Source organism: Mobula hypostoma, chromosome 9 (genome assembly GCF_963921235.1).
Source record: "Mobula hypostoma chromosome 9, sMobHyp1.1, whole genome shotgun sequence".
Classification (NCBI taxonomy): domain Eukaryota; kingdom Metazoa; phylum Chordata; class Chondrichthyes; order Myliobatiformes; family Myliobatidae; genus Mobula; species Mobula hypostoma.
This window is the reverse complement of record NC_086105.1, coordinates 132563400-132685295: the sequence shown is the minus strand read 5'-3', so window position 1 is coordinate 132685295 and position 121896 is coordinate 132563400. Positions and strand designations below refer to the sequence as shown.

Here is a 121896-nt window from a genome sequence, read left to right as displayed (position 1 = left end):
GGCGGTGCAGGCTCGAAGGGCCGAATGGTCTACTTCTACACCTATTGTCTATAATTGGTTTTAGAAGTCACATAATTAGCTGAATGGAGATCTGTTTTTGGAGACCTGAGTGCAGTCAAGGTATTTCAATTGATTGTAGTAAAAAGACACCTGTATCTGGTAGGTCCATCTACTGGTGAGTCAGTATCCTGGCAAAAACTACACCATGAAGACAAAAGAACACTCCGAGCAACTCTGCAAAATGGTTATTGAAAAGCACAAGTCAGGAGATGGATACAAGATAACGTCCAGGTCACTGACTATCCCTCACGGTACAGTTAAGTCAGTCATCAAGAAATGGAAAGAATATGGCTGAGGCTACGTCCACACTAGACCGGATAATTTTGAAAACGCCGGTTTCACGTAAAAACGATAGGCGTCCCCACCAGGCGTTTTTGAAAATACCTCCATCCACATTAAAACGTGTATTTGGGCGAATCTCCTCCTACTGGGCATGCGCAGGACACACAGAAAACAAGCAAAGAGGAAACAGTATAGTTAGTGCGCATTTGTCCAATTAAAGGAGATTGCCAAATGAAAGACTTGGTGTGCGTTTGTCCAGAAACATTTCCTACAGCCATAGTCTCTTCACCGACGAAAGGGACGACAGCTACAACTAAATGCAGTAAGGCTTGTTACTGGGCAAAAGTGTAATTTGCTGTTACCTCATTTGTTTGCCTTTACTTTTGCCATGTCTTTGTGTATTATTTTGCTGTATTTAACATGTGCACTAAAATGAGTTACTGGGCAAAAGTGACAATTGCATCTATTAAATGTTTGCACAAGCAATACATTAATAAAGCACCTTGTTAAATGTATAAAACATTTCTGCATCAGTGTTACCTTGTATTTCCATACAATGTTTACATTAGGCTGTTACACATCTATTGTCAGATATTGTTGTGGTGTTGGAGGTTGCGTCAAGAAAACAATGAAATGCCACGCTGCCGTCACCATCTGTTCCAGCACGTCATGACAGCGTTATTAAAATTAGCCGGTTACCCCGTACACACTACAATGGCCAACCGTTGTTTTCAGATTTAAACACTCTGGACAGTGTTTTAGAAAAGCTCTGTTTTCAGGGGAGGAAAACGCCATTTCAGTGTGGACGGGGGGTCAAAACGAAGAGAAAAAGCTTCAGTTACAGATTCATCCGGTCTAGTGTGGATATAGCCTCAGACATAAATCTGCCTAGAACAGGCCATCCTCAAAAACTGAGTGGCTGTGCAAGAAGGGGACTAGTAGCGAGGCCACCAAGAGACCCATGATGTTTCAGTGGCTGAGATGGAAGAGACCACACATACAATTGTTGCCCGGGTGCTTCACTTGTTGCAGCTTTATGGGAAAGTGACAAAGAGAAAGCTACTGTTGAAAAAAAACTCTCATAAAATCTCAGCCAACGTTTGCACAAGGCATGTGGGAGACTCTGAAGTCAGCTGGAAGGAGATTCTATGGTCTGATGAAACCAAAATTTGGGTTTTTGGCCATCAGACTAAATGCTATAGTGTAAGGCAAACACCACAATTCATCAAACACACATCATCCCTACCGTGAGGCTTGGTTGTGGCTGCATCATGCTGTGGGGATGCCTCACTGCAGCAGGTCCTGGAATGCTTGTGAAGGTAGAGGGTAAAATGAATGTAGCAAACTACAGGGAAATCCTGGAGAAAAACCTGATCTAGTCTGCACGAGAACTGCAACTTGGGAGAAACTTTGATTTCCAGCAAGACAATGATCCCCAGACATTGTCCTAGAGTGGCCAAGTCAGAGTCCAGACCTCAATCCAACTGAGAATTTGTGGCTGGACTTGAAGAGAGCTGTTCACTCACAATCCCCATGCAATCTGACAGAGCTTGAGCAGTTTTGCAAAGAAAAATGGGGAAAAATTGCAGTGTCTAGATGTGCCAAGCTGAAAGAGACCTATCCACACAGACTCAAGACTGTAATTCCTGCATCTACTAAATACTGACTTGAAGGTGGTGAATACTTATGCAATCAATTATTTTGTGTTTTATATTTGTAGTTAATTTAGATCACTTTGTAGAGATCTGTTTTCACTTTGACTCGAAAACAGAAAAGGGTCTTCTTCTATTAATCGGTGTCAAGAAGGCCAAATTAAATCCCCTGTGATTCACTGTTGTAAAACAATAAAACACCAAAATTTCTCGGGGGGGGGTGGTTGAATACTTTTTATAGGCTCTGTAACTGGACAGCTGGCATAACAGCGGTGTGACACAATGGAAAGCTCTATTCCTGTGCTTTCTACGGTGTTACACCTTACCCATCTCTTCATAAGGTAGTAGTGGGAAGAGCCCAGCTGCAAATACTAACTTACTCTCCATTATGCCGCTGATGTTTAGGGCAGCGATGATTGTATTCCTTCTCTATCTGTCCATACAGTCGCACACAGATACAGAAGGATTCTTCAATGCTGTTTCCATAACAACTTCGTTTTACCAATCAGGGTTGTTAGCCCTGAGCTGAGCCCCCGAACCTGGAGGACTGGTGGACCACTCCCAGTCTGGCCTCTACCCTTTGACCTGTTTGGCGTGGGTGACCCTACCAAGAACCAAAGCACAAGGCCCTGACTCCAGCCAACGCAGCTCTCCGGGTCACTGAGGCACGCAAGCCTCCAAACGCCGCATCAAAGTTGTGGTCCTCTTGGAGGACAGGTGCAATGGTGGATCAAATATCAGATCATCATTCAGGTGGGGGAATTTCAAGGAGCTGGTGAGGTAGGTTAAGCCAGCTGGTGGCGTAGTGGCATCAGCGCTGGACTTCGGAGCTCCCAAGTTCGAATCCAGCCGGCTCCCTTGCATGCTTTCCATCCGTGCTGGGTTGAGGATCGAGCTAGCAACTCGGCCTCATAAAAATAAGAAAGCCTGCTAACAAAACGCCATAAAAATGACGGCGTCCTGATGACTCCTCTCGTTCAGGGCTTTCTTCTTCTTCTTCTTCTTCTTCTTCTGGTGAGGTGGGTGGTGAAGGGGATATTGCTGGCCCACTCAGTTGTTTACCTGAGATAGAGTGGATGAGGAGAGGATGTTTCCAACAGTGGGTGAGTCTGGGACCAGAGTAGAAGGACATCCCTTTAGAACAAAGATGGGAAGGAATTTCTTTCACCAAATTGTGCTGAATCTGTGGAATTCATTGCCACAGATGGCTATGAAGTTGTTGCGTATATTTAGAGTGGAGAAGGTTGACAGGTTCCTGATTGGTAAGGGCATCAAAGGTTACGGGGAGAAGGTGGGTGGGTGGGGTTGAGAAGGATAATAAATCAGCCATGATTGAAAGGGAATGCGTACTCAATGGCTGAATGGCATAATTGTGTGTTTGATGGTCCTATCACCATGTCTGCAGGTTATTAATGGAGAATGAGAATGCTTGTTTCTACAGTCCACCCTAAGCCAGACCACATGGGTGAGTACCATCACTCTAGGAGTTACCGTCGTGGTGGCACATTTGGCCTGACGTTGAAGTAATTGCTTGTTTAACTGTACAAGATATCACTAATTAGTCACAGACACAAAAAGCTTTACAAGAGATGAGTCTGCAAATGTCATTCCACGAGGGTACTGGTGAAAACTAACACGCAGCCTGGTTGTAATGCTATTTTTAATCACGCTTCCATATGCAGGTAATACACTGCCCCATAATCCATTAATTATTTCTTATTTACATTGCTACAACCAGTTATTACTACTAACCCGCCAACCAGAAAGGCACCAGAAATAGACCTCCAATTTCATAAAGGATCCCTTCCACCCAGCTGATGGACTGTTTGTCCCACTCCCATCAGGGATGAGGCTACGCAGCATCCACTCCGGGACCACCAGACTCAAAAACAGTTACTTTCCCCAAGCCGACAGGCTGATTAACGCCTCCTCCCATTGATCGACCCCATCACCGCTACATACACATCAGCTAGTGTCGCTTGATGTACATATAATCAGTCTCTGTATGTAACAGATTCTTGTACATTGTGTTTTATAGGATTGCTTTCATATTTATAGTTATTGTGTTTTTGTTTTTTTACTGTGTTCTTTATGCTTATTGTGTTTTTTTAAGATCTGGAGTAGCAGTCATTTTGGTCTCCTTTGTGCTCATATACTGAAGAATGACAATAAACAATCTTGAATTTTAATTACCTGCATAAAATGTTCAATTATGAAGAGTAGTAATTATTATGGTGGTCAATGAACAATTGTTAGTTCATGGTGAACTCAACTAGTTCATTAGACAAGGCATTTAGTGCTAGTATTGGGATGTCATGTTAAAAGACGTTGGCAAAGCTGCACCTGAAATATTGAAAACAAGAGAAAATCTACAGATGCTGGAAATCCGAGCAACACACACAAAATGCTGGAGGAACTCAGCAGGCCAGGCGGCACCTATGGAAAAAAGTATAGTCCATGTTTCGGGTTGAAACCCTTCAGCAGGACTAGGAAGGAAAGATTTAAACATCTTCAGGGTAGGCATCCATGGAAGGGATTTCACAGAGTAGTAGTGAAATCACAAACAAGAGAAAATCTGCAGACACTGGAAATCCGAGCAACACACACAAAATGCTGGAGGAACTCAGCAGGCCAGGCAGCATCTATGGGAAAACGTACAGTTGACGCTTCCGGCTGAAACCTATTTGCCTGAAATATTAGTACAGTTCTGTTCACAATACTATAGGAAGGATGTAATCAAGCTGGAAAAGGTGCAGAAGAGAGACACATAAGTGATTCTGCCGATGCTGGAAATCCAGAGCAACACACACAAAATGCTGCAGGAACTCAGTAGGTCAGGTAGTGTCAATGGAGAGGAATAAACAGTCGATGTTTCAGGTCAAAATCTTTCATCAGGACTCAGATGAAGAGTCTCATCCTGAAGTGTCAACTGTTTATTCCTCTCCAAGATGCCATCCTGAAGAGGGGTCTCAGCTTAAGATGAGGGCAGTTTTTTTCTCTCCATAGATGCTCTCACCGGCTGAGTTCCTCCAGCATTTTGTGTGTGTTGCTCAGAAAACATATTTAATGATTTTGCTGGGACTGATTGTGTTATAAGGGCAGATGAGATAGGCTAAAACTGTTTTCCCTGGATGCTGAAGGGAGACATATAGAGATTTATACAATGATGAGGGACATAGATAAGATGAATGCTGGCAGTCTTTTTCATAGGGTAAGGGAGATGAATAGTAGAGGGCATAGATTTAAGGTAATAGGGGGAAGATTTTAAAGGGAATCTAAAGGCAGGTGCTTCATACAGAGGGTGGTGGGTATGTGGGATGAGTTGCCAGAGAAAGTGGTAGAAATGGGAACAATTACACTTAAAATATTTGGAAAAGTTTATGGGAATAAAAAGTTCTGAGCAGGGATTCCTAACCTTTTTTATGCCATGGACCGCTACAATTAGCCAGGTTGGGAACCCCTGGTTTAAAGGGATTTGCGTCAAATGCAAATAAATGGTATTAGCTTGGGAAGACATCTTTGTTGGCACAAATGCTGCATGTGAAGGGCCTGATTCTGTAATATATAACTCTATAACTTTATTACTCCATGATTTGCTGATTAAATTTGATTTGACAAGAAAGAGCTAATTTATTCCATAGCCTGTGGAAATCCTAATTAAAGCTTGTGAAAGTGAACGGCTATTTAGTCAGAATGAAATGACATAACAGTTTGGCAACTCAAATATGAGCATCGTTTACTCATGTACAATGCTGAGTAATCAGTTCATAAGGTTTCTTATTGAGGAGTTTAAAACTATTCTGGTTTATCTGACTAAATGCTGGTTTGGTTAGTTATGCTAATTTTCTTCAAGCTTCAGGATTGTTTTATGATACTTCCTGTATATAACTGTAAAGGAGAACGAAATAATTGCTGCTCTGGGTTTGATGCAGCACAAAAAAAAATAGGATAAAGAACACAGTAATTTAAAAAACACACAATTAACATAAATACATAAATAAGATAGCTTATATAGATAGATTGATTGTATGTCAATCAATCTATCTATATAAGCTATCTTAGTGACCCCAGGCTATACATAAGGTGACTGACAGGAAATAATAAAGTAGTGGTGGAGTTAGTGGGTGGAGGTGTTGATCAGCCTCACTGCTTTGGGGAAGAACCCTGTTTTTGGTCTGGGAGTCCTGGTGTGGATGCTATGTAGAGTGCTCTCTGAAGGGTGGAGGGGTGGTGGTGGAACAAACAGCCCTTGAGCAGTGCGGGTTGGATCCTTTATGATGCTACTGGCACTCTCCAGCACCTTTCTGTATGTATGTACTTGGTAATGGATAAGCTGGTGCCAGTGATGCATCAGGGAGTTTCAACTACCTGTTCTAGAGCTTTACAGTCCAGTTTCTGTTCCATGCAGTGATGCAGCTGGTTAAGATGCTCTCTACTGCGCATTCTTTAGAATGATGTGAGTATGGATGTGCGAAGTCCTGCTCTCTTCAGCCTCCCCAGAAAGCAGAGGCATTGGTGAGCTTTCTTGACCTTGTAGGATGTTGTGGAACCATGAGAAGTTGCGTGACATGTGCTCACCCAGGACTTTGAAACTTTTTGCAGTTTCTACTGCGGTGCTGCCGATGTAAAGGGGAGTGTCACTGGTGCGAGTTCTCCTGAAGCTGATAACCTTCTCCTTTGTCTTGTTGACATTAAGGAAGAGGTTATTTGCCTGGCACCGGGCCTCGTGCTCTTCCTGTCTGTAGGCTGTCTCATCGTCATTGGTGATGAGCCCCACCGCTGTGTGTCATCAGCGAACTTGACAGGTGTTTGGCCGTGCAGTGATGTGTGAGCTGAATGTACAGTAATGGGCCCTGGGGGCACCGTGTTGAGGATGATGGGGAGGGTGGAGCAATTGTGTATCCTCTCTATCTGACCTATGCTTTTTACCATTACTGTCCTGCTTGACTACTAGTTCCTTTCTCACATCTTTTCACCCACTTTCCTTTGCCCCATAACTAATACAATTTATGTCTCTCATAAAAAATTGCTCATTGCATGTGTGGATTCATTTATTTTTGCAAATTTCGAATGTAATTTCTTTATTTAAGATACGCTTCTGTGAACTTTCTTCCTGTCTGGAATTAATAGCTCCAAAGATTTACTGCAGAAACTTGCCAGGAAAAATTACATTTGAGCACCAGTTTCTGACACTTTGCCAGTTCACTAAACTCCCATTCATTCTGAATTACTGGCATTGAACCATATGCTGAACCTCTGAACTGGCTGTAACAAGTTGGTACATTCCACATGCCACATTCATTCCATTATCTCAAACCTTTTTTTTTCCCTTTTTGGAAAAGCATCATTCTGGGACTATTTAGGTTCCTGGTCACTATTTTCATTCCCTGAAGGAAATGGAAAAAATATGTTTTTAGTTTGTGCTCAAAGGACTGGAGTCACACGTGTTCCTGTTGTGCGTGTTGGTCTTTTACATGGCACTGAAGAGAAAAGTGTCATGGTCCAGTCCGTGACGTCCGCATTCCGACTCACGGTCCGGTTCATCAATCTGTATTCCAGGTTTTCCGGTTTTCCCTTGTCCTGTTGTGTGCCTTAATTGAGGCACATGATTCTGATTTTGGGCTGGCTACATAAATAGCTCCTTGGTTCAATTTCAGTTGCTGGATTGTTCCTGTCAAAACCCCTGTCTGAATCCAATCCGATCCAATCCAATCCAATCCAATTCAATCCAATCCAATCCAATCCAATCTCTTCCCTTCCCTTCCCCTCCCCTTCCTCTTCCCCTTCCCCTTCCTCTTCCTCTTCGTCTTCCTCTTGGAGCCCTGCCTGAAGCCTCGTCTTGCCTCGCCTCGCCTCGCCTTGTCTTGCCTCGCCTCGTCCTGTCCAGGCCACATCCAAGAACCTCGTCCTGTCCAAGCCAAGGCTTTGTGTTCTCATCCTGTCCATGTGCCTCGTCCTGTGCTGGGGTTCCCTCGTCTTGCCCAGCAGTCTCTCGTTCTGTCCTGTAGCCTCGCCTAGTCCTGACTCCCAAGACCACTTCATGTCTTCGCCTAGTTCTGGAGTCCAAGCCCAAGTGAAGACCCAGCTTCTGGGTCCTTGTCCAGTCCCTGGCTCGGAGTCCAAGCCCAGGCTCCTAGTTCCCAGTTTCTAGTCCTGGTCCCGCTTGCCTAGCCAATGTCCTAACCCAAGTCTGTGTTCTTGTCCCTGCTCCTAGTCTGCATCCAGTCATGTCCCTAACCCAGCTCTCCAGTCAAGTCCTGTTCCTAGTCCTTCGGTGTCTGTGTCTTGCATTTGGGTCCGCTCCCAGCGCCCTCGTGACAAAAAGATAGGTAAGGATAATAAACGAACGCCCCCGTCCCCTCATGTGAATGACTGGACCCTCGGGTTGTCATTCGCTCTCCCCTTGATAGCTCACACCCAGTTCACCTTTCAGATTTTCTTTCCCGTTGCTGAAATGAAAGGGCATTAATAGTTGCTGGGCTGAGAGCAATGCTATGGAGGGTGCATACATTTACATTCCTAGCGCAGGGGAGGTGGCAGAGATTCTCAAAGCCAGCTTAGACCATTGATTGAATACCTATTGGAACAGCACCTGGTATAATCGACTCTCTCTCAGCAGTGTCTTGCACTGTTTGTGGGCGTTGCTCAGGATTCCAGCGTCTGCAGAAAGAATAAGTTGAGGGAACACACACCGGTCCTCATAGAGGGATTAGAAGTGAAGAGAGTGAGCATTTTCAAGTTCCAAAGTGTCAATATCTCTGACCTGGACCCAACAGATCAATGCAGCTATAACGAAGGTACGACAGCAACTATATTTCATTGGGAGTTTGCGGAGATTTGGTTTGTCGCCTAAAGCACTGGTAAATTCCTACAGGTGTACCATGGAGAGAATTCAAACTGGCTGCTTCACCGTCTAGTATGGGGGGTTCTACTGTACTGGATCGAAGTGAACTGCAGAGAGTGGTAATATTAGTCAGCTCCATCCTGGGCGCTAGCCTCCATAATATCCAGGACATCTTCAGGGAGCGGTGCCTCAAAACGGTGGCATTCTTCATTGAGGAGCCCCATCACCCAGGACATGCCCTCTTCTCATTGCTACCATCAGGGAGGAGGTACAGAAGCTTCAAGGCACACACTTAGTGATTCAGGAACAGCTTCTTCCCCATTGCCACCTAATTTCTGAATGGGCATTGAACCCATCAACACTACCTCATTCATTTTTTTACTTCTTCTTTTTCTTATTCTGATTCAGAACCTATTGTGTCTCTGTAAATGTTTCTGCCTCTCTAATTTCCTCTTTCTTAAGACACTCCTTCAAATCCATACCAACTGTCCTGATTTCTTAATCTTGGTCAGTGACAAACTTGGTTTAAGAATCAAAAAACTAAAGAGATTCCGCAGATGCTGGACATCCAGAGGAACGCACACAAGATGCTGGAGGAACTCAGCAGGTCAGGCAGCATCTATGGAGTAGAATGAACAGTCGATGTTTAAGGCTGAGATCTGAGATCAAGTCTGGAAAGGAAGGGGGAAGAAGCCAGAATAAGAAGGTGAGAAGAGGGGGAGGAGAACAAGCTGGCGAGTGATAGGTGGAACCAGGTGCGTGAGAAGATAAGTGGGTGGGAGAGGGGGGAATGAAGTAAGAAACTAGGAGGTGATAGGTTGAAGAGGTAAAGGGCTGAAGAACGAACAATCTGATAGGCCAGGCGTGCAGACAATGTGAGAAAGGAAATGAGGAGGGGCACTAGAGCGAGATGATGGGCAGGTGAGCAAAAGAGATGGGGTAAAAGGGGGAGCCAGAACGGAGAATGGAAAAAGAGAGAGGGGGAGGGCGGGAAGAAACTACTGGAAGTTAGAGAAGTTAAGGAAAAACTTTTTCACCCAGAGAGTGGTGGATATATGGAATGCTCTGCCCCAGAAGGCAGTGGAGGCCAAGTCTCTGGATGCTTTCAAGAAAGAGATGGATAGAGCTCTTAAAGATAGCGGAATCAAAAGTTATGGGGTTAAGGCAGGAACTAGATACTGATTGTGGATGATCAGCCATGATCACAGTGAATGGCGGTGCTGGCTCAAAGGTCCGAATGGCCTACTCCTGCACCTATTGTCTATCGTCTAAACCAATGTTCACGCCATCAGCTTGGAGGCTACCCAAGCAGAATATGTGGTATTGCTCCTCCAAATGAGTGGCCTCATTTAAGAGGACTTAAGAATTTTCCCATAAGTGCTTTGTGATGCTTAAATGCAGGAAGATATCTTTATTAAGTGTGACTGAGCTAAAGAAACAGACTAATCCAGAAAAACTAGTAACCTTTCTCATATTCTGTGTGAGCACAGGCACTGGTGTGCTGCCCTTTATGTGCCTCTATAGTACTTGAACTCTTCAAAGGAATTTTAATTTGAAAATCCTGAGGTGTCTGGAACAGAACGTGCTGACTTTTGAAACAGACCAATGACGATCGCTGAAAATATTGTTTGTTTCTGTGTAGCAAAGCTTCAGCGTAAACTCATCTTCTGTCATTTGCACTAAATCAACACCTTTCACATGGTAATTACACAAATTAAACAAACACAGATGCTCCATAGTTTGTCTTCTTCTGGGTTCTGTAGCAACATCTGGACCAAGACTGCACAGCTGCAGGCACTGCCAAGTCTAGGAGATTACCATGCCAGGAAATGAGTCATCTTTTCCACACACTGGAAGGCATTTTGTATTTAGAGTAAGAAATTCATACCACTTCTCTGTGGGTGTGCAAAAGCATAGGCGATCTCATGGCCTTTTTTACAGTAGCCGTAATCTCCGCAGCCACAGAGTAGCTGCACTTGATTTTGTCTTTTGTAGTTTAAACTGAGAGACAGACAAAATAATCAAGATCAAAGGCCCATTCACATTGAAAACCGATGTTTATGGGAGAGTGAAAGATGTGTTTCTGGTGAGTTTGGTGATGGACCAAGTGTAACATTTATACTGACGGCCCCCAAAATGATCACATCTTTACCGCAGGGTTTGGAGGCTTGTGTGCCTCTGTGACCTGGAGAGTTATGTTCACTGGAGTCAGGGCTTTCAGCTTTGGCTCTTGGTAGCGTCACCCATGCCAAACAGGTCAAAGGGTGGAGGCCAGACTAAGAGTGGTCCACCGGTCCTCCAGGTTTGGAGGATCAGCTCAGGGTTGACCCTGACTGGTCAAAGAAATTGTAACGGAAGCAACAATGAGCAACGGTATTCCTGAGTCTCCACCTGGGATGTTGATGACTGACAGTAGTGAAAACCGAGAGGAAGTTACTGGCATGATGAAGAAAGCCTGGAACATTGCCAAGATCAAGACACTGGCAAGCTAGCACAAATGAAGGACCTTCACTGATGCCCTAAACGCCAGTGGAGTAACAGGCACTTGATGATGATGATGATGATTCGGGAATATTAATGCTGAGCTGCAACACTCTTGGTGCAAGATGACACGTGATCGTAAGGAGTCATATGTTTGCAGTGACTAACAAGTTTATGATGAAGGAATTGCGCTCTTTATCAAGAGGATCTTCTGGTGAGATTCCATCCCTACCAATCGCAGTGACAGTCAATTACACCTTGTGTACATAATTATGGTGTTATTGACGGTCTTGTATTAGACAGGAGGTCCCATATTTAAACAGTAACTGCATTACCCTACTCAATACCAGTTCAGCACATCCTTTGACCCATCTGGGTACCCGAAATGTTTCAGGCCAAGATCTGCAATCAAGTCTGGAAAGGAAGGGGGAGGAAGGCAGAGTATGAGAAGTACCGAAAATGGGAAGGTTGAGCCCTCGGCTGGCCCGTAGGCTAACAAACTAACCCATGAGTCATAACCGTCATCAATGAACTCCAGATAGTTTAATCTTTGAGTGATTCTCCCTGCAAGAACTTCAGGGAGGTATAGAATACCATAATATGGCAATCAACTGTGTAACACCGTGGAAGGGCCAAGAGGCCTTGCAGGGTTATTAACTGAGAGCAATCAATTAAATATTAGAGCAGAAAATGTTCACACTTCCAAGATGCATGATTTCAAAGCTTCAAAGTAAATGTGTTATCAAAGTACGTATCCATCACCATATACTATCTTGAGATTCGTTTTCTTGCAGGCAATAACGACAGGACAAAGAAGTACAATAGAATCAATGAAAAACTACAGGTGAACCAAGACTGACAAGGAGCCAATGTAGAAAAGAAGGCAAACTGTGAAAATGTGAAATTAATAATAATAAATAAATAATACTGAGCACAGGAGTTGTGGAGTCATTGAGTGTGTGTACATAAGTTGTGGAACCATTTCAGAGTTGAGGTGAATGAAGTTATCCACACTGGTTCAGGAGCCTGATGGTTCACTATTCCCGAACCTTCTGGTGTGGGACCTAAGGCTCCTGTACCTCTTTCCTGATGGCAGCAGCGAGAATAGACCAGGGGCTGGATGGTGGGGGGTCTTTCCTGCTTTTGTTGTGGCTGCACTCCTTGATGATGCGCTCAGCGGTGATATTCATCAGTCATTTTAACAAGCTGCCTTCAGCACCTACTGTAAAAAACACTCTGGAAATAGTCAGAGAACTCTTTACATTGAAGAATGGATGTCCGGTTTTGCAACAAAATAAGACGTATCCTTTCTTTGTTCATGTGCTACGCTTCATTTTATTACATTACTGCTAGTTCATCCAGCTATGCACAAATACCATGAAGAAAAATCACAGAGGCCTTGAGTATTTCCTTCAAAATGTTAGAAACATTATATAAAAATAGGTTATGTAAGAGGGAAGGGTTAGGTCTTAGAGCAATTTAAAAGGTCGGCACAAAGTAGTGGACTTAAGGGCCTGTATTGTGTTGTGATGTTCTATGTTGCTGAGACTGGAACGGAGTGAGAGAGGTGATTCTACTGTAACTGATGACTTTTCTCTGGTCGTAACTGTTATGTTTTGTAACTTCAAACGTTAAACTAATTCAAAGAAAGACACAGCAGTCTGAAGTGCAGGTGTAACTTCGTCTTTACTTTAAGTGAGGCGTGCATGTATCACGTGGTAGCGTGATGATGGATGCAATTAACATATTTATACATATAACCTATAATGAATTATTTAAGCAAACAAGAATGCTTAATCAAACAATGTATATACAAGGTTTATATTACATCTGGGTAGCCTCCAACCTGATGGCATGGACATCGAGTTCCTGAACTTCTGGTACTGCCTCTTCCCCTTCGCCATTCCCCATCCCCTTTTCCCTCTCTCACCTGATCTCCTTGCCCACCCATCGTCTCTCTCTGGTGCTCCTCCCCCCTTTTCTTTCTCCCATGTCTTTCTGCCCTCTCCTATCAGATTCCCCCTTCTCCAGCCCTGTATCTCTTTCACCGATCAACTTCCCAGCTTTTTGCTTCACCCCTCCCCTTCCTGTTTTCACCTATCACCTTGTGTTTCTCTCTTCCCCTCCTCCGCCCCTTTTTAGCTCTACTCTTAATCTTTTACTCTCCAATTCTGCTGAAGGGTCTCGGCCCAAAACGTCGACTCTGCTCTTGTCCGTAGATGCTGCCTGGCCTGCTGAGTTCCTCCAGCATTCTGTGTGTGTTGCTTATACATATTACTGAACTATTAAATATGCAACATAACGTCCTCCTCCACTCTTGCACCCTTGCTTTCCTTTGAAGTAAGAGGCCAATGCTGTGGCCTCCAGTGAGACAAAAAAACCTACTAAAATTTCTCGGGGAATAAGACCATAAGACATAGTTGCAGAATTAGGCCATTCAGCCCATCAAGTCTGCTCTGCCATTCCATCATGGCTGATCCCAGATCCCACTCAACCCCATACACCTGCCTTCTCGCCATATTTTTTGATGCCCTGACCAATCAGGAAACGATCAACTTCCACCTTAAATATACGCACGGACTAGGCCTCCACCGCAGTCTGTGGCAGAGCATTCCACAGATTTGCTGCTCTCCTGCTAAAAAATCCCTCCTTACCTCTGTTCTAAAGGATCGTCCCTCAATTTTGAGGCAGTGTCCTCTAATTCTGATGCCCCCACCATAGGAAACATCGTCTCCACAACGTTCTTTCAACGTTCAGTAGGTTTCAATGAGATCCTCCCTCCCCCCGCATTCTTCTAAATTCCAATGTGTATGGGCCCAAAGCTGCCAAACACTCCTCATATGTTAACCCCTTCATTCCCAGAATCATCATTGTGAACCTCCTCTGGGATGCTGGGGATGGGTTAAAAAAAGGCTGAGATCTGCAGCAAGGGGAACTTCCCTATAACTTTATGATGCACTCTAAATAGAAGGATTAACTTCATTCTTTGTAAAGGCCCTGGCAAAAAAACAAATTTGAATTTAAATGATTTCCACAAATATTCGGTTGAAAGCACAGAACATAATGAATAGAACCTGTTCTGTTGAAGCAATGTTTACTTTAGCTGCCTGTAGAGACAGCAAATGAAGCTTCACTAATGTTATAACAGAAGGTTCCATTAGGCGAGGCATTGGCCCCCTTATTCACAAATATTTTTGCAGAAAGAGTGCTGGCAAGGTGGTAATTATTGTCTCTCCCTATTTAGCATTCGAACCATCTTCCTGAACGTGTCCTCACAAATGAATCTGCTATGATTCTGACTCTGAAGAAATGACAATTTATCAAGGAGAAGGTGGTGTTACCATTTACCCATGCCTTCTGGGTAGCTCGGGCGAGAAGGAGGTGCTGCTGAAGGAGACTTGCTGATTTGTTACAAACACAGGAGATTCTGCAGATGTTGAAAATCCAGAGTTGCACACACAAAATGCTGGAGGAGCTCAGCAGGTCAGGTAGCACCTATGGAAAGGAATAAACAGTCAATATTTCAGGCCAACACCCTTCTTCAAGACCCTTCATGTTGGTGAGCTGCTGCTGGATGCCCTGTAGTGCATAGTGTCGCAGAGACAGAGCAAGTATAGTGGAGATTCAGAAGAACAGCAGCAATCTAACTTCTCCAACTTCCAATAATTTCTCACCCCCTCCTCTTTCTCTCTTTCTCCATTCCTCATTCTATGTCCCCTCTTGCCCCTTTTCTTCTCCTCACCTGCCCATCACCTCCTTCTGGTGTCCTCCTCCTTCCTTTCTCCCATGGTCCACTTTCCTCTCCTATCAGATTCCTTCTTCTTCAGGCATTTACCTTTTCCACCTATCACCTCTTGGCTTCTCACTTCATCCCTCCTCACCTGACTTCATCTACTAGCTTGTACTCCCCCACCTCACCCCCCCCCCCACCTTCTTATTCTGACTTCTTCCCCTTTTCTTTCCAGTCCTGATGAAGGGTCCCATCTTCAGACGTCAACTCTTTATTCCTTTCCATAAATGCTGCCTGATCTGCTGAGTTCCTCCAGCATTTTGTGCATATTGCTCTGGATTTCCAGCATCTGCAAAACCTCTTGCTTTTAATCAAATAAATTTTAATCGATGAAGCTCTTACCCAGGTTAATGGAGAGTACTCCTCCACTCTCCTGATTCATGCCTTATGGCTGGGGAGAGGCTTTAGAGAACCAGGAGACGAGCCACTTGCCGCAGAATACCTGGCCTCTGAGCTACTCCCATGGACACAGTAAGACCACAAGATATAGGAGCAGAAATATGCCATTCGGCCCATCGAGTCGGCTCCTCCATTCCTTCATGGCTGGTTTATTATCCCTCTCAACCCCATTCTCCTGACAAATGTTTATGGTGGAAAAAGAATAGAAATCCACTTATGTAGTCAAGACACCAAGAAAAGGATCACATGAGTGCATTTACCTCCTCTGAGAATAGAAGAATTGACTATTTCTGAAGTCTAGCAGTATGACAACCAATACTGCAGACTGGAAAGAAATTACAGGGAGATTATGTCAATTTAATGTTATTGAATGGCCAGTTAAAGGAGTAAATTACAGAGCCATGGCACAATAGTGATTCTAAACCCAGAGATTTAGTTTCAGCAAGGATTTTTTTTTGCTAAATGTATGGTCTTATATTGTTGAAGGAAGAAAAATGCGTTTTTATTATTCACACCCTATTCACAATCTGCACAACCAAGCTAGCTTCCCCTTGAGTTATAATACCCCTCCTTTTACAGGGATGAAAAGTGAGATGAGCTGACCTTGATTTCCTGATCAGCTTTTCCTCAAAAAAACACGAGCCTCAAAGTCAAAGTAAATTTATTATTGAAGTATGTTTATGTCACCACATACTACCCTGAGATACATTTTCTTGCAGGCATTTACAGAAAAGTAAAGAAATACAATAGAATTTTTGAAATAGTATACATACACAAATTGACAAACAACCAATGTGGAAATAAAATATATAAGTAATACTGAAAACATGAGCTGTAGTCTCATAGAAAGTGAGTCTATTGGTTGTGGAATCAGTTCAAAGTTCTGGTAAGTGAAGTTACCCACACCAGTTCAGGAGCCTGATAGTATGTTCAGTTCCTGAACTTGGTGGTGTGGGGCCTAAGACTCTCTCCTGCCCAATGGCAGCAGCAAGAAGAGAGCGTGGCCCAGATGGTGGCAGTCCTCGACAATGAATGCTGTTTTCCTATGGCAGCGCTACATTCAAATGCGCTCAACGGTGGGGAGGATTTTGTCTGTAAGGGGCTGGACTGTACCCATCGCTTTCTGTAGGCTTTCCATTCCTCAGCATTGGTGTTTCCATACCAGGCCATCATGCAACCAGTTAGGATACTCTCCACTGTGCAGCTATAGAAGTATGTCAACATTTTTGGTGACATGCCAAATCTACACAAACTTCTAAGAAAGTAGAGGTGCTGTCATATCTCCTTCATGATGGCACTGAAGTGCTTGTTCCAGGATGGATCCTCTGATATCATAATAGTAAAGAATTTAAAGTTACTGACCCTCGTCACCCCTAACGATGACTGGCTCGTGGACCTCTGGCTTCTTCCTCCTGCAGTCGAAAACCAACACTTTGTTTTGCTGATGTTCAGTGAAAGGATGTTGTTATGGCAACATTCTCAATCTCTCTCCTATATGCCAATTCATCACTACCACCTCTAATTCGGTCAACAACAGTGGTGTCGTCAGCAAACTTAAATATTGCATTTTCGATCTGTACTTCACCACACCATCATAGGTATGAAGTGAGTAGAGATGGGGACTAAGCACGCAGCCTTGTGGTGCACCTGTGTTGAAGGTGATTGTGTGGCAGATGTTGACTGGGATCTGCAAGTGAAGAAATTGAGGATCCAGCTGCACAGAAAGGCATCGAGGCCCGGGTTTTGGGAGCTTAGCAATGAACTTTGTGGGGATGATAGTGCTGAATGCTGAGCTGAGCTGTAGCCGATGAAGAATGTCCTGATGTCTGCGAGTTCGTTATCCAAGTGCTCTGGGGTTGAGTGAAGGGCCGATGAAATGGCATCTGCTGTTGACCTGTTGAGATGGTAGGTAAACTAGATCCAGATCACTCCTCAGGTAGGAGTTGATATGCTTCATGACCAACTGCTAAAGTCACTTCATCACAGTGGACGTAAGCCCTGGCCAACTCTGACCATATATCAGGGTAGAAAACACAGGCTCAGTTTCCACCTGTCCTTATTTGCTTTGAGGTGGGGCTTGCATTCATGCTGTAAGTCTGTGTGCTGAAGGCTTTCTTTCCACAATATTACTGTGACCTTGACCAGGTGACAATGAATGCTTAGGGTCCAATCATCTCTTGAAACTGGCAAAGGCACGGGTTTATAGAAAGCATCAAAGCACTGAGAGCAATTGTAAAAGGTCAAAATTACTTGTGTTTAAAATTAGCTAAGGGTGTGTCTTTATGCACTATAACATGCTGATGAACAGTGAATGAGGTTTATGCAGTTAAATGACATCTGAAAATATCAAATGTCATGTCCCAAATGAGGCAAACACTCTGACTGTGAACGTTCTTGTTAAACCATTAATTTTCTTTATTTTATTTTGCCACAATAGTCAAGCCTTGTTTTTTGAAACAGCATGCAGTTATCCGAAGCCCATTGGCTTCATTGTTTTAATTAATTTATGTTGCTTTCTTTTTATTTTTGCAACCACAGTTGCAAGGTTTCTTTTCCAGGGGTGGGCGGGCGCAGTAATGGCCTACGTTTAGTTGAGTGCAGCCAATCAGGCGTGGTGTGTTGGGAAGGGTTCTGCGCATCCCCATGCATTTTTCCTGATCTATAAAGAGAGAGTTGGCCTTCACGGCGATGTCATACTCCAGCACAGACTTGGTTTGCACCAACAGCTGCAGGGCATTCTGAGACTCCTGTAGACGTTGCTTCAGCGTCTGTATGGTTGCATCGATAGTGTACACTTCACAGACCAACCTGAACAGAAAAAAAAACAATTGTTAAAACTGTGGGTAAAGCAAAGGTTGTCACCACATTGTTTTATGGAGATGTTGAAGGACCATAAGACACAGGAGTAGAATTAGGCCATTTGGCCCATTGAGTCTGCTCTGTCATTCCATCATGGTTGATTTATTGCCCCGTTCATGTGCCTCTCCCCATAACCTTTGATGCATTTACTAATCAAGAACCTATAAACCTCCCCTTTAAATACACCCAATGACTTGGCCTCCACAACCACCTGTGAAAAAGAATTCCACAGATTCACCACCCTCTGGCTAAAGAAATTCCTCCTCATTTCCATTCTGAGGTTGTGCCCTCTGGTTCAAGACTCTCACACTATAGGAAACTTCCTCTCCACTTTCACTCAACCTAGACCTTCCAATATTCGATAGGTTTCATTGAGATTCTCCTTATTCTTCTAAACTCCTATGAGTACAGGCCCAGGACCATCAAGTACTACTCATATGTTAACCCTTTCATTCTCAGGATCATTGCCCTGAACCTTCTCTGGGTTCTCTCCAATGCCAGTACATCCTTTCTTAGATACAGGGCCCGAAACTGTTCACAATACTCCAAGTGCAGTCTGACCAATGCCTTACAAAGCCTCAGCATTCCATCCTTGCTTCTATATTCAATCCTCTCAAAATGAATGCTAACATTGCATTTGCCTTTCTTACCACCTGAAAGATATGGCTACTTCTCTGGATAAATTCAATGTTTGTGCCCCATTACAAGGGAACTACATCAGGGAGAAAATTATTTGTGTTTAGATAGCGCCTCACAAGACCTGAGGATATCCTGTGCACTTGATGAGCAAAGAATTCATTGTTGTAACATGGGAAATATTATAACCTCAAAGATGTGTGCTCACATCTGTTATGTCATGACTTGAAGACATTTTCAAAAGACAATGCCTCAAGAAGGCAGCATCTATCATTAAGACTCCTCACCTATCCAGGACATGTCTTCGTCTCATTACTACCATTAGGGAGGAGGTACAGGAGCTTGAGGACACACTCAATGTTTTAGGAGCAGCTTCTTCCCTTCCACCATCAAATTTCTGATTGGTTTATGAACACGTGAACACTACCTCACTATTTTACTGCTGCAAAACAACAAATTTCATGAAATATTTCAATGACATAAACCTGATTCCGTTAACCATCACACAAACAGTAACAAAACAATAAACAGACAGTTGCTTCCAGCAACGATTGGTGACCAATTGACCAGGACAGCTGGAAGAACAGTGACACTCCTACTCGAAGTTAATCTGTAGGAACCTGTACATCCATTTGAGAGAGCAGATGTGGTGTCATTTCAGTATTGTATACAACCACGTGCATTAGGAATAGGCCACTCAGCTCCCTTAACTTGTTCTTCCCCTTAATAGGACTCTGGCTGATCTTAATTCTCCATTTTCATATATCCATGGGAAACGTTCACCCTTTGGGTCATCTGGAAGGTATTGCTGCTATCTGTGCACCACTCCCTTAACACTGCACTGGTGTGGTTGGTCTGTTCTCCTCATATTTCTGAAGAATGAACCTAGAAATCTAGTGAGAGTTCAAGAGCACTCAAAAGAAGTATTGATCCCAAATAGGACTTCAACTCCCTGCTGCCTCAGGTAAGTAGACAACATATTCAAAGCCTCCTCCGTCCACAGTTATTCTCTCTTCTCCCACATTCCATCCAGAAGAAGATACCAAAATTTTAAAAAGTGCACCACCAGTCTAAATGACAACTTCTATCTTGCTGTTCTAAGACTATTGAATGGACCTCTTGGACGACAAAGATGAAGGCTTGATCTCTCAGTCTACCTCACTGTGGCCCTTGCATTGTATTTGTCTATATGTACAGCATTTTCTCTTCCATGGTAACTTGAACCCAATATTATGTTTTCTGTCAATTCCTTTCTCTTTGTTCTATCTTAGTGTACCTGTGTCTTGATCTGTGTGGCTGGCCTGAAAAACAAAAGTTTTCCAATGCATCTCACGACACGTGGCAATAATGGGCCAATTACCAACTGGGAATAATTCAAACATTCAAAGTGTGACATGATGGTCTTGATTCTCTAATCCATGAGATCTGAATGTAACTCCAAACTAGATGAACAATAACACTGGAACAATAAGTTCCAATGCTCAATTGCTTGTGCAAAAACCCGAGCACCTACAGTATATGTCAGTGCATATACTATGAAAATGCAAAATTCCCTTTCATAATTTAATAAATCATTAAGGGACAAAGTCACTAAAATTATGAAATTTTTTAGAGCATAGGCTGAATCTAAATTCTGCACTTTAAAGGATAACAGTATTAGAGTTTTAAAAAGTCTCCAATATTATAGAATACCTTTGTTGTTTACTCCCATCAGTGTACTTTATATGTTACCGACAGTGTATGCTGTACCTCCAAGACTGAATTTTTACAAGGGCTTTTTCTCTGTTCTAAATGTAACTGAAATGTGAGAAGACGGGATTTTACATTTTGGACAAATAGGTGTTACTTGCTGCAGAGTTAACTGGTGACAGGAGAGACAAATGGAGGGAATATCTGTAAAGCTGGGAAGACTCTGAGGAAAAGGATATTTGTCCTTAATGGAACTGAAATGATGTTTTGTTGATGAGCAAGTCTATAAACTCTGGAAATTTAACAGGCACTGCCCCCAATCTCCAGCTACAGCCTTGCTAGGAGATTGGAGAAAATTTCACAAGTGATTGTTTGCATGGTTTCCTGGAGATTTCTGTCCATCTGCAGCAGGGGTTATAGGGGGCATTTGACAGCAAGCCATTGTGGATAATCTCAAGTGATGTTCTTTGAATATCATTTCAGTTACTTTAATGTGGAAGACATACTCTGGAAATATTCATCAATGGCAGTATTTTTATGTCTTAGTCTATCAGTTAATCTGTTCATACTTCAGAAGAAAACCTATTTATTATTTCACTGGGTTTCTCTGTGCCATACAGAACAATTAACTTACTCAGACATTTCTTCTCATGCCTGACAGCACTCAAGTTCCAAGCTCATTTATTATTTAAGTATCGATACTGTATACAACCCTGCAATTCATCATCTTGCAGCCAGCCACAAAACAAAGAAACTCAATAGAACCCATTAAAAAGACACGACAAAGACTGTCAAACACTCAATGTGCAAAACAAAAAGAACAAATGGTACAAACAATAAAAAAAGTAAACAAATAACACACAGAACGTTAACCGCAGAGTCCCTGAAAGTGAGGCCAGAGCCATGGAACCAGTTCAGCACTGAGACGAGAGCCGGTGGCTGCAGGCCACAGCAACAGAGTCAGTTCAGCGCAAACTGAAGCAACTGTCTTTTAAAGATAAATTAATAATTAAAATTAATGGGTTAAGGCAGTGTTAAAATATAGGATTCTAGGATAACATGTTGAGAATCTGTTCAACATACACAAAATGCAAGTCAGGGAACATCAACGGAGGGAAATAAAGAGTCGACGTTTCAGTCCGAGATCCTTCATCAGGATTGAAAAGCAAGGGAGCCTGTTATGTTTTGTAACTCCAAAGCATTAAACTAATCAAAAGGAAAAGACGGGAGTTTGAGATACGAGTCTAACTTAGCTTTTTTAACTTTAGGCAAGAAGCACGCATATCACGAGGTTGCATCATCCTGTATGCATTTCATTTATTTTTACATCTAACCCATAATTAATTATTTAAATGAACAAGAATACTTAATCAAGCAATATAAATACACAAGATTGCTCAAATATTACTGAAATATTAAATAGACGACACTTCTCCCTGCTTAGCTATAAACTCCATCTCAACATAGAATGCATCACAATACATATGCATAGTATAATATATCATACAATTACTATAGAGACATCCACAGCATAGTAAATTTTAATTTGTCCTATTCAGGCCTATAGATTTAATCACAGTGAAGGATTTCTTACTCTTGTGGGATAACGTTTCTCCTGACAAGGGGGAGCACCCTGCTTGGCTGGTGAGACTTGTGACTGTGAAACAACCTCAGGTTCTGCGGCCTCCTCTGTGCTGGCCGTAGGAGTGGACTCTGATTCTGCAGGCAGTGTTTCTGACAACTCTGGGCACCCTTCTTCTAGAAGTGTTAGCATCTTGAAAAGTGCATGGCAAGCTTCACTAGACAATGTGGATCGTAACGTGAGAGTACAGTGCCTGCAATCACTTTGCCTTTTCGAAAGCCACCTCACACTGCTTTGTCCATTGGCATTTCCTCCTGCTCCGTAGTAATGAGTTCAAGGGGTGGAGCACAGTAGCCAGGTTTGGCAGGAGCCTGTTATAGTGATTGACAACCCTAAAAAGAACTGCGACTGTGACACGCCCTTTGGCCCTGGGGTATCTGCCACTGTTTGAGTTTCCCCAGCACACTTGTGTAATCTTTGGGCGTCAATAGTGTGACCACAGTAAATGATACTTGGTTTAAAGAATTCACACTCGTTGCATAGTGCTCTGAGCCCATAATCTTCTGAACTTTTTAACACTTATCTTGAGATTTTGGAGATGTTCTTTGTCATCCTTACCGGTAACAATGATGTCATCCAGCTAACACTCGAGTGCCTGGACAGCCTTGCAGGACCTGGTCCACAGCTATCTGCCAGAGTGTAGGTGCAGATGCAAATACTAATTCAAGAATAAGCCTATTATAGTGATAAGGCCCTTTGAGGGTGTTTATGGTGAGAAACACTTTGGACTCTTCTTCCATCTCCATCTGCAGGTAGGTGTCAGCTCAGTCCACTTTGCTGAAGTGTTTTCCTCCAGAAAGGTTTGCAAAGATATCCTCTATCCAGGGCAGAGGGTATTGATCTTCTTTCAGTACTGGGTTGATGGTGACCTTAATATCACCACAGAACCGGACAGACCCATTCTTCTTGGCTACTGGGAATAGTGGTGTTGCTCATGGGCTCCACTCAACCTTAGAATGAATTCCTTCAGCCTCCATGCAATCTAGCTCATTGACTACTTTATCACAGATGGTATAAGGAACCAGACAGGTTTTGTAAAACTTGGATGCAGAAATTTCATTTTACCCTTGATACATTTGAGTTTTCCAGTGCCATCCTCGATTATTGCTGTGGTATCATCCTGTACATTTCCCAATTCACTTTCAGTTTACTATCGGGGATGTGGCATGCAAATAGTGGATGGGTCTCCAATCAAGTTATAGTTGTCTCAGCCAATCACATCGCCACAATGCTGGCCCTCCTGTTTTTACCACATACAAACCCAATGTGACTTGTTGGTTTTTTGTATTTCACTGTTACAAATGTCATTCCCAGGGGAGTTCTCTTTTCTCTTGGATAAGTTCTTCAAAGGTTCATTTTTTTATTGAAGTATGTATGCAGAATACAACTCTGAAATTTGTCTTCTCCAGATAGCCAGAAAATACAGAAAACTATACAAATAATTGAAAGAAAGACATCCATCTCCCACACATGAAAATAAAAAGAAACAAGAAACTCACAAGCTCCAAACACCCCCAACCCCTCCCTCAGCCCAAAACTAACAGATAGACAAAATCCCCACCAATCAGCAACAAAAAAAGAACATTAAAAAAAAGAACTTCAGAAGCCAATATGAACTATAGTTAGTTTGAACTATAGTCCAATCCATAAATTTCAGAATTTCGATAACATCTCCGAGAGCATTGGGATTCAGTGGCCCCTCCAGTGGCAGAACTCGAACCAGTGGCCTCTTCAAGGAAAGTGACTCGAACCAGCGGCCTTTCCCAGGAAAGCAACTCGAACCAGCAGCCTTTCCCAGGAAAGCAACTCGAACCAGCAGCCTTTCCCAGGAAAGCAACTCGAACCAGCAGCCTTTCCCAGGAAAGCAACTCGAACCAGTGGCCTCTCCAAGGAAAGTGACTCGAACCAGCGGCCTTTCCCAGGAAAGCAACTCGAACCAGCAGCCTTTCCCAGGAAAGCAACTCAAACCAGCAGCCTTTCCCAGGAAAGCAACTCGAACCAGTGGCCTCTCCAAGGAAAGTGACTCGAACCAGCGGCCTTTCCCAGGAAAGCAACTCGAACCAGTGGCCTCTCCAAGGAAAGTGACTCGAACCAGCGGCCTTTCCCAGGAAAGCAACTCGAACCAGTGGCCTCTCCAAGGAAAGTGACATGAACCAGCGGCCTTTCCCGGGAAAGCGAATCAAACCAACAGACTCTGAGGAAAGTGACATGAACCAGCGGCCTTCCCCAGGAAAGCCATTTGAACCAGCAATCTTTCTGAGGAAAGCAACACTCTCCAGGGGCAGTGACATGAACCAGCGGCCTCTCCAGGGAAAACAACTCGATCAAGCAGCCTATCCGAGGAAAGCAACTCGAACCAGTGGCCTCTCCAAGAACCGCTCACTTTCCTCTGCAATTGCCTCAATGTTTCAATCTACCTTGATGCTTTAATTGGCAAGAAACGTAGTTGATCATGGCCCCTCATGGCATCTCTGAAGTTCTCGTGGTAGCTCATGCTCGCATTTCTCTCCTGGAGTTTTCTCAGGGACAGTAGAGTGCCAGATTACTCGATCGAACTACAGACTTTAAGTCCTAGGCTCCAACAGTTTCAAAACCAAAATTAGGATAAACGTTAAGTGGAAGATGTCTTAGTTGGTTATCTGGAGCCTTCAGTTCAGTACCTTTAAAATGCCGTTCCAACTCATTTTTAGAATGACTGAAACAGCCAAACCAGTGTACAATTCAATTTTAATAAATTTCCTGATTACTGTTCCTTTCTGGTGTAAGTCATATTGCTTGTCTATTGTTAGTTTTCACATGGTAAATCTCAAGTGTAATCAGTCCTGCGTCACTCTCATCATTAGCAGATTGCTCATCAACAGTATACAGATTAGTGCTCTTTTTGAAACTGCAACATGAATTTTTATCTTTTTCTCTTCCCTGTGCAGTCCATTTATTTTTGTCTGCCCGGCATGCTCTTTGTATGTGGCCTAATTTGTTGCATTTTCTGCAAACTTCATCTTTAAACCTGCATTGGTCTGGTTATGTGAGCTCCTGCCACAACAGTAACACAATTTGTTTGGCCAGGCAGGTTTCTGTTTAGATGTTGCAATTTTCTACACGCTCACTTTCGTTCCAGACTGCAAGTAAAATGTGTCTCTGTCTGCTGTTTCCATTGCTACAGCTATTTCAGCTGCTCTTTTAAATGTATGTTGCGTTTCAGTTAGGAGCCGTTTTTGAATACTTTCTTGTAAGATTCCACAAACTAAATGATCTTTCAGTTCATCATTCAGGCCATCATTGAACTGACAATGTTCAGACAATCTCTTCGACTCAGACATATACGCCGAAATGGAATCCCCTTTTTTTACTCGTACATTTGGCTGCACTTTTTTTTAAAACTCGAATGTCTCACTGGACTTCAACAGTCACCTCGCATTCATTTAAAACTTGCTCATTGCCACGGTCGTATTTTGTAACTTCAACGCAAAAGATTAATTAAAAGGAAAAGGCGGGAGTCCAAAATGTGATTCTAGCTTAGTTTTTCGCTTTAGGTGAGGCAACAACATATCATGTAGTCGCATCATGATGCATGCATTTCACTTCTTTTTACACTTAACACATTACGAATTATTTAAACAAGCAATATGTCAATGGTGTACTGGGAAGAATGGAAGATTAAAGGTGTAAATACAGTAGCTGATCTCTATGAGAATGGGATTTTTATGACATATGTGGATTTGCAGAGGAAATATAACTTTGTAGATAAAGGGAAGTTTTGGAAGTATTTACAAATAAGACATTGCGTTAGTAGCATATTCAAAAACGGTGACCCACAAAGTAACTCTTTAACTGAATACTTTACATTACTACAGGAAGTTCATAAAGCATCAGTGTTTTATAAAATGTTCAAGCACTCTGTGGGTGAACCGTGTAACAATCTCAAAGTAGTATGGCAGAAGGACCTTGGAAGCGATATTGAAGATAATGAGTGGTTAAATATTTTATCAAGTGTGGGTAGACATATTAGGGAAGCGAGAGGGAAATTTATTCAGTATATGATAGTACACAGATATTATTGGACACCAACTAGACTCTACAAAATGGGGATTGTTGATAATAATTTATGCTGGAAATGTGAAAATGAGGTGGGTACATATTTTAACATGATTTGGGAGTGTTCCATGGTTCGTCCATTTTGGTGTAAGTTCTTGATTTGTTGGGGAATTGGTCAGGTTCCACACTGCCCATGGCTTTGTCTCCTGGGTGATAGGACAATGATACCTAATGTAAACAATGACAAATTTACTGTTTTAAAGGTGGGTCATCACAGCCGCAAGAATTATATTGCAAAGCTGGAAAAAACCCAGATGTCCCACTGTGAAGGAATGAACTGAGGAAATGATTAAGATTTCATCATATGAAGACATGTTGGGAAGAATTAACAGTGAGGGAAAAGTGCAAGACGCGAGGGATCAATTTTGGTTGTATGTTAATTTAAACTTAAATTAGAACTTGTTTGTTTTCCTGCCATGGGATGGCTGTGTAAATATGCTGTACTGTATCTGCTCTGTGATATGCTGTGCTGCTTTGTAAAATAAGAATAAATAATAATAAAGTTTGAATTACAAAAAAAAACAAACAAGAACACTTAATCAAACAATATATTCACAATATTACTCAAATATTGTTCTCAGACTGTTCTACGAGTCTGTGGTGGCCAGTGCTATCATCTTTGCTGTTGTGTGCTGGGGCAGTAGGCTGAGGGTAGCAGACACCGATAGAATCAACAAACTCATTCGTAAGGCCAGTGATGTTGTGGGGATGGAACTGGACTCTCTCACGGTGGTGTCTGAAAAGAGGATGCTGTCCAAGTTGCATGCCATCTTGGTCAATGTCTCCCATCCACTACATAATGAACTGGGTGGGCACAGGAGTACATTCAGCCAGAGACTCATTCCACCGAGATGCAACACAGAGCGTCATAGGAAGTCATTCCTGTCTGTGGCCATCAAACTTCACAACTCCTCCCTTGGAGGGTCAGACACCCTGAGCCAATAGGCTGGTCCTGGACTTATTTCATAATTTCCTGGCATAATTTACATATTACTATTTAACTATTTATGGTTTTATTACTATTTATTATTTATAGTGCAACTGTAAAGAAAAGCAATTTCCCCCTGGATCAATAAAGTATGACTATGACTATGACTAAATACTACTGAAATATTAAACAAACAACAGAGCTGAAGCCAGAATAAGAGGTGTGGGGAAGTGCGACTGCGCACAGCACGGCAGGTCATAGGTGAGTCCAGCTGAGCGGGACGGTGGGTGAGTAGGAGAGAGGTGGGTGAAGTAAGAAACTGCTACGTGATACATGGCTGTGGTAGTGAATTTGGGTGAGTACATCGGCGAAGAATTTGAGGAGGAGCAGTGAGGGATGGTCTCACTGAACTCCCATTAAAAAGAGGAATTAAAGAGGCTTCACAGTGAAGCAGTAAATTATAAACATAAGATTTTGTAGATGTGGAAACCCATCTACCTTCACCCTCGCTTGATCTCACCTATCATCTATCTGTTTGTGCACCATCCCCTCTCCCACCTTATTCTGGCTTCTGCCCCCTTTCTTTCCATTCCTGATGAAAGGTCTCAACCCGAAACGTCAACTGTTTATTCTCCTCTATAGATGTTGCTTGACCTGCTGAGTTCCTCCGGCACTTTGTGTGTGTGTGTGGCTCAAGATTTCCAGAGTCTGCAGAATCTCTTGTGATAACGATTCAAATCTCCCCTGTTGCAAATGGTCATTAATGAGGTCATGTTGTGGGAGCAAAGCATCAGTGAATATCCCCACTTCAGACTTAATGATGGATGGAAGATCATTGAAAAAGCATCTGAAGATGTTTGAACTTGGGCCTCTGCCCTGAAGATCACCTGTGATGGTGTCATGGGCCAGGGATGATTCACATTATTAACCTCCAACAGTTTGACCATGCCTGGGTAGAGATGACTGAACAATGGTGATCGATGAACACAATGCCTTGATCTTCATTTAGTTCACCCTCTGAAAACAATAATGTACAGAACCTTTGCAGAAAACTAGAATAGATTCATTGGTCTCTTTTAAAGAAAAGGTAGATGAATTGCCTCTACCATGGGAGACATGTTAATTACAAAGAACACAGAGCTGACAGGTAATATTGATTATATGGACACAGAAGTGAGGCAGCTAAGTGTTTGTCCAATTAAATTTTCACAGTGGGCCTTGTGGGAAAATGGAGCAATGGCTAGAAGCAGCTTTCTGTGAAATTATTCTATGTATTATTTAAGGCACCTTTTTGTTCCTTTTTTTTTAAAGTCTCAGTTTGAAATCAAGTAGAGAGAATATAACAGTTTTCTTGGGATAAAGCTCCCTAGTAGTTTCCTTTTCTGTCTAGTAGTAATAAGTTGGTGGAAGCACATTCAGAATATTCATTTTATAAACATATTGCATTCAGATGTTGCTCTAAGTGTCCAAATGGAGAAGCAACACACAGATAATTTTAATTCCATTGCAACACCTTCACAAGATAAGAAAATTCTAATTTCTAATGAAACCTAGCATGCAAATTCTTGAATGCATATATTTCCATAATAAACGTTGTAAGGACCAGCTAAACTCAGTCAGAAACAGCCACTGGTTGCAAGGAGAGAAATAGATAGTGCTAATTACTAATTAGTTGCATCTTTGCCGTACAAGACAGAAAAGGGTAATGGTGTTAAAGAGTAAATAACATTTGAACTGCAAAAGTAAAAACAAAGATAAGAGATTCTGCAGATGCTGGAAATCCAGGTTAAAATACAAATTGCCGAAGAAACTCATCAGGTCAAGCAGCATACAGTATACAGACAGGAATAAACAGATGACTTTTCGGGCCGAGACCCTTCACTAGGACTAGACAGGAATGGGGCTGAAGCCATAATTAGAAGGTGGGGGAAGGGGGTGAAATACAAGCTGGCTGGCGATAGGTGAAACCAGATGAAGGGGAAGGAGGAGGAGGGATGAAGCGAGAAGCTGGGAGGTGATGGATAAAAGAGGTGAAGGGCTGTAAAAGAAGGAATCTGACAGAGGAGGAGTGTGGACCATGGGAGAAAGGGAATGAGGGGGACCACCAGAGGGAGGTGATGAGCAGGTGAGGAGAAGAGAAGTGGTAAGAGGGGAGCCAAATTAGTGAATAGAAAATGAGGAAAAAGGGGAATGAGATGAAATTACTCCCTCTTAGGAAGCTAGAGAAATCGAAGTTCATGCCATTAGGTTGGAAGCTACCCAGATGGAATATGAGGTATTGCTCCTCCAACCTAAGAGTGGATTCATCTTGGCAGTAGGGGAGGCCGTGGACTGGCAGCGGAATGGGAATGGGAATGGGAAATAGAATAGGAAAGCCCACCTTTTGTGGTGGACAGAGTGAGGATGCTTGACAATACGTCTGGTCTGCCTGTAGTAAAGTAAAATGTTGCTACCCATGCTGCAGCTGTGCTGTTCCGTGTGTCAGAAGACAAACCACAAGATTATAAGAAGCGTCTGTCAGTTGAGCTTACGAGCTCTCTGTTTAGAACTGAGCCCATGGCTTGGAATGAGGTAAGGTTACCAGGGCTAACTGGCCATGCACTACACAAGCTCACTTTTTGAATGCTCACTCAGCGTTTTCAAAAACAACAGGTTAATATAATTGTGCGGGTTCACATTTTCCCTTTGTTCCTTCAGGGGAAAATCAACAAGTGTTTGGAAGGTTATCTGCGATAGCAAATATAATGTTCGTTACAACTTTGTTCAAACAGACTGGAGATCTTGGAATTGACATGGGAAGCCAGGGGGGGGCCTCGCGGATACCGTCCAGATGGGATGTCTGCTTTATCCCAGGAGTTAGTGTTTTAGCTATAGACTTGCTTCCAAAAAGAGCAAACGGAAATGATTAAGGCATTCAAACAAATTAATATATAGGTGTATAAGATGATGAGAGGCATTGATCGTGTGGATAGTCAGAGGCTTTTTCCCGGGGCTGAAATGGCTAGCACGAGAGGGCACAGTTTTAAGGTGCTTGGAAGTAGGTAAAGATGTCAGGAGTACGTTTTTTACGCAGAGAGTGGTGAGTGCGTGGAATGGGCTGCCGGCGGCGGTGGTGGAGGTGGAAATAATAGGGTCTTTTAAGAGACTCCTGGATGGATACATGGAGCTTGGAAAAATAGAGGGCTATGGTAAGCCTAGATAGTCAGCACAGCTTTGTGGGCCGAAGGGCCTGTACTGTGCTGTAGGTTTTCTATGTTTCTAGATCACTCCCAATTTGCCATGTAATGTTGAGCTACAAAAAATTCTGTACCTATTAGTTGCTTGTCCTGAGCTGTCGTAAAACATTGAGCATGGTGGCGGCTCACACTTCCAGCTCCCAGTCTGTCCACTGAGCCAGCTGCAGCTCAGTGGAAATTAATACACCTTGTGTTCAGGGCAGGGGGTGACAGGTTTAAGGTCCACTCCAGCACTTTCTAACAAAGGGGTTTCATCCTGAAGCATTGACACTGGTTCACCTTCCAGAGTTGCAGCTTGACCTGCTGAAGTTTTCGAGCATTTTCTGCTTTTATTTTTAGATTTCCAGCATGCACTTCTTTATTTTTCACCTGCTTTAATTATTTAGCTTGTGTTACGTTAGTAACTATGGACACTAGAATAACATTTAGTGCATCCTTACCAAGAGGAAAAGTAAACCTGCATGCTTGTTGTTATAATGGGTGCAAATGGGCGTGTACATACATACACTCAGTGGCCACGTCGCCACGTACTGTGCACCTGTTCATTAATGTAAACATCTAATCAGCCAATCATGTGGCAGCAACTCCATGCATAAAAGCATGCAGGCACAGCCAAGAGGTTCAGTTGTTGTTCAGACCAATCATCAGAATGGGGAAAAGTGTGATCTAAGTGACTTTGATTGTTGGTGTCAGACAGTGTGGCTTGAGTATCTCAAAAACTCAAAGTCAAGGGAGGGGAGGGAATGTCGACTCCCCTCCCTCCCCTCCCCAAAGTCAAAGTAAATTTTATTATCAGAGTACATATATGTCACCATATACAACCCCAAGACTCATTTTCCTGCAGGCATACTCAGCAAATTTATTGAATAGTTGCTATAACAGGATCAATGAAAGATCAACCAGAGTGCAGAAGACAACAAACTGTGCAGAAGCAAATATAAATAAATAACAATAAATAATGAGAACTTGAAATAACAAGATAACGAGTCCTTAAGTTTGATCATTGGTTGTGGGAACATCTCAATAGATTAGTACAGCTATCCCCTTTTGTTCAAGAGCCTGTTGGTTGAGGGGTAGTACAACTGCTGATCTCCTGGGATTTTCATGCACAAGAGTTTACAGATGATGGCATGAAAATCAAACAACATCAAGAAGTTGCAATTCTAAGGGTGGAAATGTCTTGTTAATGAGAGAGGTCAGAGGAAAATGGCCAGACTGATTCAAGCTGACAGTAACTCAAATAATCATGTGTTACAACAGTGATGTATAGAAGCACATCCCTGAATTCACAGCACATTGTACATTAAAGTGGATGGGCTACAGAAGTCGAAACAGCTTGCATTCCTGTTTTAAAAGTATACATATTTCAATATAGGACTGGATTCAGAATACTACTAAGCAGAACATTTAGATATTCTCCATTGCTGCCCGAACACAACAGGCTCAGGATGCCCATGGATACTTGTCATGACCTTTTGTGCTAGGCCGAAAGGGAGAATCAGATGGGGGAAATGAAATTTAAAATTCCATAAAGAAGTCACAAGAACCGTACATCTCCTTGTCTTTACCCTGGTGCTTCTCTGCTGACATTTTGATTCACTGCCGGGGCCAGAGGAAATTTAGATTTTTTATTTGCTGTGTCAAATAGACTGAAAGGCTCTTCTTTATCTGAATCAATCTTGTGATATGTTTATGGCAGAAGTTGAAAGAAAATAATTGTATCCAATAAGTATTAATTTCTGAAAAATCGCTGCATCACATGGATGAATTTTCATTCCATGCACTAACCATTTTATGCCCTACCATTTCCAATTTATTTCTAATCAATCACAGAAAACATTTTACTAAATGCTGGATTGAGGCAGTCCAACCATCAAGATTTTCATAAAGTAGCTGACTTCCTCCCTTTTTTCTGGGGCCACCTATCACCCTCTGCCAAGTTGTCGAAGATTTGGGCCAGCAGTTAGGAAATGCTTCAGATTTCTTTGGGGATAAAAGTCTTTCACTGAAGGAAAAAATATCTATCCAGCAAAATGGATACAGACAGACTCAGTGTCAATTACCCCTGCCAGCTATTTGACAGAAATACCAATTCATCTATTTCATTTAGGCTACATGTGCGTATTATTTTACCTGATGAGTTGGACTTGATATTCATTCTAATAAGGTGCAAAATGCATGGGTATTTTAGAATAATTTTTCCAATACAACTCAATATTTTTTCTTTTTCTTAATCCAGATCAGACATGAAGAGATGTTTCATTTATCACACAAATAAACCAAAAATAAACCAAAAGGAATGCAGAGGAAGTTTACCAAGAGATTATCAGAGCAGAACACAGACACACGAGATACTGCAGATGCTGGAAATCTGGAACGATACACACAATGTGCCGGAGGAGCTCAGCAGGTCAGGTAGCTTCTATGGACGGGAATAAACAGTCGACGCTTTGTGCCGAGACCCTTCATCAGGGCTGCTGAGCAGAATTCTTTAAGGAGACATGAAGAATAATATGCAGTCAATTTTCCCACCTCAGGTTTTAGATGGGAACCCTAAGGCACAGGAGCAGAATTAGGCCATCTGGCCCTTCAAGTCTGCTCGCCACTCAATTATGACTGAATTATTTTTCCTCTCAAACCGACTTTCCTGCCTTATACCTGTAATCTTTGACACCATTACTAATAAAGAACTTAGCAACTTCCGCTTTAAATACGCCCAATTACTTGGCCTCTGTGGCAGCGCACAAGAAACCTGTTTGCTCTTAGCTAGGGCAGTAAGAATGGCATATGGCGTGCTTACGGTAGCATAGCAGTTAGCACAACACTTTAGAGTACAGGCGACCCAGGTTCAATTCCCGCCACTGTCCTGTAAGGAGTTTGTACATTCTCCCTGTGGCCACGTGGGTTTCCTCAAGGTGCTCTGGTTTCCTCCCACAGTCCAAAGACGTGCCCATTGTTAGGTTAATCGATCATTATAAATTGTCCCATGATTAGGTTAGGGTTGAATCTGGGGTTGCTAGGCAGCGTGGCTCGAAGGGCCAACTCCACGGTGTATCTCAATAAATAAATAAATCAATAAATAAATAGTGGTATAGAATAGAGAAATTGGAACACAAGCTACTCTGCAGATGCTGGAAATATTGAGCAACACACAGAGGGGAAGAGAAGATGGCGGCGTGACGCAGTGTGCGCGGCCGCTCCAAATGATATCGTATTTGTGAAGAAGGAGGCCGTGCACAATCCTGATTTGATGGAGACAGACGCAAAGAAGCACGGAGGAATATCTGGAGAAACTTCTGAAATGCCTGCTTCGCTGCCACTGCTACTGTGCAATCGAGAATCTCCGGAGGGGAAGGCCCCAGATCCCCGGCTTTGCCTATTGTCTGTTGCCAGGGTCGGGGTCGAAGCGCTCGGCAGAGATGGTGCTCGGTGCTCGGTGTCGGAGGGCTGGTCGGAGGCTCAAAGTTTTCGTATGGACTCAGAGTCGGTCTGTGGTCGGCTGCTTCCAGGATGCTGCATCGGCAAGTTTGCGGCGCTGGAAGCTCATGGCAGGGAGAGTTTCTCCCTTCAACCGTCTGCGTGAGATGATGGGACTTTCGAGAGACTTTGAGACTTCTTTTTTACCGTGCCCATGGTAGCATAGTAGTTAGCACAACACTTTAGAGAACAGGCGACCCAGGTTCAATTCCCGCCACTGTCCTGTAAGGAGTTTGTACATTCTCCCTGTGGCCACGTGGGTTTCCTCAAGGTGCTCTGGTTTCCTCCCACAGTCCAAAGACGTGCCCATTGTTAGGTTAATTGATCATTGTGGTATTGCTTTGCACTGTTGTAACTATATGTTATAATTATGTGGTTTTTGTCAGCTTTTTTAGTCTTGGTCTGTCTTGTGTTTCTGTGATATCATTCTGAAGGAACAAATTGTATCATTTCTTAATGCAAGCATTACTAAAAGACAATAAAAGAGGACTGCGTGTCCTCATAATCTAATCTAATCTAAATACCCAGGAGGAACTGAGCAGGTCAGGCAGCATCCATGGAGGGAAATAACCAGCTGATATTTTGGGATGAGACCCTTCATTAGGACTAAGAAGCTGGGACATTATGCTGTAATGTCACAAACCACTAGCTAGACCTCACTTGAAGTACTGTGTGCATTTGTGGTGGATGAGCTACAGAGTGAGTTCAGAGGAGATTTACCAAGATGCTGCCTGGATGGGGGAAATTTTATAATGATGGGGGACTTTTATTATGAGGAGAGATTGCATAGGATGGTTTGTTTTCCTCGGAGTGAAGGAGGATAAGGGCTAACCTATACAAAATTGTAAGAGGATATATATTTTTATATAAACTATATCTGTTTTTATAATTAGACTCTTTGTCGCATGGTAGGAGTATCAAAGGGAGAAGGTGAGTGGAAGGAATTTTAACAGGGATTTGAGGGGAAAAGCTGCCTTTGCGTCGAAAGCCTGAACCTCACAAGTGAGAGTGATGACAATTCAGAAGATAAAGATTTCTGATTTACAGAAGTTTGAATCGGTTTTGCAGACCAAATTCAAAGTAAATTTATTATCCAAGTATGTATATATTACCATAAAATACTACCTTGAGATTCAATTTCCTGCAGGCACTACAGGAAAATAAAGAAATATGATAGAATTTATGAAAAGCTGCAGATACTGTAAATAAAGACTGACAAACAACCAAGGCTGTTCATGGTTCAGTAAAGAGCATTATGAGGTGGAAGCAGCACAAAGGCTTATGCCTGAGCTTGTCGGAATGTGTCTGAAATATTTGGAAGGCTCAATTACGCAAGAGTTCATCAGATTCTCAGGGAACTGGAAACTAATTTCTATTAATTTAATTGAATAGAGGCCAAATTTTATCTTCACTCCTGTCCAGCTCCAGGGAGCTTTATCCATCCGCCACTCCACCCCCCCAGTTAGGTCAATGAACACACTCAAATGTACTTCAGGGGCCATAAAGTGTTTTGGGAAGTCAAACACTGTGAAAGGCAATGTAGCAATGTAGAAATGTTGGTCTTTTTTCATTCTCATTTTGCCACATTACTTGTTATTCCAAATTCCATCATGCACTCGGGATTGAAGTGCAGAAAGGGAACTAATATGTACATATCAAAGATTAAGATAGGGTTAATGTAAGCAGGCTTTTTCCACTGAGGCCGCGTGAGACTAGATCTAGAGGTCATAGTTTAAGGGTGAAAGGTGAGATATTTAAGGGAATCTTGAGGGGAGATTTCTTCATTTAGATGGCAGTGTGAGTGTGGAACGAGCTGCCAGAGGAAGATGGGGGTCTGATTTCAACATTTAAGGGTAGCTTGGATAAGTACATGGAGGTCCATGGTCCAGATGTGAGTCGATGGGTCTAGGCAGAATAACCGTTCAGCATGGACTAGATTGGCTGAAAGGCCTGCTTCTGTATTGTTGTGTTCTATGACTACTAATTTCAGCTTGAGTGGTGGGGTGGAGATACGTCTCCACCAAAGGAGGTGTAAGGCATTCCTTCCCTCCACTAGCCTGCAGGTCACTCTTGGGCAAGGTGTAGCACCTGCTTAGCCCCCTGATCAGGGTCACGTGAAGCCATGGTCATATGAGCACAGCAGGTGCATATCACAAGTCCTGATGCCAAGCAGACAATCCCTGAAGAGTACTGATAATAGCTGGGTGGTCACCCATCTTGTAAAGACTCTGCCCAGAACGCGGCGATGGCAGACCAGTTCTGTAGAAAAATTTGCCAGGAACAATCATGGTCATGAGACCATGATCGCCCACATAATACGACATGGCACATGATAATGATGATGATGATGATTATTAACCAACTTCTTTCCACGAGGCACATAGATTTGGTGATCTGTGAGTCCTGGGGTCAATGCCAAGGATCGAGGCCCAAGGATTAAATTAGTAGTCTGGAATTCGAGGCTTTGTGGCCAGAGCCTGGGTCTGTGAGTTGGCCAGGGAAGTCGAAGACCCAGTGTCTGTGAGTTTGAGCCTGTTGGAGGCTGAAGGCTGAAGGTGACCTCTAGCACATCTTTGGGTGTGTTGGTTGTTAATGCAAATGATACATTTCACTGTATGTCTCGATGTACGCATGTTAAATAAATCTGAGTCTTGAATCTTGCTTTATTGAACAAGCCAATGATGTCTTACAGCATGGCCTTCGAGCATTTACAAACAGAAGCTTACTCTGCATTGTACAGCATGAGTGTTGAGATTCTGGTGACCTTGGTTCTGAAATAAAATCCTAATGGTTGAACACTCCTCCTGCAGGAAGCCCGTCAGGGCTTCAAACAAGCTGCAACAATGCAGCAAGGAAGAATGAGGAAAGGACGGCTACAGTGACGCAGCCACTTTTAACATTAGGAGCTCATGAAGGACTGGCTGCATCAATTGGGAGACTCCCTTCAGAGATAAATCTGAAGCCACATCAGCCTGCCTGATGCCCAGACCAGCCACTATCCAGAACAAATGGCTGACATCATGGTCGAATCACCAGGTTTGACAGATACTTTTAGATTCTTTCAGACTTGTGGTACTTGGCTAACTGGTGTAGTTGTGAATTTTTTTTAATAAACTACATCAACTTCCTTGCTGTTACTCCACTGAATGGATAAAAATCTTTGTAACTAGTTCTCTGGAGTAAAAGAATGGGGTACTGTAGCTGGGAAGAGAAAGAAGGGTGCCATACTGGCCACACTTACTGTTGGGGGATATTGGGTTCTCACTGAGAAGACATGGTAGCCATCGCGGGATACTGAAAGTAAGTTTTTGACTGTAGTAACAGACCTTGTTGACATTGCGTACATCATTACAAATGAAGACTAGTGTTTTCAAGGGTGTTGAAACAGATCCCAGCCAGAAAGATATTTACACCAGAAATTCTGCAGATGTTAGAAATCCAAAGCAACATACACAAAATGCTGGAGGAACTCAGTCGATCAGGCAGCATCCAAGGTCGACGTTTCTGGCCAAGACCCTTCTTCAGGACAATCCTGAAGTCCTGAGTCCTGAAGAAGGGTCTTAGTCCAAAGTGTCGACGGCTTGTCCATTTCCATAGATGCTAACTGACCTGCTGAGTTCCTCCAGCATTTTGCGTGTTGCAGAAAATGATCTCATGGAATTCAAATAAGAGCAGGCAGCATTGGGAGACCTGACTGGGAAAGTCTATCAGAACAGTATACAAAGGAGGACAGAAAAAAAGTCGTATGAAAATATGGTTACGAATGCTGACTATATACATTGATTGTCTAATGGTCGATGTGACCTGAACAACCTTTGAATAAGGAACATGCAGATTGCTGGTCAAAAGCCTCACCTGTGCTGAGGCTGATCACAACACAGCTCCATGTTGGGCCTCTTGATTCTCTCCTCCAAACGGGTCTGTGCCACTTTCATGGGTGCTTCCTTTTGCCTAATGGCCATCTTCAGCTCCTCAATGGTGCATTCCATTTGGAATATCTCTTGCAGGACCTGGAGAACAAAGCAGAGGTCATGTCCCATACCATCCGGCTACTTTCTAAACCACCTCCTCCAAGAACGGATACAGGGTACTGTCGTGGTTGTCGGTAATTCATTTCAGCAGAGAATTAGTCAGGCGACCTCTATAACAATACAACCACCATTTTCTTTACTTCTACACAGTGGCAGGTTTAAACTGTAGGCGCCAGTCTCATACACAAAATACTCTTTAGATGCTGGGGTCAAAGCAACACTCACAACACGCTGGAGGAACTCAGCAGGTCGGGCAGCGTCCGTGGAAACGATCAGTCAACGTTTCAGGCAGGAACCCTTCGTTGGGACTAAAGAGGGAAGGGGCAGAGGCCCTATAAAGTGATGAGGCTCCAGTCTCATCACTTGTGTGCTCAAGACCCCACTTCAAGTACTTAAACGCAAAACTTGGTCCATTCCAATGCAGGAGTGAGGGATTGTACCCGCTTGTTCCCTCATGTGAACGTGACACCACTACCCTGGATTTGTCTTTGGCTTATGTTTATTCCGATCCAATGTTACAAAGATCAGGAATAAGTGAAGCAATTTGTAATTTTCATCGGAAAGGGGGTGGTATAGTAGTGTAGTGGCTTGCAAAATGCTCTACAGCATCAGCAATCTAGCTTCAACTTTCACCACTGTCTATAAGCAGTTTGTACATGGACATCCTATAGGTACAGTATTCCGGTTCCCTCCCACATCCCAAAGGCATGGAAGGGTTAATTGGTCACATGGGTGCAATTGGGCAGCGCAGACTCATTGGGCCAGAAGGGCCTGAAACCTTGCTGTATCTCTAAGTAAAAGATAAAAATAAAATAGTGAGTGTATTCAATGGTACAGCCCTTGGGATGTTCTCAGAAGCCATGAATAGTGTTTTCAAAGTGCCATTTCTATCAGTTTATGTTTTTTGGAGCTGTGGCAAAATGTCAGAAGTTACGATGTACACTGTATCATCTAAGTACAGCAATATCCTGCTAATAATTTTCTGATAAACATAGAGAAAATCTTCAGGAAAGTGTGCCACTGTTAAGCTACTACTGGACTGCAGCAAATTGACGTCAATTTTCCTTCACACCTCTCCTGAGGCATATTTTACTGTGGCGTGCAATGCCAATGAGCCATGGATGAAAGCCTGTCAGTTTCATTCTCGATTCCAAACACATTTTCAGTGACAGGTCAGGTGGTAATAGCCACCACATTGTGCCTGCGGTTAGTATTTCATTTACGTTTTATTTAAGGTCGGCGGATTGACATAATTATGGATTACAAGTTCAGCTGCACTATGCTGGCTACTGGCCAATGCTGGCCATTTCTCTATTTTATAAACTGCACACTCGTTGAAATAAAGTTTAAATTAACGTGCAGCAACCTGATAAGAAATATGAGTGAGGAATCCTAGCCTGCTATGTACACTTTGATAATAAATTTAGTTTGAACTTTGAAGGAGGTAACTCGTGTTTAGCCAGTACTTTTTAGATTTGTTTCTAAGTTGGGCATGCTGATTAAACCTCCCTAAGGTTAGCTTCCAAACCTCTGCTGGCTACCTTCATACAAATGAACTAAATTCCCATTTATGTAACATCTCTAACACATCAAATAGAATGTCCTGAAGCGGGAATTCAAAGTCAAAGTATATTTATTATCAAAGTACGTGTACGTCACCATATACTACCCCGAGATTCATTTTCTTGCAGGCATTTACAGGAAAATAAAGAAATACAATACAATTCACGAAAAAATGCATAAACAGACTGACAAACAACTTTGTGCAAAAGAAGACAAATTGGGCAAATAAATAAATAAAACAGGAAACACAAGTTGTACAGTCCTTGAAAGTGAATCTAGGTTGCGGACTTAGTTCAGAGTTGAAATGAGTGAAGTTAGAACATAGAAACAGGAGCAGGAGTCGGTCATCTGACCCGTTGAGCCTGCTCTGCCATTCAATAAGATCATGGCTGATCTGACCATGGACTCATCTCCACCTACTTGCTTTTTCCCCATAACCCTTAATTCTCCTACCCACACTGGTCCAGGAGCTTGATGGTTGTCAGGTAATAACTGTTGCTGAACCTGGTGGTGTGGGACCCAAGTCTCCTGTAGCTGCTACCCAATGGTACAAGTGAGAAGAGAGCACGCCCTGGATGGTGGAAGTCCTTGATGATGGATGCTGCTTTCTTCTGGCATCGCTCCTTGTAAATGTGTAAACTTCTACCCAGAAAATGTCAACAATTCAAGATGCTGCCTGAGCTGCTGCTACTTCCAACAGATTGTTTGTTGCAAACAGAATGCAATGCTTTTTTCGCAAGGCGATTAGCAAATGGAAATTAACAATGAGCTGCAGATGTAGACATTGAGCCAGATTGCATTGGACACCTACAGTACCTCACACCCCCCCTTCCCTGCAGTGTTGTTGGCTGCAGTAAACTTGACTCCTGCAGCCGTACAACACAGCAGAGTGGTCCATGGCGGAGGTGAGTCCTTGGGGAGTGGATCTTGTGGTAGAGAACAGTCAACTGTGGAGTAGAATGATCTAAACTGATAGAGCAGATGGCAAAAACTATAAATTCAAAACATAATCTAATTGCCAGGAAAAGATGTGAGCCCAGGAGATAACTTCGTTTTTACTATAAGTGAGGCTCGCACGTATCACATAGTAGTGTAACAACGTATGAAATTCACGTATTTTTACATATAACCCCAACACAACACAAAAGCTACAAGGCATTCACTTTCGTCACTCGTAACATGTAACATGACTGCGCCCATACAATAGGCAAAGTGTTACTGGCAAGCTGCACTGGATGATGTGGATCATAGTGTGTGAGTACAGCGTCTGATGTCACCATTTCTATCGCCTTTTGGAAAGCCACCTCACATTCCTTTGTCCATTGCCATTTCTTCCCAATCTGCGGTAATAAGTTCAAGGGGTGGAGCAGAACAGGCAGGTTTGTCAGGAACGTATTATAGTAATTAAGAAACCTTGAAAAGGACCGCAACTCTGACACATCTTATGGCCTTGGGGCATCCACCACTGCTTGAATTTTCTCAGTACACTTACGTAATCCTTGTGCATCAGTAGTGTGACCACAATAAGTGACGGTTGGTTTAAAGAAATCCTCCGTATCCACCATATCTACTCTCAGGATGAGGGGTTTCATTCTAGAACTAAGGAGATATCCTCCTTCTTCAAAGAAAGGGGCTTCCCTTCCTCCACCATCAACGCTGCCATCAACCACATCTCTTCCATTTCGCGCACATCTGCCCTCACCTCATCCTCCTGCCACCCCCTCCAGAGATAGGGTTCCTCTTTCCCTCACCTACCACCCCACCAGACTCTACGTTCAGCACATAATTCTCCGAAACTTCCGCCAGCTCCAGTGGGATCCCACCACAAGCACAGTTTTCTACAGAGATCATTCCCTATGCGACTCCCTTGTCCGTTCATCCCTCCCCGCTGATCTCCCTCCTGGCACTTATCCTTGCAAGCAGAACAAGTGCTACACCTGCCCCTACACTGCCCCTTCTCTATCATTCAGGGTTCCAATCAGTCTTTCCAGGTGAGGCGACACTTCACCTGTGAGTCCGTTTGGCTCATATACTGTTTCCAGTGTTCCCGGTGTGGCTTCCTGTATATCAGCGAGACCCGACGCAGGTTGGGAGACCACTTCGCCAAGCACCTACGCTCGGTCCGCCAGAAAAAGCAGGATCTCCCAGTGGCCACCCATTTTAATTCCACCTTCCATTCCATTCCAACATGTCAGTCCATGACCTTCTCTACTGTCGCAATGAGGCCACATTCAGGTTGGAGGAGCAACACTTTATATTCCGTCTGGGTAGCCTCCAACCTGATGGCATGAACATTGATTTCTTCAACTTCCAAAAATGGCCCCCACCACCCTCTCCTTCACCATTCTTCATTCCCATTTCCCTCTCTCACCTTATCTCCTTACCTGCCCATCGCCTCCCTCTGGTGCTCCTCCCCCTTTTCTCTCTTCCATGGCCTCTCCTATCAGATTCCCCTTCTCCAGACCTGTATCTCTTTCACCAGTCTCCCGGCTCTTTACTTCACTCCTTGTACCACCACCCCCTCTCCGGTTTCATCTCTCACCTTGTGGTTTTTCCTCCCCTCCCGGACTCCATTTTTTTCTAGTCCTGATGAAAGGCCTTGCCCGAAAAGTCGACTGTTTTCTTTGCCATAGATGCTGCCTGGCCTGCTGAGTTCCTTCAGCGTTTAGTCCATGTTGCTTGGATTTCCAGCATCTGCAGACTTTCTCTTGCTTGTGACCACAATTGTCGCATTGTGCTCCGAGTCCATAACCTTCTAAGCTTTTTAGCACTGTCTTGAGATTTTGGCCATGTTCCTTGTCATCCTTACTAGTAACAATGATGTCATCCAGGTAACACCGAGTGCCTGGACAGCCTTCTATCACCTGGTCCAAAGCTTTTGACCAGAGTGCAGGTGGAGATGCTACCCCAAAAATAAACCTATTATACTGATATAGCCCTTTGTGAGTGTTCATGGTGAGAAATACGTTGGACCCTTCTTCCATCTCCACCTGTAGAAAGGCCTCAGTTAAGTCCACTTTGCTCTGGTGTTTCCCTCCAGAAGGTTTGCAAAGATATCTTTGCAAAGAGGAGGGAGGAGAAGATGGTGGTGCGACGCAGTGCGAACAGCCGTTCCGAATGACATCATATGTGTAACTAGGGGGCCGTGCACAATCCTGATTTGATGGAGGCAGCCGTGAGAAGCACGGAGGAACACCTGGAGAAACTTCTGAAATGCCCACTTCGCTGCCGCTGCTACTGTGCGATCGAGAATCTCCAGAGACGAAGGCCCCAAATCCTCAGCTTTGCCTATTGCCAGTTGCCGGGGCCGGGATCGAAGCACTGGGCAGAGATGGTGCTCGGTGCTCAGTGTTGGAGAGCTGGTCAGAGATTTGGAGTTTTCAGACGGACTTGGAGTCGGACTGTGGTCGGATGCTTCCAGGATGCTGCATCGGCAAGTTGGAGGCGCTGGAGGTTCACCGTCTGCATGAGATGATGGAACTTTCGAGAGACTTTGAGACTTTGTACCATGCCATGGTCTGTTCCTTATCAAATTACAGTATTGCTTTGCACTGTTGTAACTATATGTTATGATTATGTGGTTTTTGTCAGTTTTTCAGTCGGTTTGTCATGTGTTTCTATGATATCATTCTGGAGAAACATTGTATCATCTCTTAATGCATGCATTATTAAATGACAATAAAAGAGGACTGCGTCTCCTCATAATCTAATCTAATCTAATCTAATATCCTCTATCCTGGACAGAGGGTATTGATCTGCTTTCAGTACTGGATTGATGGTGACCTTAAGATCATCAGAAATCCTGACGGGCCCATTCTTCTTGGCTACAGGGATTAGTGGTGTTGCCAATGGGCTCCACTCAAACTTTGGAATGAATTTGTTCAACCTCCATGCAATATAGTTCACTGGCTACTTTATCACAGGTGTTAAAAGGAACCAGACAGGTTTTGCAAAACTTGGGTGTGGCTCTTTCATTTAACACTATTTTACCCTTAATATGTTTGAGTTTTCCAATGCCATCCTTGAACACTGCTGTGGCATCATCCAGTACCTTTCTTAATTCGCTTTCTGTTGGCTTCATTGCAGGGGATGTGGCATGCAAATGGTGGATGGATCTCTAATCAAGTTGCAAATATCTCAGCCAATCATGCCCCCACAATGCTAGCCCTCCTGTTTTTACCACTTATGAGCCCAATGTGGCTTGTTGGTTGCTGTATTTCACTGCTGTGAATGTCATTCCCACACGACTTATCTTTTCCCCAGTATGAGCTCTTAGTTTGATATCTGCAGTCTTCAGTTTAATATCTTTGAAATGCTGTTCAAACTGATTTTGTGGAATGACCGAAACAACCAAACCAGAGTCCAATTCCATTTTAATTAATTTGCTGTTCACTTCTGGTGTAAGCCATATTGCTTGTCTATTAAAGTTGCTGGTGAACGCAGCAGGCCAGGCAGCATCTATAGGAAGAGGCGTAGTTGACGTTTCAGGCCGAGACAACTTCGTTAGTCCTGACGAAGGGTCTCGGCCTGAAACGTCGACTGCGCCTCTTCCTATAGATGCTGCCTGGCCTGCTGCGTTCACCAGCAACTTTGATGTATGTTGCTTGAATTTCCAGCATCTGCAGAATTCCTGTTGTTTGCTTGTCTATTGTTAGTTTTCACATTGTAACACTAAGGCTAATCAGTTCTGTGTTACTCTCATCACTCTCAGATTTTTCATCAACAGCATACAGATTAGTGCTCTTTTTAAAACTATGTCTTGGCTTTTTATCTTTAACTCTTCCCTGTGCAGTCCATTTATTTTTGTCTGCCTGACATGCTCTTGTATGTGTCCTGCTTTGCTGCATTTTCTGCAAGTTTCACTTTTAAACCTGCAGTGGTCTGTGTAGGTGAGCCCCTGCCACAACACAATTTGTTAAGCCAGGCAGGTTTCTGTTTAGACATTGCAATTTTGTTCACACTCACTTTCATTCCTGATTGCAATTTAATTGTGTTTCTGTCTGCTGTTTCTATTGATACAGCAATTTCAACTGCTCTTTTAAATGTAAGTCGTGATTCAGTTAGGAGACATTTTTGAATGCTTTCTTGTAAGATTCCACAATCAACAGTAGTTTCAGTTCTGCATTAATGCATTCCTGCATTATGTTCACAAAATCAGCAAAGCTCATTTCGGCTGGTTTGGTTTGAGCAGTCAAACTTCGAAGCAAACTGCATGTCTTTAAATCCAATGCACTCAGCAAAATTGGGTACTTGTTTCTCATTGGCTATTCCACCTGCTTTAAAATACTGCTCAATCCTTTCTGTATATAAAATCCAGTTTTTTTGTTGTGTAATCAAACACGCCAATCTTTCCAATGTAGCCAGTCATTCCTGCTCTTTTTTTTTAATGATTATTATCACCCAGTATTCACTGTTTATGAACTTGTGAATTCTTCCATTTTCTGCTTCGAAGAAAATAACGTGATGCGTTACCTATTTTTTAAACTCAAAAGTCTAGCTGCACTTCCATGGGTAGGTAGTCCTCTTGAATTCATTTTAAAAATACTTCATCAGCACTGTAATGTTTTGTAAGGAAAAGATGGGAGTCTAGGAGATAACTCACGTACATCCGTTTTTACTTTAAACAAGATGCCCACATATCACATGGTAGCATCATGACGTATGCAATTCATGTATTTTTACATATAACCCATAAAGATTTTTTAAACAAATGAAGACTGCTTAATCAACAGCATATTTACAATATTACTCAAATATTCCCGAAATATTAAGTACACAATATTAGGCAGTATCTTAAGGGAAGAAAAAAACAGTAAAGTTTAAGGAGAAAATTCCAATAGCTTGTGCAGAGACTTTTAAGAACAGCTGAAGTAAAAAAAAAAGAATTAATTTTATCACTTTTAAATTAAAAATACACTTGAAAGGTTTCAGCCCAAAACGTCAACTGTACTCTTTTTTCATAGATGCTGCCTGGCCTGCTGAGTTCCTCCAGGATTTTGAGTGTGTTGCTTGGATTTCCAGCAGATTTTTTCTTGTTTGTGATTGACTTAAAATCAGTTCAATTAGTATATTAGAATAATTTACCTTCATCTACCATTTATATTCAACCACTGACCCACATTTCAGAGGAATGGAGTTGGATTAGATGCACTAGGTATAACAAGCTAAGAGTACAGGGTTTAGAAATCAAGTGTACATAGCTCCTCAGCTTGGCAAGACCGAATCCTGCCAGTACAGTCAGTGCCAAGACCAAAGCAGGAGCGGGAACTCAGACGCACTGGGAACTGGCCTTCAATGCACTCTGTCCTTCCATCCTCCAATGCAAGGGCAAAGTCAGCAACACGCTGACCCATTAAATACAGTTAGCCAGATGTCCTCTCTGCGACCATCAGCTGAAGATATTAGGCACAATGGTAGGTCAAAGAGATTGATTTTAAGAAGTGGCACAGAGGATGGAAGATGTGGCAAGATTCAGGAAGAGATAAGACCCCAGACTGTGGCTGGTGAAGTTTTGCCAATGATAATAAAGTGATTAAGATCATGAATACTCAGAACTTCAGGAAAGAAGTTACACCGACATCACAAAAATGCCGGAGGAACTCAGCAGGCCAGGCAGCATCTATGGAAAAGAGTAAACAGTCGAAGTTTCGGGCTGAGATCCTACATCAGGACTCATGAAGGGTTTCAGCCTGAAACGTCAACTGTTTACTAATTTCCATAGATGCTACCTGGCCTGCTGAGTTCTGCCAGCATTTTGCGTGTATTACTTTGATTTCCAGCACCTGCAGATTTTCTCCTTTGTAATACTGAGATCACCATGGGTTGTAAGTCAGATGGTGATCACAGAGATGGGGAAGGGCTAGATCAAGGTGGAATCTGAGGATACGGTTAAGACTGGGAACTCTATATGGCAAGTCAACTATGCGATAAACTATCCTAATTGATTGCATCACGGACTCTGTGGAAACACATGGAAAAGTCTACAGAAAATGGTGGATACTGCGCAGACCATCAGCGCATCCCACCATTGAGCGTATCTGCATAGAGCACTGCCACAAGAATGCAGCTTCCAGCATCAAGGTCCTTCACCATCCAAACCATGTTCTCTTCTCGCCACCACCATTGGACCATTGGGGAGGAGGTACAGGAGTCTTAGATCCCACACCACCAGGTTCAGGAAGAGCTATTGCCCTACAAACATCAGGCTCCTGAACCAATGTGGACGACTTCACTTATCTCAAATCTGAACTGATTCTACAATCTACAGACTTACTTTCAAGGACTCTAAAACCAGGTTCTCATAATACCATTTTTATTTGCACAACGTGTCTACTTCTGCACGTTAGTTTTTTTTATCAGATTTTGTTTATGTATAGTTTTTCATAAATTCTATTGAATTTCTTTGGTTTTCTCTAAACGTCTGCAAGAAATTTAATCTCAAGCTAGTACTGAATATGGTAACATATACATGCTTTGATAATAAATTCTACTTTGGTTTTACTGACCCCACAAACAGAGAAGGCCACATTTACTTCCTGCTACTATCTAACCCTCTGCAATTCCAGCAACAGCAGGGTTAACATTTTTTTTTAGTGTTGGATTATAAAAGCACCACATCTGAAGCTGTACAGGAAATACTTGACTTCTCTGCCTTTGTGAAAAAGCCCAGCTGTTAATACAAAGGCTACTGAATCTTTCCTCAGCAACACACACAAAATACTGGAGGAACGCAACAGGCCAGACAGCATCTATGAAAAAGTGTGAACAGTCAACATTTTGGACTAAAGAACGGATTCAGCCCGAAATGTCAACTGTTTTCCTTTTTCCATAGATGCTGCCTGGTCTGCTGAGTTCCTCCAGCACTTTGTGGATGGATTTCCAGCATCTGCAGATTTTCTCTTGTTTGTGAATCTCTCCTCATCCCTCTTTCTTTTCACCACTGTAGAGTTCAACAAATAACTGGGTTCAAAACTCAATATAGCCCCAATTTCATATAGTCACCCGCCCACACACACACACACACACACACACTACAATAGAATAACTGAGAGAAAGACAAAGAGAACAATAGAAACACAATTACCCTATTTAACCATGGCCCAGGCCTACTCATAAATTCAGCAGTGTTACCTTTATTTCAGCTGGTGCCCATTTCATTTGTATCCCAAACAGGTCTGGAAGTCCTCAGACTTTGAAAACACTTCCAGCTGAGCCACAAGAGACTGCAGATGCCGGATTGTGCAGTCTGGGTCCTGTGCAGTGTTTTGACCCAAAACGATGGCAATTCCTAGCCCCCAGCAGATGCTGCTCCACCCACTGAGCTCCTCCCGCGGGTTGTTTGCTGCCACACATCTTCGGTGGAGATCAGGAAAAGGAAATCACAATCGGAAATGTGCTGGCCAACCTTTAACTTTTTCACTTCAAACTGAAAGATGTAATGCCTTTGAACTCTAGGGAGAATCCTAAACACACCAAGGTGCAAGTGGGTGGTGGCACGTTGGTCATACCCTAATGATCCAGATGAACACCATCCAAGTACTTTCTTGGATCCAAAGCCAACTTTTTCCCTTTTGTTTTAGAGAATTAATAGAGGTGGGGAATGCTGGGATTCATCAAACACATGTAATCTAGAGCTAAATATTTAAAAGAAAGTCAGAAGAGCTGGTAAATTGGAAGAGTGGGATTAAATGGATTGGAAAATTCATAGAGATATAGAGCACAATAGCACAGAAATAAGCCTTTGGGTAATCTTGTCCATGCAAACCATAATAGTTTATAACATAATAACTATTATACTGCCTTGTCCCAGCAATCTGCACCTGGACCATAATCACCCAGAGCCTGCCCACCCATGTACCTATCCAAACTACTTGTAAAAGTTGAAATCAAACCTGCATCCACCACTCCTGCAAATCTCCCAATCATACCTTTATTCTGCTAGAATAGATTTGCACAGATCTGGACAGTTGCTAATCGAGTTTCTCAATACCGGAAAGATGAAAAGCTTCTTCGAACTCTGTCACTCTCCGTGGAACTCTGAAGGTTATACTGTTCCCCATTTGCACCGCAGTGATAAGAAAGTCGGGCTTTGCTCTATGTTCTCAATGGATAACTTTGCTGTCCCTCAGAATAATTCTTTCATTCTCCTTAAGATTGTAAGTACACAGGTATCCTAACAGGTGATTATCGTGACATTGTTTTGTGGGGGTGCTTTTCTTTCACTGGACTAGTCGTTTGGCCATATAGCTCCTTAACCACTCAGGTTTCAGCCTTGGTCAGACCACTCAGAATGAACAAGAGTAAAATAACAGAGTTAAGTCCATTCCGGCAACTCCCTGTGTGCAACTGTTGAAAGCTTCTCACCATACTGTCTGGCTTCTCTCTCATTCACTGAATTATATATGCTTATTATGGGGATAGGTGGAAGAAAAGTGAACAAAAACTAAGAAAGTATTCCCCTTCAGCCATGAGGTGAAAAAACCCTGTGAAATGTTGGTATTAGGCGTGAGGCTTCTTTCATACCCCAAAGCCCACTCAGATGATACATGTAGGGATGAAAGTGATTCTGCAGATGCTGGAGATCTTGAGCAAAACTCACAAAATGCTGGACGAAATCAGCAATTCTATGGAAAGGAATAAACAGTCGACGTTTCAGGTTGAGACCCTTCATCAGGAAGGGGGAAGAAGCCAGCATTAACCCCCTTCCTTTCCAGTCCTGATGAAGGGTATCTGCCCAAAATGCTGACTGTTTATTCCCTCACCCCCACAGATGCTGCCTGACTTGCTGAGTTCCTCCAGCACTTTGTGCATTTGCACACATAGAAATACATCTCACCTTTAAATGGCAAAACCTTAACTGAATGGATCAGTCTGGAAATTCACTGGTGAGTTGAAAACAGGCTTATCCCAGACCAGTGTAATATTGTGCAGAAAGAATCTGTTGGGAATTTCAACTCTTGATTTTTTAATCTGGATTTGTTTTGCACCAAGTACTTTTTATCCAGCATAATGCTTCTACTATACTCCATTGGCAGTATTACAATATATAGAATTCGCCTGCAGTGATATTTTTAACTCCAGTAGTTTGGAAAAAAACACTAATCCGTTTTATTTATTGAGATACAGCGAGGAACAGGCCCTTCGAGCCACGCTGCCCAGCAATCTCAGCCTTGACAATGACCAACCAAACTTCCAACTGGTACATCTTTGGACTGTAGGCGGAAACCGGAGCACCTGGAGGAAACCCACGCAGTCACGGGAAGAACATACAAACGCCTTACAAGCAATGCTGGGAATTGAACCCGAGTCGCCTATACTGTAAAGGGTTGTGCTAACCATGATTACCATGCTGCCATACTATGCTACTGTGCCTCCATTGAGTCATTGTCATGGGGAATAAACACAGAAACTGGCGCTTCAGCTCACCACATCCAGATTACCAGAAATACACTTGCCAAGTCCATTTCCATTCATGTAATGAAGATAAGATGAATCCTATAGAGTAGATACAATCGCCCTTGAAAGATTATTGTCTGGGGATAACAATATGACTTCACCTTCAAACATTTTCAATCTTGCTTTCAGCACAAGAACAGAAAGACCATTCTTGCAAGGACAGTAACCTCTGATTCTTAAATCTCCAGTGCGGAAAAGGTTTCTCAGCTTCTACAGTACTGTGCAAAAGTCTTACACACATACATACAGCCTAAGATTTTTGCACAGTACTGTAGTAATTTTACGTATTGCATGTTACCGCTACCACAAAAAAAAACAAATTTCACGACATAATGTGAGTGACGATAAATGTGATTCTGATGTAGGTCTAGGAGTATTGCGGGGAAGGCGGATGAGTTGAGGGTGTGGATTGACACGTGGAATTATGATGTTGTAGCAATTAGTGAAACTTGGCTACAGGAGGGGCAGGACTGGCAGCTTAATATTCCAGGGTTCCAATGTTTCAGATGTGATCGAGGCAGAGGAATGAAAGGTGGGGGAGTAGCATTGCTTGTTAGGGAAAATATTACAGCAGTGCTCAGGCAGGACAGATTAGAGGGCTTGTCTACTGAGTCCTTATGGGTGGAGCTGAGAAACAGGAAAGGTATGGCCACATTAGTGGGATTGTATTACAGACCACCCAATAGTCAACGAGACTTGGAAGAGCAAATCTGCAGAGAGATAGCAGACAACTGCAGGAAACATAAAGTTGTGGTGGTAGGGGATTTTAATTTTCCATACATTGATTGGGACTCCCATACTGTTAGGGGTCTAGATGGTTTAGAGTTTGTAAATGTGTTCAGGAAAGTTTTCTAAATCAGTATATAGAGGGACCAACTAGAGGGGATGCAATATTGGATCTCCTGTTAGGAAACGAATTAGGGCAAGTGACGGAAGTCTGTGTAGGGGAGCACTTTGGTTCCAGTGATCATAAACGCCATTAGTTTCAATTTGATCATGGACAAGGATAGATCTGGTCCTAGGGTTGAGGTTCTGAACTGGAAGAAGGCCAAATTTGAAGAAATGAGAAAGGATCTAAAAAGCGTGGATTGGGACAGGTTGTTCTCTGGCAAAGATGTGATTGGTAGGTGGGAAGCCTTCAAAGGGGAAATTTTGAGAGTGCAGAGTTTGTATGTTCCTGTCAGGATTAAAGGCAAATTGAAGAGGAATAAGGAACCTTGGTTCTCAAGGGATATTGCAACTCTGATAAAGAAGAAGAGGGAGTTGTATGAAATGTATAGGAAACAGGGGGTAAATCAGGTGCTTGAGGAGTATAAGAAGTGCAAGAATATACGTAAGAAATAAGTCAGGAGGGCAAAAAGAAGACATGAGGTTGCCTTGGCAGTCAAAGTGAAGGATAATCCAAAGAGCTTTTACAAGTATATTAAGAGCAAAAGGATTGTAAGGGATAAAATTGGTCCCCTTGAAGATCAGAGTGGTTGGCTTTGTGCGGAACCAAAGGAAATGGGGGAGATCTTAAACAGGTTTTTTGCGTCTGTATTTACTAAGGAAGCTGGCATGAAATCTATGGAATTGAGGGAATCAAGTAGTGAGACCATGGCAACTGTATAGATTGAAAAGGAGGAGGTGCTTGCTGTTTTGAGGAAAATTATAGTGGATAAATCCCCAGGACCTGACAGGGTGTTCCTCGGACCTTGAAGGAGACTAGTGTTGAAATTGCGGGGGCCCTGGCAGAAATATTTAAAATGTCGCTGTCTACGGGTGAAGTGCCGGAGGATTGGAGAGTGGCTCATGTTGTTCCGTTGTTTAAAAAAGGATCGAAAAGTAATCCAGGAAATTATAGGCCGGTGAGTTTAACGTCAGTAGTAGGTAAGTTATTGGAGGGAGTACTAAGAGACAGAATCTACAAGCATTTGGATAGACAGGGGTTTATTAGGGAGAGTCAACATGGCTTTGTGCGTGGTAGGTCATGTTTGACCAATCTGTTGGAGTTTTTCAAGGAGGTTACCAGGAAAGTGGATGAAGGGAAGGCAGTGGATATTGTCTACATGGACTTCAGTAAGGCCTTTGACAAGGTCCCGCATGGGAGGTTAGTTAGGAAAATTCAGTCGCTAGGTATATATGGAGAGGTGGTAAATTGGATTGGACATTGGCTCGATGGAAGAAGCCAGAGAGTGGTGGTAGAAAATTGCTTCTCTGAGTGGAGGCCTGTGACTAGTGGTGTGCCACAGGGATCAGTGCTGGGTCCATTGTTATTTGTCATCTATATCAATGATCTGGATGATAATGTGGTAAATTGGATCAGCAAGTTTGCTGATGATACAAAGATTGGAGCTGTAGTAGACAGTGAGGGAGGTTTTCAGAGCCTGCAAAGGGACTTGGACCAGCTGGAAAAATGGGCTGAAAAATGGCAGATGGAGTTTAATACTGACAAGTGTGAGGTATTGCACGTTGGAAGGACAAACCAACGTAGAACATACAGGGTTAATGATAAGGCACTGAGGAGTGCAGTGGAACAGAGGGATCTGGGAATACAGATACAAAATTCCCTAAAAGTGTCGTCACAGGTAGATAGGGTCGTAAAGAGAGCTTTTGGTACATTGGCCTTTATTAATCGTAGTATTGAGTATAAGAGCTGGAATGTTATGATGAGGTTGTATAAGGCATTGGTGAGGCCGAATCTGGAGTACTGTGTTCAGTTTTGGTTACCAAATTACAGGAAGGATATAAATAAGGTTGAAAGAGTGCAGAGAAGGTTTACAAGGATGTTGCCGGGACTTGAGAAACTCAGTTACAGAGAAAGGTTGAATAGGTTAGGACTTTATTCCCTGGAGCGTAGAAGAATGAGGGGAGATTTGATAGAGGTATATAAAATTATGATGGGTATAGATAGAGTGAATGCAAGCAGGCTTTTTCCACTGAGGCAAGGGGAGAAAAAAACCAGAGGACATGGGTTAAGGGTGAGGGGGGAAAAGTTTAAAGGGAACATTAGGGGGGGCTTCTTCACACAGAGAGTGGTGGGAGTATGGAATGAGCTGCCAGACGAGGTGGTAAATGCGGGTTCTTTTTTAACATTTAAGAATAAATTGGACAGATACATGGATGGGAGGTGTGTGGAGGGATATGGTCTGTGTGCAGGTCAGTGGGACTAGGCAGAAAATGGTTCGGCACAGCCAAGAAGGGCCAAAGGGCCTGTTTCTGTGCTGTAGTTTCTATGGTTCTATGGTTCTATGGTTCTTTTGTGGACTGAGAGTGGGAAGGGGCAGGGAGAGGAATATCATGGTTGGGAAAAGGGGAAGAGAGAGGGGAAGGAGCTGAAAGCATCAGAGAGACATTCTGTAATAAGCACTAAACCAATTGTTTGGAATCAAGTGATCTTGCCTGGTGTCACAGGCAAGGTCTTCACCCCCTGCCCCAGTACTCCTTCTCTGCCACCTGGTCCCACACCGTTTCCACAGTATTCCACCCTCACCATTCCCAACATCATTTGCTCCCGCTGGATTTACAAACTCACTCCCTGCTCCATGTTGACAAATACAGTACTGTGCAAAAGTCTTTGGCACCCCAGCTATGTATATGTCCCTAAGACTTTTGCACAGTATTGTACTTCGTTAGGCCTTCTAAGTATATCGTTCATGAGATAAGCAGAAGAGATCCCGAAGATGCTGGAAATCCAGAGCAACACACACAAAATGCTAGAGGAACTCAGCAGGTCAGGCAGCACCTACGGAGAAGAATAAACAGTCAGCATTTCACACCATCCCTCTCTTCAAGACTGGAAAGGGAAGTTAGAAAAGCCTGAATAAACAGCTGGGAGAAGGGAAGGTGTGCAAGCCTGCAGGCGATAGGCGACAAATTTTGCTGCTAAAGTCCACAGATTTAAAGGAATTAACCTGCTGAATAGTCATCACACTCACTCTAAAACAAGAATAGTACTCCTCTGGGCAAATCTCATTTCAGGCAGCATCTTTTCACATTATAAATTACATTTTATTTCGATATAAGAGGCTATTTGGCACATCTGAGTAATGCTGGCTCTCAGGGTAATTGCACTGTTCCCATTCCCTCAATCTTCACATATGACTGTAATATACTCCCCCTCACACTCCTCAATGTTTCTCCTACTGCCCACTTACACTAAAAGTTATTTTGCAGTAATAAATTACTCTACCAACCAACATCTTTAAAATGGGGAAGCAATCTTAAATGGTCCCAGGGAAAAGATGCAAACTCCACACAAACTGACTGCAGGAGCCATGGGGCACCAGCCTTGCCTGTGTGCTCCACAGTGTGTGCATGCATCCTTAACTAGAATGGAGAACTCTAATAGGGGATGGATTCCCTTAATGGCGGAGGCCCGTGCATGACCTTGTTTTGTCATGGGAGGCTGGCGCATGGACAGCGGCCACATGCTATTTGACAGATCGGGGTCAGAGTCCAGTGTCAGGGAACGCAAGGTGACTGGGAACCCTTCACTGCTGCACCTTCCTCCGCTTTCACTGTCATTGTTTTTCGTCAACATCTTCCGCCAGCTCCACCATCGAGTCTTGGTTGGATTGCTCTTTGTCTGGAACTTGTCCCCTGATCTTACCACAAAGGCGGCAAATGTGTACATGCTGGAAGTCAAAGTAGCACCCACAAAATGCTGGAGGAACTCAGTAGGCCAGGCAGCATCTACTGAAAAGAGTAAACAGTCGATGCTTTGGGACGAGACTCTTCATCAGGACTCTCAGCTGAAACGTCGACTGCCTCCTCTTTTCCGTAGATGCAGCCTAGCCTGCTGAGCTCCTCCTTGAATCTAACTCCACGGGTGACTCCTCCATCCACCCTGTACCAGTATCTAAATTACAGGCGGCATCGTGTGAGTTCATCCTAAATGACTATTTCCACTGGGTTGGAGCTTTTATGCAAATGGCAGCTCTATAATTTTGTGCTGATGGGCAGATCTTCCTGCATGGTTGAAGGGACAGATATTTGAGTGTGTGGTACTGTTTAAGAGGTGGATCAACAAACATCTCTCAGACAACTTCCCATTCAACTTTGTGAAAAGAAAGAGTCTTTATTCTTCCAAACTTCATTACAGAGGCCACATTAAGTAAATATTTATTTTCTTTTCTAACTATTATTTACCCACAAACTGAGAACAAAAATGATTGTGGATTAGCTAACAGATTCTATGAAGTATTGAAATGAACAAACATGAAGGACTATTGATCACATTGTCAAAATTAACTAATGGACTGTGGTGAATAAAGGCACATGCTATTGTTTCCAATGTCAAAATTAAAACAGGTAAAACATTTGCTGGAAGGAGCCTATGGGGAACAAATAGTCGTCAGTGATTTGTATGAAAGGAACTTCAGTTTCCAAGACTTCGTTTTAACATTCATTTATCATGTACAATTGATTGTAGTAAGTTTCCTTGGCATCAGAAACAATGCCTGTAACACTTCAAAGCCCAACATGAATAACCTAGCCAATTCTCATAACACAAGAGATGTTTTGCTGGGAATTAAGTCATGCATGAGGAACTACATAAAGAGGCTATCAGAATTACTTTTATACTAAGCAAAATAAACAAGCGCACACAGTGGCCACTTTATTAGGTACACAAGCCCACCTAATCAGCCAATCATGTTGCAGCAACTCAATGCATAAAAGCATGCAGGCATGGTCAAGAGGCTCAGTTGTTGCTTGGACAAGACATCAGAATGGGGAAGAAATATGATCTCAGTGACTTTGACCGTGGAACGATTGTTGGTGCCAGATAGGATGGTTTGAGTTTCTCAGAAACTGTTGATCTCCTTGGATTTTCATGTACAACAATCTCTAAGTTTACAGACAATGGTGCAATAAACAAAAAAAATCCAGTGAATGGTAGTTCTGTGGGTGAATACACCTTGTTGATGAGAGAGGTCAAAAGAGAATGGTTAAACTGGTTCAAGCTGACCGGAAGGCAACAGTAACTCGGATACCATGCTTACAACAATGGAACGCAGAAGAGCATCTCTAACGTACCTAATAAAGTTGCTACTGAGTGTATATGCTCAGACAGGGAATGCATCCTCTCTAGCATTGCCATCTGAAAATAAATTTAGCTGTTTGATCAAATCATCCCCAAAAAATCTGAGATTCGTGCACAAATAAATGTTGTGAACAGAAGTGCCAAAGAAGTGGGAAAATGTCATGACTGAGATTATATCAGTAGGACTGACATAATACAAAATAACAAAGCTGTTTGATAGGATGAATTTTCTACACGCAGAGGCGTGAAATTAGAATCCTTCACTCTCAACAAAAGGGCTTATCTGTAGTCCATTTGATTTTTCATGCCCAAGTTTAGCTCTTGCAAGAGCGAGAGCGGGTTTGGTACTGGAATGGGTTGTGACTGAGAGAAGGGTCAAGGTATTCAAGAGAGTGATTGTGCTGAAAATAAACAGGTAGGAAACCATCAGCACCGAACAGTTTCAATATAGAGTCATGAGAATTACTCTTTCATTTAAAGGTCCACATCCAGGTTATTTTTATCCTATGTCTTTTCTTTGGTGGTGGACTGTATCAACGCTTTTAAGGACTATCCTAATGCCAGCTGTATCACAGGCAAGCCACTTTACTTCAGGACTACCAAATAGGCAAGTGAATTAAAATGACTTTCAAGGTACTCATTATAATACCTACACCACAGCAAACAAGAGAAAATCTGCAGATGCTGGAAATTCAAGCAACACACACAAAATGCTGGTGGAATGCAGCAGGCAGGCAGCATCTATAGGAAGGAGTACAGTCAACGTTTCAGGCCGAGGCCCTTCGCCTGATGGCATTTTGTGTGTGTTACCTACACCACTGCGATGGTTTCTGGTTCAGAATGTGTACAGCGTAGTGTCACAATGGTTCAATTGGGTTCCTAACGCACAGCTGTAAAACAAGTACAGCATCATCAGACATCTGTTCCACAACATGAACTTGGCACTGGGCTGCGAATGACCGTTAATGTCCCAGGATTGAAAGGTGAAAGTACCATTATGGTGACCAGCAACTTGCATTCGCCACTACTGTGGTTTCCATTTGCCTGGTCATGTCAGAAGAGCAGAGAATTTGCATTAGCTCTCCAATGTGCTCAATTTTGAAAGCCATGTCTCAATTCATAAGACCATAATGCTTCGGAGCAGAATTAGGCCACCTGGCCCATTGAGTCTGCTCCACCATTCCCATATGACTGATCTATTATCCTTCTCAACCCTATTTTCCTGCCTTCTCTCTGTAACCTCTGTTGACCTTACTAATTAAGTACCTATTAACCCCTGCTTTAAATACACCCAATGGCTGGGCATTCACAGCCGCCTGTGGCAACGAATTCCATAGATTCATCATCCTCTGGCCAAAGGAATTCAGGGACACAATGGATTATAAATCACTTGTTGGTTATGTGCTACCCTAGTAGCAGCTAAGTAGGATTTTGGTTGAATGATATATCCACTATAAAACTCAAATCACTCAGTGTTCACTTTATTAGGTACCTCCTATGTTTAATAAGGTGGCCGCTGAGTCTGTACTCGTGGTCTTCTGCTGCTGTAGCCCATCCGCTTCAAGCTTCGACATGCTGTGCATTCAGAGATGCTCTTCTGCACATGTGGTTATTTGAGTTACTGTCGCCTTTCTGTCAGCTTGAACCAGTCTGGCCATTCTCCTCTGATCTATCTCATTAACAAGGCAGTTTCACCCACAGAAGTACTGCTCACTGGGTGTTTTTTCGTTTATCGCACCACCTCTGTAAGCTCTAGAGACTGCTATGGGTGAAATTCCCAGAAAATCAGCAGTTTCTGAGATACTCAAAGCTCCCTGTCTGGCACCAACAATCCTTCCACAGTCAAAGTCACTTAGATAACTTTTCTTTCCTGTTCTGATGTCTGGCCTGAACAATAACTGAACCTCTTGACCATGTCTACATGCTTTTATGCACTAAGTTGCTGCCACATGATTGGCTGATTAGATATTTGCATTAACAAGCATGTATGCCGAATAAAGTGGCCTCTGGCCTCTGAGTGGATATCCTTTTCTCTATTTCCTTCCTATCACCAGGCCTTTTAATTACACTGGATAAACAACAAGGCTAGAACTTGTTACTTCAAATATTAGGGACATGAACAGTACTGTGGAAAAAATGCAGTTTCCAACCAACTTACATCCTAGTACATCATTTCTTCATTAATATTTGGATAGAACCCTAAAATTCTCTGACCTAATGGAACTGAGCAGTTCAAGAAGGCTCAATATTACCACCAACCCTTGGTAACGAAAGGCAAAACTACATCTTCCAAACATTCCACATTTCTTAGACACATGCACAATGTCAGTTTCTGTCCCTTACCTTTGCCAAGTGCATCTGTAACTTTTTCTTGGCATCACCAATCTCAAAGATGCGATGCGTAAATGCAAGATTGACGTTGTTAAATTGCTTCCACAACTCCTCGGACGTGGCAGCTAGAAGCTTCTCAAGCTCATCTCGCAGTCTTGATGAAGCTGCGCGCTCACACTGTGAACGTAGAATGTTGTCTTCGGTATACTTCAACCAGGAATCAGGCGTAGTTATCCTATGAAAATACACCCATGAATTGCTTCATATAGAATGTGCAATTTAAGTTGGTTTGAACTTAAAGCCTGCTTAAAAATAGGTGTATTAAAATTTGCAAATCAACTGTTAATCAGAGTTTAAAATAAATTTCAAAGTAGATTTATTACTAAAGAATGAACAGTATATATCACCATATACTATGCTGAGACTCATTTTTGTAGGTATTCACGGTAGACATAAAGAAATATACAATGGGATCAATGAAAAACTACACACAAAGACAAACAATCAATGTGCAAAAGACAAACTATGAAAACAAAAAATAAAAATTATTATTTATCAGATTTTATTCAGCGTTCAAATCATCAGTTGATGGAAATTCTACCATACGCTCCCTTGTACTTGACTTAAAACAGTTAAGTAAAGTGTACCATTCGAGGCCAGTGAGACAGAGGAATCATTGAGTCAGCCAATGTACAGTAAGCAACAGAAATGCTGTTTATCTTTGTGGTGAGAGAATATGTGTTTACAAACTCCATTCCTCCACAACCACATTTAATGACTCAGAACATTAAAATGGAGGCAGGAGTGTTCGTCCAAACAGCCTCCTTAACTCTTCCTGTGAAATGTTTCATAGCCAACATGCTGGTGCTCTGTCTGCTTAGTGCCTGCACCATGTCAAACTGAATAGGAGGTGGAACGTCCGCGTGATGATTTCCTCATTGGATTTACAGACCAGAGAAATGGATGGCATAATTCCTTCAGTGCCACCGCACTGAGAATTGCAGAGCTGCTCTAGAAGGGGAATGGATAACAAACAGACCAATATATTCCAGCTGGGTGCCTCAGCCAAGTGTTAAAGTCAGCCAGCTGCTCTTGATTGGAAAATGAAGTTTAGGACTGGAAGTATTTAAAAAAAAAATTATTGCATGCTTTTTGTGATATTCTTCTTCAAAATCATGACACCACAAGCTCGAAGTTTATTTTGTACTGAAAGCTACGGCCTCGGACTCTTCTGTGGTCATGCCCTAAGGAGAGGTCATTCAACAAGAGGTAATCATGCACCACAATAAGACAGTAATGCTTGTTTAGACGACTGGCTGGTGAAGATCTCTGTGAAAAAAAAAAGCCATCTGGCAAAACCATCCTCTGCAGAGCTAATCAAACTTATGCCTGAATGTTGATAACTTGTCTCAACAGCCTGTAATAAAAGAGGAAATTGAGATAATTAAGTGGAAGAAAAAATTATTCTCCCCACTTTGCAGCCCTCTACAATTGACTTTATTACAAAGATACACATTTGCTAATAGCTTTTTCAAGCACCAGGTGGACTAATGTTTTTATTGGAGGGGAGATGGCATTGCTGATGGAAAGATTTATCTGGCTGTGGTACCTGGGCTAAGCAGCACAGTTCTACGTACTTATCTTTCCTCTTTCACAGTTTCAGGGCAAATTCCAGACAAAAGTGCAATACCAGGTCTGTACTTACTTTGAAAACCACTTCCTGCCTCCACTCTTAGGGAAATCAGAAAATTACTGCAACAGCTGCAGGCAAATAATATCCCAGTCAATACTGGATTGAAAACCATTGGTTTCTGACTGCTTTAGAACTACCATGTTGCAAGGAAAATGCATTGGTAATTTATAAAATTACCTTTAAGTTCTAATGTCCTCCCATCTCTGTGAGGTTGTACTGGGATTTCCCTGCAGTACAACCTCACATTGACCAGTCTTCCCAAACTTCCATGTAAGTGTCCACTTTCATGAGAGAACTTTGGCAGGAGACCACTTCAAGCTTTCAGCAGACAGGATGGAAAGATACAAGCAAACTACACTCTGGGCCAGCATTCGCAATGGACACTATCAAATGACGGACCAGCCTCAGAATTCCCAGGACTCCCTGAGTCAACTGATTGGATTTTACTAAAATGCATGCTTTACAGCTGAGTGTTCTATAGTGACAGATGTGACTCAGTGGGGAGCTCTTTTACTTCTGCATCAGAAGATTGTGGCTTCAAATTCCACTACAGAGACTTCAAGTTAAAACTCCATTTTGACCCTCCAGTTTAGTACTAAGAGCATGCGGTTCAAGGGTCTCGGCCCGAAATGTCGCTCTGATGGTATGAAACAAAGACCAGAGTTTACTGTTGCATCGAGAACTGGTCATTCCACTGAAATAAAAGCTAAACATCATTGAAGGAGCTTTGACCAGAAGCCTACGTCTTGTTTGGCATCTTTGCCCAAGTATGTCATCTTCAGCTGCAATAGAAGTGCCAACCAACTTTTATGCAATGGGAAACTGGGAAAAAAACTGAAGTCAATTTAGGCCATTGTTGGTTCAAAGTAAATTCATTATCAAATTACATATTTGTCATTATATAAAACCCTGAGATTCATTTTATTGCAGGCACGCTCAATAGATCTATAGAATAATAGCCATAACAGAATCAATGAAAGACTGCCCAACTTGGGCGGTCAACCAGAGTGCATAAGATAACAACCTGTGCAAATACAATAGGAAGAAATGATAACAATAATGCAATACAATTAATGTGTGCAAAAAGACACACTGGGTTTCATCCAGAAACTGGGAAAACTCCTCCTCAGATGCACTCATGTCCAGGTTGCCTGAGTGTAGATACATTGATGTTTTGGGTAAAGACTTTCCATGCAGGCCTACACTCAACTCTGCAGTAAAGGAAAGCCTTCAAGCCTGATTGAGATCGATCTCTTCTGATGAATCTTTTGCACCAGTGCCTCCGACTCGTCCTTATTAATGGAAGTAGCTTTGTTCACACATCTCACCTATTGCATTGTGAACAAATTAGGCTCTGTTATCACAACGGCCTTCTTAATGGCAAGCTGTTGATTTCCTTGATTATGTAGGGCAGAGGCCAGTTATTGCCCAGTTCATAGGACGGGAGAGGGTAATCCATAGAGAGATGTGTTGCAAATCACTCTCCGTGCCAAAAGGTATTCAGTTTTAATTTGTTCAGACAAAAAACTGGATTCATGTTTGGACAATTATTTCTAGACTAGGCATGACATAGATCAGGTGCTGTGAAAAGCTTTCCCTCTTCGTTCCAACCAGCAGTATGACTTCAGATTAAAATGAAAGCAGTGAAACTGTGAATAGAAGATGTTTATATGGACTCAGTAAGGACACGACTTGACATTCCTCAGTGTAACAAGAAGTCTGAAGCTAAGTACTCATCTCTGATTACTAAGGAGAAGGTGCTCAGAAAGCTGAGCGGTATAAAGGTAGACAAGTCACCTGGGCAGATGGACTACTCACAAGGGTTCTTAAAGAGGTAACAAGATGGTGGAGCATTAATAGTGATCTTTCAAGAAGTACTAGATTCTGGAATGGTTCTGGAGGACTGGAAAGTTCAAAGTTCAACGTAAAAATTATTATCAGAGTACCACATACAGCCCTGAGATTCTTTTTCCTGCAGGCATACTACGCTAATCTAAAGAACAGTAACAGTAAACAAGATCAATGGACAATAAACTGTGTAAATGTAAATATAAATAAATAAAATGTATGAAATAACAAGGTAAAGAATCCTTAAAATGAGACCATTGGTTGTTGGAACACCAGAAATAGAATGAGTGTAGTTACCCCCTTTTGTTCAAGAGCCTGATGGTTGAGGGGTAGTAACTGTTCTTGAACCTGGTAGTGCAAGTCCTGAGGCATCTGTACCTTCTACCTGATGACAACTATCAGAGCCTGGGTGGTGAAGATCTTTGATGATGGATGCTGCTTTTCTATGGCAACATTTCATGTAGATGTGCTCAATGGTCCGGAGGGCTTTACTCGTGACATACTAGGCCAAGTTCACGACCTTTTGTAGGACTTTCTGCTCAAAGGTGTTGGTGTTCCCATACCAGCATACTTTCCACCACACACCTGCAGAAGTTAGCCAAGGTTTTTGATGACATTCTGAACATCCTGAAGAAGTAGAAGCGCTGTTGTGTTTTCTTTGGAATTATATTTAAATTATGGGTCCAGGTCCGGTCCTCTGGGATAGTGACACCCAGGAATTTAAAGTTGCTGACCCTCTCCACCTCTGATCCTCTGATGGGCCTCTAGTTTCTCTCTCTTGAAATCTAATATCAATTCCTTGGTCTTACTGACATTAAGTGAAAGGTTGTTGTAATTAAACCACTCAGCCAAATTATCAATTTCCCTCCTGAATGCTGATTCATCACCACCTTTGATATGGCTCACAACAGTGGTGTAATCAGCAAACTTGTATATGGTGTTGGAGTTGTATTTAGCCACACAATCATAGGTGTAATGCAGATGTCATTCCACTCTTTATGAAGGGAGGGAGACAGAGGAAAGGAAATTCTAGGCCAGTTATCCTGATTTCAGCGTTGGGAAGATGTTAGGAGTCCATTATCAAGGATGAGGTTTTGGGATACTTGGAGGCACATGATAAAGAGGGCCAAAATCAGCATTGTTTCCTTCAGGGGAAATCTCGCCTGACCAATTTGTTGAATTCTTCGAGGAAATAACAAGCAGGATAGACAAAGGAGAGTCAATGAATGTTGTTTACTTGGGTTTTCAGAAGACCTTTGACAAGTGCCACACATGAGGCTGTTTAGTGAGATAGGAGCCTTTGGTATTACCAGAAAGATACTGGCATGGCTAGATGATCGGCTGACTGTCAGGAGGCAAAGAGTGGGAATACAGGGTTCTTATTCTGGTTGGCTGCTGGCGACTAGTGGGTGTTCCACAGGAGTCAGTATTGGGATCACTTTGTTTCACATTATAAGCCAATGATTTGGATGAAGGAATTTTGATGGCTTTGTAGCCAAAGTTTTGGATAACACTTAGATAGGTGGAGGGGCAGGTAATGATGAGGAAGCAGGGTGTCTGCAGAAGGACATAGATTAGGAGAATGGGCAAAGAAGTGGCAGATGGAATAGCATTGGGAAGTGCGTGGTCATGCACTTTGGTAGAAGGAATAAAAGCATAGACTATTTCCTAAATGGGGAGAATATTCAAAACTCAGGGGTGCAGAACTTGGGAGTTGTTGCGATTTGTGGTTGAGTCAGTGGTAAGGAAGGCAAATGCAATATTAGCATTCATTTTAAGAGGACTATAATATAAGAGCAAGTATGTTATGCTGAGTCTTTATAAGACATTGGTCAGACCGCACCTGAAGTACCGTGAGCAATTTTGGGCTCCTTACCTAAGAAAAGATGTGCTGTCATTGGAGAGTTTCACAAGAATTATTCTGGGAATGGAAGGGTTAACATATGAGGAACGTTGCATGGCTGTGGGCCTGTATTCACTAGAGTTTAGGTGAAGGAAAGGGGAATCTCATTGAAACCTATTGAATATTGAAAGGCCCAGATACAGTGGATGTGGAGAGGGTGTTTACTGTAGTGGGGGAGTCTACAACCAGGGTGCACAGCCTCAGAATAGAGAGATGCCTGTCTAGGACAGAGATGTGGAGGAATTTCTTTGGCCAGACGGTGTTGAATCTGTGGATTCATTGCCATGGACATCTGTGGAGGACAAATCACTGAGTATTTTTAAAGTGGAGGTTGATAGCTTCTTGATTAGGAAGGGTGCCAAAGGTCATGGAGAGAAGGCAGGAGAATGGGGTTCAGAGAGATAAGAAATCAGTGATGGCAGAGGAGCACACATGAAATGCTGCGGGAACTCAGCAGGCCAGGCAGCGTCTATGGAAAACAGTAAAAGGCCAATGTTTTGGGTCAAACGGCCAAATTCTGCTCCTGTCTTATGGTCTACTTGACCATCAGGATGATTTTAATGAAAATAGAAAGCTGGAGACATGCAAAGTACCAATCTACCATCACCACAAAAAGTCAAAATCTAATCCATTAAAAAAAAACAAAATATCAGAAAAATTTCCATGGTACGAAGCTCTATTTTATCATTTCCCTTCAACCATCTCTTTTCAACAGTCCAGATGAAACAATGAGTTAAATAAATTCATCTCAAGTATCAGCTCTCCAAGACAAAGAATCACACTGAGCTATTGTACTCACGTTGCATTCACTTGCTCAATTCCACAGTAATAATTGATACCATCTGATGTGTTCTTCAACTGATGCGCCTTATCATCAATCCAGTATGCTGAACATTTATCACACAGATCTCTCTCCAGTTCGTGCTGAGCAGCCCTGTTATTTCTGCGTGAACAAAAAAAGAGGAAGTTCATGTTTACAAGGTTACTTCAGAGGAGGTGATTCCAGTTACGATCCACCCTACCTGCTGCAGGTTTAAAGTGGTTGAGAGGTTAGATGTGGCGAGCGATTCGATGTGAGGAGACCTTTCACTTTGCTGAATGGATGCTGCAATTGTTCTGCTCGTGTGTGGTCAGAATTTCAATAGGCAGAGAAGCTGGTTATTAACAGCAAGCAGCTCGGATTTTATTTTTGGGTGTTGTTAGAAATTTAAATTGAGAACTGCGAGCTGTCTGTTCTATACATGTTTCTCTACTGTAGATTTCTACGATTCTCTGAACATGGATTGCTATCTTCATGGGTAATACAAATATAGAGCACAGAGCCAGTCCATGCTGACTCAGGTGCCTGTCTACACTAATCCCATTTCCCCCACATTACACCCATATCCCTTTACTCCCTTCCTATCCAAGAATCTGTCCAAATGCATTAAAATCCTACTAGCATCAGCCTCCACCACCTTGTTCCAAATATTCACTATCCCCTCAGATCACCTTAGATTTCTCAACTCTCCCCTTTAACCTCTGTCCTCTAGTTATAGACTCCCTGCCTTGGAAAAAGATTCTGACCGTCTATGGCCCTCTTACTTTTTCAAACCTCCATATGGTCACCCTTCAGACCAGATGTTGTAGAGGAAATAAACCCAGTCTATCTAACTACTGTCCGCCATTCTAGGTAATATGCCAGTGAACCTCTTCTGCTTTCGCTCAATGCCATTTTTTGGAATTGCTACAGTCATATGTAACAGTGGTTTGACAGGCAATCTCAGTGAGCTCCCACAAGTCATTGCTGTGGGTCTGGAGTCAATATGTAGGCCAGATCAATCAAGAGTGATAGATTTCCTTTACTTTACTTTATTGTCGCCAAACAAATGATACTAGAGCGTACAATCATCACAGCGATATTTGATTCTGCACTTCGCGCTCCCTGGAGTACAAATCGATAGTAAATATTAAAAATTTAAATTATAAATCATAAATAGAAAGCAGAAAAGGGAAAGTAAAGTAGTGCATAAAAACCGAGAGGCAGGTCTGGATATTTGGAGGGTACGGCCCAGATCCGGGTCAGGATCCGTTCAGCAGTCTTATCACAGTTGGAAAGAAGCTATTCCCAAACCTAGCCGTACGAGTCTTCAAGCTCCTGAGCCTTCTCCCGGAGGGAAGAGGGACGAAAAGTGTGTTGGCTGAGTGGGTCGTGTCCTTGATTATCCTGGCAGCACTGCTCCGACAGCGTGCGGTGTAAAGTGAGTCCAAGGACGGAAGATTGGTTTGTGTGATGTGCTGGGCTGTGTTCATGATCTTCTGCAGCTTCTTCCGGTCTTGGACAGGACAACTTCCATGCCAGGTTGTGATGCACCCTAGAAGAATGCTTTCTACGGTGCATCTATAAAAATTGGTGAGGGTTTTAGGGGACAGGCCAAATTTCTTTAGCTTTCTCAGGAAGTAAAGGTGCTGGTGGGCCTTCTTGGCAGTGGACTCTGCTTGGTTGGACCGTCAGATTTCTTTCTCTGAAGGACTTTTGTGAATAAAATGTAACTTTAACAACATAGTCATCATCACTGATACTAATCCCAGATCATCTGATGAACTGAGTTGGAATTTCCCATCATGGATTCCATACCTTTTGTCCACTCCATGTTCCTGGCTCAGTAAAATGTTTCCTTTATATATCAGAATCAGATTTATCATCACTGGCAAGTATCTTGAAACTTGTTAACTTAGCAGCAGCAGTTCAATGCCATACATGATAACACAGAAATAAGCAAATCAATTCAAGTATATATGTATATTAAATAGATTTCAAATAGTGCAAAACAGGAATGATACATATTTTTTTTTAAACATGAGGTAGCATTCTTGGGTTCAATGTCCATTTAGGAATCATCTGGCAGAGGGGAAGAAGCTTTTCCTGAATTGCCGAGTGTGTGCGATCACACTTCTGTATCTCCTTCCTGCTGGTAACAGTGAGAAAAGGGCATCTGCTGGGTGATGGGGGGTCCCTAATAATGGAGGTTGCCTTTCTGAGGCATTGCTCCTTGAAGATGGCTTTGGTACTATGGAGGCTGGTACCCATGATGGAGCTGACTAAGTTTACAACTCTCTGCAGCCTACTTCGACGTTGCGCAGTAGCCTCCCCCACCATACCAAATGGAGAAGTCAGGAATTCAATTACAGAGGGAGATACAGAGGCCCAGGCCCTGTAGCTTATCGAATAGGACTGCAGGAATGATGGTGTTAAATGCTGAGCTATAGCCCGCGAAAAGCATCCCGACATAGGTGTTCGTATCGTCCAGGTGATCTAAGGCCATGTGAAGAGCCACTGAGATTGAGTCTGCCAGAGACCCACTGTGGCGATAGGCAAATTGTGGTGGGTCCAGGACTTTCCATATTAACTTAAGGAAAGATGAGAAAATAAAGGGTGCATGTGCTCGGAAAACTGGCTGCAATAAAGAACAGTAACTATTGCAAGATATGGGCAGAAAAAAAAATGTAAAGAAAATACTGAGCACGGCCTTGGCATGTGGGACTAGCCTGGATATGTAAAGCTCAGTATTTAATGTTCTCAGCCAAAAGTTGCAAAAACCATGTATTCTACGATAATGAAACTCTCCTCATTCTCAATGTACTATAACCTCTGTGTTAGTCAAAACAAAAAAAACTTAGAACGATTGCTAGCCAATAATGAACATAATATTTATCTGATTGTGGGTTTTAATTTACCAGTGATTACTAAGGTATAAGGCAAAAGCAAAAGGTAAAATAAATTCTCCATTCTGTGCACAACCACAAGAATCACACGGTTCAACTAAAGTGTGGTACTGAACCAACAATATCAAGATGTTATCATAGGTTCTAAATGTGAGGGTCTGCACAAGGGAATCGGGCCATTCAAATGATAACGTAGCGCATAATGCAATGTTCGCTTTCTGGTCCCGCCTGGAACTTCTGGCACCTTGTCCACGCAGACCTTTGGTGTTCTCCAAACTTCTGCTGATCTACAGCAAGAAATAAAGCAATGAATGTGGCCAACTAAAATGATAGCAAAAAATCAGTCCTGGGTGCATCTGCTAATGACACACAACACATCAACTAATTAATCCTTCCAAATTAAATACTGTTGATAAACAAGGTGTCAAATGCAGCTTTTTCTGGTAGTTTAATTTAATTGAAATACATGCTCATTAATTCCATTGGCACAGGAGGGAATCAGTGGACACATAAGCACGTTGCCAATTGTGACGGCTGCAAGTTATTTACTGGGCTCCAGGGATGGAAGAACATTCATCAACAAGCTGACCCAAGTCAACTGGAGGTTTGCTTTCCTGAAAACCGACAAGTAAGTTCCCAGATCTCTCCGTTTCAAGGTACTGTAAACAACTTTCAGACTATTTACTGAATGACTTGCTACATTTTTCAACTTTGACCAGATGTCCTTACTGATATATCACTTCAAGAGTTCTTAACTGTGGATTATTTGTATTCCAAATAGCACTGAATCCTCATTAGTTCCATTCCTTATATTCCTCAGTTTTGCTACAGATAAGCATACCTTTTATATAAAAAAACATATTAGAATAGTGTTAATTAGGCAGATGGCTATGCTGTATGCAATACCATTGCACTTTTAAAATCTAATCTTGTTTTAAGAACAAACACAGGCCAAAGTAAACTGGAATGGGACACTTTGCACCACAGGCCTGCTCCACTATTCGAAAAACTCGTGGCAAACTCAGCTGCACTTTTTCCCTTTGCTCGCCAGGAGATCTCACCTGGACTCAACATACCAATGCAGCCTCAAAGAAGGCATGACAATGACTGTATTTCATTAGGAGTTTGAGGAGATTTGGTATGTCACCTAATACATTCAATAATCTCTACAGATGTACCATGGAGAGCATTCTAATTGGCGGCATCACTGTCTGGTATGGGGGGTGTGGGGAAGGCTACTGCATAGGATTGAAGTAAGTTGTAAACTTAGTCGGCTCCATCACGGGCACTAGCCTCTGTAGTATCCAGGGGCAATGCATCAAAAAGGCAGCTTCCATCATTAAGGACCCCCATCATCTGGGACATGCTCTCTTCCCATTGCTACCATCAGGAAGAAGGTACAGAAGCCTGAAAGCACGAACTCAACAATTCAGAAACAGCTTCTTCCCCTTTGCCATCCAATTTCTGAATGAATATTGAACCCATGAACAGTACCTCACTACTTTCTTTTATTTCTATCGTTTGTACATGACAGGAAACATCCCGAACTCACTGAATGCCATTTCTGTTTCTCATGCTCACGAGGTACTTTACAACACTGTGCAGTACCAGCATCCCAGGTTCAATTCCCACTGCTGTCTGTAAGGAGCTTCTACATTCTCCCCGTGACCATGTGGGTTTCCTCTGGGTGCTCCAGTTTCCTCCCACAGTCCAAAGGCCTACCTGTTAGTAGGTTGATCGGTCATTGTAAATTATCCTGTGGTTAGGCAAGGGTTAAATCGAGGGTTGCTGGGCAGCTTGGCTCGATGGGCCAGAAAGGCCTATTCCATGCTGTATCTCAATAAATAAATAACAATGGACCAAATGTCCACAGTATTTGTATTGACAACAGTTTTGGACCCCTTATCTCAGAAAGGATGTGAATCATTGGAGAGAGTCTAGAGGAGGTTCACAAGGATGATTCTGGAAATGAAGGGGTTAACATATGAGGAGTGTTTAGCCTGTAGTCACTGTTTAGAAGAATGTGCGGGGATCTCATTGAAACCTCCCGAATGTTGAAAGGACTAGTTAGGGTGGATGTGGAAAGGATGTTTCTTATGGTGGTGATATCCAGAACTAGAGGGCACAGCCTCAAAATTGAGGGGCAACCTTTTAGAACAGAGGTAAGAAGGGACTTTTTTTAGCCAAAGAGTAGTGAATCTGTGGATTGCTCTGCCACAGACTGTGGTGGAGGCCAAGTCCGTGAGTATAATTAAGACAGAAATTGATCGTTTCTTGATCAGTCAAGTCAAAGGATATGGCGAGAAGGCAGGTATATGGGCTTCAGTGGGATCCGGGATCAGCCATGATGAAATGGTGGAGCCGACTCGATGAGCTGAATGGCCTAATTCTGCTCCTATGTTTTATGGTCTTATGGTCTAAATGCTAGTAATGGTTTTGATTTAGATAGTTACTTGATGGTCAGCATGGACACAATGGACAGAAAGGCCTGTTAACTAATTAATGGTCCGATGAAGCTAGCCTAACCGTCTTAGTGGTATGAAAAGGGCTCAATAGGGCTAGGTGTGCTACCACATACTCCACAATTGAGGTTAGCCAGCTGCCCAGCTGGTAACAACAGGGAGGGGATTCGAGTTGCTTCTGACTGGGTCACCACAGTGGAGGGCTCGGAGGGTCACTCAAGTCCCCGTCACCAGTGGCACTGAAATTGTGGTGCAGTAGGTAGGGCCAGATTACGCCATTTGGCCCAACAATTTACTCCATCATGGATGATTTATTATCCCTCACACACCTATTCTCCATTCTCCAATAATCTTTGACACATTTACTAATCAAGAACCTATAAAACTTTCACTTTAAATATACCTATCAACTTGTCCTTCCCAGCTGTCTGTGGCAATGAATTCCACAGATTAACCACACTTTGGCTAAAGAAACATAGAAAACCTACAGTACAATACAGGCCCTTTGGCCCACAAATCTGTGCAGAGCATGTTCTTACCTTAGAAATTACCCAGGGTTATCCATAGCCCTCTATTTTTCTGAGCTCCATGTACCTGGCCAGGAGTCTCTTAAAAGTCTCTATCACATCCACCTCCACCACTGTCGCTGGCAGCCCATTCCACGCACTCACCACTCTCTGTGTAAAAAACTTACCCCTGACATCTCCTCTGTACCTACTTCCAAGCACCTTAAAACTCTTAAAGTTCTACCTCATCTCTGTCCTTGTATTCTGAGGCTCTGCCCTCTGGGTCCTAGACTCCCTCACTATTGGAAACATCTCTCCATGTCCACTCTATATTCAACAGCTTTCAATAGGACCCCCCCCCCCGACTTCATTCTTCTAAATTCCAGTGAGTACAGACCCAGAGCCACCAAATCCTCACAAGAGCAAGTCCAACAAGCCTGTGACTTGTCAAGGCATGAAATACCCCAGACTAAATGTGGGTAAATGGGATTAGTGTAGATAGGTACTTGATCAGCATAAACATTGTGGGCAGAAAGACCTGTTTCTGTGTTGTATGGCTCTAAGATCCCAGGATGCTCTAGTTTCCTCGCACATGCCAAAAATGTGTGGGTCAGTCTGTGAATTGACTGCTATTTATTGCTTCACCCCCACCATATATGTGGCTGGTGGAAGAATAAAGGAAGGCAACTGTATTGTTACCTGTGTGATACTGGATTGCAGCATGTTGACTGGGCAAGTGGTGTTGCACTGAAAACTGGTATGAACTCAGCAATTAAGACTGGTACCTTCCACATCTACAGTTAACGGATATCAGGAAATTATAGGAAAGACCATCACATTAAGGAAGATTAGGTAGAAAGGTAATTATACAATAAAATAAGTTTTTTGTTTTAATTATATATGAATGGACTTTCCAATACATATACAGAGTTTGCTAGGCCTAAACATACAAGTGATAACATCTGATAAAATTTCATTCAAAATTCTTGCACTATAGCAAATTTAAAAATTACTTACGAAAGTTGCTCGGTGGCTCTCTCTATGCCTCGTTTCAATCTTTCTTGAATGCACTTGATAATTCTCATTTCCTTTTAACAAATAACAAGACAAAGCTAGAAGTGCATTCTAATGCTGGTGATTATAACACTCATAGCACCCCCAGCAAGATGGCAGCAAGAGGAAGGTGAAGGGCCTTTAGATACATCAAGCTCCAGCCTACATCAGAAACTCATCTGGTCCAGAGAGCTCTTCCAGTCTCTTGAGAGGCTTGTCCCTTGGATTTCCTGTAAAATGTCCCAAATGATGGAAGCTTGGATTCAAATGCTTGAGGAAATTTGGGTTTCCATGCAGTGGACTTCAGTGTGAAGGGTCTGAACCAGGAAATAAGCTGGATGCCTAAAGAGCTGACAAAAACGTCATAAATGCTGTTTTATTTCTGCCCCTTAAAAAGTGGGCACCGACCCTAAGAATGGGAAAAATAGGTCTCAGCAAATAAGGAATTTTTGCTATTTCCTGATAGAATGCACAAAGGACCTAGGCTATTAGAGCCTGTGAATCCACTGGCATTCCCTCCCTCCTATCACACTTCCAATCTGGGAGATAGTGGTAAGAAAAAGCAATAAAACCCTTGAAATGGATGTGATGTTCAAACAACTCAACTGTTCAGGTGGCATTTGTGGAGAATGTTTAATATTTGAGGTTATAATATTTCTTTTCTGATGCAACATGACTCTACTTCTCTCACCACAGATGCCATTTAACTTGCTGAGTATTTCACCAGCCTCATTTTATTTCAGATTTCTAGCTTCTGCAATATTTTGTTTTTGGAAAGGGAGCCCCAAGTTCCCCAGTGAAGGAGAGCCTTGTAATAGCCTCCTTTAGCCATCTTGAGCCCAGCATTTAATCACTCACGGTAACAATCTTAGCACTTCATCATCCCAGAAATGGGTTCACTGGTTGTTCCCTCGGCATTCTACTCAGGAATTTGACTTTAATATTTGCTATTGATGTAGAACACCAACATATTCAATGCTCAGAATGCACTGGTCCACATATTTCAAGGCCATTACCCATGGCTTTGTACTGGTTTTACAATCAGATCATGAAGTTAATTTTAGGGTACCTCATTCAATTTGAGTTTCTCTAAAGCCAGCTTTCAAAATTGCTAGCAAAACCTCAAAAACGATTTTAAGAAAAGACTAAAGACAAGAGATTCTGGGGGTGCCAGAAATCTTCAGCAAGATGCTGAAAGAACTCAGCAGGTCAGGCAGCATCAATGGAGGAGAATAAACAGTTGATATTTCAGGCCAAGACCCTTCATCGGGACTCATCAGGTCCTGGTGAAGGGTCTTGGTCCATAAAGTCGACTGTTTATTCCCCTCCATAGATACTGCCTGACTTGCTGAGTTCCTGCTGTATTTTTTGTGAGTATTCAAGAAAATAATTTCTAATGGGGCATCAATGTGGCCTCCTCCGAGTAACAGAAAGTTAAAAGTTACAACACTTCGTCTAAGCAGCTTTTCACTTCATACGTGTGAGGGGATTCAGTCTCAGTTTCGCAAACACTCTGCTGATATCAGCCTAAATGTTAGCACAGGGAAAAAAAGGCACATTTGCTGATATATTTGCACTGATTAGTGAATACTGCTGAGCTACATGATCCCAATACAAGCACAAATGGATTCAGATAGTCCCTCAGGTATTTCAGGCAGATTCCACCATTGAAAAGCAATATGCAACGTTCAATTTTGAGGGATTATATAGGCAGTAATATCCAGGCTTCTGAGATGGTATACTTCACTCTGACCTTTCAACTGTGGGAGTGTGCCACAAGTCGGCACCAACCATTCATTATCACCCTGCACTATAGTAATCTTTGGGTAGATCACTATTCACAAAGGAAGACATTCACTTTGGGTTTCAGAATTCACCATCTCCCAGGCCTGCAGTCTAATACAGACTGTAACAGGCTCGACTGGCAAAGCCTTGCAGTGTGAACCAATGTGCGAGCCGTTGTTGCTCAGTAGAATCATGGGGACAATGTTTTTCAGCAACTGGTGAAATGTACTGCAGGTACCAGCTGCAGTGGTCAATGGCCACTAAACACAGTCCATCCTAAATTCATCGTGCTTTCATGCCCAATGGCACGGATTAACTCACCTCAAGTAGCTGCGTCTCCACTTCATCATGAACCAAGTCAATGCCCATCCTCTTTTCACGGTGGTACAAACATTCTTGAACCATCTGAAATAAAGAATATCCTTGTGTTTTTGTATTAAACTCATGGAACTTTGTTATGGACTTTCTGTAAACTTGTATAACTTATGTTAAGCATGATAGGTTTAGACCAGTTCTTTAAGGTTGTTATAGCCAGGCATGGTACTAGAGATAAGCTCCAACTACCTATTAAACGCTCGCAATGGTGTTTGCCTCAAATAGCCTCTAACCAAGTCCAGCTCCTGGCCTTCACGTGCGGCTTACTTGCCAAGCCCGGTGAAACCGTTCTACTGAAGAAGGGGCAAAGGCAGGTTACTGGCGCCTTAAAATGAGTTGCTTCAGGCAGATGGAACTGTTCAGCCGTGAGTGGCAGCTCCTCGAGAAGGGAAACTCTGATCTCAAACCTCCACAGCCTTTTAGCTCTACCCACTCAACGCTGACTGGCAACTCGTGCGACACTGCTGGTTCCAAGCTGTATTGGTCTCTGCTGTTCCTTTGGGTTCATCAGATGAGTGGAGAGGGGGAGCTTGCTACATAGGCAACAGCTTGCTCTCCATATTGTACTGCCCTGGCTTGTATATCTCGGCAGCTAGGAGACAACATCCATGGTTGACCCTAATCAACGGCGGCCTCAGAAGACATAGGAGCAGAATTAGCTCCTTTAGCCTATGGAGTCTGCTCCATCATTCTGTTATGGATGATTATTATCCCTCTCAACCCCATTCCCCTGCCTTCTCCCTGTAATCTTTGATATCCTGACTAATCAAAAACCTATCTACTTCCTCTTTAAATACACCCAATGATTTGGCCTCCACAGCCGGCCGTGGCAACGAAGTCCACGGATTCATCGCCCTCTGGCTAAAGAAATTCCCACTCATCTCCGTTCTAAAGGGACATCCTTGTTCAGTCAGGATGAGTCAATATCCCAGGAGAATGTAGATCGGAATAGTAAGCACATCATTAGTTACACTCCCATCAATTACAGCTGCCCAACTGGCAGTTTAATGAGAAACAAGTTGGGAAAACAGTGCACAAGCATATACAGAAGTGCTTTATTGGCTGTGAAGTACTTCGAGATGTTCTGAAAATTACTATGTAACTGCATATTTTATGGAAAATAATACATAGTTGAAACCATTGGCATATCAATTACTCCTCTGTTAGTTTTACTAAATATATCATGTAGTAATCCATTGACTTAAATTGAACCAAATTCAGAAGGAGAGTAGCTCAAAGACACATGTTGCCTATATTTAATGCAGGGGCAGAGATGGATACATAAGTTAAAACAGAAATCTCACTTTGTAATTTTAGTCCACCAGAAAAGCAAATGTTTACTTAACCCTTACATTTTTTGTATGCTTTGAGCAGCATCATAAAAGATCTAAAAATGCATGTGTCTACCTTGAGAAAAAGGCATTCTTAGGTCATTGGTTCAAGCCCCACTCTGGAGACTTGAGCACAACTTCCAATGGTACTTTAGTGCAAAAATGAAGGAATATTGTCAGCTTTCAGAGGAGAAATTAAACCAGGCCCGACAGAAAACATGCAAAGAAAAAAAAATAAAAGCTAACAAAACAACAGACGATTCAGAGAAATCAAAATATTAAACTTTGAACTATGCAAAACTGAGTCTCAGGCAAAAATTCTAGAATTATCAGAGGTTATCAATGAACACCACTGCCAGATAAAACTACAATCTGTCAAAATGCTGATTATTCGTTGCTGAGGTAAAACAGAAGTGTTGCAATTGCTTAGCCAGTCAGTCAGCATGTATGAAGAGATGCACAGAGCTAACATTAGTGAACTTACACGATGTGCAAATTGCACAGCAGAGCCATTACCCAAGGGAAGAAAAGGAAAAGAGTAATCAGGGCCTCAAAGATAAGGTAGGGGCACACCTACCTGAGAATTAGAGCCATGAGAGTGATGGCTAAGGCAGAGTTATCAGGAGGATTAAGTTTCTTATCTAAAGAAATCCTCCCACATGGACTCGCAGTTAGTCTCCACAGCCATGCACCTTCTCAGACATGAATTAAAGAAAAGGTGCCCAAACATTCATGGTGAAAACCCAGCTGCCTCACCACAAGTTTGTGACCTTAGAGAAACTTCCAATTGCACTTACTGATCTTCGTTTTTTAAAATTGAAATTCCAGATACACAACACATTTAAACATTGTATTGTGAGAGAACTTCAGGTCAATTATCACTCAACACAGTTCTTGCAAATATTTTACCATCTGAATTTCACTTTAGAAGGAAGCCATATGACTAAATTTGCTTCCTCATTTTAATTATTAATGGTCCTCTCTCAACTGGCACTTGTGGTTAAAAAAACAAAGGTTCTGTGACAACTTCACTCGCCCCATCATTGAAATGTTCCCACAACCTATGGACTCACTTTCAAGGACTCTTCATCTCATATTATCAATATTTATTCCTATTTCTTTTTCTTTTTGTATTTGTAGTTTGTTGTCTTTTGCAAACTGGTTGAATGCTCAGGTTGGTGTGGTCTTTCAGTGAGTCTATTATGGTTACTATTCTATCATGGATTTATTGAGTATGCCTGTCAGAAGAAAAAAAATCTCAGGGTTGTATATGGTGACATATAGGTACTTTGATAATAAATTTACTTTGAACTTTTGAACAAAAGAAACTGTGGATGCTGGAAATTCAGAGCAACACACAAAAAATGCTGGAGAAACACAGAAGGTCAGGCAGCATCTACGGAAGGAAAGGAACAGTCAACGTTTCAGGCTGAAACCCTTCATTAGGACTGATGGCATTGACTGATGAAATAATGGTTTCTAACTTTCCAATTACTGGATTAAAAGTTTTGAGAAAATTAAAACTATTCAAAGAAAAACTGCTCAAACAAGTGAAAAACACACATGCAGTAGTTTAACAAGCTAACAGTATTCACCAACATCCCTTCTCCCTGAAAATATGTCCATCTACTAACATTAATGCATCTGTGGTTTTCTGATAAATGAGCAGTTCTCAAGAATTTCCCATGAACCAAGATATCTCTAATCCCACATAGTGTATTAATGGACCATAAGACCTCAAGACATAGGAGAAGAATTGGGCCATTCGGCCCAAGGATTCTGCTACCCCATTCCATCATGGCTGGTTTATTATCCCTCTCAACCCCATCCTCCTGCCTTCTTTCTGTAACATTTGACGCCCTGACAAATAAAAACCTGTCAACCTCTGTTTTAAATATACCCAATGTCATCCATAGCAATAAATTCCACGGATGCTTTACCATCTTGCCAAAAAAAATTCCTTCTCATCTCAGTTTCTGAAGGGATGTCCTTGTGTTCTGGAGGCCATGCTCTCTGGTCCTAAAGTCCCTCACTATATAGGAAACAAGCTCTCCACATCCACTCTATCTGGGCCCTTCAACATTCGATAGGTTTTAGTGAGATTCCCCCTCTCCCCGACTCTTCTATACTCCAGCACATACAGTCCCAGAGCCATCAAGCGTTCCTTATATGTTAACCTTTCACACTCAGGATCATTCCTCTGAACCTCGTCTGGATCCTCTCCAATACCTTCTTAGATAAAGGGCCCATAACTGCTCACCATACTCCAAGTGCGGTCTGACCAATGTCTTAATTGTACAAGTAGCTCTTAGGGACATACATTCCAAGGAGGTGGGTACCTCTACAGCTGAGATGAGAAATTCCAATATCAGTCTGTCATTATTTATGGTATTTCAGTGCTAATTCTGGCTTGAAGCTTATACTAATTCTGATAATAAAGAGTTCTTTATTATCTGATGCAAGATCAATGCAATGTCAATTTCATAAATAAATTGATAGATAAAGTAGATAAATAGATCAATAGATAAATAAATAAATGGATGAAAGAATGAACAAACAAAATAATAGATGGATGAATGGATAAATAAATAAATAACATTGTTTACAAAGCATGGGTGAAAAATCAAGACAACTGTAGATACCGGAAATATGAAATTTTAAAAAATGCGGGGGGGAACAGTAGGTCGAGTAAGAGAAATGGTTATTGTTGTGGGTCAGAAACCCTTCTTTGGATTTCTGCTGAGCTTTTCCACTCCACTGTTTTTGTTTTATATTAAAAACTGTAGACTTTGACCAATTGTCCCATTTCCTCTCTGACAACGAGTGCTGATTAATACAGGATTGGTGCACCAGCGCCACAGGGCAGGAAGAAGGGATAAGCTCTGACTTTAAGTAATGATCACTGACGTGATCAATGGGATGATCTATATTTCTTGGAGTGTTTTATCTTCCCTCCACCACATTGCAGGGTCACTGGAACGGGTCTAGAATTTAGCACTTTTAGACAGGAAAAAAGTTAGAACAGATGACAAGATTAAAACCTGGCCAAAAAAAGAGACAGAATTTATGAAGGGAGGTATAATTGTGTGCTTGATTTATTTATTACAGAAATGAAGCTACCTTTTGTAATAACTCATTAATTACTGCTAATTTAATGCATTTCAGAAACTGATAGCCAATTACGTTTTTCTAAGTTAAATTAGAGTGGACAAACTCATTTTGCTACTTCTCCATTTTTTGGCTTCATTAGTATGTTAATGACTGCTACCAAGGCTTGCCCAGGCTCAGCAGCTATTTACATCCCTTGCAAGTTGTTGGTAAGCACTACTGGGTTTTACACATCATTTCATTATCATTTATTTTTCTTAGAGTTAACTTCCAATGTTTGACAACCTTCCATGGATGCACGCCAATTATTCTCTTAACATGTTCGGAATATTCTTGCATATAAGATATAGGAGCAGAATCAGGCCTCTTGGCTCACTCAGTCTTCTCCGCCATTTCACCATGGCTGATCCACTTCCCTCTCAGTCCCAATCTTCTGCCTTCTCCCCGTATCCCTTCATGCCTTGACTAATCAAGAATCTGTCTACCTCTGCCTTAAATATACCCAATGACTTGGCTTCCACTGTTGCATGTGGCAAGAAATTTCACAGATTCACCACTCTCTGGCTGAAGAAATTCCCCCTCATCTCTGTTTTAAATGGATATCCCTCTATTCTGAGACTATGTCTTCCTCACATCACCATTTGTCATCCCTAACCCACTGCCCAACAGCAAAGGGAAGAATGTGCCCTATCTCTTTGTCTATACCCTTCACCATCAGCCCTTTATCAATTACTCTCTCTCCCTTCTTTCCCTGCACACTCCACCATTCTTTCCTTACTTGTTAAAGCCCATTGTCTTCCGGATGGCTCTTGACGTGAGCTGGCAACAGCACATGACGAACGTCGAGCTCTATGACGACCTACTGATGCCCACCACTAAAATCGAGGTGAGAAGACTGCAACTAGCAGGGCACTGTCTACGTCACCCCGAGCTACCTGCCAGCCTAGTCATTATATGGGAGCCCAAACATGGGAGGATGAACCCTGGGCGCCCTCCCAAGACTATGGTCAACACGCTCCTAGAAGACAGCGGCACGGCTAATGACGATGAACTGAACACACTGATGAGGGAGAGGGAGAAGTGGAGAGTCCGTCATCGTGCCCGACACCAGCCCCCCTAGGCCTGAGTCGACGTAGTAGTAGTCTTCACACTAGAAGGTCGTAGTAGAAGCATTTGACTGGGTCCTTGGACAATGATCTAGAACTCTATGATCTAGAACTCCTACAAATTATGCCCTGGGATTGAGATTTTTAAGTTTTTGGTGGGGTTGAGGGATCTAGGCAGTACTGGTAAGCCAGTATTTATTGCTCATCCTTAACTGCTCCTTCAGAAGGTAGTGGTGAAAACCAAATGGCTTGCAGGACCATTTAGAAGAATATTTAGTAGGTAAGCACAAAGAGTGGATTCAAGGTTCTGGAATGACATATTATCCAGACATAGGAGCAGAATTATGCCATTCGGCCAGGGAGTCTGCTCCAGCATTCCAGCATGCCTGATTTATTGTCCTTTTCAACACCATTCTCCTGCCTTCTCCCCTTAACCTTTGACACTCTTACTAACAACCCATCAACCTCCGCTTTAAATATTCCCAATGATTTGGCCTCCGCAGCTGTCTGTGGCAATGAATTCCACAGATTCACCACCACCTGGCTAAAGAAACTCCTCCTCTTCTCTGTTCTAAAGAAAGGTCCTTGTATTCTGAGGCTGTGCCCTCTGGTCCTAGACTCCCTCACTATTGGAAACATCCTCTCCACATCCACTCTACCGAGGCCTTACAATATTACATAGGTTTCAATGTGAATCCCCCCTCATTCTTCTAAACTCCAGCGAGTACAAACCCAGAGCCATCAAATGTTCCTTATACGTTAACCCTTTCATTTCCAAAATCATTCTCGTGAACTTCCTCTGGACCTTTTCCAATGCCAGCACACCCTTTCTTAGATTTGTCAAAGCCAATCAAAGCTGTTCCACCTACATTTACATTGTCCACAAACTTAGCCACAAAGTCATCAATTCCAATATCCAAATCATTGACATATCACATGAAAAGAAGTGGTGTCAATACCAACCCTGCAGAACACCACTAGTCACTGTCAGCCAACCAAAAAGGGCCTCCTTTTTTCCCACTCTTTGTCTCCTGCCATTAGACAATCTTCTGCCCATGCCAATATCTCTCCTATAATACCATGGGCTCTTACCTTGTTTAACAGTCTCAAGTGTGGCATCTTGTCAAAGGCCTTCTGAAAATCTATGTAAACATCCACTGACTCTCCTTTGCCTATCCTGCCTGTTATTTCCTCAAACAATTCCAAAGATTTGTCAGACAAGATTTCCCCTTAAGGAAACCATACTGACTTCAGCATATTTTATCTTGTGCCTTCAAGTACCCCAAAACCCCATCCTTAATAATGGACTCTAACATACTTAAAAGTGCCATGGAACTACCCCCACCCGAGAATAGCTGTGGGTGAAGGGGGCAGATCAAGAGCACTTAGGGGTGGGCAATAGATATTGGGCTTGCCAGTGACAGTAAAAAAAACTGTGAATTCAAATTAACTCAGAGCTGAATAATGTTCTCTTTTACCGACCAAGGGTCAAAACATCATTGCATTTCAAACAACAGATCTCATGTGATTGGATATCACAGTTGCATTATTATTCCTTTAATTATGGTTGGCTTAGTTCCTTCCATCAGACAATAAACAGGACTTTGCTTAAAATATGTAATTAATATTTATGGGCATATGTAATTTAAAATATGCATGTGAAAAAAAGTTCAATCGTTTTCTTTTATTCTGGAAATACATAAAAATGTGCATTCCAAAACACCCTCTAATTGAATCAGATGAATTAGAATAGTCAGTCAAAAAAAAATCAAGTTATCCATGGTATAATGAGCAGCTGGGTAATCAAGAGGGGATGTTCATGTGATTCACTAACTAGGAAACAAAATCCCAGCATTTTAAATCAATAGGTGAAAGATATAAATTTATCTTACAGACCAAACAACCGTTTTCTGTGCTCTATTATTCTACGTCTAATCACTCCTATCAGTATTTTTTTTTAAATTTGAGATATGGCTTCAGAAAACTAGGTTTGTAAACATTCTACAAAATCTATTTTAATTATCTCAGTTTCAAAACTGCCATAAAGGATCATGTGCTGAAATTTATTAGCAGATAAAAATATTTATAGTGAGTAATTAGGAATTATTATGTCATTTTCCACTCTTTTCAGCAATGGACATAGTAATTGTCTGACCTGGAGGTGCGAATCTGTCTCCTCCAGTGCTTTCTCCACTCTCCTCTTCACTTGACCCAGAGCATGAATCTCCATAATCATTTGGTCAAGATCATGGTCGAGCTCCGACTTCCAGAAGCTGATGTCCTCCACCCTTTGGCCAATGTTGGCGCTGGTGTCATTCTGTGTTTTCCTGGTCAGCTGGGCTTTGTCCTGGATGAGTCGCGAGGTATCCTCTCTGAGCTTCTCGGCATTGTGCCTGGAACAATCGGATTGTTTGTAGTTGTTGTGGTTGGCCTCCACCCACTCTCCAGGGGTGTACCTGCTGAAAAGGGCTATGCGATTGGAGCTTCCCGGGGAGCAAGGGTCCATCGAGGGGCACGGGTCGAGCACAGAGCACGGATTCACCACCGGGCAGTTTGTCGGCGGTCGTGGAGTGATCGCCGGGCACGAATGCATCACAGGGTACGAAGGCACGGGGCAGTTAATGATGGGACCCCCGCTCACCCCCGAGCAAGAGGTCATGGGTGGATACGAGCTCATCACGGGGTACTGCCTCCCACACAGGTTCTTAGTGTAGGGCGCAAGGGTGATGTTGGCATCTGCAACCTTGTAGTAGGTGCTTGGTCTCCATGGCAAGTTGACACTACTGCACCTAGTTTCCAGATCTGTTGTACAACACCTGCCGTACATGGTGGCTACAGTGCCTACAAAACAAATGGACTTCTATCAGCTTGGAACTATAATAAACAGTTTTTTGATTTAAACAGAAACCTAAGGCAACGAAACCTTGACTTCTTTTTAGAAAAAAAACAAAAAAAAAACTATTTACGTCAAATCACAAAGCGCATTGCAATATCTAGTCAACCCCAACTAGAAGATTAGTGCATCGGACCTTGAGCGCATGCAATTATAGTAATGACATAACCGGTTATCATAAAACTTTCTTACGACGCATTATGACATACGCGACATCATAAAGTGGTCCATCGTGAAGCTCACGAAATAACCAAGACATACGTTACAGATATCATCTTGCAATTAAAACGCCGCCGGGTCTGGTCTATGGGACGCCCGAGGTGAATTGCACCCATCGCGGGGAGCAGGGTGTGTTATTTGTGTGAACCACGAAAACAGAAAAGGGGGTGGCTATGCCTCACGGAGAACCGCTTCCCAGTCAACGGCTTCTTGCAACCCCCGAGCTCAGGCGCGTTTTGCTGCATTTTTAGTTTATCCCAGTCCCCATGTATCGGAGCTGCGCTGCCGCTAGTGCCTGCGCTCCGCAGCGCGCATCTCAAAGCAACTGTGCACGGTGGATCAGGGCACCAGGCGGTTGCCAGGGACGCCGCAACATCCCGGACCCTTAGCAACGGAGTCAGCTGCTGGTGCAGAGGTTGTGCGCTGGGGGGCCGGGAGATCTCCAGGAAACGAAACTAGCCTGAAAACATCGCCTACTCGAGTCAGGGGTCCATCTTGCTCCTCCATGTTGACGCCTGCTGTGGTGGTTGCAGCCTATGAGAGATGACTTGATTCCAATCAGATGATTGATGCAAAGGGGTAAATGTGCGTCATCCATCCTACTTAATCATACATTAAACGTACCCCATCCTCTCTCTCTACTCTTAAGCATTTTGCAACAATCTCATTGCAGCTTCGAAGTATTCACTGCAGATCAAGATCCGTGTGTTTTGTGGGATTTCTAATCCCCCTTCCCACAGTTTAAGGTGCACCGCGAAAACACAAAAATTTACTGCGTTTTCTGCCTGACGTGTTATTTTCCTGTTCATCCTGTATCACCCCGCCAGCTTAGTCTACATGTTATCGCCCTCTCTCTCCAATTCGCCCTTTTAAGATCCCATTGCTCTCTGAAGTACAATTCAGAGTTCACTTAAGAGGCGACCCTATCCCAGACTCCCTTGTAACGTGAAAGTGGTCTATTCGCTAAAAAGGAAAGAAGCGTCAAATTGCAGCAATCTTCTCTGCCGCCTCCATCTACCCGGGGCCGGAGAACCTAAAGGTTAAATAGGAATTGTCAATTCTTATTTCACATGATAAAGTACTAGTCCCCTAGTACGGTGTAAAAATAGGCAATCAAGGGTCAGTACCTTTCCTGATACAGCAGCCTTGTTTTGAATTAATACATCAATTGAACAGCCTATGCGGATCTTAGAATTCACTTACTATGAGGCGTACCCAGTTCTCAAGAATACCACCAACTATTGTACGGTACTCAACAGGCCTTCCCCTCCCCCCACACAGAGCACAAAATTACAATAATCTTGTAATACTTGGTCATTTTCAAACGGAATTAACGTTTGTGTCAACTTTTAGTCCAAAGGAGCTCTGAATCTAACCTACCATGGCTGACCCGAGCCATTCCCAAGCCTGTCCCCTTTACCTCCACACCCTTCTATTGCAGAGTCAGCATTACAGCAGAGAGCAGAGATTCAGAAACACACCAATCACAACAGCACAGATTCCTGACACGAAAGATTAATTGAAAGTTAGAATTTTAAAAACCTTGCAGAAAAAATGGATTAATTTGACCAACAAGGGAATTGGGCTATTATTGTCACATCTACTGATGTCCAGTGACAGGCTCGTCTGGCATACTGTTTGTACAGATCAAATCATTACACAGTGTATTGAGGGCCAAGGGTCGACTCAGAAGTCCGGAAGATGAGGCCCGAGGGTCGACTTGGAAGTCTGGAAGATGAGGCGCGTTGGCCGGAGCCAAGTCCACCGGAGAGGTTGAAGCCCGATATCTGCAGGCCTGTGTGCGTGTATGGTGCATGATGGGGGCTGGAGGCCTGGAAGCCTGGCCTGAGGTTAAAGGGCTGTGTACGTGCATGTGTGGGAGGTAAGAACAAGGCTTGTTTTCTTGCTTGTTGTGTTTTGTGTTGTTCTGCTGAGCATCGTGGGGCTGTTGTGTTAGCAGCAGAAAGTCTGGTGACACTTGCAGGCTGCCCCCGGTGCACCCTTTGTTGTGTTGGTTGTCAATGCAAACAGCGCATTTCGCTGTGTGTTTCAATCTACATGTAACCAATAAACTTGAATCTTGAATAATAATAAATAACTCTGAGCTTATGGTGCGTTCTTTTTATAGATTGATCCTGATCAAAGTCCCGGAAATAGCATGTTAGATCCTTACTTAAGATCTCTTCTGCAAAACATATCCAATTTGGTTACGCATTTTATCTTCAAAACTTTGACAACTCTTCATCTCATGCTCTCGATATTAATTATTTATTAATTATTATTATTATAGAATATTGTTGTTGCTCAAGACAATAAGATTGCAGTGGTACTTTAGTCCGTGCAAAACAGATATATACAATACATGTGGTACAACTTAATTTAATTAAATTATTATTATTTCTTTTAGTATTTGCATAGTTTGTTCTCTTTCACACCACATTGTTGAGGTCTTTTGTGGATTTATTGAGTATGCCCACAAGAAAATTAATCTCGGGGTTTTTATGGTGACATATCTGTACTTTGATAATAAATTTAGATTGAACTTTGTAAGTTCACATCCAACGTTTTGACATTGGGGACAGATTTAACTCCCTCCCCATGCAGTAAAATCATGGCAATGGGCCAGAGGTTATTGCATATGGAAGAATGAAGTGTGAGTGACTAAACTGAGTTTGTTCAAATGCTATATAACTGTGTGGGCACATGGGAATTTTGATGGAAGTGTATATCATTTTGGACATAGCTTTGTTTGGTATAACTGCAGGGCTCTTTTGAGGATACCACGTAATTGATAATAGCTGGCTATTCCCAATGTTAGATGGTTGAAGGCTGATTTATAATGCCTACAAAGAAACGTGATGTTTGAACAAAATCCTTACGTAATTACACTTGAATAGGTGTTAATCTTGTTCACGTTCCCAAAGGTAAAGTTATGACCTGGATGGAGAATCTTCCTTCACACTAGCAGGATTGGGGGATGGGAGGAGGAGAAGTTTCATTTTGCCTTCTGATCATAATAACTTTCTTTTCTCCAAATCATCAAAAGCAACTCGGTTAAGTTAATGATTAAGTTTTCCCTTTGTGATTCCCCTTCCCCCATTCACCTTCTTTCCCCCTCACCGATCACCATCTAATTTGTGTTCCTTCCCCTCCCCCCAGCCCGCATCTTTCATTCTGGCTTCTGCCCCCTTTCTTTCCAGTCCTGATGAAGGGTCTCGGCCCAAATGTCAACTGTTTATTCCTTTCCATGGATGTTGACCTGCTGAGTTCCTCCAGTATTTTGTATGTGTTACCATGGATTTGTTAGACAGTATGGAACCACAAGGGTGAATCTTAATCCTGTACTAAATTGATGACAATGTGTTTCAATGTCATCCTCAGAACAGTTAGTGCTCACTTTCTCATATCTTTAGTCAGTAGTATCTTCTCCCTATTTAGTTTGGTGATCTCCAGGTGTACCAAGTAGGGTGAAGTCCTTCTGCTTATTAGTAAACTTGTGGTATTAACTGCACTACAGTAAACCTAACTGTTCATCATAAAGTACAATTTCTATCTCATCAATACATAATCTTTTGGAATAGATATACAGTATTAACTTTATAACTTTGTAACTTTACAAAGATTTTTTTTAAGAGCACGTCTTCTGTTAGCTTCTCTTCTATAATATGGCTTAATTGTCTATAGTAGTAAAATGATTCTTGCAATTCCTGAAGAGGCTTTGGTTTCTCTTGGGAGAAAGATATTAACATTGCACTAATGCACCTGCAAACTTTATTTTTGGCATGTGCCTGCATGCGTGCGAGTCTGTGCGTGTGCACATCCGTGATGATGTCTTTTTCATGGCTTTTTACAAGGCGCAGAGCGAGAGAGAGAGACTGTATGGCACACCACTCCTCACACAGCCATTTTCGCAGTGTTTTCCCTTTATTTTATGAGGTCGAGTTGCGATCTCGACACTAATCCTGGCACGGATGCAAAGCGTACTCGGGAGCAGACCCGACTGGTTTCGAACCCGGGAACCTCCGCTCCCGGGTCCGGCACCGATGTCATTGCGCCACCAGTCGGCCCTGCAAACATTTTTGATGGCAGTGTGGTCATTAGCTCGCTGTCGTCTAATCTGTAGTATTGGTAGGAATACATGTATACAAATTGCAAAAGTTAGATTCAAATTCATTTATTTATCACATGTACATCTAAGCTGAGAGCGAAATGTGTTGTTTGTGTTAAGGATGTGCTGGGGGCAGCCCACAGGTGTTGCCGCACATTCCAGAGCTAACGTAGCACGCTCACAATGTTCAGCAGAACACAAGCAACAGCGACAACAAAACAACAACAAATAAGCCGTTTTCATCCCTCCCACCCGTCCACCACTTACACACAAAGATGGTTCTCCAGTGTCAGGACAGGCCACCTCTGGGCCTCCGTCCAACAGTGGGCTCGCGGACTTGAAGGTATCAGTCCTCCGACCTCTCCAGTGGACTCTCAAGCGAAGGTGTCAGCCATCGGCCTTGTCTTCAGTCTTTGACCTTTGGGGCTCGATCTTCAGTATCAATCCCAGGGCTCACCGATAGCAATTCATGGAGTGGGCAAAGCATTGTCCTGAAGGGCGTCGGTCCAAAACCTCAACTGAACTCTTCTCCATCGATACTCTTGTTTGTGAGCACTGTCAATCCCCATTAGATGTTTTAAATAATATGCGAGGGATCTCTGCAGCTGAATGCTGATTCTGTTCTAGATGTTGCAGTCATCTGCCGCATTTCTCTGCTATGATCTACCGCTGTCTAGAATTTATTTATTTATTTGTTTGTTTGTTTGTTGGGATACAGTGTGGAATTGGCCTTTCCAGCCATCCAAGCTGCACTGCCCAGCGATTCTCCAATTTGATCCCACCCTAATCGTGGGACAATTTACGATGACCTACAATCTGGTATGTCTTTGAACTGTGGGAGGAAACCGGAGCACCCGGAGGAAATCCATACGGTCACGGGGAGAATGTACAAACTCCTTACAGACAGCAGAGGAATTGAACCCTGGTCCCTGGTACTGTAAAGTGTTGTGCTAAAGGTATGATATGCAGTTGTTCAGCCCCTATGGTTGACTGATTCAAGGTCCCAGACTCATTCCCCTGACTTCCAATCTTGGCATCTTGCTTTTATGATGGTTTAACTTTTCCAGTGTTCCTCCAAGTCAGCTGTCCTTCAGAAAGGGCCCCTGGTCCTCCTTTCGATCCTGTTAGTCTTCGCCGTGTGCAAGGTTTATTGAGAATGGCGAGTTGGAATAGGCTGCCAGGTGGATTCCATCAGTAAGGGAAGAATCAGCAGATATTTGTGAAAGAGAAATTGTAGGAGTGATATGAATGGGTAAAGACATACGTAGGTAAAATCTCATAGAGCAGGGTCAACAATGAGCAAAGCAAGACAAGTAGCTGTGTCGAAATTCCATGTAAGATTAGTGCCAAAGGGAGCAGAAAGCTTGTGGAACATTGAGCTTTGGAAGTAGAGGTAAAAAAAATAGGGTATAGTGGGCTGAAATGAAAACAGAAGAAAGAAAATGATGGAATAGGAAGCAAGGAAACTAAGTATAGAAAAGCTATGCTGAAAAGTAAAATTGGAATATTTTGCAAGCACTGGGAAGAGAAAGCACCTCAAAGGTAAGCAATAGGTTGTATAGTATAGTATGACTTGGGATGAATTTGTTTTCTGCAAACAAAATAAGGAAATAACACACATTTAAATAAGTAAATAGTTAATATTTCTACATTTTTGGAACTATTTTCACAAGTGCCTATTGCAAACCTAACTTAAAATTGAGCAAATTAAATAAAAACAAGATAATAATCTATTTGAGCACAAGGACGTATACTGACCAGATAAATAACTCAGTAATGTTAGTAGTCACTTATCAATTATGGCAGCCTTAGAAGTGGAGATCCTTCCTCGATGCCATTGCTGACTTGGATATTCAATAGTTACAGTGCACTCAGGGCTGTGTAACACAAGCTGCTGAAGGAGCTTTATGATGTCATGGTGTTATTATGATGTCTTGCCCAATGGACGTCTAATATTTTTATCTTCATTTCCATGGATGTCTCATTTCTGATACTAAGTCAGAAGAACCAACAATCATATCAAATAGATCTGAGATGTTGCCTTATTTCTTAACCCAAACAATAAACAGAAATACTCTTCGAAGATGTAAAATAGGGAATAAAATTACTCTCAATATTAGTACATATACCTTACCTGCTATGGCTGCTTTATCTGTGAGCTAATTTTGTCTATACTCACATAATTGATTATGAGATAGAGAAAAGCAATGATGCAGCACCAATTTAAGGATTTGCCAAAACTGACATTTTCAGAATTAGAATCAGGTTTATTCTCAGAGATCTATATTATGAAATTTGTTGCTTTGCAGTAGTAGAACAATGCAACATATAAAAAAAAGTAAGAATATATATATATATATATATAACATAACATAAAGTAATGTATATGTAACATAAAGTAATAAGTAGTGCAAAAAAAAGAGCCAAACAAAATAGGGACAGAAGCAGTTCCTAAGACGTTGAGTGTGTGTCTTCAGGCTCCTGTATCTCCTCCCTGTTGGTAGCAATGAGAGAGGGCATGTCCTGAGTGATGAGGGCCCTTAATGATGGGTGCTGCCATTTTGAGGCATCACCTTTTTAACTCCAAATAAGTAGAAAAGGCTCCTTCTTATGAGCTACAGTTTTTACCATGGAGGCAGTGAGAAGTGTGGATTATGGACACAAATGAAATAGATAGGTAGGATTTGATTTCAGTCCTTATACACCTTTAAGTCACATAAAAACATTTTGTTACTGCCTACATATTTTTAACTGTAAACATTGCTGTTAAAACATTGTATGCAAAAGATGATGCAATTAATATTAATAAATGATCAGTTACTCCGTTTTTTTGATTATGTAGATTGAGAGATAAATGTTGGCTAGGATATCAGAGGTACTCCACAATTATTGAACAAATCGTGCAATGTGTTCTTTTGCATGAAAAACTTACTTTAAGTTAGCAGACAACATCCTGGTAAACCTCTTCTTCCTCCACATCTTTCATATAATGGGGCGACCAGAACTGAACGTTATACTCCAGATATGGCCTAACCAAAGTTATAAACCTGTAATATAGCTTCCTGACTCCTGAACTCAATGTCTTGACTCACAGATGCCATCATGCCATACCTTCTGCTTCAATTTGTCTGGCCCCTTTTGAGGAGCGATGAAACTGAACCCCTATATCCCTCTGTACATCAGCACTATTAAGATAGGGGAACACACATGGTGATAAACTAGTTTTAATTGTTCAATGCTAGATTTTTGACCATGATCCATTTCTGCTTTGAGTACTATAAACCCTCCACTCTTCCCAGTTCTGAGTAAGGATCATTGACTCAAGACATTAACTGGTTTGCCTTTCCATAAGCACTTCTCAACAGGCTGAGGCCTGACCTCTTAGCCTAACCAGCATTTCTGGTTTTGTTTTGAATTGCAGCATCTGCAGTTTTATTTTGTTTTTCATCAGGTTCTATTTTTGCCTAAAAAAGCCGCCCTATCCCAGCATTCATCCAAAGTGCAGTGATCACACTCGGTTTGGTACCAAGTACTCAAGCACTCCCAGCGGTTCCCTTCAGCTTCACAACCAGTATCAAGTGGAAGGAGCTTACAATTGCTGCAAAGACTGAGACCACCTATTCCACTGATATTGCTGCAACATCCCCTCCAACCCAGCTTCATCTGATATAACAGCCCAAGCTATTTCCCATGCCTCCCCTTCATGGCCCTGAAAGGAAACCTTCCTCTGTTTTCTCTCAAAGTTCAAAGTACATTTATTATAAAAGTATTCATACTTTATACAATCTTGAGATTGGCCTCCTTATAGGCAGCCACAAAACAAAGAAGCCCAGTAGAACCCATTAAAAACAAAGGACAGTAAAACACCCAGTGTGCAGAGACGGGGAAAAAAAAACAAATCGTGCAAACAGTAAAAGCAAGCAAATATCATTCAGAACTAAAGTTCACAAAGTCAGGCATCTCTGCAGCTGATCCAGAAGTCCACTAGTTGAAGGCTGCAACCTCAGTCCTTTATCCCTTCATGCCCTGTGTTCATCTTATCTCACCAGCTGTCCTCTCACTCTAATATTACTAAATTTCTCTTGTGCACTAGCAGATGTAGATTTGAACTTCTACTATGTTCCCCTGTGTTTTATATTCTCTATAACTCACCCCTGACTCGCCCCACCTGACGTCAGCATCATCCCTTGTGACTGTGATTGTCATGCATGTTCCATTCTTGTATTTCTTGTTCTCCTGGGAGCCTTTGAGGTGTTCAAATGACACAATCCTCTTCAAGTCTTCACTAAACTACACCATCCTCTTTCAAAGCTTCTCCTCCACTGACAAAACAAGCAACATGCCAATTTCTTTCTGTTCCAATCAGCTAATCAACTCATGTCAGACAATGAGTTCCAGTCTAGCCCACGCACAGCCAGCAGTGGAAATATTCAAGAATCTAATCCTTGTCTCGCCATTTTTCAGTTATATACACAGGAGATTCTGCAAATACTGGAAATCCAGAAAAATCCTTCCTCAGGGTCTCAGCCTGAAACATCCTTTCCACAGCTCGACCTGCTGAGTTCCCCTGGCATTTTGTCTGTGTTGCTCTGTAAATGTTGTGCTGCAGCTTGGTGCCACCCTCTCCAAACGCCACCAGCTTCCATTTCTCTCTCTTCCCATTTTACGCACCTCTGCTCACTCCTCCGCTGCCTCTGTGTTGTCATTCTGCTGGTTTACAACATTGTGCTATCTATTCACCATCAGTAAGCGCTGAGAATCAGAGAAAATGTATGACCAAGGCCATTCAACCCATTGTGTCTATGCCGGCTGACAAAGAGCTAGTCAACAAACCCCATACTTGATCGCCGTGCTTCAAGCACACAACTTTTAAGAGACTCTTAGATAGATACGTGGAGCTTAGAAAAATAGAGGACTATGAGGTAGGAAAATTCTAGGCAGCTTCTAGAGGAGATTACTTGATCGGCACAACATTGTGGGCCCATTGTGATTCCTATGTTTCTATGTAACTAAGAACTTTTTTTTAAATGTGGTGATTATTTCTATCTCTCCATCCTTTCAAGCAGTGAGTTTCTGATCGCTATCATCTTCTGGGTGATAAGATTCTTCCTTCATCTCCCTTGTAATCCTTCTGCTAATTACTTCAGAATTATGCCCTCAGGTATATCATCCCTCATGTACTGAAAAATAGGTCTTCCCCATTTTATTCAGATCATTCATAATTCTGTTCACCTCAGCCCCAAACTTAATTTCCGTCATCTACTCCCCATTTTCTTTGTCCCTTCGTGGATCCTCGGTAGAGCATTACTCCCTTTCAATGTCTCTGCTCTTCTTCTGGCCTCTCCATCTCGGGTGGTGGGGGGGGCTCTTTTCCTTCACTTTTGCGCTTTGCAGGAATTCCCTGCAGTTGTGGCTCTTGGGTCACACCCTATTATCCTGCTGCTTACCATCTGTTTTCCAAACACCAGTCAATGATGTTCCGTTCCATTTATCATAATCCTAGCAGGGTATAGTGCTGTCACAAGAACAATGCATTTCCAGCTTTCTTAATAAGTTGTTTTCTGTTCCAGAACAACATTTTGCCTCTGATCAGCAACTAGGCACAGTTCCCTATGCCGATACGCTGTTTGATTTTCATTTTAACCTCAGTAATTTTAAACAGGCCATATGTTTTGATGTACGTGTGATCAACAAATGAATCTGAATCCAAATCTGCATAAATTTGGATACGGGAGAGTTGGGTCACGAGTGTAAGCAAACAGAATTGACATATTTCAGGTTTTCTCGATGCATTTTTATGAAAAGTTATTTTTGTAACCTGCAACTCAACTCACCGGACATTCCAAGCAAATCAAATCTGAGCCTGCAGACAAGCATACAGGGAGAGAACATGCTCCTCTGCATAACTTCTGATATTTTTAAAAAATCTGCTGGGAATTTAGCTCATTGAGAGTGATCGTCTGGCTTCTCTGAAGAGTTATGAAATCAATCCTGATTCATTGTAGGTTGTATTTTGGTGAAATATCATTGAACTGAAACATTAAATTTGTTTCTCAAGCAATAAAATATTCAGTGTATCCAGTAAATTTTGTTTTTATTTAGATTTTGAGGAACCGATGTATTTTATACTGTATTACATTCTATCTATTCATAAGTGAGAGTGAAAAACTGTTTTCTGGGTACTCTCTATTCAAGGTGCCTTTTTTGAGAACATGGATGGTGCTATAAAGAGGTAAACATGTTCAGAAGGAGAGAATTATCCAGTTCCCTCCACATCTGGGTCTCTGGATTGGATGTCCAGATGAGCAGGAAGCACAGTGAGCCAGTGAGCCTAGAGGTTGAAGGCCCATCGTTGCCTAGTCAGGGATTAGACTGAAGGCCGAAGTCTGGAGGCCCAGAGGCCTGTCCTGGGTTTAGAGGACTGTCCATGTGTGGGGGGGGGGGGGGGAGGGAGGGAAGAAAGCTTTTGATGTTTTGTTGCTTGTTTTGTTGTGTCTTGTGCTGTTCCGCCAAGCATTACATGCTATGTTGGTGCTGAAATCTGTAGCAGCACCCGAAGGCTGCCCCTAGAACATCCTTAAATCATGTTGGTTGGTAACGCACACAACATATTTCACTGTATATTTCAGCGTATATGTGATAAATAAATGAATCTGGATCTGAATTGCCTTATTATATGACAAGATAGTAGACAACATTGGTAATCTCTTAATTGTTGTTGAGAAAGAGGCTGATTTAATAGTGGAGATCTGAAATTTATAGTTAACAACTATAAATTGTACAGAGGATGTGGAGAGTCTGCAGAAGGATATAGATAGGTTAAATGAGTGGGCCAAGGTCAGTAGATGAAATACAATGTTGGTAAGTGCAAGATCATCGACTTGGGAAGGAATAATAGAACAGCGGATTATTAATTAAATGGTGAAAGATTGCAGCATGCTGTTATGCAGAGGGACTTGGGAGTGCTTGCTCATGAATCGAAAAAAATTGGCTTGCAGGTACAACAGGTTATTAAGAAGGCAAACGGAATGTTGGCCTTCATTGCTAGAGGGATTAAATTCAAGAGCAGGGAGGTCATGCTGCAACTATACAGGGTACTGGTGAAGCCACGCCTGGAGTACTGTGCGCAGTTCTGGTCTCCATACTTGAGGAAGGATATACTGGCTTTGGAGGCAGTGCAGAGGAGGTTCACCGGGTTGATTCCAGGGATGAAGGGATTAACCTATGAGGAGAGATTGAGTCGCCTGGGACTATACTCTCTGGAGTTCAGAAGAATGAGAGGGATCTTATAGAAACATACAAAATTTTGAAAGGGATAGATAAGATAGAAGTAGGAAAGTTGTTTCCATTGGTAGGTGAGACTAGAACTAGGGGACATTGCCTCAAGATTCAGGGGAGAAGATTTAGGACGGAGATGAGGAGGAACTGTTTTTCCCAGAGAGTGGTGAATCTGTGGAATTCTCTGCCCAGGGAAGCAGTTGAGGCTTCCTCACCACTACTACTACCACTACGTCGACTCAGGCCTACGGACTCTCCACTTCTCCCTCTCCCTCATCAGTGTGTTCAGTTCATCTACATTAGCCATGCCGCTGTCTTCTAGGAGCGTGTTGACCATAGTCTTGGGAGGGCGCCCAGGGTTCATCCTCCCGTGCTTGGGCTCCCATATGATGACTAGGCTGGCAGGTAGCTCGGGGTGGCGTAGACAGTGCCCCGCTAGATGCAGTCTTCTCACCTCGATCTTAGTGGTGAGCATCGGTAGGTCGTCATAGAGCTCGACATTCGTCATGTGCTGCTGCCAACTCATGTCAAGAGCCATCTGGAGCATTCATATATAGCAACCATCTAGAGACTTTTGCATAGTCTTGGTGAGTGTCCACATCTTGCATCCATATGTGAGAATGGACTCTATGACCGCTATGAAGATCCTCTTTTTAAGCCCTCTGGTCAGGTTCGACTTCCAGATTTCCTTCATGCTGTTCATAGCCCCCCATGCCAGCACCTTGCGTATCTTTATGTCCTTCTCTGAACTCATCATTCTTGACCCGAGGTACTTGAAGTCAAAGACTTTCTTAATGGTATCATTCTCTACTGTCTTGAGAGTACCTTCGTCGCAGTTAAACGCCATGTACTCTGTCTTTTTAGCATTTAGGTGACGTCCAACTTCACTCAATTGCATTCAATTTCCACTTTTGTCAGTAGCTGCTGTGCTTCCTCCATCTGGTCAGAGAGCAGGACTATGTCATCTGCAAAGTAAGCTGAGTTGAGTTCCTCACTAAGTATTTAAGAAGCAGTCAGATAGGTTTTTAGATAGTAAGGAAATTAAGGATTATGGGGAAAAGGCAGGTAGATGGAGCTGAGTTTACAGACAGATCAGCCATGATCTTATTGAATGGCGGGGCAGTCTCGACGGGCCGGATGGCCTACTCCTGCTCCTATTTCTTATGTTCTTATGTAACAACTGCATGTTCTTTAAAAATCTCAGTGAGTTATACTCAACAGCTATTGACCTGCTTTTCAAGGTTGAGTTACATAAATCATTTTCCATCAGTGAGCACGTGGAATGGAATGTTACCGCCACCCAGGGAGGAGATGCTATAACTATATGTGCTGTATGCAGTGTATGTACTGAATTTTGCACCTCGGCCTCAGAGGAATGCTCTTGTGTCTGGTTGAATGGCAATAAACTTGAACTTGAAATTCATGATACAGGAAGTCCATAAGGCCATATTGTCCTCGCCACTTCCTGAAATAGAACAGGTGCCCTCTTATTTTTCAGTTACATCCACTGACTAACTCAGTCTCACATCTTCTACCGCCTATTGTCATTTAAACATTTTAGTGGGAGATTAGCTTTCCTTCACATGGCTCCTTTCAGTTTGACAGCAAAAACTGCCAAGGCACCAGCGGTCAAAACTACAAACCCTCATGTACCTATCTGGTTACACCTGCAGAGAATGCATCCAACTCAACGGACAGATGAACCTCACCTGCTCACAAGGCTACCTACAACTAGCGGATCATTTCATGCTGGTGTACACAGCAGTTCAACGGTCAACTGTGTTTGAAGTTTAGTTTTATCCTCTTGAAGTTGAGGGTCATTACTGACCATTTAGGATATTGGACTGGACTTACCTAGTGGACGACCATCCTCATTTTCTCTGAGTGTAAACGAGGTCAGCAACAAATCCGCAGGCAACACACACAAGATGCTGGAGGAACTCAGCAGGTCAGGCTAACACCCTCCTTCAGGACCGGAAAGGAAGGGGGAAGACGCCAAATTAAAAAGGTTGGGGGGAGGGAGGGTCAGGAGGTTAGCTGGAAGATGATAGATGAAGCCAGGTGGGTTGGAAAGGGCTGGAGAGGAAGGAATCTGACAGGAGAGAAGAGCGGACCATAGGAAGAGAGGAGCCAGGGGGAGGTGATAGGCAGGTGAGAAGAGGTAAGAGGCCGGAGTGGGGAATGGAAGATCAGGGGAAAGGGAGGGAAACTTGTTTACTAGAAGGAGACATCGGGTTGGAGGCTACCCAGACGGAATATAAGGTGAGGGTAGAGGAGCAACAGACTCTAGCCTGCAAACTCAGGTTCTTTTTATGTTTACATGTTTATTCTACTGGCTTTAAAAAGAATGAGTTTAAAAAGGCTTTTAGGAATCTCCAAATGGTTAATCTATGATTCAAAATTAAAATTTGATCTGCATGCAGTCTTCATTCTCATTAGCAGTGTTTGTATCTGATCTAATTGGCACCTGTCAATAAAAGATGTCATACAACTGCAATACAAACAACACATTTTCCAGTCGTTCTTTTAAATTCCGCAGTAGCCATTCCAATCTAGCGCACATCGATAGTGAATGACTAACACAATTCTTCGGAGTGACCTCCACTCAGTATCTTTATGGGGAAAGTTAAAGATTGCAGTGAATTTTGACGGTTTGAATTCCCAACTTACTGTTGCAAAGGAGTTTGCAGAGATTTGGTTTGTCAACTAAAACACCCGAAAACATCTTATAGCTGTACCACGGAGAGCATTCTGTCAGGCTGCATCACTGTCTGGTATGGGACGGCAACTGCATAGGATCGAAAGAAGCTGCAGAAAGTCGTAAGATTAGTCAACTCCATAATGGGTACTAGCCTCCATATTGCCAAAGACGTCTTCAAGGAGCGATGCCTCAGAAAGGTGGCGTCGATTATTAAGGACCCCCATCACCCAGGACATGCCATCTTCTCATTGTTATTGTCAGGTGGGAGGTACAGACGCCTGAAGGCACACACTCAGCGATTCAGGAACAGCTTCTTCCCCTCTGCCATCCGATTCCTAAATGGACATTGAACCCATGAACACTATCTCACGTTTTATATGCATATATATATTAGTTCTATTTTGCACTATTTTTAATCTATTCAATATACGTATATACTTATTGTAACTGATTTACTTATTTATTGCTTTTTTCTTTCTATATTATTATACATTGCTTTTATTGCTGCTGCTGTTAGCAAATTTCAAGACATATGCCAGTGATAATAAACCTGATTCTGATTCAGACTGAATTTACATTAATTGTCACCCATCAGTAATTTCCCTGCCAGTAGACGTAAATAAATAGCAAATAGTTTAATCAATGATGCACACTCTACCAAACGTAAACCAATACGTTGTATTTTTAAACGCAAACAACAGGAATTCTGCAGATGCTGGAAATTCAAGCAACACACATCAAAGTTGCTGGTGAACGCAGCAGGCCAGGCAGCATCTCTAGGAAGAGGTGCAGTCGACGTTTCAGGCCAAGTCCCTTCTGTCCTGACGAAGGGTCTCGGCCTGAAACGTCGACTGCACCTCTTCCTAGAGATGCTGCCTGGCCTGCTGCGTTCACCAGCAACTTTTATGTGTATTACGTTGTATTTTTATCTGTAGATAATGTTAAAAGGCGGAAAGTGTAAACAAAATAATAGAATATATGGTTTTCTTTAAGGATCTTTAAGTTCTTTAAGGACTAGAGGAAAATTAGAGGTAAAGAATTTGTCGGTGTCTAGGTGATTTGTTTCGATCAAATATTGCGGTGAAGGAATTGATAATGTAAGTGGCTAAAGTTTATTTTTACATCAATAGAAATCACTTATTCTGACGTTATTAAAACTTAGCAACGTTGTTGGCCGTTATTTAAACGAGCCAATATCAATGTACTGTCTTGAAATAACAGTTGCAAGCTACAGCTGTAAATTCTGCAATGTGGGAGTACTGAAACCACCACGACTTTCGACTTCGCTGAGTTGCAACCTGCTTCTTGGGAGGAACGTTTATCCGCGGCGTTCGCGGTAGCCGGTGCAAGCCGTGGTTGCACCGAGAAACCGGAAGTGCGGCTCCAGGAGGGATTGAGAGGATGGCGGACGTCCCGAACAACGCACCCGCACGTGAGTATCGGGGATGGGAGTGGATCGTCGGCAGCAAAGGTGTCCCAGGACTGGTCGGTGACTTCCCGAGTAACCAGTGACTGACCCGGGGGAGGCTTCCAGAGTGACCAGTGACTGACCCAGGGGAAGGCTTCCAGAGTGACCAGTGACTGACCCGGATTGACTTCCAGAGTGACCAGTGACTGACCCAGGGGAGGCTTCCAGAGTGACCAGTGACTGACCCAGGGGAGGCTTCCAGAGTGACCAGTGACTGACCCAGGGGAGGCTTCCAGAGTGACCAGTGACTGACCCAGGGGAAGGCTTCCAGAGTGACCAGTGACTGACCCGGGGGAGGCTTCCAGAGTGACCAGTGACTGACCCAGGGGAAGGCTTCCAGAGTGACCAGTGACTCACCCGGAGTGACTTCCAGAGTGACCAGTGACTGACCCGGGGGAAGCTTCCAGAGTGACCAGTGACTGACCCGGGGGAGGCTTCCAGAGTGACCAGTGACTGACCCAGGGGAAGGCTTCCAGAGTGACCAGTGACTGACCCGGAGTGACTTCCAGAGTGACCAGTGACTGACCCGGGGGATGGGGGGCTTCCAGAGTGACCAGTGACTGACCCGGGGGGTGGGGGGCTTCCAGAGCGACCAGTGACTGACCCGGGTGAGGCTTCCAGAGTGACCAGTGACTGACCCAGGGGGAGGCTTCCAGAGTGACCAGTGACTGACCTGGAGTGACTTCCAGAGTGACCAGTGACTGACCCGGGGGAGGCTTCCAGAGTGACCAGTGACTGACTCAGGGGGAGGCTTCCAGAGTGACCAGTGACTGACCCGGAGCGACTTCCAGAGTGACCAGTGACTGACCCCGGGGGGGGGGCTTCCAGAGTGACCAGTGACTGACCTGGAGTGACTTCCAGAGTGACCAGTGACTGACCCGGGGGAGGCTTCCAGAGTGACCAGTGACTGACTCAGGGGGAGGCTTCCAGAGTGACCAGTGACTGACCCGGAGCGACTTCCAGAGTGACCAGTGACTGACCCCGGGGGGGGGGGGGGCTTCCAGAGTGACCAGTGACTGACTCAGGGGGAGGCTTCCAGAGTGACCAGTGACTGACCCAGGAGTGACTTCCAGAGTGACCAGTGACTGACCCAGGGGGAGGCTTCAAGAGTGACCAGTGACTGACCCGGGGGAGGCTTCTAGAGTGGCTAGTGACCGACCTGGGGAAGGCTTCTAGAGTGACCAGTGACTGACCCAGGGGGTGACCTATAGAGTGGCCAGTAATTGACCCCGGGGAGGCTCAGAGTGACCAATGACTGACCCAGGGGGAGGCTTCCAGAGTGACCAGTGACTGACCCAGGGGGAGGCTTCCAGAGTGACCAGTGACTGACCCGGGGGAGGCTTCCAGAGTGACCAGTGACTAACCCAGGGGGTGACTTTCAGAGTGACCAGTGACTGACCCAGGGGGAGGCTTCCAGAGTGACCAGTGACTGACCCAGGGAGTGACTTCCAGAGTGACCAGTGACTGGGGAGGCTCAGAGTGACCAGTGACGGACTCTGGGGGAGGCTTTCAGAGTGATCAGTGACTGGGTGGGTGTTTGGTGGGGGGAGAGAAAAGCCCCCAGAGTGGCTGGTCACCGACCCGGGGCTGGGGCTACTGGAATGTCCAGTGACTAACTCATGAGGATGTTCCCTGAGAAAGCAGTGACTGACCCATGGAGGAACTCACCGTGATTGGCTGGTGAGAACTCCCAGAGTGACCAGTGCCTGACCTGGGTAGCGCTTCCTGGATAGTGAGTGAGGCTTGCCCTGGCCATTGATGAGATTAGTGGCTGATTTTAGGGGCACTTCCTATGAATGCCATTGACTAATCTGGGACAATTGTTCTAGATTTAGTAATTCTATTGTCCTCCAGATCTCCTATATTTTACCTGCATAAACAAGATTAAAATTCTGCTTTTCCTAACTCATTGGGATTTGGTGTGCCCACTGAGCTTCACTTTAGAAATTACGTCTTTATAAGGCCTTGTGTTGTCGACCGTGAATCTAAGTTCAAAATAAAATTAAGAGTACAAACATGTCACCAGATACAACCCTTAGATTCTTTTTCCTGCTGCATACTTAGCAAATCTATAGAATAGTAACTGTAAATGTGATCAATGACCAACAGACCGTGCAAATGCTGATATAAATAACTAGCAATAAATAATGAGGATGAAATAACAAGACAAAGAGCCCTCAAAGTGAGACCATCATTTGTGGGACACCAAAAATAGAATGAGTGTAGTTAGCCCCTTTGGTTCAAGAGCCTGATGGTTGAAGGGTAGTAACTGTCCGTGAACCTGGTGGTACGAGTCCTGAGGCTCCTGTACCTTCTACCTGATGGCAGCAGAAGGAAAAGAGCATGGCCTGGGTGATGAGAATCTCTGCTGATGGATGCTGCTTTTCTTCAGTAACATTTCATGTAGATGTGCTCAGTGGTTGGGAGGGCTCTACCCTTGATGCACTGGGGCTGAATCCACTACCGTTTGTAGGATTTTCCACTCAAAGGCATTGGTGTTCCCATCCCAGGCCATAATGTATCCAATCAGTGCTCTTTCCATCACACATCTATAGAAGTTTGCCAAGGTTTTTGATGACAGGCCAAATCTCCGCAGACTCCTGAGGAAGCAGAGGTGCTGTTGTGCTTTCTTTACAATAATATTTATATGATGGGTCTGAAGTTACTGACCCTCTCCACCTCTGATCCTCTGATGATTACTGGCTCATGGACCTCTGGTTTCCCTCTGCTGAAGTCTACAATCAGTTCCTTAGTCTTATTGACATTGAGCGAGAGGTGGTTGTTATTACACCACTCAGACAAAACTTCAATCTCCCTCCTGTATGCTGATTCATCACCACCTTTGGTACACCCACAGCAGTGGTGTCATCAGCAAACTTGTATATGGCATTGGAGCTGTCACGCAGTCGTACAGTCATAGGTGTAAAGCGAGTAGAGCAGGGGACTAAGTACACATCCCTGTGGTGCTCCTATGGAGATTGTGGAGGAGATGTTCCTGCCGATCCAAACTTTCTGGGGTCTGCAAGTGAGGAAATCCAGGATCCAAATGCACAAGGAGGTCTTGAGTCCAAGGTCTTGGAGCTTATTGATTAGTTTTGAGGGAATTATGATATTACATGCTGAGCTGTAATTGATAAAGGGCATTCTGATGTTGCATTTTGCTGTCCAGATGTTCCGGAGTTGTATGAAGAGCCAATGAGATGGCATCCACTGTGGACATGTCGCTTTGGTAGGCAAATCAGAATGGATTCAAGTCGCCATTCAGACAGGAGCTGATATGTCCCATCCCCAGCTTCTCAAAACACTTCATCACCGTGGATGTAAGTGCCACTGGGCGGTAGTCACTGAGGCAGGTCACCACGCTCTTCTGAGGCACCGGTATGATTGAAGCCTGATCACGGATTCCCAAACTTGTTGATGCCATGGACCCCAGGTTGGGAACCCCTGGACTGGACTATTGTGAAAACCTGGCTGGTTCATTGATATTTGGAGCTAGATCTGCAGATGCTGGAAGTGCAAAACAAAACTGATATACATAGATCCCTTTAGAATGCCGAGAGGGGAGGAAGGAAGAAAGTGCCCATTGAAGCCTGTGGAAATAATTGAAAATAGTATCTTAAAAGTGGAGACTGGTGAAACTGAAGGTGAGGACAAGAGGAACGCTATGTATGTTTTGGCTGGAATGAGAGGGGATGAAATCATCTGTAATCATTGTTGCTTGGAGGGAGATCTGCCATCCTTTTCTAGTCCGTCTTAGACCCCATCCTGACTGGAGACACAAGATATTGCAGATGCTGGTATGTGGAGTCCCTCTGCTTGTGGGTAAAGCCAGTGTCTGCAGGGTAAGGTTGGAGTGGGGAAGGAATTGTCAAAAATTCAGGGTCGAGACCCAGCTTCAGGATTCATCTAGCATTCAGGACATGTACCAGAAATGCTGTGGTCACAGAGCCTTCAACATTGTCAAGGACCCCTCCCATCCATCCCACGATCTCTTTGACCTCCTACTGTCAGGCAGAAGGTATCACAGAATAGGAACAAGGACTGTTAGGCTGGGTAACAGCTTCTTCCCCCAGGTTGTGAGACTTCTGAACACCCTGCTACCACCCAGTACGCATTATTTATGACAGTGCCAGTAGCATTATATTTAACGATATGTAGTATATGGCTTCATGTCAACTTGTACATCTACAGAATTTTTTTATTATCTGTTAATCGTATTTTATGTGCTGGATGTGATATATGTACTGGTCCCAGAGAAACATTGTTTCTTTTAACTGTATATGTACGTATGGTTGAATGACAATAAATTTGAACGACTGAGAGTGGGGAGAGAAGATGACCAGTCTAAGGAGGAGAGAGTTGAGACGGGGGCCAGTTGGTGATGGGTGGACTGAGGAATGGTGAATGTTGACAGGCAGTTCGAGCCAGAACGGGCAAGGGTGGAGCGTAGAGACAGAGGCAAGTAGGTGCTCGGTGGAAGCAGACAAGCAAGGCAGAAAAGTAGATAGAGCCAGGTGGGGGAGCGGAGGGTGAAGGTGAAGATTGCCGCTGAAGGGTCCTAGGTGGGGACGTAAGGACGAACGATGATGAAATCTGTTAAGCATTCTGTGAAGCTGGAGTCGCAGGTAGTCATCCTGGTGAGGAAAGTGTTTGCCACGCTGACCTTCATCAGTCAGAGCATTGAGTGTAGAAGCTGCAATGTTACGTTGCAGTTACACAAATGGTACTGTTGTAAAAGGCCACGTTTAGAATATTTTGTTAGTTTTGGTAACCCTGCTATAGGAAAAATACCATTAAACTGAAAAGAGTGAGGAAAAGGTATTATTGTAAAGGTATATATTATGAAGATATTATGTTAATAGCATTTCATGTGCTCTACGAAATGTGATGTATGTACTGTGCTTTGCACCTTGGTCCCAAGGAACATTGTTTTGTTTAGCTGTATACGTACAGAGAAAGGTTGGCCAGGTAAAATGTTGATTCCTTGGAGTGTCTAAGAGTGAGGGGTGAATTTTCAGAGGTGTATAAAGTCATGAGGAGCATTGATAAGGTGAATGATAGAGGTCTCTTTCCCAGGGTGGTTGAATCAGGAATCAAGAACTAGAGAGCAGAGATTTAAGGTGAGATGAGAAAGATTTGTTAGTAACCTGAGGAGCAACGTTTTCAACAGAGGATGGTATATATCTGGGCCAGGCTGTCTGGGATGTGGTTGAAGCAGGTGCAGTGACAGCATTTAAAAGGTATTTGGACAGTTAGGTGGATCGGAAAGGTTGAGAGGGATGTGGGTCGAACGTGGACAATGTGACTAGCTTAGTCCACATGGGGGAGGGGGCAATCCGGTGGGTTTAGAACAAATGGCCAAGTCAGAATTGAATGAAGAAGTCAGAGAGAAGAGAATGGGGTTGAGAAAGGGGTAGAGGTGGGTTGAAGAAGTTTGGTGGGATTAACGGCCATTGAGAGGGCAAAATGGGATGACGGAGGACAAACTGATGAAGACTGATAGATGAATTGGAGAAAAGGGGTGCATAAACTAAATTATTTAAAAGACTGCTTGTAGTTATAAGACTATCTAGTGCTGACGAAGGGTCTCGGCCTGAAATGTCGACTGCACCTCTTCCTAGAGATGCTGCCTGGCCTGCTGCGTTCACCAGCAACTTTTATGTGTGTTGCTTGAATTTCCAGCATCTGCAGAATTCCTGTTGTTTGTAGTTATAAGATTTGCCATTGCACTTATTCTATAATCATATGCTGCCCCTGAAGAGGACAATGCAATACCACTACTATTTGATTCCAATTGGAAGATGTGATTATAACATGACAAATTTACTAAAATAGTTAATTGTAAATAAGGATAAAAGAATTTGTCATAGAAATATAGGAATGTATTTGAGTCACTGGGTCACTCCAGGTCATTTGGTAATTTTTGACTCAAGTATAACTGACCTAAAACCATCTTTGAACTTCTTCAATGAGTTGCACAAAGAACAGTATAGACCCTTCAACCCACTATGCTGTGCTAAAATTGATGTGAAATATTCTGATACTTATTCTGAATAGCATTTTAAACAACTAGTAATGTGCATCTTGCACAAGGCATATCAAAGCTTCTTCCATGCATATTTTTGACCTGTTTAGAATTCTGATTCCAGCAGTGTGGTCCAGAATGTCACTCAGTGGCATGTTGTAGCAATGTTCATGCACTATGATGCAGAAAGGTTCATCAGCTTATTAAATCCTTGCCAGGTTAAGTAGAGCAAAGCCAATAGTCCACTTTCCCTCGTCTTATCCCATTGTAACCATGCAATATATTTCTAACACCCTACCAACTTCTCCTGGACATTTTTGCCACTTACCTTCTCTAAGCTTAAATTCAGCTTGCTTTCAAGGACTCTAACTCATGGTCTCGGTATTAATTATTTATTTACTACCGCCACAGTAGCATATTGGTTAGCACAACACTTTACAATACTGTCAACCTGGGTTCAATTGCTACCGCTGCTTTTAAGCAGTTTGTTTGTTCTCCCCATGACCATGTGGGTTTCCTCCAAGTGTTCTGGTTTCCACTCACAGTCCAAAGACCTACCGGTTGGTAGGTGAACTGGTCATTGTAAAATTGTCCTGTGATTAGGTTAGGATTAAACCAGAGGTTGCTGGTAGGCATGGCTTGAAGGGCTTATTTCGCACTGTATCTCAATAAATAAAATATTTTTTTTTGTATTTGCACAGTTTGTTTTTTGCTCATCGGCTATTTGTCAGTCTGTAGGTAGTGTGTAGTTTTTCGTTGATTCTGTGGTATTTCTTAGTTCTACTGTGAATGCCTGCAGGAAAATGAATCTCAGGGTATTATCTGTTGGATGGAAGTGACCAACAACTCTGATAGAGGCAGATGCCAAGTTTTTAAGCTCACCAGTGGGAGGTGGTGCTTTAGCACTGCTGGCCCACCACCTCGAGGGAGTCTTGATCATAAGCGGGCCGAAACTCCTGAAGACAGGTGGCAGATCAACTGATGATCCTGCTGGTGATAGCACAGGACAGTTACCATCTTAGTCCATGTGTATTTTTTTTTAACTCTTTGGTCACATATATGTTCTTCGATAGAAAAATTACTTTGAACTTTGAACTAAAAGGCAATTTATAGTAGGCGATTATAGTAGCCCATTACTCCACTATCTTTACGTATGGCCTGGCAGAGGAAAGCCATGTGTTCACAGGAAGAATGTGTTAACTCCTCATAATGGCAATGTAAATTAACGTCTCATCTGTTTCATTTTAGATTGTCCAGGGACAGCCAGCGAAGATGCTGGTAAAGCTTCCGCCTGCCAGGGTTGTCCTAATCAAGCGTTATGTGCTTCCGGTGCCACAAAAGCTCCAGATCCAGGTAGATTTTACGGTGTATTTTTGAGCTATCAAAGTCATTGTTATAATTCTTGACTAACTATGAAAAACCTTAACTTTGTTTTAACACTCCAGCCATTCAGGAAATTAAGGAGAAAATGGTATCTGTTAAACATAAAATCCTGGTTTTGTCTGGAAAAGGAGGGGTTGGCAAAAGCACTTTCAGTGCCCACCTAGCTCACGGGATAGCAAGTGATGACACCAAGCAGGTAAGGAATCAGATTTACACTTCCTCTTTTTCTCTTGCAAATTGAATTAGTGTGGAGGTTAAAAAAAATGAAAAAACTAACTTTGAATGGGCTTGCCTTCTATGGAAATGTAGTTAGAATGGCACCATCATAAGATTTTTTTGTCATGTGTAAAAATGCCTCTGTGAATTTAAGTAATAATTAGAATGGAATGTTATTTCCTTGAGACTTTAAAAGCAGTAGTCATTGATGCTCATTACGCTGCTGGTGTTTAGGGCAGCATTGAAGGTCCTCCATTTCTGCTGGTGTTCATGGATTCCTTCATCATGTCAGTGGCTTCCTCTTGGTTTTCACTACTGTCAGCCATGCAAGTCCTGAGTGGAGACTCGGGAACACTGTTGTGCTCAGATGTAGAAGGATTCTTCATTGCTGTTTCCATAACAATTTTGTTTTGCCAGTCAGGGTTGTTAGCCCTGAGCCAAACCCCCGAACCTGGAGGACTAGTGGACCACTCTCAGTCTGTCCTCTACCCTTTGACCTGTTTGGCACAAGTGACCCTACCACGAGCCAAACAATAAAGCCCTGACTCCAGCCAACATCGCTCCCTGGGTCATTAAGGCACAGGAGCCTGCAAACTATGACAAGGTTATGGTCCTTCTGCAAGGACATCAATGCATTATGGTATTATTTCTCTTCCATATTGCTGGATAGAATGCAGTAGAGGCCCTTTGGCCCATGATATTTTGCCAACCTTTTAACCTACTGCAAGAGCAACCTAAGCCTACCCTCCCATAGGGCCCTCTGTTTTTCTTTCATCCATTTCAATGTTCCTCCTGCTGAAGATCCCTGCTGCACTTGGTGACACTGTGATCTCTGTTTCGGAGGCCGATGTTAGGCTGTCTTTAAAGAGGATGAACCTTTGCAAGGCGGTAGGCCCCGACAGAGTACCTGGTAAGGCTCTGAAAACCTGTGCCAATCAACTGACAAGGGTATTCAAGGACATTTTCAACACCTCACAACTAAGGGAAGAAGTTCCCACTAGCTTCAAAAAGGCACCAACCATACCAGTGCCTAAGAAGTATAATGTAAGCTGCCTTAATGACTATCACCCAGTAGCACTCATATCAACAGTGATGAAATGCTTTGAGAGGTTGGTCATGACTAGACTAAACTCCTGCCTCAGCAAGGACCTGGATCCACTGTAATTTGCCTATCACCACAGTAGGTCAACAGCAGATGCAATTTTAATGGCTCTTCACATGGCCTTAGACCACCAGGACGATACAAACACCTATATCAGGATGCTGTTCATCAACTACAGCTCAGCATGTAACACCATCATTCCCACAATCCTGATTGATAAGTTACAGGACCTGGGCCTCTGTACCTCTCTCTGCAATTGGATCCTCAGCTTCCAAACCGGAAGACCACAATCTGTGCGGATTGGAGATAACATGTCCTCATCGCTGATGATCAACACTGGCGCACCTTAGGGGTGTGTGCTTAGTCCACTGCTCTACTCTCTCTGTACAGCTTTCCCCTGCCATCCAAAGATAGAGCGTTTCTATGAAATGGTTCGTAAGCCAGAATGTCGTAAAGTGATTAAGCAATTACCATTTATTAATATGGGAAAAAATTTTGAGCGTTTCCAGACCCAAAAATTAACCTACAAAATCATGCCAAATAACACATAAAACCTAAAGGAACAGGAACATATAGTAAAAGCAGGAATGATACAATAAATACACAGCCTGTATAAAGTAGAACTACTTTTCTGCAATCATTGAAGCACTGTCTAGCGCAGCGAAAATCTCACGCAAGCGTTCTCTGCGGAAGCGCTGTCGGCGGAAACACTCTGTCCAATAACCTTTAAGCTATGAGGCTGCCAAATTATACCAAATAACAAATCATACCAAATAACACAAAAATACACAGCCTATATAAAAGCAGAAATAATGTATGTACAGTGTAGTTTCACTTACGGGAATCGGGATGGTGTGTTAGGCTGAGTTGTCGGAGGTTGGGGTGGTGGGAGGTAGAGGAGACTGGGGTGTCATCTCATTGTGGTCTCTTTCCATCAGGCAGGCAGTCACCTTCTATGTCTGCCTGCCTCGATGTCGAAGGTCGAGGTTCGTTGTCTGCTGTGGCTGATGTGGAAGGCTTGCTTGACTGCTTAGCCTCGTGCATTTTTTAATCATACAGTTCTTTGTAAGCACTCAAACTATCCTGAAAATATGCTCTAAACCGACGTACCCTTTCAAAATTAAAGTCATACTTTTCTGCAATCATTGCAGCGTTGTCAATCGCAGTGAAAATTTCACGCAATTGCTTCACGTTCAGTTCCTGGACGATTTCACTTTCGGGCCGTTGGCTATTGCGTTCGGTTTCGATTGTTATCCTTTCCTCTTGCAATTGCATCAGCTCTTCATCTGTCAGTTCTTGGTCATGGGATGCCAAAACCTCTTCAACATCATCTTCGTCAACTTCCACAAATCCAGCCTCCTTAGCCAAGCTCACTCTTGCCGTATTTATTGTTAATGGTTCGAAGCCTTTAAAATCGTTCACTGCTTCGGGACATAGTTTCCTCCAAACGCCATTTCTCATTGAGACTGTTAGCCTATCGAGAGCATCTCCAGTGTTGGCGATTGCCAATTTTATATTGTAGTCTTTCCAGATCTCTCGCAAAGTTGCTTCGGAGTTGACCTCTCTGTCAATAGCACTTACAATAAAACGCATCACATTTTGCGTATAGCAAACCTTAATGGTGGCTATTAGGCCTTGGTCGCACGGCTGCAGCAACGATGTCGTATTCGGCAGTAAGAACGCAACACGAATGTTACCGCCATACTTGGTAATGGCAGATGGATGAGCAGCACAATTATCGACAATCACAAGACACCTATTATCGAGGTTATTTTCTCTACAGTATTTTTCAACGAAAGGACTAACGTATCCGCTCATGTACTCAGAAAAAAGCACTTGGGTATTCCAACTGTTTGGATGTGAACGGAACACAACGGGAAGTGTTTTCTTATCAACACCATTAAGTGCCCTCGGATTTTCTGAATGGTACACTAGTAGAGGCTTAAGGACAGCATCACCAGTGGCATTAATAATTGACATTAGGGTACACCTGTCCTTCGATGCCTTGTGTCCCTTAGCCTGCTTTTCTTCTTTCAAAATAAATGTCTTACTCGGCAATTTTTTCCAATAAATTGCAGTTTCGTCACAGTTGAACACTTGCTAATACGAATAACCACCTTCTGCTGGGAACTTTTCGGCAGCTTCAGTTACCAGCCGAAGCACTCTCTCCGGTAAACGTTAAGCTATGAAGCTGCCCTCGCCTCAGAAACCGATCAAACCACCCATGACTATCTTTAAATTCCACTTTCGCAACACTTTCATCACTATCGGCCAGTGCTTTCTGTTTCAGCTTATTAAAAAGACTGACTGATTTCTTCTTAAGTATAAGATAACTTAACAGAATACCACGCTTTGTACACCCATCAATCCACTCAAGCAATAGTCGTTCCATTTTATCCATTACTGGATGCCGACTAAGAGAGACCACTTTGCTGCGAGCGGAACCAACAGTAACATTGGCAGCTTTCAAGATTCTTTCTCTCTGCGTATAAATAGTGCGAATGGTGGATGCAGGCAAGTTCAACGCGCGGACAATGTCCTTACTTTGTTCACCATGATCAAAACGCTTAATTATTTGTCTGGTTTTACGCTAAGCATAACACCCTTACGAGCTCTTTTAAGCTTTTCCGATACCTTCAAACTCATTTTGCTAACGGATGCACAAAATAAATCGAGATAAAGCACGTGTTTAAGAATGGCGGGCGTGTGCTGCCTTTTTTCACGCGTTGCCTTTTTTCGTAACAGTGAAAACACCTTCTGTTAGCGAAAACAGGTAACTAATGTAGGTCTTTTGTAACAGCGAGGTGTGGTAAAGCGAATGTTGGAAAAGCAGGGGACACCTGTACCCATGACTGAGTGGCTAGACATAGCTCAAATACCATCTATAAACTTGCTGATGATACAACCATTGTTGGTAGAATCACACATGGAGATGAGAGGGTGTACAGGAGCGAGATATTCCAACTAGTGGAGTGGTGTGGCAGCAGCAACCTTGCACTCAATGTCAGTAAGACAAAAGAGCTGATTGTGGACTTCAGGAAGGGTAAGATGAAGGATCACATACCAATTCTCAAAGAGGGATCAGAAGTGGAGAGAGTGAGCAGTTTCCTGGGTGTCAAGATCTCTGAGGACCTAACCTGGTCCCAAAATATCGATGCAGCTGTAAAGAAGGCAAGAGAGAGTCTGTATTTCATTAGGAATTTGAAGTGATTTGGTATGTCAACAAAAACACTCAAAAGCTTGTATAAATGTACCATGGAGAGCATTCTGACAAGTTGCATCACTGTCTGGTATTGCGGGGGGGGGGGGGGTGCTACTGCACAGAACCAAAAGAAGTTGTAGAGGGTTGTAAATCTAGTCGGCTCCATCTTGGTATTAGTTTATAAAGTACCCAGGATATCTTTAAGGAGCGGTGTCTCAGAAAGGCAGCATCCATTATATAGGACCCCTAGTACCCAGGGCATGCCCTTTTCTCATTGTTACCATCAGATAGGAGGTACAGAAGCCTGAAGGCACACACTCAGTGATTCAGGAACAGCTTCTTCCCCTCTGCCATCCGATTCCTAAATGGACATTGAACCCATAAACACGACCTCACTTTTTAAATATATATTATTTCTGTTTTTGCATGATTTTTAACCTATTCAATATTTATGTACAGTTATTGATTGATTTATTTACTTATTTTTTCTTCTATATTATGTATTGCATTGAACTGCAGCTGCTAAGTTAACAAATTTCATGACACATGCTGGTGCTAATAAACCTGATTCTAGCTCTACCACCAACCCTGGTAGCATGTTCCACGCACCTACCACTCTCTGTGAAAGAAAGCTACCTCTGATATCCCCTCTATACATTGGTCCAAGCACCTTAAAGCTACGCCCCCTTGTATTAGCCTTTTCTGCCCCGGGAAGAAGTCTCTGGCTGTCTACTCTATCTCTGCCTCCTATCGTCTTGTACACCTCTCAAGTCACTTCTCATCCTCCTTATCTAGAAACAGAAAAGCCTTAACTCACTTAACCTATCCTCATAAGACATGCTCTCTCATCCAGGTTTCATCCCAGTAAGCCTCCTCTGCTTCTTCTCTAAAGCTTCCACATCCTTTCTATAATGAAATGACTAGAACTGAATACAATATTCCAAGTGTGGTATAATCAGAGTTTTATAAAGCTACAGCATTACCTCGCGTTCTTGAACTCAATCTCCCGGCTAATGAAGGCCATCACACCATATGAATTCTTAACCACCCTATCAACTTGCACTGTATCTTTGAGGGATCTATGGACATGAACCCCAAGATCCCTCTGTTCCTCCCCATTGTTAAGAATCCTGCCATTAACCTGTACTTTGCCTTTAAGTTCAGCCTTCCAAAGTGAATCACTTCACACTTTTCCAGATTGAACTCCTTCTGCCACTTCCAGCCCAATTCTGCATCCTACCAGTGTCTCATCGTAATCTACAACAACCTTCTACATTATCCAGAACACCACCAACCTTCATATCATCTGCAGACTTACTAACCCACAGTTCCATCACTTGCTATATAACCCTTATCCTGGTTTCCTGGGGGCATATTTAATCTAAACTGAGAAATAGAGATCTGTAGGTCTGAAGGTGGCCGTCCTGTTCCATGTGTGATCAGTATCTAGCATTGCAATTCTGTACTAGCAACTCTGTAGTTTCCATGAATCTCACAATCCTCTAAACACCAGGTGTGCTAGAGAAATATTTTGTTTGCTGTCATCCAGCTCTGATATTATGACAGGTTAACCACCAATGATTGAAAATGTGGGATTATTCAGGATTTATCCAACAAAGGAGTAGAAGTAGATGAAATATGTGCTTTCTAATGCACCGACAGTAAAGAAGGTGTTTGCAGCAGGAGGGATTTGAGATTTCACAGCTATGGACTCTGAAGGTGTTATTCTTTGCATGTCATTTCCTAGATCTACTTCTGCCTCATGGTGACAATAGAGAAGGAGGAAAATTTCCTTGTCAGGGAAAACAGGTACATAGTGTAGATTCTAATTTTGCCTGATTTGTTGAGTGCTTAGCTTTAAATATTGTTTCTTTACAGAGGCTATTTGATTTGCTATTTTAGGCAACCAGGTACAATATGTGTGGATGTTATGAGCTGGTGGGATTTGAAAAGGTGGCTGTCTGTGAGGTATACATTGATATACTGTGTACTGGGTGAACTACATGACAACTACCAGATATGGTTAATTTGATAATTTTATAGGCTTCTCAACAACATAAACTTCAGAGTAATGTTATAGAATCTCCTTAAAATTCAGCTGCAATGTATAGCTTTGTAAATATAAAACAAAAGTTAAGATTAATCCTACACAATTAAGAAAATATAAAGACAATGTGTTTTTTACTGAAAGTAGAGAGGTATCAATGGCAATGTGAAATCTACACTTAGTGCCAATCGATTTTTGAAACTTTCCACATTTAATGATCAATTTGGATATATAAAGGGGCAAGTAATGTTAATGGAATGACTGAACAAGCAAGTGGTATTAAAGCAAGAATTCCACTACCAACAGAACTAAAGATTGTGATCTCATCATAGTCAATAGTGCACAGAATTACAAAAGCAAAACAATTATTAGACGGCAGTCAGCCATTGAAATAGTAAAGGAAATATTTGGAGAGGTCACGGGAGAGGAAAACAATTCATGTCAGATGACATTGTCATATTATCAAATGACAGATTAATGTAGCATCAGAAAATGGTGGTTAGAATCAACTATAATTTTCCAAACAATTTGGATTAATCCATAGTTATTTATAAGATGCTCTATTTACTTGTCTGCGTTTGATATGTGTAGGCAAGATGACCTTGTTGTACAAAGAAATCAAGGCTAGATGAATTGCTAGATTTTTTTCTGACTTTGGAGGAAGTCAGCCAGGTAAGTTGACACTGTTGGAGCTGCTGTCCGGAAATGTAGCAGCAATTTTGAAAGGTGCCACACAACCATCTTACGAGGGCAGTTTCAGATGGGCAATAAATGCTTTGGAACAAGTCTACATCACTGCATCTTTTCTGTAATACTTAACATTACTCCCTAGTGTAAAATCCTAAAAATTAAATAAATAGATTTTCAGACCAGCTATATATAATGTGCAAAAGTCTTGGGTATATGTATATATATCTGTAGCTAGGGTGCCCAAGACGTTTGCACAATACTGTATATTATGTGTTTCCTGTTACTAAATAACACTTAATACAACTGAGCTAACACAAAGCTAAGTATTCTTATTACTGTTTTCCAACCATCTTTCTATTTTAACCAATATACAGTACTGTGCAAAAGTCTTAGGCACTGTATATATGTACCTAAGACTTTTGCACTGCACTGTATATATAAATATATATATATTATGTAAATATTAAGCATATCTAATTTTTATATCAATTTAAGCATATGCTGTGGAGAATCGAGAATTTTTAATAAAATACTGGGATAGGTGTGTCAAAACAAAGCCGCAAATCTCCTTCCTTAAATTTATCTGTCATGAAAGCAGATTTGGTGTTTCAGCACAATAAGACGTCTCTGCCTCCTCGCCACCCTCATGTGATCATGACATTTTTGTATGAACTAGTTCCAGAATTGCAAACTGAATGCAGTAAATTTGAACGGTACATCCGCATGACTTAAAAAAAAAAGAATTTTCATTTACAATGAAATCTTTTTCACAATTGCCCCAGATTTCAGTGTTTACCCTTCTTTCAAAAAGCACCATAAATACAATCAAGCTATGTATGTGAGCCATATAACTTCATGAGGTCCATACCCTCCATCCCTTTTTAATGACTCACCAGACTTAACAACAGTATTGCTAAGAAAGAAACCTCAGCAAACTATTTCAGTAATTTGTGCTGGGGGAGTAATGGAGAAGATACAATGGTACAGACTTGTTCCAGAGCATTTTGTGGTATTACTGAAGGAGGGCAAAGAAAGAATAGTCACGGCCAGCTCTTATCAAACAATAATAAGCACTTTGTTGGGAAATGTCTGAAGCTGCCATCAAATTTTGCTACACGGTCTAAGTTTTTGTGCTGTGTTTTTTTTTATTGTGGGGTTTCAGAAAACTCTACAGCAAATCTTGTTCATTCAGTCTGTTTTGTCGGAAACTGAAATAGTGTTTCTGTGGAATTTCACAGCACAGGTAAGGGTCAGTCAGCTCAGATGTCTACTCCTAGTGAGAAGGAATTCACAGCGCAGATGTAAGCCATTTGGCCCCTTGTCCTAATTTCTGCTATAAAAGAACTGTTTAGATTAATCCCATTTTCCATTTCTCAGCTTGCAGCTTTATAAGGTCATTGGACCTCAGGTGGTGGTGCAGACTTAAAGAAAAAAAATTGATGGATATTTCTGCCTCCACGACTCTGTCAGATATTGAGTTCCAAATCCCCTCAATGAATAATACCTTCCGCTTATTACCATAAATTTATTATCTCTTAGTTTTTGTCATCTCTGTTAACAAAAAAACATCTTTTCTACTCACCACATCTCTGGCTCTGACAACTAAAACGGAAGTCAGATGTATTTATCACATGTACATCAAAGTGTACAGTGAAATGTGTTAACAACCAACACACCTAAGGATGTTTTTTCTATTAAATCTTGCCTCTCACTGCCTCTTCTGCTCCAAAGAAAGCCTGTATCTATCTGATCCCTGCTCACAGTCAATGAGAATTCCAGCTCTGATATTTTGCTGTTTAGATGGACTTATTTAGGTGTTCACATAATTCACCTGTTGTAAACACAAGAAATTTGAAGGTGCTGGAAATCCAAAGCAACGCATGCAACATGACCGATGAAGGGTCTCGGCCAGAAACATCGACTGTTTATTAATTTCCATAGATGCTGCCTGACCTGCTGAGTTCCTCCAGCATTTTGTGTGTGTTGCATCTATTGTAGATACTTCAGCTGCATCATGTGTTTAATAAACAACATAGTTCTGTCGGTATTTAAGCAGAAAACCAGTTTCAAGTACTTTGTCAGTAATTCAGGTCACCTTTCATGAAGTAATTGTAACATGTAACACACACAAAATGCTGGAGAAGCTCAACAGGTCAGGCAACACCTGTGGAAAGGAATAAACAGTGCTTCAGGCCAAGATTCTTCATCAGGGCGCAATTGTAACATGTGACTTGTGGGAGATCAAACAGGTATTCGCTGATAGTGGGTGATATTGAAGCTGTAAACCTCACCCTACTCTTTCCTAATAGAGTTGAAGTTATAGAGTGATACAGCTGGGAAACAGGCCCTTCGGCCCAACTCCTCCATGCTGACCAAGATGTCCATCCGAGCTAGTCCTATTTACCTATGTTTGGCACATATCCTCTAAGCTTTCTCAATCCACATACCTGTGTGAATGTCTTTCAAACATTGGAATAGTAACCATATTCATGAAAATTATTGCAAAATTTTATTTTTAGGAACATTCTGACCTAATAGTTTACTTTAGGACAAAATAAAATATCAGTTCCTGGTGCTTCCTTTAAATTAACAGCTGGGTGAGATTTAGTATAAAGTGCTACTGACCACTTTGCTGACTTTTGGTGTAGTTTTAAAGTGTATCCTGCTGCTCAAAGTAACCCCTTCCTGCCCTTCGAGCTGTGCTGCCCAGCACACCACAATTTAACCCTTGACTAATCATGGGACAAATTACTTACTTACTTACTGCCTGTTATGCTGCTGGTATTTAGGGCAGCAGTTAAGGTCTTCCATCTCTGGCAGTGCTGAGGGCTTCACTCCTGTCTCTCGGTTTTCACTACTGTCAGTCATGTAAGGTCCGGGTGGAGACTAAGGAATACCATCACACTCAGATGTAGAAGGAATCTTCATTGCTGTTTCCATAGAAATTTTGTCTTACCAGTCAGGGTTGTTAGCCCTGAGCAGAACTCCTGAACCTGGATGAGTGGGGGACCACTCTTAGTCTGGCCTCTACCCTTTGACTGGTTTGGCAGGGGTGACCCTACCAAGAGCCAAAGCTGTCTGGGTCATTGAGGCACTGCAAGCCACAATAAGGCTGTGGTCCTCTGAGAGGATGTGACAATTTACAATGACCAATGAACCTTCTAATTACTACGTCTGTGGACTGTGGGAGGAAACAGGAGCACTCAGAGAAAACCCACAAGGTCATGGAGAGAACATACAACCTCCTTATAGATAGTGGTGGGAAATTGGTACTGTATTCCTCATTCATTGTATCTAATAAAGGTAACCAGATAAACAAAAGATTGAAAACCTCCTTGGCGATCTTTCAATGCCTCTATTTAGAGATGAAGCTGGGATGAGTGTCCCCTTCTTTTATTTTAAGGAGCCAATGCTTATTTCAATCAGGGCCCCTGAGCATATTGAAGCCACGAGCGCCAATTTAGATGCTTTAGAACAAATTAAGGTTCAAGATCTAAGAGCGTATTCCTCACTTTATCTTTGTGAAACAAATAACAGTAAGTTGAACTTCTCTCACATTTTTTATGGCAATCTTAACCTTATTACACTGAAGGACATTTTACAGGGATATCTGTTTCATATTTAAACAGTGCCATTTCTAACATACATCAGGTGCCAGCAGTTTGTGGCAAGGAAGAGAGTTCTCAAATTTCCTTCTGACGTAGGAGGAAGCCCTTTGACACATATACCTGAGTCCTGTTTCACCACAGATTACTGGATGATTTGCTGCTAGGTTTGTAAGAACTAAAGAAATGGCCACCATATTATGAACCTGTCCATTCTCCTCTAAAGTTGCTAAATTTGAGTTGTTGTAGGAATCAGCAAAGTCATTCGAAACTGTTAATTTACATCAAAGGAAGAAACCTCTGCCCCACTTTGCAGGAGAGCCAAGGGAAAGGTAAAATAATGAATCATGTTACAGTCACTATTACCAGCTTAATTCATGACTCCACATACCATTTGATTTTGAAGTTCTACAATCAAAATATAATGTTACAATATCCTGTAGGGAGTAAATTGTTTTTGGAGGTTTCACCATTTTAAAATGGCCTTACTTTTCTTTTTACTCTTTCTTAATCTAATCTTATTCTGTTACCTCTTATTTTGAATTTTCAACTCTGATTCACTCCTTTTGCTGTAGATTGCTCTGTCCTTACAACCCATTAAAGCTGGTGTTCACCTGGTCCTGTTGACAAAACATTGGAAGAAGCTGGATTTGGCCATACAGCCCCTCATACCAACTGCACCATACAATAAGATGAAAGCTGATCTTTTACCTCAGTGCCATCTTCTTACATTAACCCCACAAGTCTTCATTTCTTTAAAAAAATCTGTTGATCCCGGAGTTGAGCATTGTCTGTCTGTCCTCTTGGGCAGGGAATCCCAGAGATCTCAAACCTACTGGTGAAGGAAATTTCTGTCTTGTTCTGTCCAGAATGGCTGAACTCTATTTTGAGACTGAGTGCAGCCGGGAGAAATATAATCCTTGCTTCCATCTTTTCTAAAGGTTGTTATAGCTGGGGATCGTAGTGGGGGTAAGTTCCCACTACCTATTAAATGCTCCCAATGGCGTGCAAGTTAAAAAGCCTCTTATAACCAAGTCCAGCTCCTGGTCTTGACATGTGGCTTAGCTACTAGGCCCAGTGGAACTGTTTCTACTGACAAGGGGCAAAGGCAGGGTTCTGGTGCCTTAAAACCAGTTGCTTCAGCCAGATGGGGCTTGTCAGCCATGGTTCGCAGCTCATCGAAGAGAGAGATCATCAATGTTATGGGCTGCAATTTTGTCTAATAATTCTTGTAGACACCATTTGAAGGCCTTCCCTAATACGCAACATCCACTTATTCCCTCTCCTTTATTCATAGTCATATTCATACTTTATTGATCCCGAGGGAAATTGGTTTTCGTTACAGTTGCACCATAAATAATTAAATAGTAATAAAACCATAAATAATTAAATAGTAATATGTAAATTATGCCAGGAAATAAGTCCAGGACCAGCCTGTTGGCTCAGGGTGTCTGACCCTCCAAGGGAGGAGTTGTAAAGTTTGATGGCCACGGGAAGGAATGACTTCCTATGACGCTCTGTGTTGCATCTCAGTGGAATGAGTCTCTGGCTGAATGTACTCCTGTGCCCAATCAGTCCATTATGTAGTGGATGGGAGACATTGTCCAAGATGGCATGCAAGTTGGACAGCATCCTCTTTTCAGACACCACCGTCAGAGAGTCCAGTTCCATCCCCACAACATCACTGGCCTTACGAATGAGTTTGTTGATTCTGTTGGTGTCTGCTACCCTCAGCCTGCTGCCCCAGCACACAACAGCAAACTTGATAGCACTGGCCACCACAGACTCATAGAACATCCTCAGCATCGTACGACAGATGTTAAAGGACCTCAGTTTCCTCAGGAAATAGAGACAGCTCTGACCCTTCTTGTAGACAGCCTCAGTGTTCTTTGACCAGTCCAGTTTATTGTCAATTCGTATCCCCAGGTATTGGTAATCCTCCACCATGTCCACACTGACCCCCCCCCCCCCCGGAGGGCACCGGTGACTTAGCCCTCATCAGGTCTACCACCAGCTCCTTAGTCTTTTTCACATTAAGCTGCAGATAATTCTGCACAATTCTGGTGTAGTCAGGAAAACAAGCTATAGATTTTTCAAATATAATTTACCTTTCAAATATCAACATTGTATTTTCCCAGCCCAGTGTTGTTATAATTTATATCCTCTTATTGCTTCCTTACTAATACAGAGATTTGCTGTGTCATTAATTGATGTTAATCAGCTACTATAATGGTGCTATCAGCTTGCCTTTACAGATACTTGCTTTGCAAAAATAGAAAAGATCAGGTTTTTAAAGAATCTGTTTCATGATGTGTAACTCAGCGATCAATAGGCCAATATTTTGTCATGTGACCATAAGACATAGGAGCAGCATTAAGCCATTTGTCCTATCGAGTCTGCTACTCCATTCCATCATGGCTGATTTATTATCCCTCACAATACCATTCTCCTGCCTTTGACACTAGTACTAATCAAGAACCTATCAACCTCTGCTTTAACTATGCCCAATGACTTGGCCTTCACAGCTGTCTATAGCAATGCATTTCACAGATTCACCACTCTCTGGCTAAACAAATTCCTCCCCATCTCTGTTCTAAGGGGACGTACCTGTATTCTTAGTCAGTGCCCTCTGGGCCTAGACTTAAGGGCATGATACAGCTCCAAATTTTAAGTTGTAAAGCTAAGTAGTTTTGTAGTTATTTTTCTGTCTTTAGTGGTTGGAGACTTTAAGACTATTTTTCAGTATTAACTGCTAAGGACCCCTGCAGATAAAAGAAAATGGAACAAGTGCCAAGCAGAAATTTATATTGGCCAACAAGACATTTCTCAGTAGAGATAGCATCTATGGATAGAGAAACAAGTAATACTTTTAATCAATAACCTTTAGTAAGAGCTGGATCTACATTCCAGAATGTGAAAAACCATCAGCCTGAAATGTTAGCGCTCTCTCTGAAGAGGTTACCTGACCTGCTTGGTATTTCCAGTGTGTGGTGTTTTTAATTCCATATTTCCATCATTTGGTATAGTTTGCCTTAAGTGACCTGTTGACTCTGGGTATTGTGCTGTTAATGGCTTTAACCAAAGACACAGGCTGATTTGAATTTAGACTCACGCATAGATTTCCAGCATAACACATTCTGCTTTTTCAAGAAAAGATTGTAGCTTTTGGGATCTAGCTTTTAGAATAAGGAAAATGTTTGTGAAGTGATACCAGCTGCTGTTAGGATGAGCCTGAGGAAAACGTCGTCTCCTTGTTGGGAGATGGATTGCATTGTGTTTTGTTAGGTGGGGAAATGCAAACAATTTGAAATAGAAAGGATAACAAACAGAATTAGAGGAAAGTAAAACTGGTTAAAAGTCATTCTGTTCCTAGTACTTGTTTGAAGGGGAATTGCAGTAGCATAGTATATATTAACTTTTTCCTCTTTCAAGGTTAACTTTAAATAATATGATTTTGAAAACGCTAACACATCATGACTTGGATTAGTCATCTTCCTAGATTAGTGCTCCCTCTCTACATCTGCAAATAATTAAAAAAGGGTGTAGTCAACTCTGGATGTAAAGTTCTGTTCAGCTTTCCATTTCAGTGGATGAGCTTTGAATTAGCTGTCTTTATTTTAATCATCTTGTGCTCCAGTGTATTTTGATTTATGGTATTTCCTGTGGATAACTCTTTAGCACCCTTAATAACATCAGATTTTTAAGCCATCTATAGGAGTAAAATTGGGCCTCTAGGCCCATTGAGTCTGCCACTCCATTCAATCTTGGCTGACTTACTGTCCCTCTCTATCCCATTCTCCTGCCTTCTCCCTGTAACCTTTGATGCCCTGATTAATCAAGAACCTATCAACTCATTTTAAATATACCCAATGACTTGGCCTCCACAGCCATAACTGGAAATGAATTCCACAGATGTACCATCCTCTGGTGAAAGAAATTCCTTCACAACACGCTGGAGGAACTCAGCGGGTCAGGCAGCATCCGTGGAAACCATCAGTCAACGTTTTGGGCCAGAGCCCTTCGTCAGGACTGTAGAGGGAAGGGGTAGAGGCCCTATAAAGGAGGTGGGGGGGAGGGAGGGAAGGAGAAGGCTGGTAGGTTCCAGGTGAAAAACCAGTCAGAGGAAAGATAAAGGGGTGGGGGAGGGGATAGGCAGGAAAGGTGAAGAAGGAATAGGGGAAAACACAATGGGTAGTAGAAGGAGGTGGAACCATGAGGGAGGTAGTAGGCAGCTGGGGGAGGGGGCAGAGTGAAACTGGGATAGGGGAAGGGAGGGAGAGAGAATTACCGGAAGTTGGAGAATTCAATATTCATACCACGGGGCTAGAGACAGAAATTCCTTCTCATCTCTCTTCTAAATGGACACCTCTCTATTCTGAAGGACTGAGGGCTGTGCCCTCTGGTCCTAGACTCACCCACTGTAGGAAATATCCTCTCCACATCCATTCTATCTAGACCTTTCAGTATCCGATAGGTTTCAATGGGGCCTCGCCCCCCCATCATTCTTCGAAGCTCCAGCAAGTTCAGGCCCAGAGCCATCAAATGGTCCTTGTGCATTAACCCTTTCATTCCCAGAATCATTCTCATGAACCTCCTATGGACCCTCTGCATTGCCAACGCATTCTTTTCTTAGACAAAGAGCCCAAAACTGCTCACAATACTCCAAATGAAGCCTCAGAATCACACCTCTGTTCTTATATTCTAGTCCTCTTGAAATGAATGCCAGCACTGTCTTTACCTTCCTTACCACCGACTCAACTTGCAAGTTAACTTTTAGGGAATCCTGCATAAGGACTTCCAAGTCCCTTTGAGCCTCTGATTTTTGAATTTTCTCCCCATTTAGAAAATAGTCTGCACCTTTACTCCTACCAAAGTGCATGACTATACACTTCCCTACACTATATTACATCTGCCACTTCTTTGCCAATTCTCCAAATCTGTCGAAGTACTTCCCAAGGCTCCTTGCTTCGTCAGCACTACCTGCCCTCCACCTATCTTTGTATTGTCTGAAAACTTAGCTGTAAAGCCATTAATTCTGTCATCCAAATCATTGACATATAGCAGTGGTCCCCAACCTCCGGGCCGTGAAGCATGCAGGGGTGCACCAGTATCTGGAGTGCATCCAGCGCATCTTTAAGAAAAAAGCCGAAATAAACAAGCTAATTAATTAGGTGCTGCCCAGAAGCCAGTCTTCATTAGAGGAACTGAGGTGGAGAGGGTCAATAACTTAAAATTCTTCGGCATTAAGGATCGACGTTTCTCTTTCTGAAAAGTGTCAGAGGGTCTGTCCTGGGATCAGTACTTAACTGTCATTACAAAGAAAGCACAGCAGCGCCTATACTTTATTAGAAGTTTGTGTAGATTCAACATGTCACCTCGATCCTGACAGCCCTGTCTTTTCAGCCTGTCTGGGCTGGCGTTTAAATTGACCAAATAATGAACAGCTAAAGGCTCCAGCGCCCTGGAAAGAGGAGTGAACATTGTGTAGAGCAAGTGAAATCGGCAATCACCTCTGATCTGGGCTGATATTTACGTGCTGGGCAGCACCTAATTAATTAGCTTGTTTATTTTGGCTTTTTTCTTAAAGATGTGCTCGGTGCGCTCCGACT

The 121896-nt window shown here is 42.6% G+C and overlaps 2 protein-coding genes across 7 annotated transcripts in view; one reads left to right on the top strand and one right to left on the bottom strand.

Moving 5' to 3' along the window:
* Window positions 1–17885: 17885 nt before the first annotated feature.
* On the bottom strand, window positions 17886–84477 carry LOC134352074 (tektin-3-like). 5 transcript variants are annotated; one of them, XM_063059207.1, is made up of 8 exons: window positions 82940–84477; window positions 81506–82191; window positions 73752–73835; window positions 71610–71680; window positions 64719–64862; window positions 58488–58710; window positions 37926–38080; window positions 17886–18316 (listed from the first exon to the last, which is right to left on the bottom strand). In XM_063059207.1, exons 1-8 carry the CDS (start codon window positions 83058–83060, stop codon window positions 18013–18015), a joined length of 1788 nt encoding a protein of 595 aa, XP_062915277.1. In that variant the 5' UTR covers window positions 83061–84477; the 3' UTR covers window positions 17886–18012. The 5 variants fall into 5 exon arrangements, with proteins under 5 accessions (XP_062915277.1, XP_062915278.1, XP_062915280.1 ...); XM_063059208.1 differs by lacking the exon at window positions 82940–84477 and adding an exon at window positions 82453–82915; XM_063059210.1 differs by lacking the exon at window positions 82940–84477 and adding an exon at window positions 82505–82915.
* A 13401-nt stretch (window positions 84478–97878) lies between these two features.
* The window catches only part of nubp1 (nucleotide binding protein 1 (MinD homolog, E. coli)), a 62790-nt gene continuing 38772 nt past the window's right edge, over window positions 97879–121896 (top strand). Inside the window, exons 1-3 of one of the 2 annotated variants that reach the window (XM_063059213.1) lie at window positions 97879–97981; window positions 105291–105395; window positions 105488–105621. In XM_063059213.1, coding sequence (XP_062915283.1) covers window positions 97951–97981; window positions 105291–105395; window positions 105488–105621 — 270 coding nt within the window. In that variant the 5' untranslated portion in view covers window positions 97879–97950. Of the gene's footprint in view, window positions 97982–101215; window positions 101662–105290; window positions 105396–105487; window positions 105622–121896 lie in introns of those variants that run through there. The other variant, XM_063059212.1, reaches the window with a different exon arrangement.

What these genes read in the sequence shown, in the direction of transcription:
- LOC134352074 (XM_063059207.1), bottom strand. Translation starts at nt 83,060, where the DNA reads ATGGATGACGCACATTTACCCCTTTGCATCAATCATCTGATTGGAATC. An exon ending in AGAGCCACCGAGCAACTTTC is followed by an intron (nt 64,863 to 71,609) that starts GTAAGTAATTTT and finishes TTGTTCACGCAG; the next exon opens with AAATAACAGGGCTGCTCAGC. An exon ending in ATTGAGCAAGTGAATGCAAC is followed by an intron (nt 58,711 to 64,718) that starts GTGAGTACAATA and finishes GTATTTTCATAG; the next exon opens with GATAACTACGCCTGATTCCT.